The following is a 144,179-nucleotide window of genomic DNA, read 5'->3' as shown; positions in this document are numbered from 1 at the left end:
ATTTAATTAATTAATTTAATTCCAATAGGAATTAAAAGCAACAATACAATTCCTTAGGAGGGTTTAGAACAACTGAGAGAAGTGGTCTCCACTCTTTCCAAGTAAGGAGACCTTTAAGCTTATAACTCCCTAGGTCTGCCTCAAGATGGACATGATTCTGATTTTGGAGGTTTTTTTTTTTGTTAATGATAGTGAAATACTACCATTATACCGACAAAAGTGGCAGGTATTTGGGGATTTAATAAAAGCGTGGTATCCAGGGTTTATTGAAATCATAACTCATGGCAGTCTTGAGAGATGACAGTCATTTTTTTCTTTGCCATTGGTCTTGTGGAGATTTCATTTGGAGAAATCAGAGCCTATAACCAGCACTGAGTTTTGCAAGAGGAAATTATCCCACCTCTGTGTTACCCAGACCTTTCTCTTTCTTCCTCCTAAAAGACTCTCCCGTCTATGCCCTGACCCAGTCCTGCCTGTTCACATGTGCACTGGATTCTGAACAATAGAACTATAGAACTAATAAGCTGTCGAAACCTGGGTACCTTCTTCATTAGCAGATCTTCTTTCTTCCCTGCCCAGAGAAAATTGAGATTTGGAAGTTCAGCAAAGAGCTTTCTGGCTGGGTTCCCCTCTGAAATGAAACTGGAAGCACCTAGCATCACCTGTGAACAGACATTTACAAGATGGAATGTCTGCATGTCCCCTCCCCCCTTCTCCTGTAGAAGGACAGATTTCTATTCCATACACCAAATGCCATTTCTTATCTCCTTCCCTTCTCGGTTTCCTCCTATTCCATCAAGAAAGAGGAAAGTTCAGAAGTGAACTTGAAACTTCCAGCATTGCAGAAACGCCATAAGGCGTTTCTTTCTCCTGTGAATTGGTCTGTCCATAGCCTACCTCCAAAAGTTACAGCTCTGCAAAATGTCAGGGATACAGGATGAGTGAGGGCCACCTTCTGCAGGGAATCCGGCAGATCCCTTGGAAAGTTCTGCGATCATTCCAAATGAGATGAAGAGATGGAAACGCTTGCACTGGGATCATTAAGAGCCATTTTCCAGAATGAATGCAAGAAGATTTGATAACATTTCCCTGGCCACCACCATCGTGACCATCAGGAAAGTTCACCAAAACAGTTAAATCAAATAGCAGGATGACGCAAAACAGAAATGCTGGCAAAACCTCCTATTTGGAGCTTCTTTTATAAACTGCTCTAACTCACTACGGTGGTATGTTTTGCCCCAAGCCTTTGAAACTATCAAGCTGGGTTTTCTGGCTGTCAGGGAGGACCACTGACACAGACCTTGCCTTGAAATTCCTGTCTGTGTCCACCCAAGAGCTATTTGGCATCACACGGATGGCGACAGGCTGGGTGCCAGATCTGCCTGCCTATTCCAGGCAGCGGATGAGGATATCTGAGAGGCTGCCTTTCATCCACAGTTTCCCTGCCCTTTGCCAACATGAACTCCTCTGGGAACCACCCCACCCATCATGCTGAAAGGGGGCAATGCCTGGGCTGTCCCTGCCACTCATACTCCTGGCTCAGACTCTCTGAGGCTGCAGTCAGCTGCCAAAAAGAAAGGTCAGGCTGGGGGAAATACACAGGGGGCCCTGGAAAACCCCATGCCCCCGGCAGCAGTGCCAGGTGCATCTGTGGCAGCCAAGGCAAGGGTCCCACATCATCCATGTAAGCACAGAAGCATCAAGTGGAGGCCAGAGGCAGTAGGCTGTCTTTTAGGCTTGTGTGTCTTGCTAATGTAGTGGTGACCAGCCTTTGTTGAGGATGCTATAGACTGACTTGTGTTCCCCACCCCCACCCCCAATTTCTTATGTTGAAGCCCTAACTCCCATGTGGCTGTATTTAGAGATAGGCCCTATAGGAGGTAATTAAGGTTAAATGAGGTCATAAGGGTGGGGCCCCAATCCTATAGGCCTGGTGCCATTATAAGAAGAAGAGACTCCAGTGATTCTCTCTCTGCACTTGAACAGAGAAAGGGCCATGTGAGGACACAGCTAGAAATCAACCATCTACAAACCAGCAAGAGAGGTCTCACCAGAAACCAACCCTGACAGCACCTTGATCTTGGACTTTCCAGCCTCCAGAACTGTGAGAAAATACATGTCTGTTGTTCAAGCCACCCACTCTATGGTGCTTTGTTATGGCAGCATGAGTAGACTAATACAATAGACTTTGTATGAAAACTGGGCAAGTCCAGAGAAAACCAAGACAAGGCCCTTACCCTACCTAGAGGTCCCTATGCCCTCATTACCCTTCCTGGAAAGCCGCAAGTGTATATACTGCAAGCCCTGCTCCCACCACGGGGGCGGTCATTGCTCTTTGCCTCATCTCCAAGGAGCACAAGCCAGGGCTGGGCTACCAGCCATCCCCAGGGATGTCAACTCCCTGGCACTTCCACTCCATGCCCTTGCAGATCCAGTGGCAGGCATCTGAAGGACACAGGTGCAAGCATATAGGAGCAAAGCACGTGGAAGCTGGGGGATGCACGCGCAGAATGGGTAAAAGGGATTCCTGGACACCTGGACATCAAGAGTGTCCCCTGGTGCTAATATCCTCCCATTTTACAGACGAGCAAATTGAGGTACAGGGAGATTAAGTAATTTGCCCAAGACCAGCGAGCTTTTGTTTGAGACACCTTGATTTCAGACTTCTGGCCTCCAGAACTGTAGGAGAATAAATTTTTGCTGTTCTAAGGCACTCTGTTTGTGGTACTTTGTTATGGCAGCTACAGGAAACTAAGCCAGGAGGGCTCTGTAATTATGGACTCAGGGGAACAGTTGTAAGGGCCCTGGACAGTTGAGGGGTGGTTTATCCAGTGGGGACAGCCAGGGCAGCTGCTAAGGTCCTGAGGTCCAAGGGCCCTGGATTTGATGTCCAGGCCAAACAGTTGCTACTGGAGCAGCTCTGCCTCTGCAATCAGCCATTGCTAGCTTGACGCTCATCCGGACCAAAGCAAACCCCAAACTTTTGTTTTCCCTTCTGAGCCTCAAGAACACGTGTTAGAAATCAGGGTTCCCTATGGACCTGCTATCGCGATATTTCTAAGTCTGGTGGCTTAGTGCACCAATACGCTGAAAAGGAACATCACTCACCAAGTCTCTTTCTCCCACTCGGTGTCCCCACTCCAGGTCATCAGGTTCAGGGAGTCACCCAGGACACAGGAGACCCAGTGACCTGCTGGCCTCGCAGCCTGGGAAGAGTAAGCACTACCCTCCCTTCTCTTTACAAGTCCACTCATGGCAGGGAAGCCATAGCCCCGCAGTGGAGTAGGAGACTGCCAAATAAAATGGTATTTATGGAGAGGTTTTAGTGACAGGGCCAAGTGCTTTTGTTATGTATCTGTATTTTGTTAAGTAAATAAAGCTGGTGGTCACAAAGATTGCATATGCAATTAAAAAGAAAAATAAGGTTTAAAAAATTATATATGTTGACAATCGCACTATGGTTATAGAAGATATTATCACTAGGCACAGCCATTAGGATGGTTATTATCAAAAAGAAAGAATATAGCAAGTGTTGTCGAGGATGCGGAGAAATTAGAACACTTGTGCTTCACTGGTGGGAATGTAAAATGGTGCAGCCACTGTGGCAAACACTATGGCAGTTCCCCAAAGAACTAAACATAGAATTACCACATGATCCAGCAATTCCACTTCTGGGTATAGACCCCAAAAAAGTGACAGCCGGATCTTGAAGAGATATTTGTACACCCATGTTAATGGCAGCATCATTCACAATAGCCAAGAGGTGAAAGCAACTCAAGTATCCATCAACGAATGAATAGATAAAGAAAATGTATTATACATAGTATACATTGTATAGTCATACAATGGACTATTATTCAGCCTCAGAAAGGAAGGAAATTCTGAGACATGCTACAACATGGATGCACCTTGAAGCCTTTATGCTAAGTGAAATAAGCCAGTCTTGAAAGGACAAATACTGTATGCTTCCACTTATATGAGGTACCTAGCACAGTCAAATTCAGAGACAGAAAGTAGAATGGAGGTGGTCAGGGGCTTGGGGGAAGGATGACGGGGCATTCTTGTTTAATGGGTCAGGTGTTTTAGTTTTGCAAGATGAAAAAAGTTCCAGAGACTGGATGGTAGTAACGGTTGCGCAACAATGTGAATGTACTTATTGACACTGAATGGGACACTTAAAATTTATGTTTTGTATATTTTACCACAATTTAAAAAAATAAGGGAATTCCCTGGTGGTCCAGTGGTGAGGACTCGGCACCTTCACTGCTGTGGCCCCGGGTCAAGCCTTGTTTGGGGAACTAAGATCCTGCAAGCTGCGTGGTGCAGCCAAAAATTAAAATAAAATAAAATAAAATAATCACTGGGGGAGGGTACATGGGAACTCTCCATACTAGTTTTGCAACTTGTATGAGCCTAAAATTATTTCTAAATAAAAAGTTAAAAAATAATAGTAAAATGAGCAAATCCTATGAAGGGTAAAACTGTATTTATAAATGCATGGGAAAGAATTACAAATGTTTTTAGGCATGGGATTTGGGGTAAACGGTTTTTCCTTTTTTCCTAACCTTCTAGATTTGCTAAACTGCAACAGTATTATTACAATTAGGGGGAAAAATCCCTCACTTTTAAAAAACCCTCTGCTATTTTCTAGTTAAATATAGAAACACGAGTCTCTTGATATTCAAGGGCCAAAACAAAGTCTCATTTTTAGATCCCCCAAAGACTCACAAAAAGTTATTCATAGACAAATATTTATAGATTTATAAATCTATATTTATAAACAAATAAATTTTTATTGAAGGAATTATAATAACCATCCCTATAATGAATGGTGAGATGAAAACCAGAAGAGCAATTGCTGAAAAGACAACAAAGGCATCAGTCTCCACCCAGGCTAAAGATGGGATGCTCTATTCTGAACAGGAAAGAATGTTGTTGTCACAAACAGACTAGTGGCCTTGTCATTGATGATCAGGAGGCTTTTCTACGAAGTTCAATCATAACCTGGGGGCTCTGGTGTCTTTCATCAGACTCCCCGTCCCTTTCTAACCCCTTCTCCCATCGTAACCCACCCCACATACTGCAGAGAAAGTTCTTCTCAAGAAGAAATGTCATTTTGAGCAAAAATTCTCACTTCCTAGCTTACTGGCTGTTATAGGTTAAATTGTATCCCCCCCAAAAAAGAAAAGTTGGAGTCCTAATCCCCAGTACCTCAGAATGTGACCTTATTTGGAGATAGGGTCTCTATAGAGACAAATAAGTTAAGATGAGGTCATTAGGATGGGCCCTAATCCAAAATGACTGATGTCCACAGAAAAAGGGGAAATTTGGATACAGAGATGGACATGAACAGAGGGAAGATGATGTGAAGATGCAGGGAGAAGACAGTCACCTACAAGTCAAGGAGAGCCCAAGACCACCAGAAGCTAGGAGAGAGGCCTGGAGCAGATTCTCCCTCAGAGCCCTCAAAAGACACTAAACCTGCTGACACCATGATCTCAGACTCGTAGCCTCCAGAATTGTAAGACAATATTCTTCTGTTGTTTAAGCCTCCCAGCCTGTGGTACTTTGTCACAGGAGCCCTTGGAAACTAACACACTGGCCTTCATTTCATATTCCAAGCCAGGTACTTGCCTGACAAGCCCATATCAGGCCACCGAAGGGTAGGCTCTGCCTTTGGATCGGCTGTTGTTAAACTCTCCTTCCCAGACCCAAATCTGAAATGGCTGTTTTCCCTTGTGTACCTCAAAGACACAAATTTGTCTTCTGTGTCCCCCCAGCCCTTTTACCTTGTTATTTTCCAGTCTGGTGAATTGCTCACCAAAAAACTGACTCATAACACTAATACCAAACTGGAAGACTTCCCCCAATTCGACCTTGCCACAGCCCAGAGCAAGGACCACAGGACCTGATGACCTTCAGGACCCAAGATGCCAGCCACACTGGGAGGCTAAAGGCAGGACATGTGGCCCTGTGGTAACCTTGCTAAACAGCCATTATACAGCCTTGCATTTCCCAGGTCAGTGGGTGCATGGCCACAGCCACAGATCAGGGCACCAGGTTCCCACCATGGGAGGATTGGATGGTGGCCCCAAACCCACAGCTTGTGGCTTGGCCCAGAATCAAGGGAATTCACAGCTCACACATTACAATGGGGAGGGTGGTTGGTGGGTCCAAATGGGATCACGAGCTTCAACTCTGTGTGGTTTGGCAGTATGAAAAACTGGCAATACTAATATCTCCAAACCTCAAACCTCCCCTGTGTGTGGAGAAAGGACCCTCAGGGAGCCTTCCCCATCCAAATTCTGCAGGGCTGCTCTGCCTGTGCACTACTGACCTCCAGCTCCTTGAAAGTGGTGCATGTTGTTTCTCCTGGCTTGGTGCGCGGAGGGGTGCTAGGTACAAGGGGGGCAAACAACTTGCCATGTTCTTTACTCTCTGAACTACTAAATTCTTGGGCAATCTCAGCATACATCAAGTCCAGCCAAAGGTCAGATCTTAAAACCAGGATGAGATCTCTATTCATTTCATTATTCAACAAATGTTTGCTAAGCACCCATTATGCTCCAGGCACAGCTGTTACTGGGAATACAAGATGAGAAAGATATGATTCCGAAGGTTGAAGAGCAGTTGGGGGTAAAAGGGGCAAGATGGATGAAGAAATAGATAACTACAAACTAACATAATAAGTGAAGCGATCAGGGTATGCATCAATAGTTATGGGAGAAGCAGAGAGGGGCATTGTGGTTGACTGAATAAGGCCCCCCACCAAATATCCACATCCTAATCCCCAGAACCTATAAGTATTACTTTTTATGGCAAAAAGAACTTTGCAGATGTGATTAACTTAAGGATATAAAGATGTTACCATGTGGAGGAGGGGGAGGTGCCCTGGATTATCTAGGTGGGCCCTATCTAATCACAGAGGTCCTTACAAAATGGAAGGGAGGTCCAGAGTCAGAAAAAAGAGGTATGATGAAGGAAGCAGAGATAAGAGTGATATAACTTTGAAGTGGCCACAAGCCAAGGAATCCAGGCAGCTGCTAGAAGATGAAAAGGCAGGAAAACAGCAACTCCAGAAGAAACCAGTCCCGACAACACCTTGATTTTAGCCCCGTAAGACTCATTTCAGACTTCTAACCTCTAGAGGTGTAAGAGAATACATTTGTATTATTTAAGCCATTAAGTTTGTGATGATTTGTTATAACAGCAATAGGAAACTAATACAGGCACATGATGACCCACTCCAGGATGGTAGGAGTGGGGACAATGATGTCTCCTTGATAAGAGAACATTGGACGTAGTCTCACAAAATGGGCAGGAAAAGTAGGAGAGAAGGGCCCAGCAGAGAAGACAGCAGTTATGTGTGTGGAAATACGAGCAGCTGAGCATGGCTAAAGCACAGTTACAGACAAGGAATGGTGAGAGCTGAGCTTGGAAGATAAGCAGGGACCAGGTTGCACAGAGCCCTGTGTTCTCGCTAAGCAGTGGGGATTGTAGCCTGTGGCTATTAGGGAGCCAATGAAGGTCTGTAAGTAGGGAAGTGACATGGTCAGAGTTTAATATTAGGAAGATCAGTGCAAGTGGATGAAGGGTGGATTTCAGGAGACCAGTTAGATGGTTGTTGCAATAGGCTTGACCCAAGATGATAAAGACTGGTGTAAAGGCTATTGAAGGGAAGTGGCTTCAATGAAGGTGTGGAAGAAGCAAGATTCTGAGGTTGGTTGAACGTGGGAGCTGAAGGAGAGGAATCAAGCATGAGAGCTAGGATTCTGGCCTGGGGGCCTCAGGGCAGAAGAAAACAGAATGGAGGAAAGAGAGCAGATTCAGAGGGGACACTGGTAAGTCTGGCTTTGCACATGTTGACTTTGAGGTGCCTATGAGATTGCTGAGATTTCCAACCAGAGACTGAACGCTCATGTCAAGTTCAGGGAGATATAGATGTTAACAACTTTGGCTTGGAGGGAGGAGCTGAAACAATGACAGTGAGTGAGGTGGCTGGGGATGGGAGGTGGGGACACCAGCATTTAGAAAGCGGTGAGGGGAGAGGAAATCCAGAAGGAGACAAAGAAGGAAGAGTCAAAGAGGTGAGAGGAGAATCACGGAACTGGGAGAGTAGAGAGTTTCTAGGGAAAAAAGTGTATGAGTCAGCTAGGGCTGCCATAACAAAATACCGCTGGAAGTCCAAGATCAAGGTGTCAGCAAGGTTGGTTTCTCCTGAGGCCTCTCTCCATGGCTTGTATAGATGGCAGTCTTCTCACTGTGTCCTTACATGCTCTCTCCTCTGTGTTTGTGCATCCCTGATGTGTCTTCCTCTTCTTATAAGTTCCCCCAGTTCTATCCTATTAGGGTCCACCCTTATGACCCCGTTTACCCTTAATTACCACCTTAAAGGTCCTGTCTCCAAATATAGTCACATTGGGGTTAGGGCATCAATGCATGAATTTGGCAGGGGGACACAATTCAGTCCATAACAGAGACAGTCCAGTGAAATAAATGAAAAATAGTCATTATATTTGGCAATGAGGAAGTTCGTAATGATGCTGGAGAACAATTTCAATGACACAGTGGGAGATGCCAGAAGGCAGTGATGCCTGGTGGATGGAACAGCGTGAAGAAACAGAAGCAGCAAATGTGAGAACATCTTCAAAAAGTTTGGATATGTTGGGATGAGAAGGGGAAGAGAGGAAACAGATCCAAGTTGGGATTGTGTTGGGTCAAGGTAGAGGGGCTTGGGCTTGGGTCAAGGTACTGGAGGGGCTCGCTGTGGTATATGAGGCTCTACAGAAGACAGCTTGGTGGGGAACTTCTGGCGGTGCTTCCTAGCCAGATGACATGTGGTCCTTCTAAGGAGAGTGTATTAGTCGGGGTTCTCCAGAGAAAGAGAACCAATAGAACATATATACCTATAGAGGTGTACACACACACACGCACACACACACACACACACACACACACTTATATATGGGGAGAGAGAGAGACACACACACACACATATGGGGAGAGAGAGAGAGAGAGATTTATCATGAGGAATTGGGGACTGAGAAATCCCACAGTCTGCCCTCTGCAAGCTGGAGACCCAGGAAAGCTGGTGATATAATTTAGTCCAAGTCCAAAGACATGAGAACCAGGGGAGCATCTAGTATAAACCCCAGTTCAAAGGCCAGAGATGAGATGAGATGTCCCAGCTCCAGCAGTGAGGCAGGAATAAAAGGGGAGAATCTCTCTTTCCTCCGTCTTTTGTTCTATTCAGGCCCTCAATGGATTGGATGATGCCCACCCACCTTGTGGAGGACCATCTGCTTTACTGAGTCCACCCATTCAAATGCGACTCTCTTCTGGAAACTGCCTCACAGACACACCCAAAATAATGTTGAATCTGGGCACTCCATGGCCAGAGAAGTTGACAGGTAAAATTCATCATCGTAGACAAGACAAACATTTTTCACTCTTTTCACCACGAATATCAGTCCATCCACTGCAGTGGATTTCTGTGTATCCAAAGGGGTGGCCCGTGAGACTTGTGAAAGTCAAAGACTGATCTTAAAAGGGACTTGCTATAACCCGCCTTTGCCTGACGGCTGCAGGATTTCCCACACCAAGCAGACAGGTCTGCGCCAGGGGGTTGAAGAGGATGTGCATGTTGCTTCATGCCTGAGTAAAAATGATGGCAGTTTTAAGAGCAAAGAGTCTCCAATTTTATATAAAATAAAACAATGGGTAAGCTAGACATCTGATTTTTTTTTTCAAAAGAAAGCATTGGGAGAAAAAGCCAAGAACATATGGCAAAGAAGAGAGTTCTTGATTGTCACGGAAGGCTTAAGAAAGGAGGGAGCTGGTTCAGCGATGGAGAACGGGGAGTTGCCTTCTCACTCAAAAGAGCAGTGGAAATGCTGAAAGATTGGCACGCTGGACAATTGATTGTGAGCATGATGGCTGAAGTGTTACAGTCAGATGGAAGAGGACTTGAACACTAGAGAGATTTCTGTGAAAACTTGCCAAGAATTTTAATTCATGAACTTAAAGCTAAAAAGCCTTGGCATTTGCTCTGATTTTTCAAGGGGGGTTTGAAGAAATGAACAAGCACACGGTTTTGAGAAAAATAGTAACTAATCATGGAACGTGGTGTTTCTATTATGATCCAGAAGCTAAGTTTCAACATTTATGGTGGAAAACTTCAACATCCCTAAGACTTAAGAAAAACACCCCTTTCAAAAGCAAAAGGGAAGGAAGTGTTCATTTGTTTCTTTTGCATCAGTGACATTGTTCATGCTTAATTCATCCCACAAAAGCCGAGGGTTGATCAGAGTTTTTAAATGCATAAACACAGAAGTCATTGAAAAATGTTAAATACTTTTAAAAAACAGACTGGCTATGATTTGCTTCTCAACCATGCCATTGCTTTGGTTCACCACTTACTTTCTGTCACATAGGTTTTGTTTTTTCCTTTTTTTTGCGGTACTCGGGCCTCTCACCGTTGTGGCCTCTCCCGTTGCGGAGCACAGGCTCTGGACGCGCAGGCTCAGTGGCCATGGCTTACGGGCCTAGCCGCTGCGCGGCATGTGGGATCCCCTGCCTCAGCAGGCAGACTCTCAACCACTGCGCCACCAGGGAAGCCCCTGTCACAGAGTTTTTGATGAATGAGATTATTTAACTCACTTGATTACCAATCTATGTCACCAGATAAGATTCCAAATGATGTTTGGTTATTAAAATATTTTTTAAATCCACTCACAAAGGAATTGGACTTGGCACAGTTGGTGGCACTCAAAAGAATATAATGAATCAGGGCTCCTTGGGAAAATGGCTGCTTCTAGGACAGAGGCAGGGAAAGTATTAATACAAGATGAGCCTGGAGCATCTTAGAATGCCAGAAAGTAAGGGAGTGTTAAAAAAACAGAAGGGAGGAAGCATGTCAAAGGGATGCAGAAACCAACCTGAAAGGGTTCCCAATGCCCCAAACTGGAACAATTTGGGCAACAAAATAAGTAATGTATATTGGATTATAACCTAAAGTATAAACTTATAAACCACGAGTCCATACTGATATTAATAAGTGACTGAATAAACAAACAAATGGGCAAAAAGAGACATATCTTTCTTAAAGAAGAATTTCAAATAATGTATGTAATACTCCCTCTTCCCGGAGGTAGAGCTTGGTTTCCCCTCTTCTCACTTAGTCACTGGCTTCCAAAAACTAGAGAAAGGGAAAAACAGGAACTTGACAACGGAGAAACCTGACAACTCTACCTTTACCAAATGATTGAGGTTCATATCATCATGTTGCCATGTGGCTCCCAGGTACGCCCTGATACAAGGGTACTTCTCCTCCATGGAATTCCTTACAAAGACCCATGCTCTAGTCTAATCATGAGGAAACCAATAGAAAAACCCAGATTAGGAGACATTCTACAGGACACCTGGCCAGTATTCCTTGAGACCCACAAGGTCATGAAAAACAACAAAAGATTGAGAAACTGCCACAGGCCAGAGGAGACTGGGGAGTCATGACAGTTAAATGCAATGTGGTGTCCTGGATTGGATCCTGGGACAGAAAATGTCCTATTAATGGGAAAACTGATGAGACCCAAATAAAGTCTGGAGATTAGTTAATAGTAATGCACCAATGTCAGTTTCTTAGTTGTGGCAAATATACTCTAATAAAGTAAGATGTTAACAATGGGGGAAACTGGGTAAGGAATATCCAGGTAAGGGGAACTCTCTGTACTATCTCTGTAATTTTTCTGTAAATCTAACATTTTTCCAAAATAAAAAGTCAATTAGAAAAAAGAATACTTTGAATTCCAAGAGAAATACTAAAACAGAATTCCTCAAAAGCATTCTGAAAACTGGCAGCAATGCTAGAACACGAGTTCAGTTTCTCAAGGGGCTGAATTCAACTGTTTTTGTTTTATTTCAGTGAGGAATCTCTCCCTAGAGAGTGGGGCAACTTGTCCATAGCTCCTTAATGCAGATCGAGGCTGAGGATGCAGGCACCTCGACTCTGGTACTCTGTACAACAGCACAGCAAACTGCCACAAGATAGCTTACACACCTATAGCACTTGCTTCATATCAGACTCTTCTAAGTGTCTTGCATATATTAACTATTTAATCCTCATTTACCTTATTACTCCAAATTCTTATTTTGCAGATGGTTCTGGATTTGATGCATCTTCCACTGCCCCATGCTAAGTGGCATGAGAGGAGAGTGGATTTCATACCTCCATGTGGAGTTCATACTAGCCCTTGGTAGCCCTTCGTCTTTGGAGGGTGGAACTAACAGGATTTGTGAATGGACCAGAAGTGGGAGGTGAGGGGAGAATGTGGTCCAGGATGATGCTCAGGATGGGGCTCGGGCAAGGAGGCATCTGTGGTGCCCTTCACTACAAGAGGGAGACCAGGAGAATTTGGTCTGAAGAATGAGATAATTTGTTTTGGATACACTGAGTTGAATGTGGTCCTTCTCTGGGGCTTGATAAACATACCTGAAACTCCAGAGAATATTCTGATGTGAAGATAGAGTTTTAGGACAAACAGTATGTTGATCCATGGATTTTGTGGAGAATCGAGACTTCATAAACCCCTGGACACAGCATTCCCACAATTCAGCATCCCCCCTCCCCCCCAGGGTTGTCTCTCTCTTTGTGAAAGTCTATGTCAGGAGGTGACCAGATCATCAACTTGGTCCCAGTGTCTGCCTTCCTTGGAATGGACCTGCCAATCACTCCACATGGTCAGATGTGGTTTCCTCTCCTCCCCACCTCTGAGCATCCCAAAGTTTCCACCCAAAGCATCACTTCCTAACATACTCAGTTCTGAACATCTCGAGACTTCACAGAGTTGACTCCCCCGTGGTGCCCAAGGCCCTGTGTCAGGTCCAGACTTGCCAGGCCTCTGGCCCTGGTGACAGCAGAAGAGAGTCCTTAACCAGTATAGTATGTTGTATAGTGTCTCCCCTAAAATTCACGTCCACCTGGAGCCTTAGAATGTGACCTGATTTAGAAATAGGATTACTGCAGATATAATTAAAAATGAGTTGATACTGCGTTAGAGAGGGCCCCAACCCAATGACTGGTGTCTTTGTAAGAAGGCCATGTAGAGACACACAGGGAATAATGACAAGTGACGATGGAGACAGACATTGGAGTCATGAATCTATAGCACAAGCATGCCAAGGATTGCCAAGAACCACCTGGAGCTGGAAGAGGCAAGGAAGGGTCCTCCCCTAGAACCTTCAGAGAGAGCACAGCCCTGCTGACACCTTGATTTCAAACTGTCTTCTCGAGCACTGTGAGGGAATACATTTCTGTTGTTTTAAGCCACCAAGCTTGTGGTAATTTCTTACAGCAGTCCTCGGAGACTAACACAGCCAGATAAATGGAATGAGAAGACCAGTGAGATAAAGGATATATTGTACAAATGGAAAATGGAACTCTGATTTTCTTTTTCCTTTTTTTGAATTCAGTCAATCCTTTATTTTTTTTTTAATTTATTGGAGTATAGTTGCTTTACAGTGTTGTGTTAGTTTCTACTGTACAGCAAAGTGAATCAGCTCTAGGTATACATATAGCCCCTCTTTTTTGGATTTCCTTCCCATTTAGGTCACTGCAGAGCAACGAGTAGAATTCCCTGTGCTATACAGTAGGTTCTCATTAGTTATCTGTTTTATACATAGTATCTGAAGTGTATATATGTCAATCTCCATCTCCCAGTTCATTCCACCCCTCCTTCCCCCTTAGTATCCATACATTTGTTCTCTACGTCTGTGTCTCTATTTCTGCTTTGCAAATAAGATCACCCATACCATTTATTTTAGATTCCACATACATGCGTAAATATACAATATTTGTTTTTCTCTTTCTGACTTACTTCACTCTGTATGACAGTCTCTAGGTCCATCCACGTTCTTACAAATGACCCAACTTCATTCCTTTTTATGGCCGAGTAATATTCCATTGTATATATGTGCCGCATCTTCTTTATCCATTCCTCTGTTGATGGACACTTAGGTTGCTTCCATGTCCTGGATACTGTAAAAAGTGCTGCAATGAACATTGGGGTGCATGTGTCTTTTTAAATTATGGTTTTCTCTGGGTATATGCCCAGGAGTGGGACACTATAAAGCTCTCAGAGGAACTCTGAGTTTCAACCTCTGCTGTAACCAGCCTGCACAGCCAAACTACACCCTCAGCAACAATCAGCCCAGCAGGTTAGGAATTGGTCAGCGATTGCCTATTTCCCTAGTTTTGTCTCTGCTTCCAACTCCAAACCAACCAGAAGAAGCCAGTTGTGTTCCCCTAACCAATCACATAGGATGCCCTTCTTCTAGTTAGTCTGCCTCCAGCTTCTCCATGACAACCGCCTCCAATCGGGGCACACCTGAAGACTTCCCTTGATCCCACTACGAAGCTTTCCCACTCCCCTGCCTGCTGTTGAGATGGTTCTGATTCCCTTGCTACAGTGAGCTCTGAGAAATAGCCTCTGTCTGTTCTCACTGGGTAGTCTTCATTGTTTCTGCACCCGGAGTATGTGGGTGTATTAGTTTGCAAGGGTTACCATAACAAAATACCACAGACTGAGCAGCTTAAACAACAGAAATTTATTTTCTCATAGCTCTGGAGGCTGGAAGTTCAAGATCACGGGGCTGGCAGGTTGGTTTCTCCCGAGGCCTCTCTCTCCATGGCTTGCAGACGGCCGCCTTCTCCCTGTGTCCTCACACGGTCATTCCTCTGTGCTTGTGTATCCCTGGTGTTTCTCTGTGTGACCAAATTCCCTCTTCTTATAAGGACATCAGTCACATTGGATTAGGGCGCACCCTAACAGCAGCCTCATTTTAACTTAATTACCTCTTGAAAAGCCCTACTTCCAAATATATTCATACCCTGAGATACTGGAAATTAGGGCTTCAATATATGAATTGTGGGAGGACACAATTCAGCCCATAGCAGAGGGGAAGAGACCAGGTCAGCTGGGGTGAGACATTCTATCTCCCTTGTAAAGATGCATTATCTGTTTGTAGCTTTTAGATGATGTGTGTGCAACAGAGCTGAAAGATTGGAGTGACAAGATATGAAAGTAAATAAGAAGGAGCATTTCAGAGTCAGTATTAGGATACACAGAAGAGTTTGGGCCTCAGTAAACTGGGCTAGTAAGCAACCATGTGGGGGGAGGAGGAGGCCAGGTAACTGTCCCAGCTTCTCTCATAATCGCCTCATCTTCTTGCCAAATCTCTATAGTCACCAAAGTAAAACAGTCAAGTGGACATACATGCCTTTAAGAAATGGGGACAATGGCTTCACCACACAACCAAGGCCCATGATTACTTGTTTCCAGGATGGCGAATGGACCAATTTTAGGAGGAGGCAGTACTCTGGCCATCTTCTGTGTAGGATGTTGGTACCCAAACTGAGAGCCCTATTTACTTCCCAGGCCCTCTGCTTGAACGTTTATGATATATCTGCAGGCTTATACTCTGGGTTAGAGTAGTATTTTCCTTTCCCTTAAGTGCCCTTCCGCCATCCACTGATCGAAGTCATCTAACTCCTCTCCACATTTACTCTTTATTTTATAATTATTATTATTATTTTTTGTGGTACGCGGGCCTCTCACTGTTGTGGCCTCTCCCATTGCGGAGCACAGGCTCCGGACGCGCAGGTTCAGCGGCCATGGCTCACGGGCCCAGCCGCTCCACGGCATGTGGGATCTTCCTGGACCAGGGCACGAACCCGTGTCCCCTGTATCGGCAGGCTGACTCTCAACCACTGCGCCACCAGGGAAGCCCCACATTTACTCTTAATACTATTCATGCATCAGTTCAACCACCCACGCATCCATCCACCACCCACGCATCCATGCACCACCCACGCATCCATCCACCACCCACCCATCCATCTATCAGCCACTCACCCATCCACCCACCCATCCATCCCTGTGTTGGATGTACTCGTGGAGGACCAGGAGTACCCAGAGAAGGGCAAGACAAACCATGCTTGGGAAGGTGGAGAGAGCAGTTACACATACCCTCTTCCTTCAAATACTCCTCACAAATCAAATTCCTTCTTTCTATTATCCACCCTCTCTGTGGCCCAAAATTTGCAAGAGGGAACGAGTAGACCCCAGACATTGGGACACTCCTAAGCATCCTCAGCCCCTCCTTTAATTCTGGGCTCTTCATGCAGGGTGGTGGGAAGAGAACTGACCATGGAGGCAGATGTTGCCAATGACAAGTTTGAGTTCCTCATGCCTTAAGTCTCCATTCTGGCCTCAAATGCATCATCTGGAAATGAGGGAGGTTGACCCTGACTCTGCCTCTTAAAATTATCCCCTGAAATATCCAAAGCAGAGAGGACAATCGGGGTGGATTCACAATATTCACACTAATTTTGCATCTGGATACATGACCTATGTTAGTTTTAAGTTAAAAAACATTGTTTTAAGTAACAGTGAGTTATAAAAGCTCTGCTCCAAGAAGCTGCTTCGTGCTAATCTTGAGAACCCGTGTTTCCTGTTGCTCTTTGTACACTGCCCCCAAACTCCTGGGGGGGGGACTAAGCCCAGGAACTAGATGACCCCAAGGTCCTTGTGATTCTGTGACTTGGACCCAAAGGCTCTGAAAGTGAGAATGGCTCACGTAATTGAAATGGCCATGGTGGGAAGGGCTCTGAATGGGCTCTCTGGGGCTCTCTGACTCAGATGGCACGATTCATCTTTCAGTGGAGGGGACGCTGGTCCAGCCAGTGGTGACACCATGTCATTCAGGTTTGAGTAATGGCCATGATTCATCTACAAGACATCACGCAGCTACACACCTGCTCTAGATTTAGACTTACTCGCTCAAATGTTGACTAAGCTCTCTCTTTTTATGAGCAAGCAAGAGTCCATTTTGGAGAGGCCATTCACAAAGAGAATGGGAAACGGCTTGAATGGAATGTGATTTGAGCACCAGGGCCACGCTCTGTTCTGTGTGGATGAAGCAGGATGAATCCGAGAATGGGGACTAATAATGGCAGTGGCAGACTGCTGACCAGGACGTTCTCCTGAAATATCGCCGCGCCTGTGGATGGAACCAGCACTAGAAATCTACCAAAAGCAATACAGGAAGGAGCTCTCTTTCTCTTCTTTTCAGGTGGTGGGACATTTTGAACATCTGTGGTCTGTGACTGCATTAGTGCTGGTTGTGTGAACTGGGCAAAGCTACCTCAACTTACCTGTGAAATAGAGACAATCTGACCACTCCACAGGGTTCTTGTGAGGATTAAAGCGGGAGGCCTGAGGGCCAAAGTCTCTGTGGCCTGTTTTTGTCTGCCCACCAGACATTTTTAAAGGGTTGTAGAAAAACAAAAACAAAACACAAAGAAGAATATACCACAGACTGCATGATAATCCGCTAAGCGTAAAGTATTTTCTATCTGGCCCTTTACAGAAAAGTCTGTGGGTCTCTGGATGGAAGGAAGAAATATACTTGAAAACAACTGGCACATGGGTCTAGCGTATCGGGGACACTTGGAAAAGGTGGAATTTCACTCCAAAAAAAGGACAACTTTCTGGGAGTAATTTAGTTGCAAGAAAAGGGTAAATGAGATTCAACATATGGGACAAAATCTGTAGGATTTGTAGAATATATAAATATTTCTATTTGGCCTCCCCACCGTGTTAGTCTGCTGGGGCTGCCATAACAAAATACCACAGACCATGCGGCTTAAACAACAGACATTTATTTCCTCACAGTTCTGGAGGCCAGAAGTCCAAGATCCAGGTGTCAGCATGTTGGGTTTCTCCTGAGGCCTCTCTCCTTGGCTGGCAGATGCTGCCTTCTCATTGTGTTTTCACATGGTCTTTCCTCTGTCTGGTGTCCCCTCTGTGTATCCAAATTTCCTCTTCTTATAAGGACACCAGTCAGATTGAATTAGGGCCCACCCTAATGGTGGCCTTTTTTAAACTCACCTCTTTAAAGGCCCTATATCCACACACAGCCACATTCTGAGGTACTGGGGGTTAGGCCTTCAATATATGAATTTTTGAGGGCATACAATTCAGCTTATAACACTCTTCTTAAGTTAAAGGAAGTATCTATAATTAACAAGGCTTATCCCTTTATTTAGAACAAGTAGTCCTTACACATGAAGAGGTGCCATAATTGTGTAACAATGGAAAAGGCCAATCCAATTTTAGGGAACCTTTAAGTGAGAGGCATCTGTACTTCCCCTGTGGCAGAAACATTCACTGCACCCAAAATATCCATATGGACCCACACATTTCTCAGCCTCTTGCTCACAGGCAGGGCCATAGGACTAGTGCCAGCTCTCATGAAGCTCTCAAGGGCCAGTGGAAGCCCTCCAGCTCGCCCTTCTTGGCTGTAGCAGCTAGAGAAGCTTCATTTTGGACAGAACTGGAAGCTGGAAGCAGCCTGGATCCCTGAGTCACCACATAGAGGACAGCTACTCCGGAGTCAGCCAAAGTGCATAAATGTTTGTGTAAGTAAGAAATAAAGCTTTATTGCACAAATTTCAGAGATTTGGGGTTGAATTTATCATAGCAAAGCCTGATCTATCTAACACACTGGTTGTCAGAGAAGAGCTAAACACTGGTGAAGGATCACAGAAGGCACGCTCATTTCAGACCTGCCGTGAATTCACTACCTAACCTTGGACAAGAAGCCTTACTCCTGACACAGGCTTGTACTCTGCCCTTTGTTAGCTGGCTGTGGTAACAAGGCCTAGAAAAAATAAATTTTGTTATTCCTGAGGGTTTATATATAATATCAGCCAAAGACTTTCCTTTCAAAATAGCTATGGTGGGGGGCTTCCCTGGTGGTGCAGTGGTTAAGGGTCCGCCTGCCGATGCAGGGGACACGGGTTCGTGCCCTGGTCCGGGAAGATCCCACATGCCATGGAGCGGCTGGGCCCGTGAGCCATGGCCGCTGAGCCTGCACGTCCGGAGCCTGTGCTCCGCAACGGGAGAGGCCACAACAGTGAGAGGCCCGCGTACCACAAAAAAAAAAAAAAAAAAAAAAAGCTATGGGGGGACTTCCCTGGTGGCGCAGTGGTTAAGAATCTGCCTGCCAATGCAGGGGACATGGGTTCAATCCCTGGTCCGGGAAGATCCCACATGCCATGGAGCAACTAAGCCCGTGCGCCACAACTACTGAGCCTGCGCTCTAGAGCCTGTGAGCCACAACTACTGAGCCTGCAAGCCACAACTACTGAAGCCCACACACCTAGATCCTGTGCTCCACAGCAGGAGAAGCCACCGCAATGAGAAGCCCTTGCACCACAACGAAGAGTAGCCCCCGCTTGCCACAACTAGAGAAAGCCCACACACAGCAACGAAGACCCAATGCAGCCAAAAATAAATAAATAAAGTAAAAAAATTAAAAAAAAAACAGCTACGGGCCATCTTCTGAACAAGGAATATGTTATGTAACTAACTCAGGCCCTTAAATTGGAGCCATTTATTAAATAATGCAGCATCCTCGCATTGTCCCCTCTGTGATGTGTCACTGGTTAGTCCCTGAGTTTGCCGCACATCAGTCTACTCTACGCTCCCAGAGCTCATGCCCCCAAAGACCTCCTTATCCGCACACCAGCTCAAACGTGGATATACGTGTAGAAGGAAATTGCAAAGGCTGAGATGCTCCCCACCCTTTCCCACCCCCAGGCCCTTGGTGCCACAGACATCAGCTCTCAGAGATAACTGTGCGTCCTGAAAACAGGTCCACAGAAATGAAGTGCAAATACAGACTCCATTTGTCTTTGGAACTAGGTGTCTGAAAAGCACCCTTGACAAAAAAAAAAAAAAAAAAAACTGCTACAAATAGTACACTCATTTACTACTCAGGAAATATGCTCCTTTCACTGAAAAGTGATGACATTAAATTGAACCAGCTCCCAGTACTGCTCTGAATTATTCTAACTGTGCCTGTAACACTTAGAGGGTCTTACAAAGAAAACAAATACAATAATCGAGACGTTTCCAGACCCCCTAAAAATATCAGTCTCAAATTCTTTCTGAATTGGTCTCACATTATGACATGGCTATATAGAAAGTATTTTATTGACTTAATCTAGTAAAACCCAGTAGCCTTTTAACAGCTAACCTAGATAACAAGGCTATCCAGGGTGGCTGCTTACTTGGGAGATCTGTTGAGAATGAAAGAGTCTTTGTCCAGCTTCAAGAGTTGTCATACTGAGTGAAGTAAGAGAAAGAGAAATACGGTATGATATCACTTATATGTGGAATCTAAAATAAAATGACACAAATGAACTTATTTACAAAACAGAAACAGACTCATAGATTTAGAGAATGGACTTATGGTTACTGGGGGGAAAGGGAGGGGAGAGGGATAGTCATGGAGTTTGGGATTGACATGTACACATGGCTGTATTTAAAATAGACAACCAACGAGGACCTCCTGTATAGCACAGGGAACTCTGCTCAATATTATGTAACACTAAATGGGAAAAGAATTTGAAAAACAATAGATACATGTATATGTATAACTGAATCACTTTGCTGTACACCTGAAACACAACATCATTAATCAACTGTACTCCAATATAAAATAAAGAGTTAAAAAAAAAAAAAGAGTTGATGGTAGACGGAAAGTGTGTGATGCTCAGGATCTCAAGAAGCTGCACAATTTTGAGAACGACTTAAAACAGCAAAGACCTGGCCCACGTGGAAACACCAAAGATATGTGCTGTAAGGACAGCTCGATCTGCTGTTGACTTTCCCCTCTGCACACGGTGGCCATGCTCTCTGATTTCTCTGTGTTCTTTGAGGAAGGTGCCCTGCCCCCCAGACCCATTCAGGGACCCTGGAGAGTCCTTAAACCATTTGGGGCCCAAGTTTTCTCTTCTTCAAAAAAGCTTGGGTTGAACCCCATGAGCTCAGGTCCCTTCTGTTCTAAATTGTTCTGATTCCTAAAAGAAAACATCATCATCAAAACTAGACATACCTTCTTGCCTCTCCCATCCCCACCCCATCAAACTTCAGAGCGAGCTTTGCATAGTAGAAACTGTGGGCCTCTCACTTTCTACCACGCTACACCGTACAGGGGAGCCACACTGTAAGGGGGACACAGGGCTTAAGCAAGTCTGTAGATATGAAAAATGTTTTGTGAACAGTTATGCATGAAGTCAGAACTGGGCCAATCCAAACACCCTGTCTGGACCCCCCTTCCATTCTACTCATCACTCCTCTTCCCCCAACCCTCAAACAAGGACAAAAGCTAGAGGTAATGTTCACAGATGGCCTTCTTCGTGTGCCATTTTCAGAGCCTACAAGGAAGATCCTGACACCCCCATCCCCCAAAAAAAGAAAAATGCTGATTCGTCTTGAACTGCCATTTGCCGGATGTCAGGCAGATAGATGTTGGCAGACACCCCGTGGCTAGTGAAATGAAGCCAAAAATGCCCTCAGATACCCACACCTCGATCCCCTCTTGTATCCTGTCAGGTCCTGGGCCAAGAACTTTACGTAGAAGACGATACCACTATTTTGCAACGTGCTCTTAGTTTTAAGATGTATCAGCCAATAAATGAAGCAGTCATAGTGAGGGAAAAGTGTATTTCACAGTCGTTATAAAAGTACATATATTTAATAATGGTGACATAAATACAGTCCTTACTTATGACCAGATGGTACAATGAAAGCTGACTTTTCCTCCCGGATGTCACACGAAGATAATTGTCACTTCCGCCAGTTAACTATAGGCTGACTCAGCTCACAGGTGCGGACTACTACTGAGAGACAGTCATGGGTCAAAGAGACAACACGCTTTGTACTTACCAAAGGGATAATCAGGTCTCCATATAAATATAATAAAATAATAAAGAATTAACATTTCTTCTCTCACTCGGTTCCATAGATTTGTCAGGTGCTCACACACACAAAATACAGTTTCCCCCCTTCCTCACTGCCCCCTCACCTTTCACTGGGTTTGGAATAAACCTGAGTTCACAGTTCAAGTTGCCAGTGGCGATGCATTTGGTCAGTTGTAGGAGAGCCTGCAGCTGTTCTGGAAGCATACGAGGATCGGGGAACACGTCCCAGCAAGCTAACAGCAACACAGAAATGCTCACGTTCTCGAGGCAAGTAAAACACAAGAGAGAGACATAAAGAGCTAGACCAAGTTCACAGGCACGTAGCCTGCAAGCCTGCAGAGCCGGCACTTGCAGCTGGAAACCATCTTCAAAAAGGCTTCTTCGGCGATCAAACACCAAACACTTCATGTCAAATGGAGAGAGGGACTTTTTCAGATGCTTTTCTTCTCTCGACTTAAAAAGCTCTATTTTCAACGGAAAGTTCCGCAACCCGGTCTGGAACCATCCAAAGGAGTGCCACCAACAGCGGGGAGGCTGACTTGCTCCCTAGCCCTAGGGCTGGGGTGATCCCATCAAGGGGGAAGCAGCAGCCCCAGGTCTTGTCAAGGTCAGCCAAGACTGGGCACGGCAGTGGCTTCTGGGGACAGCCAGGTATCCGCTCTCTCCTTGCTCAGTCAGAGACGTTTGGGGCAGAGAAGGTCACCAGTGCTGAATGAGAAGAAATGAAGGACCATCCCCACTACTCTCTGGCACAGGCTGGCTGCCGGTGGAAGGGAAGGCAGGCTTTGCAAATGCTCAAAGGCCGTGGCCTTTTTTCGGGATCAGTGGGCTGGGAGGACTAGCCCTGGGGTGGCCACATTAGTGGTTTCTGGCCGCATCTGCACCAGCCAACAGTTGAAGGCTCCAGGCTGTAGTGTAACCTGTCTCCGAACTGACCTCTATCCAACCTGTGCTGATTCTTCTTCTTTTGCCAGTTCTGCTCACCACCAAGTGGTCCCCGCCAAGTGCCAGGGCCCAGACCCCAGTGGAGACAGCCCCCGGTGGGCTCCAAGCTACACACGGTCAGACAACACTGGGGTCCACAAAACATGTACAGAGGGACGGCACAGACACAGACCCAGAGATGCATCTTTGGTTCCATCCTTGGCAAAAGGTGTGAAAACAGAACATGGACTCAAAGCCTGCGTGAGGAATGCTGCTGTCCTCAAAGAAGATACGGTACTGTATTTTGAACGTGATGCCCTCCAGACGAGCCTCTCACAGCCCACGGCAAACTGGCTGAATTCTAAATCATGCCTGTTTCCTTGGCAGCTTGAAAACCGCATTGCACAGAGCTAATGGTGCCTTCTGAGTACATCCATATCCAACCTTAATTCTCTTCTCTCTTTCCAAATAACCACCCGTAACTATGTGTTACACTTTCCAGCAGGATCAGGGCTCTGTTGATCCGATGGGAGGAACACATGGCCGGCTATGATCTCGCCCCTCCTGCAGGCCAGCGTAGGCCACCAGCCAATCAAAACATCACCTGGGTGAGCTTTGATGCCCTCCACGCTTATCCTCCTGTGAGAACAGGAGTTTGGTGAAATCAATTTTCACCTCTCCATCCAGGTTTTTAAAAATTATGTTGCTTCGGTCTAATGACGTCACAAAAAGAAAAATCATCTTCGGAGAAGATAATTCAACCATTAGCCAGTTTCAACCAAAAGAGGAAAGAAATCTGTCAAGACCCCGCTTGGCAAATGAGTGTCCCCATCGGCCCTTTCCTTTCATTGGCGTCCCCACTCTTCGGATCAGTCTTTGCCCAGATGCCCCTTTTTGCTCAGAGGGGATGGTGCTGGTTTCGGAGGTTCCTGCCTGTCCTTCCCAGGGGTTCATGGGACTGGGCGCTCCAGGTCGCCAACTCTTGTCACCCCTGCAGGGATCCATCTCTATGAAAAGAGGGGAAACCGTGCCTGGGTGAACCAGTTTGTGACGCCACCATCTGGCTGCTGAAAAGAGAACAGTCCGTTGAGAGGCACACACAGAGCACGAAGTGGAGAAACAGCTTGGAAGGGTCTGTCATCTGAGTGGTCCAGAGCCCGAGGCTGGCTTCTCACCCCCAGCACAGTTGAGGGAGGTGGGTGGAGGGCTCGTGAGTGGGTGGGAGGAGGCCGTGCATGATTAGAGCTGGTCGCACAGACAGGCAACCCTCCTGGGGGATCCCAGCATCTCCAGGGGGCCCTACTCGGGACTGGGCTCTACAGGCTCTGGGTCTGTGGGTTTCAGCTGTGGGGACATCACATCTCAGGAGGAGGTGAGACCGTGAAGGATGCTCTGTGAGAGGCCTTTGAGTCTTCATGCCCTGACAGATGTATGGAGCTGCTCCATTGCTTTCCTTAGAAATGCCAAGAACCCCACTGCTGGCCCAGGTTAACACTGGCCTTTGACCCCGTCAGCCACGTCGAAGGAGAGGCTCACGGGGGCCAGGGGCTGCAGCGGGGGCATGCTGGCCTCCAGGGGCCTGTCTGCGGAGGGCTGCAGGCTCTGATGCCGCTTCCTCAGCATCTGTCCGATGCCCATCATGGGGAACCTGCCTCGGCTCTTCACACAGTTCGGGCTCCCCAGGGGCTGGGTGGTCCCGTTGCCGGGCCCCGGGGCTGGGGGACACATGCCCTCCTCTTTGGGGGGGCTGTTCTTATCTTCGTGGGCAAAGGAGACCAGAGTGGGGTGCAAAGGCGTTTGGAGAGGTGACGGGCTTCCAGGCAGCAGGACGGGAGAGAGCGTCCGCTCACCGGGATTCCCTCGAGCCAGGCCCCCAGGGGAGTTCAGAATCCTATAGTGATGGGACGGGGACAGCAGTTCCGTCTGGTCGTCACGATCCACAGACTCAAAGGAGCGCACCATATCCAGCATCGGGGGGTCTTCCTTGGCAGGGATGCCAGTGCTCCCAGGCCCCTGCTGAGGGGGCTCTGGTTTCTTGACAATCCTGGGTGTCCTGGGGGGCGGCACAGGGATGAACTCCATGGAGGAGGAAGCCACACAATTGGAGTCCGAGGTTTTGCGAAAAATATTGCGGCAGCCGAAGGAATCTGCACACCAAGAAAGCAAAGGAAACATGAAGACGGCCACACAGACAGTGCCAATGGCCCACTCCTGCCTGCTCTGACCTCCAGCTTCACTGAGACAGTGCGTTATCCAGGGAAGTCAGATGGGACCAAGAAGTGAATGGCCTCAGCCTCCCATTCTCCCCATGGGGAATCAGACGGTCTTCCTAGAATGAAGGAGACAGAGGGCTGGTGATGGGAGGCCTCCTGGATTCTGATTTGCCTCATGGCGCCAGCTTAACATCTGTTCTCCTTTCGGTTGCTTAAAATTCTGGACCCTGCCGAAGAGCCTTTGAATAAAAAGGTCCACGGCTCAACAGAACAACCACAAAACTGGGGAAGCACATGGATACCAGCTCTCTGAGGACTTGCAAATTTGGTCCTCAGATAATCAAAGCTGGAAGGAGGTTTCCCTCGTGACTTAAAAAAAAAAAAAAATGATGGTAAAAATTACATAACATGAATTTTAAAGTGTTTATTTATTACTGAACCACTTTTAAGTGTACAGTTCAGTAGTGTTCAGTACATTCACACTGCTGTGAAATGGAACCCTTCACCTTGCAAATCTAACAGTGGTTGCCAGGGGCAACCGGTCTATGAATCTGACTACTCTAGGTCCCTTGTATAAGTGGAATCCACAATATTTGTCCTTTTGTGAACGGCTTGTTTCACTGAGCACAATGTCCTCAAGCTTCCTCCGTGTCCGTGTAGCGCGGGTCAGAATTCCCTTCCTTTTTAAGGCCCCCTCATGTTTTTTGGTCTCACCGGAGCCTCACCTAATTCTGAACAGGGGTGAAACACTCTTCCTCTGTATATTTAAGGCAACCAGCTGACCCGCACGGTTTCCATTTCAAGTTGGCACAGACTAGAATCCAGCTTTGCAGACTCTGCCAGAAAAGAAAGGGAAAACCTCCACGAGTTTGGAGGTGATGGAAGTAAAGCCAAGTTCCTGTGGAACAGGCCCTGTCTTAGCTGCCTTTTCCTACCATCATATTTTATAGGGCCCGTCGGGGCCCAGAGGCAGCAGCAAGCTGCTGCCCCCGGCAGTGATTTCGGGGGCAGCCCAGGTCACTGGGAATCCTCTTCGCCTTACATAAATAAATACACAGATCCTGAAATAAACCTCCTCCTCGGGCCAGCACAGATGCCTGAGATTCACCGGCAGAGAGAAGGAAAATTTCATCGATGGCTAACGTCTCCAGTGTTCCCGCTGGCATGTGAGGTCCCTGTCCCGCCCTGAGATGGCTGCACGCTCCCAACTTGTAGCCCGGCTTCTCCCTCCATGCCGTCCTGCTTCCTTCACTTCCCCAGAGGTGCAGATCCTGGGAGGACGCCCCTCACCCTTGCCCTACTGATTCCCAGCTCAGAGTCAGCCCCGGGGCACAGAGCCAGACACTGCATTGTCCCCACAAGAAGGGCACAGTCACCAGCCCCGACCCTTGAGCATGACTGCCAGCTCGTCTTCAGCCCATCCTGCCGGGGAGGCAGTAGGCTACGCTGGTCAGGAGAGAAAGCTCTAGAGCCAGGCTGCCTGGTTGGAAATCTGGATACCGTCACTCACCAGCTCTCTGACTTTGGACAACTCTCTGGGCTATTTCCTCATCTCTAGAAAAGGGGGTGAGAATGATTTCACTGGGTTGAGGTAAGAGGTGAAACAGGGCCTACCACACAGTGAGTGGTCAGTGCTAGCAATTATAGAGGCTCCGGGGTGCTTCTCAGCAACAGGCTCTCCAATCCCAGGAGGAAGGAAAAATGCAAAGAAACAGAGGCAGTTGGTCCAGAAAAGTATCAAGGAATGCACTCCACCTCTGGGGCTGCAAAGTTACCCCCAAATATGCAGCCCTGACCTAGACTTTCCTTGGGGAATCCATAGGACGCCACTGCCAAGGGTCCTAACCGGATTTGCTGCCTGTTCCCAAGCCAGAAAGAAGGATCCCCCAAGGAGGGACAAGCACAGTCCCTCTAGTGGGGTCCCCGCCTTCCTGAAACCTGCAGAATGAAACTGAACTACATGGAATTGTTCTTCTCTGGGTGAGAACCGGTCTGAGAGTCCAATGGACCGTGCTGCTTGGTGCTGTTTGAATCTCTCTGATACTTTACTGCTTCCCCAGGGGACCACTGGTTGATCTCAGACAGCCAGGGCCCTCCTGGAACCTCAGTCTCTTCATATTTAAAACAAAGAGATCAAAGGCTGGACTCCACAATCTCTCCCATCCGCCCTCTGTAAGGAGAGCCTCTCCTCTACCCCGCAGTTGGCTTCAGGATGCTCCCCGGCTCCCTGTACCCGCCTCCCGGCTCTCAGAGTGAGTTCAGCCTCCCTTCTGCATCGCTGGATGCTTGCCCCCGAGGAAGGAGACCCGTATCGATCAGTTATCTCACGTGCTGGATGATGAATGAGGAAGAGTAGCCCCCACACGTAGCTCATTCGATCCACCCAATAGCTCTGACGGGTAGATTTCCTCACAAGTGAGGGAACCAATTAAGATCCTCAGAGGGGAAGGAACTTGGGCCACAACCAGCTATAGAGCTGGGTTTGAGCCCCCTACCTCCACCCCAAAGCCCACATCACTGCCTCTCAGGGTGCACCTTCCTGGTGAAGGCTCCCACAAGAGCACGCCCCCATCGCTGCTCCCGCACCACGATCTCTGCACCCCCCAGTACTGAACACCCATTCCTGGTTCCATGGTACCGTGCACCCCAGATCTGTTCCCGCAATGCCACGCACCCTGACATCTGCTCCTGCAAAACCATTCCTCCAATCTCTGCTCCTTCATCCTGATCGCTTTTTCTGCACCAAAATCTCTACTCCTGTAATACCTGACACCCTGATCTCTGCTCCCACCATCCCGTGCACCCCATCTCTGCTTTCTCAAATCCTGCCCACACCGGTGGACAACACCAGGCAGTCTGGACTTGCTTATTCTCAGGTTGCCTTGCATGCGTTAATCCTGCTTTCCCCTGGGCACGAGAGTCGTGTCTGTCCCAGGGGCCTACACAGCCACCAGCATGGGGTACACAGCGGCCACGCAGCTGAACACAAATGGCCTGGAGAGCCCCCCCGAGCTGACCCACCTTTGTCGGGGAAGCCAGGCTTGGCGGCCTTCCGGTCCTTCAGCAGGGCCCTGGTGCTCTGAATCTGCGTGATGAGCGAGGCTGAGGGCTGTTTGTGCGACGGCAGGTTCTTATCCAACTTCTTGGAAAACGGCCGATGAAGAAAATCCCCTCTTTTTTCTTGTTCTTTGGGCTTTTTATCCTTCCAATCAGAAGCAAACATAGGTACTCAGATGCACACAAGAATACACAACGGAGTCCCTCCCTGAAGAGTTACCGAAGTAAAGTTAAGAAACACCAGCTTTCCAAAACGTTAGGCTCTCAGCTACGTGTTGAACCATGGAGGCGCTGAGGCCCAGCGGATGCTCCAGGGAACCTCCCTCCCTCCGCCTGGGCCACAGCAGGCTTCGGTGGTCCCCAGCTCCCTGCCTTATGCCGTTTTGACGTGTTCCAACAAGGGCAAGGTCATCCCTGGGCGGTCCATTATTCTAGAACAAGCTGAACAAACTGAGGCAAAGCAGATGAGGACTCCCGGAAACCTGGTGTCTTATTTATAGCAGAGCCCTACGATTCTGTCCACAGTAGTGGTTTTGCAAAGGCAATTCTGCAGAGGAAACGTAACTGCTTCCTCAGTGCCTGTGTGTTCAGTCAAGCCGAGGAGGTGGACGACCCGCCCACGGAGCCCAGAGCCAGTCTAGGTGAGCTTCTGACCCCTTTACCCGCTCCGGGCACGTGGGCTCTTCCTTGTGTCCTTAAACTGGCCCGATTCAGCCACTTGTGCTGTCAGCCTTGCCTTTATTTAACTCAATTAGAATCCCTCTGCTAGGAGTGAAGTTGACTGTTTTATATATCTTCCACCCCACAGCCTCGGGCATGAAGCCAGGCAGAGAGAGAAAGCTTAATAAATAGTTACTGAAATATTAAAAAGCAAAAACAAAAAAGCCAGTGGAAACGGAACTGAATTAAAATTAATTGGGTTCAAGCTTCTGGGAAGGGTGATGCTGCTAAGAGGAAGCTTTTTTTCTGTCCCTAAAGATTATGTTTGATGTTTACTGTTAAACAGAGGCAACTGAAACCGGACCTCACCACAAGGGAGGGGGGGAAAAGAGACCGATTTTCACATGTTTTGCCTTAAAACCTTCAGAGCATTTGCAATTCAAGAGAGCTCATCTATTTTTCATTGATGTTGTTGAAAAGCTTCTCAAGGAAACATCCTCTTGCACTCAGGTGGCCCTTTCTAATGAGGATTTTCAGAGCCTTTAAGAAATGGGGTTCATTATGTCCAGGTTTTGACTGGGAAAGGACGACTGGGAAGAGATGGAAAATGGGGACGCCCAGCCCCGTCTTGAGTGTCACCATGAGGACAATAGCTCCCCGGGGCTTACGCCTTGGCTGAGGTGGGATGAAAGCAGAGGTGGGATGGGGCGAAGTGGGATGAAAGCAGAGGTGAAACTTCTGCAAACACCCTCCCCAGCTTCTGGACAGCCACTGCCACCTTTACTGAAGATGCCTGGAATGCAAGACTCTACTCTAAGAGCATGACCCATGCTGAGGCCAATACTGTTATCCCCTCTTGCAGAGGAGCCTGCGGTGGTTAAAGAATTCACCCAGAATATACCCGGACAAAACTATAATTCAAAAAGAGACATGCACCCCTATGTTCATAGCAGCACTATTCACAATAGCCAAGACATGGAAACAACCTAAATATCCGACAGAGGAATGGATAAAGAAGATGTGGTACATATATGCAACGGAATACTACTCAGCCATAAAAAAGAACAAAATCATGCCATTTGCAGCAACATGGATGCAACTAGAGATGATCAGACTAAGTGAAGTGAGTCAGAAAGAGAAAGACAAATACCATGTGATATCACTTATATGTAGAATCTAAAATATGGCACAAATGAACCTATCTACAAAACAGAAACAGACTCACGGACATAGAGAACAGACTGGTGGTTGCCAAGGCAGTGGGGGGGAGGGAGAGGGATGGCTTGGGATTTGGGGTTGGCAGATGCAAACTATTACATTTAGAATGGGTAAACAACAAGGTCCTATTGTATAGTACACAAAAATATATTCAATATCCTGTGATAAACCATAATGGAAAAGAATATAAAAAAAGAATGTCTACATGTGTATAACTGAGTCACTTTGCTGTACAGCAGAGACTGGCACAACATTGTAAATCAACTATACTTCAATTAAAAAAAAAAAAAAAGAAGAATTCATCCAGGAGCCAGACGGCAACTCAGTTTTTCACAGCCCGCCCTGAAAGTCAGTGTTCTTAACCCTTGACTCCACACTGCCCTCCGGAAGCCTGGGGCAGGGCCAGGCGTTTCCAGTGGCATAGAGAAAGGCTGGGCACAGCAACTGCAGGATCAGGGACCACACTGTAGTCCCAGGGCTCCGGGTTGGCATCTGGAATGCTACAGAGGAGGCCGTGGGCAGGACACTATGGAGGGGGAAGGGGGCATCCACTCCAGGTCAAGGCCAAACACAATTCTCCACTGCCCTCTCTCCCCGTTTCTATCAAACACCAACAGGCCCCCGTCTCTACGGCAAAGGAGAGTGAGCTTTCACGCTCCCCAGCCTCCCCCAAGCATCGAAGGACCTGTCCCGAAAAGTCTGGCAGAATTCCGTCCTTTTGCTCTGTTCTATCTCTGTTTTTACGAGAAAACTCATAAGTTCTACCTGATAACACCTTAAACAGGAAAAAAGAAATCAAACACGCTTTCGTGCTACATTGTAAAACAACAGTATTTGGAAGAAAAAACAAAACTGGAGTCCCACCCTCCCCCCACCCCGGCCCCTTTTTAAGGATTTTTTTTTTTTGCGGTACGCGGACCTGTCACTGCTGTGGCCTCTCCCGTTGCGGAGCACAGGCTCCGGACGCACAAGCTCAGCAGCCATGGCTCACGGGCCCAGCCGCTCCGCGGCATGTGGGATCTTCCCGGACCGGGGCACGAACCCGTGTCCCCTGCATCGGCAGGCGGACTCTCAACCACTGCGCCACCAGAGAAGCCCAAGGACTTTTTTAAGAATGATGAACACACCTTCCTTTGGGCTGCCCTGCGTTCCCTACACTCAGAGGGCTTCCTGCCGACGGCTTCCTGGGTCCAGCTCAGCCCTTTTCTAACTCTCCGTGGGTTCTCAAAGCTAAAGGATCAAGATGCAAACTTTTGGGGGGCCAGTATCACCACCCAGACAGAGTTCATAAACCAAGAGGTGTACAAGGTGTGAGAGTTTTCTGTAGGAAGAGACCAAGGTTGGCTCTAGAAATCTCTCCAACAACCGACTAAGGGGTGTTTGGCAATGAGCAGAAAGCCTGCGATGGAGGCAGAAGAAAGGGGACATGGACTTAGGACTAAGGATGGTGGGGAACCCTGCTCGGGCCCCGCTGTTGAACTTAATCCCAGGACCCTGAACCCTGGTGCTTCCTCCATAACCCCCAGAGCACCTTTCTCCAGCCAGAAAGACTGGGTGACTTCACAGTGACTGGTTTCTTGGGAGATACCAAGAGTTCATCACCGGACCGCTCCCTGTGCGGGACAATCCGGGTCAGTCAGTCCCGGTAGGAGGGTCACCAGCCCCCAGGAAACGAGTTTGTTTACAAGCAGCCATCCTCATGCCTTCCAAACACAGGTTACAAGTGCAACGGATCATCCAATTCTACCGTTTCATTTGCATGGCCTATTTTCTCCAAAAGAGATTTCCCAGGGAGCAGGATGCTAAATTGCCTTATGTAACAGAAACAGATCTTCAGAAGGACTAATTACGTTCCCCCTTTGACATGCCTGCACCCATTCCCGCGCACCCCACCCAGCATCGCTGGCTGCCTTCAGGCCTCTTTGGTTTCCCTCTGATTCTCACGGGAGGGCGGTGCGCCCCTCCCCCGCGTGCGCCTAAGGGTGGGCGATGGAGCTGAAGCTTCGGGGGTCTTCTCTGCCCCCTTAGGCTCAGTCCGCACCCCCAAGGCAAATCCAAGAGGAGGCCACAAGCAAGCCCCACACAAAACAGCTTCTTGCTTTCTTTCAACCATGTTCCAACCACCACACATGTGTGTGGACATTTACAAAGCTGGACACTTTGAAAATGTGACCCCTTAAAGGATTATCTACCCAAGACTCTTTGGATGTCATGGATTGTTTGATGGAGGAGAGGGAGAAACCGGTGAGTGAGGGCCCAGTTACTCCGCGGCATGTGGGATCTTCCCAGACCAGGGCTCGAACCCGTGTCCCCTGCATTGGCAGGCAGATTCTCAACCACTGCGCCAAAGCCCACTTCTTTACAGGTAGAAACACGAACGCATAGCCAAGCGTGTAGTTTTAGCAAGACAATAAAAAACTGGTCAACTACGCATAGACAGCACTGATCTGATCTGAGGAGTTCTGACAAATCCACTTACAGCAGGATTCTGCATGGTGCAATTCAGGACAGGATGGAGGCGTGCAGGGTCCAGAGCCCTGGGCAGAGATCTGCCAACCTTCAGGGTCATATGTGATGGTTACTTTCATGTGTCACGTTGGCTAGGCCAGGGTACCCCGTGTCTAGTCAAACACCAGTCTAGACACTGCGGTGAAGGTATATGGTACCTGTGACTGACATTTAAATTGGTAGGCTTTGAGTAAAGCAGATTAGCCTCTACAGTCTGGGTGGGCCTCGTGCAATCAGTTAAAGGCCTTAAGAGAAAAAGACTGAAGTGTCCTGAGGAAGAAGGGATTCTGCCTCCAGAAGACATGGGGATGAAGCTGAAACATCAGCCCTTCCCTGGGTGTCCAAGCATCACACACACACACACACACACACACACACACACACACACACACACTACTGGTTCTGTTTCTCTGGAGAACTCTGACTAATCCAACATAACCCCCCAAGTTCTTACCTGCACAGCGTGAAATTCGAGGTCTCTTGTCCAGGTGCCCAGGGAGGCCTGTAAAAAGCAGCATTTTTCAACAATTCAAGAAGCTGCACTTGCTGTTTATTTCCTAAACTACTCCCTCCCACTTGCAGCTCCGGTTGAGGATTCTCCATTTCAGAGTTCATAGACAAGAAACCAAACCGTCGTGGAAGCAGGCAGCAGATGTCCTAATGCCTGCCCTGGCTAGATTTTCTAGGTAAGATTTTTATTAAAGTCTAGGACACATAACACAGGGTGCTCTGATGATGAGTAAAGAGTTCCATACGTTTCCTCAAACAGCAAAAACACATCGAAATGGCACCCTGATCAAGACACAGAACCCAGCTGGCACCTGGAAGTCCCTCGTTCCCAGCATCCTCTCCCTGTCCCCAAAGGTAACCACTGTTCTGATTTCTAACAATTCAGCTTGACCTGATTCCATACTTGATTTAAAAAATTTGTACAGATTTTTAAATGACACAGAGAAAAATCATGGTAATATTTTACCTTTCAACTTAACAGTCCCCATTATAGGTTTAATTTTATTCCCCCCAAATTCATATGTTGGAGTCCTAACCCCCAGACCTCAGAATGTGGCCTTACTTGAAGACAGGGTCAGGACAGGCCCATCACATCCTCTTTGAAGCTTGGGGGAGGGGAGAGTGTGAAAGTTTGCTCTCCTTTGCCTTTGAGAAGAAGGAGTGTTGGGGCTTCCCTGGTGGCGCAGTGGTTAAGGGTCCGCCTGCCGATGCAGGGGACACGGGTTCGTGCCCCGGTCCGGGAAGATCCCACATGCCGCGGAGCGGCTGGGCCCGTGAGCCATGGCTGCTGAGCCTGCGCGTCCGGAGCCTGTGCTCCGCAACGGGAGAGGCCACAACAGTGAGAGGCCCACGCACCACAAAAAAGAAAAAAAGAAGAGTGTTGGTGTTACCTTGACAGAGGTAAGCAAGTTAAGATGAGGTCATCAGGGTGCGTTCTAGTGCAATGTGACTGGTATTCTAATAGGGGGAAATTGGTCACACACACACACACACACACACACACACACACAGAACGCCATGTGAAGATGAAGGCAGAGATCGGGGTGATGCTTTTACAAGCCAAAGAATGCCAAAGATTGCCAGCAGCCACCAGAAGCTAGGAGGCATGAAAGATTCTCCCTCACAGCCCTCAGAGGGAACCAGTCCTGCAGACACCTCGACCTTGGACTTCTGGCCTCCAGAACTGGGAGACAATACACTTCTGTTGTTTAAGCCACTCAGTGTGTGGGACTTGGTTATGGCAGCCCTAGCAAACTAATACAGTCCCTCTGCACCGCTGCACAACTTTTCTTCCAAAACTGCGATGTTACTTTGACACTACAGAGAAGCCCTCCAATTCTAACTTCCATTTTGCTACAAATTAGCATCATTCTTCAAGACTAAACAAACTTGGCCCCTGGCTCTCTACAGCTTTAATAAGCCAGTTTAGAAATGATGACTGCTCTGCCACGACCCCCATGGTCCCCCAGGGCCTCTGTCTTAGGAAAAGGAATCACTGGGGCACACGCCTAAGGTGAGACAAGTGTCCCACTTTTCCAGACATAATCTCTGCCTGTTACAGGAAGAAGAGGGGGAGAAAGTGGTGAAGTCATAAAACGACGGCACTGTAGTCCCAAGAGGGAAGGTCTTTCCACTTAATTCAGCTCCTCCGTCTCCTTGGAGAAAAAGAACCAGGATCGAGAAGAAGAAAGAGACCATCACGTGCCCTCAAGGCCCGGACATGGCCCCGGAGCCGCTCCCCACGGCTTGTGTACAACCTTGAACTTCATTCCACGGTTCCTGCCCACAACACCTCCCGCCCCTGCCCCTTGGCCGCTTCTCCTCCTGGACCAGCTGATGGTAACTGGGAAGAACCCCACAGGAGGCTCTGAGTGGGCTTTACCTGGAAAATCTGGCTTCTTTCAGACTTTCTCACCACTTTTTCTAACTGGCCCCATTCCACTTTCTAGGTTCCAACAGAGAGGAGTTGCGTCATCTAGTCAGAGCCTGTAATTTAATTAGCACAAGGATCGCTGCAGTTTGGAGAAAACAAATGGATCACAGAAAATTGAAATGCTGTCTTCCCATTGAAACCCTAACCATTAAATATTTCGACAAATGGTTTAAAATGCTTACTATGTGTTTTCCGGGCCAAATGAAATAATCAGCTGAGAATAATAACCTGGATGAAAAGAAGAGGCCCCTTTCCCGTCACGGTTCTGACACTTAACACACAAGCAGGGCAGGGTACGAGGGCAACGCCAGGTGGCTTAGAGGCTGCCTAGGGCACACACATAGGGGCATGCGGTACGTCTAAGTTTGTGTTATTACCTGAGGCCCTAAACAGTCAAACCAAGAGGTAGGGGAGCCTAACAGTGAATTCAGTATCCCCTGGACCCCAGCCGAGGTGCCCACCCTCCCTGCAAGTGACTGTAAGAGGTCCCTCCCTGCCACAGGGCATGGCCATCAGGTGATGATCATTCGACTTGCATGCTATGGTGCAGGTGGTCCCCTACTTTAATCAAGCTAGGTGTCCCACCTGGAATGTTCGACCTACCCCAGATGCTGGCCCAATTCTATTTTCTGAGACTAGGGCCGAGGTCCACTTGATTATTTCATTTGTTCATCTAGCAAATATTTATTGAGCCTCTACTGGGTGCCAGGCATTGTGTAGGCTCTAGGGACACGATGAGGAGCAAAAGTGACACCGTCCCTGCTCTCAAGGGACTCACAGTCCAGAGTGGGGAAGACATGATAATCAAATAATCCCTGAACAAACAGAACCCTGCCAATGCGACAAGCCCCAGGAAGCAGAATGTGTGTGACGGTGTGTTCTGGAGGGAGGCAACCCAATGGCAGAGGTCAGAGGACGGCAGGGGTCCACGAGGACATGACCCTGCCGTGGGAGCTGAAGATACACATTAACTCAGCAGACAGGGGTGGGGAGAACATTCTGGAAGAGACAACAGGGTGTGCCCAACCCTGGCGGCCAAGAGAGCACAGAGTCTCAAGGCCCCACGGGACTGAGCACAAAGCAAGAAGCAGGGCTGTGTGCAGGGCCTGGGAGACAAGGCTGGAGTTGCTGGCAAAGCCAGTTCAATCCGGGACGTGGTGGCCATGTCACAGAGCTTGCCTTCCAGGTTAAAGAAGGCTTTGAAGGTTTCAAGCGGGGAAGTGATGTGGTCTGATTTGAGTGTGAATCGCTCGCTCTGGCCGGTGTGTGGACGGAGCGCCAGGTAGTCACGGGGAAGGAGCGGGACCAGTTAGGAAGGAGGCTGCAGCTGAGGTCCACGCAAGAGGTGATGGTGGCGAGGATGGGGCGGATGGAGAGTGGAGGGCTTGGAGAGGTTCAGGAGTCAAACCAGCAGAACTTGGCGACAGACTGGCCCTTGGGGTGAGGGAAAGGAATACAAAGGTCTTCCAGGTTTCTGCCCTGTACTGAGGGTGGGGCTGCCATTTGCAGACAGAAAATAGGGGCCAGGGGTGGGGGGAGGTGGGGGAGGACAGGTGGGGTTGGTTCCAGGCGTGCTGGATTTGAGACACCTTCGTTCACACCACAGAAGGTTCAGTAAGCAGCTGGCCGGAGGGGCGTGGAGCTCAGGGGAGTCTGGCCCTCCACCATCTCCGCTCTCCCTCTCCCAGCCCTAGAAGCCATGCTCCCCGCCCAGCCCCAGTCCGCGCCCCCTTGCTGGCGCTCCAAAAGCTTATCTCCGTCCTCATCATGCTGGTGCCTCACAGCCAGTCGCAGAGGAAGGAGGCCTGCAGCCTGGGGTCAAGGCTAGGGCCCACCCTGGCTGCTCTGAATGCATGCCCTCCCCCACCCCCCCATCACTGGAGTTCCTTCCTCTGCCTCCCAGCCCGTCTGCTCTCCAGCGCCTCTTCACTGCCAGCGGCATCGCCGGAGAGATCTCTGCTCACGGTCCTCACTCCCCCAAATCCACGCAATCTCCTTTCTGCTTCTCCACCTCCTCCGGGACGAGAAATGGCTCAGCTGTCACCACTGGCTGCTTTACACTTGACCTTTCCCATGTCCTCCCTGGCATCCTTCCCTCCTGGGTCTCCGGCTGCCCCGTTATCTTCGCTAGCTTCTCTGTCATCAGCGTCTCCTTTTCTCTGCCTTCTTAAATGGTGCCATTCCCCAGGCTGTGTAGATTGACCAGCCTCGCCCTCCTCCTGCAGCTACCCCAGCCTACCCCCGCCTCGATGCTCAGGGGTGGCCGCATTGACCCGTGGTGCCGGCAGTTCAGCAGCCCCGTCACCGGCGTCCCTGGGCTGGCCTGGGCCGTGCCCCACTTGCTTTCTGCTGCCGCCATGGAGCGCAGCCCAGCTCGTTCCAGATTCCATGGAAAAGCACTGAGAAGACAGGCGAGCCCCACTGGACAAAACAGCGAATGAGGAGTTCTGGTGGGAGGACCCTCACCCTGTGCTCCAGGCCTTGGATCTCGAGTTCCCAGGCACAGTCTCTCTTTTTTTTTTTTTTTGCGGTACGTGGGCCTCTCACTGCTGTGGCCTCTCCCGTTGCGGAGCACAGGCTCCGGACGCGCAGGCTCAGCGGCCATGGCTCACGGGCCTAGCCGCTCCGTGGCATGTGGGATCCTCCCGGACCGGGACACGAACCCGTGTCCCCTGCATCGGCAGGCAGACTCTCAACCACTGTGCCACCAGAAAAGCCCAGGCACAGTCTCTTAACAAGCATGTATTTGGGGTCCAAATTTGGGACGATATGATACCAGTTTTTACTCTGAAATCAAAGAATCTTGGTATTTTCTCTCAGGTACGTTCTAGGTAGCATCAAGTCACCAGGGACAGCTGACTGGAAAGGCTTTGCTCCAGATACTTTTTCCCGTTCCTTGCTGTACTTTGTTCTCCGGATGCCAAGTGTTACATACGCTTATATTTTTCAGCACCTCGTTTTTACCTCTTGGAGATCTGACAGCGGATTCCAACCTTGATTCCACTGGGAACCATCCAGGGAGCTTTAAAAACTACTGACCCCCGATCTCGTGGGAGATCGAGAATGGATCGACGGAATCAGTCTGAGGTACGGCCTGGGCATCCAGATGTTAAAATGCTCCTCAGGGATTCCACTATGTGGCCACAGCTGAGAACCATAGTCTAGAGACTGAACAGTGGTGGTCCCGCTGTAAACCATTTCTCAAAGGCTCAGTTAAGTAAGTATTTGTCTTTGGCTACTTCTGTGTCCCACAATAATTGGCTTCCTTTCCCCTCTTCCCCGCAGAATGGAAATCCACTCTTCCTAAGGGATCCTGGGGTTTGTTCTGGGGGCCACTCACCTCATAGGGTTCCTTGGTGGGCCTGCACTTTTCTATCTGGTAGAGCTGGGTCTTGTAACAGACGCTGTCCTGGATGTCAGATTTCTACCAGAGGAGAAGAGAAAAAAAGCCTGGCTTAACTCCCAGGAAATAGAAATGTCCATTAAGCATTCATTAATTTTTAAACCAGCGCTTGGCTGAGAAAGGGTAGAAAGGGGTTGGCAAGGCACTTAATCGCAGTGCAAAGCCTCATCCAAGGACGGAGTGTGGGGAGAGCCCAGCACCCAGAATCAGGTGACCTATTTCTGTTCCTGGCTCTGCCAAGGAAAGGGCCAGGTGACCCTGGGCACATCACTGCTCCTTGCTGGGCCTCAGTCCTTTCATCTGTACGATGAAGACCACTCTAAGACATGAAAGCAGAGACCAAGTATGTGAGCTGGGGAGAATACCTTATTTTACTGAATTACTGAATGGGATACAGATGTTGCTTATTTAAAAACAGCCCTAAAATGGATAAATAACAAGGACCTACTGTACAGCACACAGAGCTAGATTTAGTATCTTGTAATAACCTATAATGGAAAATAATCTGAAAAAGAATATATATATATATATATATGTATGTATAACTGAATCACTTTGCTGTATACCTGAAACTAACACAACACTGTACATCAACTATACTTCAATTAAAAAAAAAAAGCCCTAGTTCCTGCCCCCCGTCCCAATAAATGTCACAGCAATTCATAATATAGCTTAAAGAAGAAGACAGATAACCACACCTAAGATGATCTAGGGGCACTGTTTAGGTGCAATCCTCTCTGGCGACAGGTGAAATGAAATGACTGATTAATTTTTCAGCCAACAAATATTCACAGAATGCCTTTACAGGCTCTCCAAATTAAAATCCACGCTTCTAGGTTTTAGAAAGAGGAAACAAGAATCAAGGGATAAGGGGAGAAATGACAAATAATTAAGTTACAATATTTTACTTTTTTTTTTTTGCAGGTTATTAGTCATCAATTTTATACACATCAGTGCATACGTGTCCATCCCAATCGCCCAATACAATATTTTACTTTTTAGTTCACTCATTTTGCTTTCAAAATTATACATGGTTGTTAGTAATTGGTTAATGATATCCATAACTGGCACAGTGCATAGGTGCAATTAAATTAGCCTTGTGTGGAAATTACTGAGTGGACCAGCTATGACTGTCTGTGGGGAATAATTCATTCTTAAAAGCAGCCACCCACCTAGACAGTGGTTCTCAGAACAGCTATGTCTTATGATTTAAGGTTTAAGTGTGAAACAGACAATAAAATAAGAAAGAACCTTCTCCAGTTAGAACTAAGTTAGTTGAGTTTCCAGGGAACTTCTCAGTAAACAAAACCACAGAGCTTTTCAACACTGTACCATTTGTAACCCTGATGCTGGGCAAACACAGCAGATGGCAAGACATCCAGAGAAGGCAAGACGTACCCTAAGAGCTTCACACAAATGTCTCTTACTTGGGATGAGCCGTGTGATTAAGAGTGTGAGTAACCAAAGTTTGCATCTGTAGATGTGGAGGTAGACATAGGAAAGAAACTAGGGCTTCCCTGGTGGTGCAGTGGTTAGGAATCCGCCTGCCAATGCAGGGGACGCGGGTTTGAGCCCTGGTCCGGGAAGATCCCACGTGCCGCGGAGCAACGAAGCCCATGCACCACAACTACTGAGCCTGCGCTCTAGAGCCTACGAGTCACAACTACTGAGCCTGAGTGCCGCAACTATGGAAGCCCGCATGCCTAGAACCCGTGTTCTGCAATAAGAGAAGCCCTCACACCACAAAGAAGAGTAGCCCCTGCTCGCTGCAACTAGGGAAAGCCCGTGCGTAGCAATGAAGACCCAACACAGACAAAAATAAAAAATATAATTTAAATAAGGAAAGAAACTATTTTAAAAACTAAAGCCCCTCTATCTTATTGATCAGTATCCAGAAAACTGGTCCTTTCAAAAGAAGAATGTTTGAATCTGCTAGCTTACTCAGGAAAGTAGCAATGTCATCCTTTAAATATGTGAAATCATAAACTTTATAGTCAGTTTCATGGAAACATTTTTTTAAACTAATTTTTGTTTTTTTGGGGTTTTTTTGCGGTACGCGGGCCTCTCACTGTTGCGGCCTCTCCCGTTGCGGAGCACAGACTCCAGACGCGCAGGCTCAGCGGCCATGGCTCACGGGCCCAGCCGCTCTGCGGCATGTGGGATCTTCCCGGACCGGGGCACGAACCCCTGTCCCCTGCATCGGCAGGCGGACTCTCAACCACTGCGCCACCAGGGAAGCCCTAAAACTAATTTTTGAACAACATTCATCATTTCAAAAAGAAAATCAGCGTGTGACCCTCCTCTGTTCCTTTTACTTGAGAACTACTTGTCCCTAGCATGGTGGTTCCTAAATGGTGTGATCCTGAGCCCATATGAGTGAAAAAAGTTGTTAGCAGGCATCTACAATATGTGCGCATTTATTTATAAATTATAAGCATGTACTGTACTAACATATCACGTACATTATAAAATAGGCAATAAAATAGGAATTTAAAAGGATAAGAAAAGAAAGAAATATAGGACATATGGTCTTCTTATAAAAGAGAAATGAGAAATGGCTTCAAGTCTAACATGTCTTTTAAGCTCATCATCATAGGTGAACAGAGGACCTCTGGTCTCTGGTATGAGAGAATTTCTTAATCCCTCTTATCACATAATAAAATGATATAAATAACATACTATGTATCAAAGGTCCAGTCTTTCTGAACTCCACTTCTCTCCTGAAGTAGCTTTCCCGTGACCATGACACTGGCTCTGAAATCCAGCTGCATATCTGTTCCCTTCTGAAGTTTCGTCCCATCACTGCTTCTGGAGCACGTATTTTTCCCCCATAAAACATTGCTCTTATTTTTAAATGCCTTTTACTATAATGTTTCTTCTCATGTACATCATTCCTTCTGTGGCTCACCAAAAAAAAAAAAGCTGTTCTGTGGATAATTTCCTGTTGAAGCCAAATCTGGGAAATACCCTAAGCTGAATCAGCTTAGAAACATCGATACTTTTGTTCCATTGTTTGACAAATCTCCCGTCAAGCTTCTTCATCTATTCGGCAATGTTTTCTAGATGTCTCCCAAATCCATTTGCTAATAAGAGACACATTCTGATCATGCTGTCTTCTGGGCATCATTTTGGTCATTTTCGCCCTCATCAGGGAGAATATCATTTCCCCAACTATCGGTGAATTTTCATCTTTAGCTTTAATGTAGAAACCTCATAAAAGGCTTGTAAGCCTATTGTTTAGTGGAATTTTGTGGGATATTGGGCTATCACATGACTTTAAATAGCATCGAAAAACTCTAGAAGTTCCTCTTTACGTACTGGATTCTAAATGTCTTCCTAACAGTGATGACCCCATACAACCTGATCTCAAGGCGCCATATAGGCAAGGTGATGATCATCCTTCAGGAATGGGTATGAAATCAAATTTCAGATGGGCTTCCTGACAATTCCAAATTTCTCTGGCTGACTTCCTGTTAGATCTGGTCAGTCATCACCATTCTGAGTAGGAGAAACAGAAGGAGTGATATGCGGAATCCATACTGCCTGTGATCCAGTTTTCTTTGCAGAATTCCTTTTTAACCATTGTCCATTTGGAAAGAGTTGATCTAGTCAAAACTAGATACTGAAGCATGTAAGTTCCCTCACCCAGGCATGTATGAACTTCATGAGGCAGAAGAATGAAGGTGACCAAAGCCTGAGGGTACCGTGGTCCAACCCAGGCTCCCAGCTCTACCTCCTTCATCTTCAACACACGCGACACCTGGACCATCTGATGCCCAGACTGAGTGAAGGGGCCAAGGTTTCACTTTTGCTTTCTAGAGAAGTAAATGTAAATAGTGGCTTTCTCAACTACCACGCTTTAGAGGTGAATGCTTGAGGGGCTCAGCTCCCCAACTTTTATGATTACACAAGCCCCAGTGCATCTAAGTGGGGACCCCAAGGAGCCAAGAGAAACAGAGCCAAAAAGGCAACAAGAAGCTGAAAGGAAAAGAGGCTTGAATCTCTCATGAGTCTGCCCAGAGCTTAACCCTGTGGGAGAATATTTTTAAAACACCTCAGATAAAAAGCGCTCCCTGAGAAGCAGGTTTTGCTACTATTTTATCCCACCTTCAGGAAACTCGGCCTCACATTAGTTTCAATTAACAGCTCAGATCAAGTGTCGGTAACTGGGAAACACTTCCAGTGTCAGAGCTTGTCTTTCCACAGAGACCAGAGAAAACCACCGTGGGGCTCCACTCACCCCTGACAAATAGCGCTCGAGCTTCTTGTTTAAGAGGAAGTAGATGGCAAGGATGTGGCAGGCGCGGTTGGAGAGCACGGTGTTGATCACGTCGCTGTTCTTGTAGCCCAGCTTCTCCGTCATGTGCAGCACCACGCTCGGGCTCAGGTCTTCCAGGGAAATCCTGCAGGGCAGAGGGACAGAGAAGCAGTCACCTCTCCACCGTCACTGAGAGGCTCCAGGACCTCCTTAGTGATGCTCACAGACATGACGGCACAGAAACCGCCCCCCCCAACAGACACACACACGGGCCCCCTCGTGGAAATCAGTCCATTCATTCACTCATTCATTCACTTGACTTTTTATTATGAAAAGTTACATATACAGAAAAGTAACGGGAATCGTCTAATAGCCTATGTGTGTACCCAATTCCTGGGTGAAGCAGTTGTTAACACTTTGGCTTGCTTTCTTTCTTCCTTCCTTCCTCCATCTCTCCCTCCCTTCCTTTCTTTCCTAAATATTTTAAATCACAAACATCATGACATCTTTTTTCCTAAACACCTCGACCTGCATCTTTAAAAACCAAGGACATCTCCTGTAGAACCACAATACCATCAACACACCCAACAAAATTTTAGTAATCTCTTAATATTCTCTGATATCTAGAATATATTCAAATTTACCCAATTGTCCCAAGTTTCTTTACAATTTGACATTTTTTCCTTAAAATGTATTTATTGGAAATGGGGTGGAGCCCACACTTAGGTTGGGTGGAAGCTGAGTTGGGGAAGGAGGGTGTTCAGGAGCCAGCCCAGAGAGTGTTTGAAGGAACAATGTGAGTTCACAGGTTCACAAATAGGAGATTTGAGGCTCAGCTGTAAAGTAAAGTGCTCTCAGAGGACAGGTTAAAGCTTCTACACAGGACTATTATGAAGATAAACTCCTTGGGATAAAATGCCAAAGAAATGAATGCCAGGCATTCATTTAACCACTCATTCACTCCTTCGTTCATTCAACAAGTCCCTGCCTCATGGAGTTTACATTCCAGTGGGGAAGACAGAAAATAAATTCATTTATTCTTCATGACAGTCTTACGAGTAGGTACCATTATTATCCCCATTTTACAGATGGAGAAACTGAGGCCCACAACAGGGAAGTAACTTGCCCAGGGACACCTAGGCAAGAAGTGGCAGCTATGGAGAACACAAAAACAGGCTGAGGGGCATAGAGAGTATGTGTGTTGGTAGCGGAGGTGTGTCATCAGAGAGGAGGTGCTACAGTCCTTCAGAGAGATGCAAATACAGTACTGTGTGAGCAGAAGGCGAGCACATCTGGCTAGAGAGCTCTGTAACCGCCGCCAAAGAGTCTGAAGACATTTCTGGTGGAACCTCAGAACCATAACACTAGGAAAAACCACACAGTATAACCCCATAATGGTGCCGAAGAGGAAACCGACTTGCCAAGGTCACAGGCCCGTTAGTAGAGGCAGCAAGGGCAGACCTGGGTCTCTTGACCACTGTAACCTACGTCAGCTCTCCCTCTATGTGGCTAAGTGCCGTCCAAAGAAAAGGTGCCCAAGAAACCACAAAATCTGCCTTCCTCACTCCTGTTGGCTACAAAATCACAAATTCTAGAAAGCAGGTTGGAGGACGGTTGGTATGATTAATGGTTAAAAATAATGTTTGTTTAAAAAGGATACAATTACGTGAAGATTGACACAAGCACTTAACACAGAAAGCACAACTGTTTGAAACTAGCTGGTAACAACCACATGCCAGCAGCCCTGCCCTAAGTCAATGACACCACTGCTGCTTGACCTCACTCCTGGCCAATGAGATCACTGACATTGGCCAATCAGACCACTGCCTCATGGCCTCACCTCCCAGCCAATCAGATCATGATTTTTGTGACCCTCCCCCCCCACCCCTGGCCAATCACCCACAGCTACACATGGATGGCCCCGCCCCCTACCAGGAGCAGGCCCTGGAAGGGAGGGTGCTCTGGGTGTGGGGTGCCACCGGGGTGGGGGTGGGGCTGGGGGTGGAGGAGAGGGGAGGAAAGTGAGCAGGGGAGACGCCCCGTCTCTGCCCTTTGTACCCGCTGTCTTCCAAAACAGGTGAACTCTGCCAAACGTAGACTGTGGACTGGCTCGTGACTGAGAGTAATATTTTAAACATTTTCAATAAGCAATGCATGTATTTAGTGCTCTCCTGTATCCGTTGTTGAACCTGTGTTATCTCTCCAAGTTTCTTTCTTTTTTTAAATTTTACTTATTTTTTTATACAGCAGGTTCTTATTAGTTATCCATTTGATACATATTAGTGTATATATGTCAATCCCAATCTCCCAGTTCATCCCACCACCAACCCCTCCCCCACCGCCGCTTTCCCCTCTTGGTGGATAAAGAAGATGTGGCACATATATACAATGGAATATTACTCAGCCATAAAAGGAAATGAAATTGGGTCATTTGTAGAGACGTGGATGAATCTAGAGACTGTCATACAGAGTGAAGTAAGTCAGAAAGAGAGAAACAAATATCGTATATTAACGCATATATGTGGAACCTAGAAAAATGGTACAGATGAACTGGTTTGCAGGGCAGAAATTGAGATGCAGGTGTAGAGAACAAACGTATCTCTCCAAGTTTTGATGATATAGACAATGGTAAAAAATGTTCCAGAACTCTAGGTATAATTTTGAGTAAATTTGCATTAAATCCAATTTGATTCCACTTTGGTCTAATTCCGTCCTCTGAACCAATGACCTGCTTTCCCTCCCACTCATGTCCAGAGCTAACTGGAGGTGTGGGAGAGTGTCCAGGCCCAGGCAGCACAGGAAGGAGGTAGCCAAGGTCGGCTCTAAAAAAAATGTCTGTTCCCAGAACAGGGAGGGGGGCCTGGCACACAGCAAACATCTGTGACTGACTGACATGAACATTTATTATAAAGAGTTTAAAGACATTTTCCTCTTGCCTCTTGGGGCTATCAACTTGGAGGCCCAGATGAATTAACAGAAGGCTTTACAGAAGAGTGATATAAAACACAGGACCTTTATTTTCTCTCTTTCCCAGAAGTAAAACATTGACAACATCTAAAATAATTAAATCTGGGGCTATGAATGTTGGGAAGCTATAAAATAGACTTTGTAAAGAAAATATTCCTTTCCCTGGTCACATGTTCTTACTCCCTTTATCTGTGTGCTGGTAAAAGCAGAAAAATAATCATCAAAAGCACATTTTTTTTGCATTATATATTTTTCATAATAAAGACTGTAAATAACTCGTGTCTTTTCCAATAGTTGAGATTTCTGGTTTCATTACTTAAAAACTGGACGTTGATTTGCCTCTAGTATAAAATGAGTAACGAACCTTAGCTAAACAGAAGATATTGAGCTGCTGTTTTCCTTCATATACAAGCTCTTAACCATTTTTACAATCTACCCAACTAGATCTTGTGCAGCCTTTATTGCTTTTGACCAAGTCCAAATGCAAAAATGACCAATCTGGCAAAGCCAGTATGGGTTACTAGAATTTAAGTTTTAATCTACCAAAGCCTGTTTATAAGCTACAAAATGAGATGCCTGGGTCTGAATCTTTGTGAATGAAGATGTGGTCAGCAAGGAGGGGGGATTGTATTTTTAACAGCGGCTTCACTTCCTTTAACAGCTGCCGCATTGAGTGGATTGATTCTGCTCATTTAGACCGTGATTACATTAGGTTAATGACTCATTTGGCTGCCACCAGCGCCTCCTCCTTTACAGAGAGCACACCTGGGCGTGCCAGGCAGCATGAGCCCTGGTGACGAGGCACGGCTCCTCAGCTTTGCTTTCCGTCTCACACTGGGCTAATATTCCCGGTTTCTATTTCAGGTACTAGCCCAAACCGAGCCAGCACTGGAAACCAGCAGTCTATTTCCAGGTTCCCTTGGTAACCTAAGTAACCTAGACTTTGTTTACATTACCTCCCATAAGTCAAATGCTAGCACTGTAGATAACAGCTATCTATGGCCATGGCGAGTGCAAATGTGGCCCAGTAGCCAGGAGGCGGGTCCCAGCACTGTCCACCCACACCCCCTGAAGTTCTTCTAGAACTTCCTCCCCAAGACAGAGCTCTGCCTGCCCATCTCATTTGGAGAAGTCAGTGCCAACTTTCATAAGTCTTGGTGGATGTTTCCAGACCTTCCTGGGCATTTTGAAGATAGGATCACAGAGGACACGTCTTCCCTGCCCTGTCAGTGCTGAACCTGTCCCGCTTCATCAGTGGTTCTCTTGTCTTCATCTGAGCCTCAGATCTAGAATGCACAGGCCACTCCAGGTCTGAAGGAAGAAGGGACTCAAGGTAGGTCCCAGTCCTGGGGGTATTGGACCCACAGGTCCTCACATTGGCTCTAAAGTCACCAAGGGGAGAGTCCTCATTCCTCCACTCGGGCTAGTTAACAATACGTCACATGAGTAGGGAAAAGTACAAGGAAATGTTCTCCTGTACTTGTTTTCAAATCTGTACTCCATACCTGCGCATGGGGACACGTGGGCCATCATGAGGTGTCCCTCAGGGATACCTGAGGACTCCTGTGGACTCCTGCCTGTAAGCCTTCCCTAAAGAGTCCTCACAGAAATGGCACAGGGAAACACGGCCTGAAGCAAAGGACTCCTGCCCTTGACTTTTCTTTCTGCCCCCAACATTTCAGGGCAGGGGACTTAGGGCTGAAACAAACATCAGAGCAAAGAGGCGGCGGAAGAGGAGCCCGGGGGATGGTTTGGAAAGGGAGAGAGGCGATTGCACTGGATTCCGCCTGATGCCGACAGGAGAGCTCTTGAGTGGAACACACATACACACACACACACACACACACACACACACACACACACACTCAAACACAAACATAACAGACACACTCAAACAGACACACACAGACACACACACACTCACTCAGGTCATAGCTAGTCTACACGGTCCCTTGGTGTGAATTAGAAAGAGGTGCTGCTTTGGAAAAATGCAGGCCCTCAGGAGCAGGTTTGATAAGGGGAGTGCGGCCTGATTTCACCGTCCTCACGCCCTCCGCCGGGCGCCCCCTGCAGGGCGCACTCTGCACAGCCGCACGGGCCGGCCCCGCCTACACTTCCTCTTGTGTGCGCCGTGGGAAAAGGCAGCCAAGAGAAGGCGTGGCCTTTCCTCGAATCGCGTGAAGCTTCCTGTCCAGAACTATTCAGGGGCTGGTAAGACAGGCCCCAGGGTCTTGCCCGAGGAGGAGTCCCTCTGTGTGCACTGGATTACCTGTTGGGATAGGTGACATTGCATGGCACTTTGCCCATGTAATTCTCATTAAGCCAGCGATTCGCCAGTGCTTGCTGGATATTGGGCCTCTTCACAGGATCTGGCTCCAGGAGAGAACGCAGGAAGTTCACGGCTCCTGCAAAGACATTCAGCAGAGAACACGCATGTGTTACAGGCTGAAGGAAGACCCAGGGCAAGGGACCCACCACACCTCCCGAGCCACTGCTGATCTAGTTTCTGGATCTCTGGGTGTCATAAGGCAAGAGTTTAAGATATCTGTCCAAGAGATGCACCTGGAACACGGTAGAGCACGAACCAGTGCGGGTCTCCCCGCATCCTATACTTCCCCAAACCACGTGTGGTCTTATGGTCCACTGCTGTGGTTTTTTCTCTGGTCCACTGCTAAAGGTGAGCCAAAGAGGGATGAAAGAAAGTAAAAAGACAGTGCTTGATCCCAAGGTAGGTTTTGAGGATATATATATATTATTATATATATAATATAATTATATATTTATGTATTATATATATGCAAATTCTTTTCAGATTCTTTTCTCTTTATAGGTTATTACAAAATACTGAGTATCGTTCCCTGTGCTATACATGCATCCTTTAAGATTATAACAGTGGAGACAACTACACAACATGGGAAAATACGCTTATAATGCACATGAAGGTCACAGGCTCCAAAACTGTTCAGCAGGAGAATATGCAGGTCCTCATATGGACAAGGAATGCCAGGGATTCCTTCAAAATGAAGATGGTCTGTCTTGCTTGAGTTTTGGGACCAGGATATTTTCTTATTTATACTCATTTTATGAAGCACTGTGATATTATCCTTGCAAGAGAAAAAAATACTCTTTTATGTAGCTTTGTACATGATATCCAATTTCCAATATACCAAGTAATAGATTCCGGAAAATAATCTTAATTTGCTTGGTCACGAAACTTTTCTATCTTCTCCCCAAAGCTATTTTTCAATTTTCTAAGATAATCTAACTTTTCAGTGATAAGTCATAAAAATTCTCACTTTCTCACAGGCTTTAGCTGTCATTTCAAAAACTGTCCTTTACAGAATGATGGGTGTTACTGTCAACCATTTTTTGCAGGGTAAAAATGAAGCCTTCAAAAGAGGAGCTAACTCTGATGCCAGAATCAACCCCAAAGAAATAGCCTTTGCTAGTTCAGGACCCCAGGTAACCTCTCCAGGTGCGTTCCCACACAGTTGATGAGGTCACCAGAAGGTCATTTCGCTTTGAGAACGTTGTGGGTAAAAATATATGCGTAGATGCCGGAACAGTCAATGAGATACATTTACTATGCTAAGTTTTATAGCTGGGTCTCCAAATCAAACCTTTCTAAAATGTTCTTCAATGCTCTGAAAAGCAAGTGGGGCTCCAAAAGAGGGCTTCCTCTTGTTGGAACCTCTATCTCCCTTCTCTCACCTCCCCTATATTGTAAGGTCATTTACATTTGCTTTATCAGGGGCATCTATTGGTCAAAGAAAAAAAGATGTGAGCTTAATGAGTTGAAACGGGGATGCTATTCAGTAAATGATGTTTCTTTTACAGACATCTCTGTTGCTTACCCTCAAAGGACCCGAACAGCAACCCAGGCTTTCTCAGAGTATGATTAACCAGAAGAGCTAAGAACAGACTGGATGTGTGTTTTTGTTCTATTTTCAGAACAGGCGCTGTGCGCCTTCACAAATTGCTGATGAGCACAAGTAATTTTAGTTCAGATCTCTACTGGTGAATTTTCTTTCTGTGGACATCACAAATATTGCCTTACTATCCAAAAAGGACTTTGAAAACATCCTTAGAGCTCTTTGCAGTTTGTGTTAGGGTCTTGAATATCCCTATGACTCATGAGCAACAGGGATTAAAATATTCTCCAGTGTCCTGGAAAGCCATGGGGGGAACAGCCATGCGTCCCAGCCCGTCTTCTAAGCTAGCGCTTGGGGTCTCCACTAGGGCTCAAGTGTAGGGATGGCCCACACGGGGCGCGCTCCCTCTCTGTGCTCCATGTCACAGAAGGTACACACTCCACCGGTGCAAAACCTGTTACCTCCATGAGCCTCAGCTTTCCAAAGTCTGGACTGGCTTGTGTGAGCTCCTGACCCTGTGCCTAGGGAAAGAGCCACAGGAGACAGACGAAGCCATCAAACTTTTTGCTCCAGTGCAGCCCATGGGACGCCAGCTGGGGTCTCCCACACCTGAAGCTCCTTCCCCATCACCTCCCAGGAGAAAGCAGCAACAACAATTATTGGACTGTCGAGGCTTCTCAGAAATCTTTTTTTTCATATATATGTATGTGTGTGTATATATTTATATATATACACACACACACACACATATATATAAAAATATATGTATTCTTTTTCAGACTCTTTTTCATTATAGGTTATATACAAGGTACTGAATGTAATTCCCTGTGCTATACAGTAGGGCCTTGTTGTTTATCTATTTTATATATAGTACTATGTATCTGTTAATCCCAAATTCCAAATATATCTCCCCCCACCACTGCCCTTCCCCTTTGGCAACCATAAGTTTGTTTCCTCTGCCTGTGAGTCTCTTTCTGTTTTGTAAATAAGTTCATTTAAATCATTTTTTTTAGATTCCATATATAAGTGATATCATATATTTGTTCTTCTCTGTCGGACTAACTTCACTTAGTATGACAATCTCTAGGTCCATCCAAGTTGCTGCAAATGGCATTATTTCATTCTTTTTTATGACTGAGTAATATTCCATTGTACATGTATATTACATCTTCTTTATCCATTCATCTGTTGCTGGACATTTAGGGTGCTTCCATGTCTTGGCTATTGTAAATAGTGCTGCTGTAAACATTGGGGTGCACATATCTTTTTGAACTAGAGTTTTCTCCAGATACATGCCCAGGAGTGGGATTGCTGGATCATATGGTAATTCTATTTTAGTTTTTTAAGAAACCTCCATACTGTTTTCCATAGTGGCTGCACCAATTTACATTCCCACCAACAATGTAGGAGCGTTCCTTTTTCTCCACACCCTCTCCAACATTTATTATTTGTAGGCTTTTTGATGGTGGCCATTCTGACCAGTGTGAGGTGATATGTCATTGTAGTTTTGATTTGCATTTCTCTAAAAATTAGCGATGTTGAGCATCTTCTCATGTGCCTGTTGGCCATCTCAGAAATCTTAACTGGCATTGGCTCAACCCTCACAAATGCTAACACTCCACCTTCAGCATCACTTCAGTGACTTCATGGTGCAAAACCCTCTAGATCTGAACTGAGTGTCAGGAATGTATTCTAAGTGCCATCATTGATGTGTAGTGATGAAAAGGTAAATGTGAAAGCCATGAAAGGCATTCACAACTCTGTGATGTACAAGCACCAACAAGCAGAAAGAGAAACTGTCTAGAAGCCAGAATTGGCAAGATCCCAACAGCTTAAGCTTTCAAACTACATGGTGGAGAAGAGAGGCAATTCTTCAAAAGCGTGCAGAACAGACTCACAAGGACAATAACACTGTGCTCTTTTTCAGCTCAAATTTGGCAAAAATTATTCCAACTTAACCTAAAAAAAGAGTGCTATTATACAACAGACGTGGAAAGATCATTACAAGCATGAATGATAGGGGACTTCCCTGGTGGCACAGTGGTTAAGACTCCGTGCTCCCAATTCAGGGAGCCCGGGTTTGATCCCTGGTCAGAGAACTAGATCCCACATGCATGCCACACCTAAGAGTTCGCATGCTGTAACTAAGGAGCCCACGTGCCACAACGAAGGAGCTGGTGAGCCACAACTAAGGAGCCCACCTGCCGCAACTGAGACCCAGCACAACCAAATAAATATTCTCAAAAAAAGATGAATGATAGAATCATCAAATTAATAAAGATGTGTTAGTGAGACACAATAAAATGGCATATCCTCAATTTGGATGCTTCAATTTTGATATTACTCAAAACATGAGGACAACAGATAAAACCACCAAATCTGGGATGGGGAGGGGAGCGGAGGCATCTTATACTGAATAACATAAAGAAAGATAGGGAAGCAACTCAGTATAGTAGGGAAGTTCAGGTTTGGGGGTCAAGCAGATGCAAATTAAAAACCAGAGAAGCTATATGACCTCACCGAGACTCAGTTTCCTCCTTAATAAATTGGGAATAATAGAACTTACCTTACAGAGTTGTTTTGAGAACAGGAGGTACTGTGAAGAGCACTTACCAATGGCCATTCAGTAAATGGCAGCTACTCGTGTTACTGTAAGCTAGTATTCTGGGATGTAAACAAGGCAGTATCATACAGTATCACAAATGAAGGTGGGCCAGGCACGGTAGAAGGGAGAAGTGGTAAACTCGGGGTGCAAAGGACAAAGGGTTGGAGAAGCAGGGGGCTGATGGAAGGGCAGTAGCTGATCCCCGAAACTGAAGCCATTCCCTCTGTAAACAAGATGACCTGAGCTTCCTCAGCAGCTGGGGCACAGCTCTGGGCGCTACCGCATCGAGCCCGATCCCATATCTGAGTAGTCAAATGAATCTATGGGCTGCCTTCCCAGACCACACACTTTAACACAAGTGCCAGAGACTTAGATTCCCTGAGCAACTACTATGTGCCAACGCTATGTTTGGTACATGGCACAAAGGGTTAAAGCCCAAGATGAGTAGATATACACGTATCCCAATGGTAAAATAATAAAAGGGGGAGGGCAATGTCCAAATTCCTTAATCATAAAATCAGATATAGAAATGCACTTCATGCTTGTTCATGCCTGACCAGTCAAGACCACAACATCCTGTAGGAATGTGAAGATCTTTAACAAGCACACACAGAGCTTAAGGCCAAAGTCAAAACTGTCTGCTCAGCGCAGGAGCTACGTGAGGTTGGACACCAACTCCAGGGATGCTGACATTGCTTGGAACATTTCTAATTTTTCTTCTGTGGAACTTCTTTTGGATTTTTTTTTAACATTTTCAGGGGTGCAACTTTTACTTCTTTAAGGGTATATTTAATGGTCACAGTCAGAAGACACTTAGAGCCTAGCCTGCTAAGGCCAGATAATAGTATTGGGGTAAAAACAAGTTTGGTTCAGAAGTAATGAGACTGGTTTCCTCGTGCTCTTACTCTACCTTTCCTTGCCCTGCTGCCCAACCCTCCTCAGTGACGATGGCAGGGACCACTGCCCACCCCCCACCCCCACTCCTCCTCCTACAGCCTGTGGCTCACACTAATAATGCTGTTTGGTCAACGGATATTTCTGGCTTTCTGCCTTTCAGATATATGGTAGGGTTGCACTTCCTCAGTTTCTTTAGCTGGTGAAGCCATGTGACATGTTTTAGAAAGTTAGGAGTTATGAGTGGAATGTTGGTGGAAGATTTCACTGCTGACAAGAGACCTTCTAGATTTCTCTTTCCCTCTGCACGGATCAGATACATTTGAAATGGTGGCTGCCCCATTGGTCTGGGACCCTGACTAATTAGAATGAGCAGAACCCTTTGACCTTTGATCCAACTCTCCATAGACATAAGGAGGAATGAGAAAAGAATCTTTGTTGAATTCCCTGGTGGTCCAGTGGTTAGGACTCTGTGCTTCCAATGCAGGGGGCACAGGCTCAATCCCTGGTCGGGGAGCTAAGATCCCGCATGCCACATGTCGTGACCAAAAAAAAAAACCAAGAGAATCTTTGTTGTCTTATGCCACCGAGATCTGGGGACTGTTTGTTACTGCAGCATAACCTGGGCTATCCTGACTAATACAGTGAGAAGCAGCTCCAGCTCTTTAGGGTCTCACTGGGATTCAGAGTGAACACTGTCTGCCTTTTCCAGGCATGAGGATACAAACAACCTCCTATTGTTCTTTGTATTGGGCCACTTAGGACAAAACAGGCTCTGAATCATAAGAGGAACTTCAGAATCACTCTGAAAGATGGCGGTACTTATGACTATATAACCCTTAAAGAGACTACCTTGAAAGATTGAATTTATTTATAAACATTAAATCTTTTTTGTTACCACAATGAAGTATCATTAGACCCCTATCAGAATGGCTAAAATAAAAAGTAGTGAGAGTATCAGATGCTGGCAAGGATGCAGAGAAACTGGATCACTCACTCACACACTGCTAGAGAGAATGCCAAGTGGTACAGCCACTCAGAACAGGAGTGTTGACAGTTCCTTACAAACCAAATATATGCTTACTATACAACCCAGCGATTTCACTCCTAGGCATTCATCTCAGAGAAATGAAAACATGTTCACACAAAAACCTGTATATGAATGTTGACAGCAGATTTATTCATAGTAGCTGGAAACTGGAAACAACTCAATGTCCTTCAATGGGTGAATATTTACATTGTGGTATATCTATACCATGGACTACTACTCAGCAAGGAAAAGGTACAAAGGATTGATACGTGCAACAACTTGGACAGACTCCAAAGGAATTATGCTGAGTGACAAAAAGTGATATATATATATATATAAATATACAGCATTTTTGAAAGGACACATGATAGAGTTGGAGAACATGTTAGTGGTTGCCAGGGGTTAATTAGGAGGCAGGGAGGTGGCTGTGGCTACAGAAGGGTAGGACGAGGAATGCTGGTCATGGGACTGTTCCCTATCTTGACTGTGTAACTGTCACATGACTCTGCACATGTGATGAAACTGCATAGAACTAAATACACACCAATACACACAGGTGCAGGCATATTTCAATAAGCTCAATGGATTCTAACAAGGTCCTGGTGGTGATATTAAACTACAGTTACTTAAGGTCCTACCAATGGGGGAAACTGGGTGAAGGGTAAACATATCTCGCTGTATGATTTCTCACAGCTGCATGTGAATCCACAATTACACCACAACAAAAAGGTGTTTAAAAATTGTAATTGGTTAAACAACAACAACAACAAAAACCTATCTTTATTCTCTATCCCCTTATCCTGGTTTATCTGATTTTCTTTAGAGCATTTAAACTATTAAACATCACATGTGTTTGTTTATATATTATTTTTTGGCCTCCCCTGCTGATATGTATGCTCTCTATGGGTAGAGACTGTTCTATTCTCCTGGTGCCTAGAGCATTCCTAGCACAGAGTTGATGCCCAGGACATATTCACGGAATAAGTGAATGAATGTGAAATATGGAATGAATGAATGAATGTGCTTTCATTGCAGCACTTTCAACATTTCAGAAAGCTCTAAAACATAAATATAACAATTCAATCAACATTTTGCACATTTTCTAATTCCAGGAGTTATGGCTCTTGGTACAGAACTATTTCTTTCACAACGACAGAACTGTGTAACTCATCTTTCTGAGTACCTAATGCCTGCTTTGCTTTCAGCCTCCAGAGATTCGAACCTCCCCAGCAGAGGTGAAAGTATGAACCGAATTAGATAATTACCTATAAGAATGCATTTCAGCTTGGGTGCCATTTGGCAAGCATTAAATTCCGGGTCAGCCTCATGGATGCTTTATAAACTCAAGAAAAAAATACCTGACAGTAGTCAAACAAAAATGCTATATTTTGACCATGTTTCATACATTGAAATTAAATAATTACTCCTTTTTTCGTTCGTGGCCACATGCCTTATCTTAGTGAAGCTGAGTTTATTCTAAGGAGCCAATTAAATGACTGTCAAGGCCAAGCCAAGGCCAGGAACTTGAAGTGAATTGTGAAACAAACCAAAGAACACACTGTACTAATCTGCTGGATCTGAAACCAAACCTTAATACGAACTGTTTACTGAAATGTGAACCAGGTAAAGTTGAGTGTACTTTCCAAACACACCTGATGATTCAGTCTAATCAAGTAACCAAACCTATATATATTTAAAAGCTCCTGAACAGGCTCAAAAACTCACATTGCTAAACAAATCCCAGGCCAAAGTTGAATGAAACTAATATTTCTTTACAGTAACTTGACTAAGGAAGACACAATAGAAATGTGATGATCAACATTCTTTTCAAAGTCAACATTATAATATGGTGAGTTTTAAAACAAACCAGCCTGAAAGTATTTTTCCAAGGCAGACTATACGATCCTTTTGATCTGTGTATTTTGTGAAGAAGGAGGAAGTTAGGGGTTCAGATTTACAACGGAAAAAGAAAGGATTGAGGAGAGTGCCTTCTTAGAGATGGGGAACCCAACCATTTTTTGCGACTTAGCTTTAATACTAGGAAGAGACCGAGTACAATCAGAGGGTCGTCCTAACTCCAGTGCTGCAAAACAAACACTGCTTCCGGTGGTCAGAGTGCAGCCCTGGACCCTGAATCAGAGTGGCAGGTGCATTACCTGTGGAGAGCTGGGTGGGAAGGGGGTTCATTTCCTTGTCCACCATCTTCTGGTACAAAGCCCTCAGGCTAAAAGGCTCCACCGTGAAAGGCAGGGTCCCGGTCAGCATGGCATACATGTTCACACCTCTGAAAAGAGAGACACCAGAGCATGAGACCAGAAGAAGACCCCGGGGAGAGGATGCCAAAGAGGGCGTGGGCTGGGGGAAGCTGCAGTCCTGCCACTTTCATGTCCACCTCGGTGCTCCTTCTTGGTCATTTTCTGGAACGCTCAGCTCTGCTCTGAAACAGCAAATGTGAAAGGCGTGGGTGAAAGCACAACTCTGACGATTTGGACAGGCACTAAGAAGAGGTTAAAGAGCTTCAAGATGATACAAATGAACTTATTTACAAAACAGAAACAGATTCACAGACATAGAAACGTATGGTTACCAAAAGGGGAAGGGAGGGATAAATTAGGGGTTTGGGGTTAACAGATACCCACGACTGTATATAAAATTGATAAACGACAAGGACCTACTGTATAGCACAGGGAACTCTACTCAATATTCTGTAATGACCTGTTATGGGAAAAGAATCAGAAAAAGAATGGATATATGTATATGTATAACTGAATCACTTTGCTGTATACCTGACACTAACACAGTATTGTAAATCAACTATACTCCAATATAAAATTAAAGTTAAAGTTAATTAATTAATTAAAAATAAATAAATAAAGAGCTTCAAGAGCTATCCCAGTAAGGAGGGGAAACTATGTCCCTTCCTTCTGGGAGGAAGTCCAGACCAAATGATGTGAAAAATACCTGGGGAACCTCATATAAATAGGAACCTCGAATAAAAGTAGGTCTGCCATGATGTGGTTTTCCAAGTACAGTGTACAAGGTGGAGCCTGGAGGAGGCCAGGCCAAAAAATACATAGCAAGACCCTGCACAGGAGGCCAAGTCACAGCATAGCCAGCATGCCTGGTTACCACTCAGCCCTTTGAGACAAAAGTCTCATACCCCAAACTGGTGTTTTGCTCCTCCCTTGAGTTCTGTTTTGGTCTGTCACTGGAGAAATTCCTTTGGGGGTGGGGAGGGGAAAGGAAGTCTCTTTCCCACTCTTATTTTCTATATTATTGTTTATTGTGAGATTCTGCCACCCAGCTCTGGACCAATATCTCAGATGTGGTCAGAATACCTTCCGAATGGGCTTAACTCTACTTATATCCAAAGCCAAACTAGAGAGCAGCAACATCTCTTGGAGGATTTTTATTTTCCTGATGTGAAATCCTAATATCATTTTGATGAGATTTCCTGATGGGGATGAAATGCCTTGCCTGCCAAGAGGTCTGAAGTGTTCAAAAGCGCCCAAGGGAATGTTTTAAAAAGAGGCATCAGGATCTCCAGTCAAAACAAATCCAATGAGACTGACTGAAATGAAGACCCTTGGGGCCCCATTCCACCAAGGTGCCTCTGAATCACAGAGCTCTGGAGAAGGACAGGCACGGAGCCCACAGGCTCCAGCTAGAGATCATTCTCGCATTGCAGGCATATGCCAAGACCCAGTTCCTGCTCTGTAACTCGCAGTCGAGTTAGGGAGACTGATACATCAACATTCAATCCACAAAGGCTTGCAGGTCGGCTCTCTGCCCCAGGCAGTGGAATAGATGCTGGCTCTGGGGTGGGTGGGGAACCAGACAAGGAGCCGCCATCTTGGACTTAGAATTGGGTGATGGCTGACAACCAGCAAGTCAACAAATAAATGAGCACAGTTCTTTCAAATAATGAGTGCAGAGGGGATAAGAAAATGCTGAACTCTGCTGCTCTTGACCCCAGAGGAGTTGAATTAATGGAGACAGAGGGCTGTAATAAGTACTTGAAGATGGGAGGCCTCTCAGGGGTAAGTATATGTGTGTGAGCTTATCTGTCTTGGCTGGCTGGATATGAGGATAAACTGTGTAGACCAAGAAATGGAGACAAGAACGAACACAGCACATGCAGAGCCGTTTAGAGCAGCGTTTTCCCGTGTGTGCTAAGTGGAACACGTTTCCCAGGACAAGAATAGATGTTGGGTGAATAAACCTTCTATGGCCAGATAAGTTGGGGAGTAGTCACCTGGCATTAAGTGGATGAGGGCTCAGAATGAGCAGGAGACTGTGTCATGCTATTATTAAAGTCTGAACGGGAGGGACGGCGTGCAGTGGAAAGAGAAAGGCAAATTAGCAATAGAGACACCTGAAGGGGATGTAAGATGCAAACATGGAAAGCGGATGGTGGTGATGATCGTGATAGAAGACAGGAAGCTGGGAGGAGAGCCAGGCTGGGGGCAGAGGGAAGGGATGTTAGGGGATGTAACCTCTCTGAGAAACTGGGATGCAGTGCTGCATTATGGGTCTGTTTGAGGCAGACCCAACCATCCTTGCTTGGAGGATGCTTGGAGACTGATGAGGGGGGAAACTAAGAGGGCCTCCAAATTTTATCATTTTTGCATTCAAAGGGGTCTTGGACACATGGCTCTTATGGATGGAAACCCCATGGGACACTCCACGAGGTTGTTGTTGGAAAACCCTGAAGAACCTCAGAGTCGAACAGCTTCCAACCTCCCTAAGGCAGCTCGGGCCATTCAGGGCAATGCATGGGGAGGGGCTTCAAATACTAAGCCAAAGTCTACAACTTCTACCCATTGGCTGTGGGACACGACCAGTCAATCCTGTCCCCGCTCACCTCTGTGTGCCTTAATCCTGGCTCTGACACTCACACCTATAGCTGAACAGCCTGGTACTTACACAATATCATTTTTCCCGCAGGTGTTTTATGGTACCCAACCCATACAGTGATTCTCAAACTGAGGCCCAGGGACACAACTTCAGGGGCTCAGCAGTCCTACTTTTGCTTTGCTTGTGGTGACAATACTAAAACATTTGACAAAGCCCAACGAGGGACATGGGACGGCCGCCATAGAACCCAGTCACCCTCCAACTGTACACACTTGACTGCAGTGCCTGCTTTTGCATCTGTGTTTGCCAATACACACCTTTATTAAGGTGTGTGCTAAAATATATCACTTTTGTTATCATAGGCCAATGAGAAAGGAGCGGAGGTGGACTTAATTTGTCAGTAATGTCTCTACGCTTATATCTGTGGGAAAGAAAGCCTCCGGATGATCTGAAGAGGGTGGTGGTTCCCAAAGTGTGGTCCTCAGACCAGCAGCCGAAGCATCACCTGGGAACTTGTTAGAAATGCAAATTCTTGGGCCCCGCGCCAGATCTACTGAGTTAGAAACTCTGGGGGTGGGGACCCCCCCACCACGTGCTTCCCGTGCACACTCAAGGTTAAAAGCCACTCAAAGAGTGAAAAGTGGTGAGCGAGTGCAGGGATCACAAGCCGGGACTGAGCAGCTCAAAAAGCCTGCGCCCAGCGGTGAGAACCACATTCAGACTGCGTACAGCAATTCAGCTCCCACCCACAGTAGCCTCGGCATTTAGTGAATGTTGCTAATTTGAATATTTGGGGGTTCTTTTAGTCTTGGTTAGATTTAACTTGTAAATGAGTTTTGGTTTTTCATTTCTACAGGACCCTAAATAAAAGGAATTTAATTTTACATGCATGCACAATAAGTAAAACTTAAATAAAAATCACGAGTCAACACGAGGGGTTACCAAGAATGTTCTTCCTTTATAAGAAGAGTGAACGATACTGAAGTTTGATGAATATCGCCCTATGACCTTTTCTATTTCCCTTTATCTTTAGGGACACAGAGCATCCTGTGACAGGTGGAATAGTACAGAATGCTACATAAGGTAGCATGTTATGGTAATGGGACGGGGGTCCAGCTGAAGAAGTTTGGTGAGTGTAATATGGGGTCAGAGAACTGACTCTAAAAGCTTTATGAACTTTCTTCCTTCAAGGAGTTCTTAAGACGTCAAACTGCTTGTCTCCTTGTCACCCCTGGCTGCAAAAGATGACAGAAACCTCCTCCAGGGCTTCCCTGGTGGCGCAGTGGTTAAGAATCTGCCTGCCAATGCAGGGGACACGGGTTCGAGCCCTGGTCCAGGAAGATCCCACATGCTGCGGAGCAACTAAGCCTGTGTGCCACAACTACAGAGCCTGCATTCTAGAGCCCGCGAGCCACAACAACTGAGGCCGCGTGCGACAACTACTGAAGCCCGCGCGCCTAGAGCCCGTGCTCTGCAACAAAAGAAGCCACCGCAATGAGAAGCCTGTGCACAACGAAGAGTAGCCCCGCTCACCATAACTAGAGAAGCCCACGTGCAGCAACAAAGACCCAAAGCAGCCACACACACACACACACACAAAAAATCTCCTCCAGTCACTGCCCCTCTACATGATCTGGCAGTGACCAAAGATAAAGGTAGCAGATGCTTGTCTTAAAAATGGTGCCCGTGAACTCTGTGGTCAGGCCAGAATTGAGCAATTGGTTTTATAGTAATTCTACCTGATTATTTCACCAAACTCACTCCAGGTTTCCATTTCTCTTGGAGGAGTTTATCATCAACAAAAAACAGTCACAAATCTGTAAAGAAGACCCAGCTCTCTCATCCAGCGTCTCTCATCTATAAAATGTGGATAGGGCTTCCCTGGTGGCGCAGTGGTTGAGAGTCCGCTTGCCGATGCAGGGGACACGGGTTCGTGCCCCCATCCAGGAAGATCCCACATGCCGCGGAGCGGCTGGGCCCGTGAGCCATGGCCGCTGGGCCTGTGCGTCCGGAGCCTGTGCTCCGCAACGGGAGAGGCCACAACAGTGAGAGGCCCGCATACAGGAAAAAAAAAAATGTGGATAATAATAGTACCTACCTCTCAGGCTGTATGAGGGTCAAATGAACTAAGCCACAGAAAGTGCTGAATGCTGTGCCTGGCATAAGTTTACTGCTTGATAAATATGACCTGTCATTTCATCACAAAACTTTTAAAAACGAGAGATAAAAAGCTACCATTATATTTGTACCTTACTGCCAAATAATAATGGAAATGTACATTAATAGTCCTACAGCCGCAGGAGATTTGAAAAGGGAAACCAGACCGAGCATCTTAATTCCCCTCCGCTAGAGTTTTCATCCACGTTTAATATCTGGATAAAGAGAAATCCAGTCCCTTTGACATTTCGGAAGGATCTGAGAATACCAAGGGAAAAATGTGGAATGCGGTTTATAAACCTCTGTAATCCCATAGAATTAGTAGGAGTTTCAAAACATGTTCAGAATTTCCTGATGTGTCTTTTGAAACATGGCCCCTGGGCTTTCTTGCTTCTCCATGGCAGACATCGGGCCCCCAAGAACCACAGATAGTTTTAAAGAAAGAAAGTAATGAGATGCTGGGGTGAAGGAGGGCAACAAGCAAATACAATTCAGGGTTTTCCAAGCAGAAAGAAATAAGGATGGAAGCAAATCCAGAGAGACTGGCCAGGTGGAATACTCTGATGTCAAGAAAGAAGGAGGGCTTCCCTGGTGGTACAGTGGTTGAGAGTCCGCCTGCCGATGCAGGGGACACGGGTTCGTGTCCCGGTCCAGGAAGATCCCACATGCCGCGGAGCGGCTGGGCCCGTGAGCCATGGCCGCTTAGCCTGTGCGTCCGGAGCCTGTGCTCCGCAACAGGAGAGGCCACAGAAGTGAGAGGCCCGCGTACCGCAAAAAAAAAAAAAAAAGAAAGAAGGAAAAAGTGCCACTGAAGGACAGCTGGAAGAAAAGAGGAAGGGGCCCCGGGAAATGTAAATGTGGAGTCTTTGGGATTAAATCAGGAGCCAAATGGTGGTCCTAATATTAATCCGAAACACAAAAATATTCCCTGGAGGAAAAGTTGGGGTATCACCTGGCATCTCTGAAAGGAAAGACATAGAGTCACAGCTCCCTGGAGAAGTCAGCCAGCAACTTTAACAAGACACAAGGGACAAAGCAATTGGCAGAGTTATGGTGTCAGGGGAGGGTGTGGATACGGGTTCTCACAGGGCCGGTGGGCAGCCCAGTTTATACCAGAGTGAAGCTGAGAGAACCTTCAGCTGACACACCTTGCTTCTGTGTGGTTCTTCAAGAAAGAAACTGCCTTGGAAAAATTAAAAATAGCTCTTCACCTAAAAGCAAGAGCCTTCCATCTTTCAGTATCAGCTTTCAGTACAACCTCTGATTTAAGGTCTTAAAAATAGAGTGGGAACAGATCCATCCATTTGGTAAATCTCAAAGTTCACAACTGCTCCATTAAATGGTCTGTGTTCAGCAAGAAATTATTTTCTTGTGGATTTTAAGGCTTCCCCCCCTACACACACACACTTTTCCTTTCTTCTTTTCCTCTTCTGTTTTAAATGCACATGCTGGCTACAAAAACAAACAAGTCTTGTATTTTATAACTGAAAAAGCTCAAAAGCTAAAGAAACCTTCTCTTTTAAAAGTCAAAAGCTCTAAACTACCCAAAAGAAGCCATCAGCCTCCTCTTTCTGCCTGCTTCTCCTGCCGTCTTTCATTTTCAGGGGGCCTGAATGAAGAGAAAATGCTATCCTTCCAGATTTGACCCCTGGAAGTAGCTGATGGTGTCTGGTAGTACTTTTACAAAACAGAGTCTGAGGACTGGAACAAATTCTCCCGCTCTCCCTCCTGAATGCTTAGGTCTATATGGGGATAGTAGGGCTGGGAACAAGATGGCACCCCTCGGCCAACTTGTCTACCCAAAGGGACAGCACTGGAACAGAGATTTCCCACTAAGTGAAAACAGACTCAGTGAGCCTGGGAAGGTGGTCTGGGTGTATTGTGCAGGACACTCCACTAAGTACCAGGTCTTCACACAAATGCTTCCCTCACCTCAGATGCCCCCACGAGAGCAAAGAGCAGCTTTGGTGAAAAAATGTTGCATCCTCAATGTTTTGGGGATAGAACTCTCAATTTCCGTTTTCCCTACCCTTAGAGATTCACCGAAGTTCTCCCAAGAGCATTGTAATATTTTGAAAATTAACTTAATTTGGATTCTTTTCGTTTAAAACGTACATCTGCATTAAAGCGTTTTTTAATTAGCATATATGCCACTCTGAGGAAGTCAGTTGCAATAAAAAAAAGTTCACTGCACCAGAATGAATATTTAATTTTTGTGTCTGAAATTTCAAAATTCACTGGAGATAGAGATATAGATATTTCATTCATAGGGGTTAAAGGAAAGAAGTGAATGATTTTAAAGGTATTCATATACAGTTCAAATACAAAAACAATGACCATTGAAAATAACGGGAATCCCCCAATATGGCACACGTCTTTTTCCATTTCCATTATTAATTCCTGATTCACTAGAGGAGGAGGATCCTGGGGGCTCCATTTGTGGGGAAGAGCTTTCTCTCTCAAGGTTTCCTTGAATGACAAGCTGGTTTTCTTCCTGAGTCAGTGTCAGAAGTCTTGAAGAAAGGCCCCATCCATCTGTCAAGGTCCAAAAAAGACCTCTGGAGACAGGAGTTTGCTTTGATTTTGGAAGCAAACTCTTCATTTTATTGTTTCAGAACAATAAAAAGGATGTTTTATAATACTGGTGTCTGACCCAGGGAGAAAATTGGTCCCACTTTCACTCTCTTTTTAAACAGCCTTTAAAATTAAATTCTCTTTGGGTTTTCCATTTCCAATGCCACCAGCAAAGTCGTGGGCACCAAACAGAAACCTAACCAGTATCTCAGACACAACACCCCAAAGCAGTGGAAAATTAATCTCTTAAAGAAGGTTCTGAAGTTTTGTTTTCTCCAAGATTAAGAGCAAGAGGAATCCGACTTTTCACAACTTCCCGCCTTTGCATAGGCTATTCCCTCTGCCTGGAAAGTTTCCCCTTTTCTCCATCTGGCAAACTCCACATCATCCCTCAGGAGCAGATTAAAGGCTCCTCTGATGCCTCCTTGAATTTAACCCAGCTGGGCAGCCTCATTTGTTCTCAGCACTGTGCCTCCTGACATGCTCTATTTGTTTTCAGGTGAGACTCTAGGTCACCTGTAAGCAGGTATCTTGGTCAGCTTGGGCTGCCATAACAAAATACCACCGACAGGGTAGTTTAACTACCAGAAATGTATTTTCTCACAGTTCTGGAGGCTGGAAGTCTGGATCAGGGTGCCAGCATGGCCAGGTTCTGGGGAGGTCTCTTTTCCTGGCTTGTAGACGGCCACCTTCTCGCCATGTCCTCACATGTCAGGGAGTGAGCAAGCTCTTCTTAAAAGAACACCAATGCCATCATGAAGGCTCCACCCTCATGACCTCCCAAAGGCTCCACCTCCAAATACCATCACACTGGGGCTTAGGGCTACAAAATAGGAATTTTGGGGGGAACACACTTGTCCATAGCAGTAGATAAGTATGTTCAATTGCAAAACAAACAAACAAAGGCCACAAATTCCTTGCCACTCCCCCATCAGGGGGTGGAATCTACCTCTCCTCTTGACTCTGGGCTTGGCCACGCACTCTGCTTTGCCCAAAGAGACATGAGAAAAGGTGACACAGAGGCCTCTTGAAAAGTGCTTCTGCACCAAGGCTTGTCCTCTCTTGCTCCAGGGACTCTCCCACCATTATGTGAATGAAATTCTACATGGTGGTGGTTTTATTTTGTTTCTGGTTTTCATGCAGCCAATGATGTATGGGGAACAGCAAGGACTGAGACTTTGGTATATGGTCTGACATTTTGGTGACCTCTGCTGGGGGGCTGTGAGGGGTGACCAAGACTTCATCTAGTCCGTTTCACTTGTCAATTAGTGCACTTGATTCACTGGGAAGGAGAATGGCTCTTGGGATCTGGAGTGGTGAGTTTTTACTCACCTTTCACCTTTCCTGAGATTGCAGAGCTTAAACAAAGGAAATCTCACAATTCTGGAGGCGCAGAGTCTGTGATGAAGGTGTTGGCAGTGTTGGTGTCTCCTGAGGGCAGTGAATGAGCATCTGTTCCTCGCTGCTCCCCGAGCCTCTGGTGGTTTGCTGGCCATCTGGGGTTCCTTGGCTTCTAGATGCATCACCCTGATCCCTGCTTTCATTGTTACATAGTCTTCTCTCTGTGTCCAAATGTCCCCTTTAGGTGAGGACACAATCATATTGGACTACAGCCCATCCTAATGACCTCCTTTAGCTCATTAAAGACCCGATCTCTAAGTAAGGTCATATTCTGAGGTCCTGGGGTTTAGGACTCCAACATACCTTTTTCTGGAGGGACACAATTCAATCCACAACTTTTTGTTACCCACCTGCTTATAACTGTCCAATAGTCTCTCACTACCTTTAGGGCAAAATTCAAACCCCTTCCCAACCCTTCCCACTCTACAGCCTTCACACGTCCTGTTCTGTCTGCCTACAGCCTTCTCCCACACCTTCTTCTTCCCATAGCTGATTCTTCTCATACTTAGGATTTGGCTTTGAGGTCTCCTCAAGAGGCCACCCCCATCCTTGTTCCCGGCATCCCGCCCACTTCTTCCACAGCCATTACTGCACTGAGTTTATAGCTTTTTAAAAAATTGTCCGTCTGCCCCACTAGTTTGTAAACCCTACAAGAGGAAGTACAACATAGTAGAAGCTGTAGAGGCTGACGATTAAAGGCAGACTCCAGAGTCAAACCACCTCAGGCCATCTTGGCTTGATCGTGCACCAGCTGTGTGTGTTATCTGGGCAAGTGCCTTCAGCAATTCACGCCTCAGTGTCCTCATCTGTAAAGTGGGACAACAAAGCATTCCCTTGAAGCGCTGTGAGGCAGATGAGATGAGCTAAAACTCGAAGAGCCCTTGGAACGCTGCTCGTCACTCGGCGGGAGGTATGTGAGGGTTAACAGTGATCATTACAGGAGAAGGACGGACCATTGTGCACTCGGAACTCGGCACAGGGCCTGACTCCACAAATATCTGCCGAATGAACAAATCTCTAGTAAGCCAATATAGGGCTCACATAGCTTCCTTTTGTTTTTCAAGCTTTATCAACAGCTTCTAAAAAGGGCTGAGTTTATACCAACCCTGTGAATTAGGTGTGGGTCATGTGGTCTCATCCCCTATGGAATGTTCCAGAGAGTCAGCTAACACAGAGCTGCTCTGGGGAAACCTCGTTTCTAAGAAGGAATCAAACATGACCCTTTGTAGCTGAGCAAGGGTAAGAATTTACTCCACCTCAACTCCCCACCTCAGGGCACCAGAACAGACACTCCAGGGGCTGCGGTTTCTGGTCTACCTGGACACATCCCACACGGGCCTCCAGAGCTTTGCCGTGATCAGCTGAAGCCCAGTGTCTGTAAAGTGTATAACCGTTTATCAAAAGCTTTCACATACATTACTTGATGGTATCATGACTAAAAATATGGCCCGATTCGAGCTTTCAGGAGACTTTCAGCTGCACATCATCTTCTTGAAAAAAATGTGATTAAGTGGAGGTTAGCAAAGAAGTGTCCAGCTGCCCCAGACACAGCCCACCAGGCCAGCAGCCAGGGTGGAGGCGGGAGGCGAGAGTCCAGGCATCCTGGTCTCGGGTCATCTCCATTCCTCCTGCAGCTTCCCCTTTACCTGCCCTCCTCCGAGGCCACCATTACTGCTGGGTAGAGTCACTGGATGGATGGCGACGCAGCAGGTGGCAATGGACCAAGTCCCTTTATTTTATTTTATTTATTTATTTTTAAATTTATTTATCTTTGGTTGCGTTGGGTCTTCGCTGCTGCGCGCGGGCTTTCTCTAGTTGTGGCAAGCAGGGGCTACTCTTCATTGCGGTGAGCAGACTTATTGTGGTGGCTTCTCTTGTTGCAGAGCACGGGCTCTAGGCATGCGGGCTTCAGTAGTTGTGGCGCGCGGGCTCAGTGGTTGTGGCTCACGGGCTCTAGAGCTCAGGTTCAGTAGTTGTGGCACACGGGCTTAGTTGCTCCGTGGCATGTGGGATCTTCCCGGACCAGGGCTCGAACCCGTGTCCCCTGCATTGGCAGGCGGATTCTCAACCACTGTGCCCCCAGGGAAGTCCCAAGTCCCTTTACTTTAATCATGGGGCCCCAAAACTAAGAAGTGGAGCATCTGTGGTCACTAAATGTGGATTCCTTTCCCACGTCAAGGGACTTGGAGGAAGAGGTGGGAATAAAGTCCGAGCTTAATACTGACCCTCGGATGGTGCTGCCTTTTGCAGCCTGTGCTTTTCATTTCCCTTTGTATTTCCCCACACAGGATAAATGATTTGTCCCCATCTTAGTGTTAGCACAAGGGGACGAGTGACCCCAGGCTGGTTATAAGGCCAGGCGCCCTCCTACAGCTCTGACAATCCACTGGCTCCTTCCTTCCTGCCTTCCTTCTAGCAGCAGTTCTAGCCTTCGCGGAGATGCCTGCTTTGTTAGTCATGGGCCACAAAGGGTCCCTCTCACACAGGCTGAGCTTCATCACCATGACAACCAGGGATGACACTGTATTGTCCAGTCCCCTCTAGAGCAGGACCTCAAGAGCAAACTGTCACTTCTTCTCCAACCTCTCTTTCCCTTTGATCACTATGTCGCCCACCCCACTGCCTGTCACCACAGTTAGGTGACACCCCTGAACCCCTGGTCTTTCAGACTCCCCATTCTCCACATTTTTTTTTTTTTTTTTTTTGGTACACAAATCATCCCTCTCAAAGCTTTCCATTTAGCCTAAATACGTTCCCTAACTGTTAAGGAGAGAGAATGATTATAGACTCAAACTTTCATATTCACCCATTAATAAATAAATACTTATTAAGGGCAGATTACGTGCCAGACACTTATGACACCAAGAATGGCTTTCACCTGTGTATTGACTCTGATCCATTGGTGTTGGCTGCCTGGAGGGCTGTGTTGAGAAGGATTCTGAGGCCCGTCTGGGCACAGGATAAAAAGAGTCTGAGATTAGCATTGCCAGTCACACCACCCAGCACACCTCAAAGAGAAGGTATCCTCTGCCTCTGCTTCCTGCTGCCACTTCCCCCTACCCCAGTGGCCCCCAGCAAGTCAGCAGCACACGGCACCCTCTCCATCTGCAGCCTTCACACATCCTCTGGAGAGAGGGAAGGAACCGGGAGCTCAGGCTGAGGCGTGAAGAGCCCTGAGTGCAAAGCGCAGCTCCCACACCTACAGGCTGAGTGGCTCTGGGCCACACTAACCACAGAGCTGCCCTCCTGTCTGTGTAAAAGAGGGTAAGAGCCCGCCTCACAGGGTGTCCTGAGGAGCAAAGGGGACAGTTAACTCCTAGCCCTCGGCAACGGAAGCTGATCCCCCACTCACTGGTCTCACTCCCTGGCTGAACAAGCAGAGCTGCGGTTCCAGGGAGAGCTGGCCCTTTCTGGGAAAGTTCAGGGAATTCTGGTGCCCTCAGAATCACATTCTCGTCTCTGGCTCCTCTGAATAATCTCCAACCAGAACCTCCTGAAATCCCCTCACTGTCTCACATTCCTTTGTCTGCTTCCTCTGCAGGCTTTAGCCCCTGACCCTCTAGCTTCTGTTCACCTGGGTGAAGTGCCTTTCCCTCCCTCCCTCCTTCCCTCCCTCTTTCCCTCCCTCCCTCCCTTCTCTCCTTTTCCTCCTTCCTTCCTTCCTTCTTTCCTACCTTCCTTCCTCCCTCCCTCCATCCCTCTCCAGCCCAGGCTCTGTGCCAGGTGTTGAGGCATCCCTGGAACAAGAGATGGACGCCGCAGTGGTGACACTGGATTAGCACTGGAATGTGGGAGTGGACGGGCCATTCAGAGAGCTGGGAAATGACATTCCAGGCAAAAGCAACAGCAAGTGCTGGCCAGGGGGGAGGGGGAGGGGGGAGGCTGAGCAAAATAGGTGAAGGGGATTAAGAGGCACAAGCTTCCAGTTATAAAATAAATAAGTTACTGAGATGTAACCTACAGCATAGGGAATAGAGTCAATAATATGGCAATAACTCTGTACAGTGACAGATGGTTGCTAGACTTCTTGTGGTGACCAGTTTGTAATATACATAAGTGTCGAACCGCTATGTTGTACACCTGAAACGAATACGATATTATACGCCAACCATACTTCAATAAAAGAAAAGAAGTAGCGAGTGCAAAGCCCAGAGGTGGGGAAGACAAAACAGAAGCCGACATGTGTGAAGAACCGTGAGCAGAGGCGGGGGGCGGGTGGTTATAGGTGCAGAGGCAGGAGAGGTGGGCAGACCCATGAGGTGTGGGGCCAGGCACCAAGGCTGGGATTTATGCTGATGCTGATGGAAAGCTTTGGGAGACTCCAAGCAGGGGAAGGACATGAGTGATTCGTGAAATCAGAACATGATCGCGGCGAGGGCACGGCTCTGTCTTCTTCCCTTCCAGCACGTTAATGAATTTTAATAAAGGCCTTTCGGGCAGTTGGTGGAGAAAAGACAGAAAGAACAGAGGTGGAAATCAGGACCCCAAAGAATCACTGCATATATATCCCAGAGCCTATAATTACAATTCATGCTCATCAAATACTCAAAGGTTATTTCATAAGAAGGGAACAGCGGAGACAGCAGGAGGGCGCATTCAGTCTGAGAAGCTCAATAACTCACATGGACCAGACATCGATTTTGGGGCCGTATTTCTTCCTGGCAAGGAGTTCGGGCGCGGCGTACGCGGGGCTGCCACACTGTGTGCTGAATGGGTCGGAGTGGCCCAGGATCCCGGCACAGTTGCTCAAACCAAAGTCTGCAAAGAGGGGAGGACAAAACCAGCCCTGAATTAGAAAACCATGGAAATGAAAAAGGGGGGAGGGTTGGGGGAAGCAGCAGGAAAGGAAACATTCTCTCGGGCTAACACATCATTTCACATCCAAAAGGAAACCCAGCAGCTGTGAACCGTAACCTCTGGATATGGGTCTCAAGACAAAAGTTCCCTTGCTGAACTGGAAACATTTTCTATCAGGCCTCACAGTCAAATCCAGCGAGAGCTAAAAAGTATGTTGAACCAAAACATATTTTCATGAAATCTTGGAAATGAGTCATCCAGAAAAAAGACAGGCTTGCTTTCTAGGACTAAAGCAGAAGGAGAAAATGAGCAGAAGTCCTTGGAGTCAGCCTGCTGGCTTCCAAGTGGCCACGTGGGAAAAAGCCGAAGGAAGATTGATTTTCTCTGGCTGGTGTTGGTGTCACCCCAGGTGACATGCGATCCCACCCAGTTAGAGTTGACTTTTTTGGCCGAATGCTTTCATTTCATGCAAGTCTCTTAAAAATGCTCCCAATGCATGAGGCAACATATGGTGATTTGAAGAGGGGGGAAAAACACACCCAACAATTCAGACAACGCTGAGTGTTGGCCAGAAAAATAACGCCAGAAAGATAGCAATGAGAACTAGACTAAAGGACCTCCTAGCATTGCTTTGCTCCTGAATGATTAAGGCAGGGGGAAGAAGAAAGAAGTGCCCAGTGCATCTAAAGCCATACTGGGTCCATTGTGCCTTTTGTGCTGTGTTTACTTTTGATCTTACAGATCCTGCAACTGACAGGTCATTAGAGGGCTGTTAGTGTTAGGTCCTCATCTGATATCTTTCCTCAATCTTTGTTGATTGAAGAATTAAGAGCATGGCTCCCCCTTTGAACTTCAATGTAAATATTATGGTTCTGGTCCCCAAACAGAAGGCTCAGCCCCGGGGGCTCAGTCAGAAAGGGGCTGTGGTCAGAGACAGGCTCCACATCGGGAACAAAACCCTTGCACTTTCTCAACTGGCAAGATATACATCTAATTTCCTTGACTGTTTTCTCCTTGAGGCTAACACGTCTCTACCTGCAAAGCCACGGCTCTTGTGAAAGCTGTAGAAAAGCTCAGGAAAGGAGAGACACAGGGTGGGTCAGTGCTGCGAGTCCACGAACTTACTCACACACCACAGGTCAAGATGCACCACCAAAAATTCTCCCCACAGTCACTGGTGTAAGCCGTATAAGGAAAGAGCGCTTCTGAATAGAACCCCAGGACTTCCCTGGTGGCTCAGTGGTTAGGAATCCACCTGCCAATGCCGGGCACATGGGTTCGAGCCCTGGTCCAGGAAGATCCCACATGCCGCGGAGCAACTAAGCCCATGCGTCACAACCACTGAGCCTGCAGTCTAGAGCCCGCGAGCCACAACTACTGTTGTGTGCCTAGAGCCCGTGCTCCGCAACAAGAGAAGCCACCACGATGAGAGGCCCACACGGCAACGAAGAGTAACCCCTGCTCGCCGCAACTAGAAAAAGCCCGCCTGCAGCAACGAAGACCCAAAGCAGCCAAAAATAAATAAATAAAAATTTAAAAAATAAATAAATAGAACCCCATCCAAGCAGAGCTCTGAAAACACATCAAGGCTCTGAAGATCACCCAAACTCTTCAGCTCAAGATTCGAATGAAGAATCAGAACCAAAATTGGGATGAGGAAACCAACCAGGAACGCTGCCTGTTCACATACTTGACTCTTCTTTTGTTTGGGGGAGTTTTTTTTAATATGATTTTATTCCTTTCTCTTAATCTCCCTCTTCCTCTCTTCCTCTGCCACTCCCACCCTGACAAATAGGGGGACAAAAAGGCCCCGATTTCTTTTCCCATCGGCCCAGCCTGCACTAGCAGGCCGCACATAACCTGCCCAAAAAGGCCCTTCAGGGGCTCCACGGCTCTCTTGGATTAGGAGGAGATCTCCGTTCAAAAGGATCTGAGGTCCGCTGCTCTCAGGTCTCACCCTGTAGTATCACTGAAGTAGAAGAAGTGGGGGGAACATAAGTAGAAAAATCATATTGAGCTTTAAACTGAATGGCCGTTTAAAATTCCCAAAGGAAATTTAATGAAACAACTTAAGGAAACAATTTAAGGAAACAATTTAAGGAAACAATTTAAGGAAATTTAAGAGCACCCACTATGTATGGTAAGATGGAGAGGTAGCACCATGGAATACACATCATATTAACTGGGCCAACATTTCAAGGAAAATTTCTTTAACAGTCATGTTAGAGGCCCAATCTCCTGAGAGCCCCTAAACTAAAAGCCTCCCTTTCGAATCTCCGTGGGGTTCCATTAACTCCTTCAATTACTCCCTCACCTCCTGACTTGGGGTCTACAACAAAGTGCTTGATCTTAAAAGAGGGCAGGGGAGGGGAGATAAGAGACCAGATCACCCCCCTTTGCTCCCAGGCAAGCTTGTGCACACAGTGCCTTGCCTTGTCTTAAGTTTCAAGAAGATAAATAAGCAGGGGAGCTGGGGAATGGAGAAGATAAAATCTACATTTTAAGTGACTTATGTTGACCTAGCCGAAAGGGTTTCATTTAAAATATATTGTAGAGAAATAACTAATGTGTTTCACATTCATAACTGTAATTATTAAAAGTTTACACATATGCCTATAATTAGAATTGTGAAACTAGGGAGAAGTTCGCCTCCCAGTAACGTCACATGGGTCTGCCTCAATTAGATTTGGTAAACGCATAAGCCAATTATCACTCAATTTTCTGGGAGCTACACAATGAATTTCAAAAGACGTGAACGCTGTTTTGGAAAACTAAAGTGCAAAATCGTTTTAAGTTGTGGCTGATACATTTTAAGATTATACTAAACTAAAAACATCAAACTGCTTTTTTTTTTTTTTAAAGGGGGTGCGGGGGAAGGATCCTGATTAAATCAAATCTCATTCCAGCTAATTCTAGTTAACTTGAAACATGGCTTACATGGCTTAAGTAAATTTATTTAAATCAGATTATTTCAAAGAGAAACTATTAAGAGAAAATGGTAATACCTATAATCAACCTTTGAATAAACAACTAGGTAATTCCTTTGAAGAAAAGGTTCAAAGGCCTTTCAAGTTGCAAAAGGACAGTTGTAGAGACATTTGATCCAAATTGCCCAACCCAGGGGCAAGAAAACCCACAAGACACTGGGCCTTCCTTGCCTCCAGCATCTTCCCTCCCCTCCTTCGGCCTCCTCTTTATGAAAAAAAGGAAGAAACGCAGATTCTGCTAAACAAAACGCAATTCCCAGCTGCCCTCTGGGATGGCATAATGTCTCTTTCCATTAGGATGTGCGTTAGCGCTCTTTGGTTTTAGCGGATCATGAGAGAAGAAGGCGCCAAGTGAAAAGTTCTAACAAAGGGACCTCTAATTATCAGAGCCTCCTTTCCAGCAATTTTGGGGATTCCAGTTTCTGACACCTGGTTTCTGACATGGCCCATTTTGTCTGGATGAGCTGAAATCCCTGCGTGGGTACCAATCCAGCGGTTGCCAAGCTGGGAGATGATGACTGAGTAAAATGGTCCCTGGTATCCAAAGGGTCCACCACTCATCCCAAGGCAACTGTGGGCTCTAATTTAGGTCCATCCTGTCTTCATCTTATTTGTACAGGTCTCCTCTAAGAGGGTTTATTATGCAACTACTTATTAAATGCATCTGCTGTTGACAGAGATTGGTTCTTCGAGGATCTTCCCAGCAATGAAAAGATCTGTGCTTTTCAATACTGTATACTCTCACAAATGGTCGTCTAGGGCTACAATTGAAGAGAGAGAAGGGAAAGCAAGCACAGGGGCAGACAGTGAGGCAAAGTGAAGGGAAGAAACAGTGTAGGGGATGCTGGGTGGGTAGGGAGACCCCCTGCCGGTGGCCTGCTCTTTGCTGGAATTACCAGCCTCAGTATAAACGGTGCGCAGGGGGAAGTGAATTATTCTAACTTGTATGGTCGTGGACATCCAGCCTTCACACAACCTGTTACAATCTCTGCAGCTTTAGGGCAACTCTGTGATTGTCACCTACACACTTTCCAAAGACAAGTTCCAGGTCACCCTGCCAGGGAACCTAAAAAACAATCTCCTTTCCTCCGTTCCTCACCAGCCCCCTCACCAGGACATGCCTTTGTTTAATGCCACAGATCCCATCCCGGAAACCAGGACCAGAAAGACATCTGGCAGGCATTTCAATGTCTGCCTTGTTTAGTGCTGCCGCATTTGGCCCTCAGGACAACTCAAATGCAGTAGTAAAACAATTTGATTAAAAAAAAAATTCTTTGAATCATTCAGGAATCTTTTAACAATACCTCCTATAAAATCTTTGGAGGAATAAAACTGGTTTCCTCTTAATTGTTAATCTCCTAATAATGGGTGTATTTATCAACACCTGTCAGTGGTGCCTAATCACCCAGCCAAGGGGTCTGGAGTCCCTTGCAGCCTCTTGACTGTTACTGGGTTGGAAGCCAACTGGGCTTCCAAAGAATATAATTGGTCACTTGAATGATATGTTTTAAAAAGTCTTGAGATGGTTTTCAGTATTTGAAAAACAAAATTTCCTTCTTGGGTACAAAAGTTAAAATTCACAAAGTTCTGTTGATCCTTCTCTTTTCTTCTAATATAAAGTTTTTTCAAGCCATTGAGGTGGAAGAAATTACTTGCACTTGAGATGGGAAAAGAAAGAAAGGAATAAAAGATGATGCTAATATCTGGGTGGAAAAATGATGCCCTGAGATTTTGCCAAGAGCAACAAAACAGGCAAACAAAAGCAGAATTCTAGAGAATAAGCCATGGAGTGAATTCTCTTCTGGACCCTGACTTGTGAACCAATTATGATTGACTCCATTCTGGAACCTCCTTCTGATTGGGACAGACCTCTAAAGGATCCCTCTGTGGGGATTTCTCTTTGCACAACCATCAGTGTACTACAGGGCTTGGCTAAAGATATTAAAATGAGAAGGTAGGTCACATTCCCCCTTATTTCAATGCCTCTACATTCACTGAAAAGTAAAATAAGGCATGGCCAAGCTAAGGGCAGCATTTCTGAACCAAACTATTTTCCACTATTTTTAAGAAGCTTTTTCATGAATTCAGATAAAAAGAACCCCTATAAATAAGTTCAGCTCCATCTGAATTAACAGAGAAGCAGAAGTTTGAAGAATCCTAAGAACATGTTTTAGGTTTAAATTATTAAAATTAATTTTCTTTTTCAAAACCATTGTTAAATGTTGCAGGTAAAAGGAGGTGAACTAGAAGTATTGTCTGGGGATTAGAAATAGATCATGATAATTTTCAAAGTCAGAAACAAATAACTGAGAATTGATAACACAGCACTTAAAGGATAATCTTGCTTTAAAAAAAAAGTCATACCAATCAGCTTGATATTATTGTCTTCATCTAGCAGCAAGTTTTCTATCTTCAAGTCTCTGAAATAAACAAAACCATACAACATTTCAGATAAGCACTTGAAATAGTGGAATAACATTTTGCTTCTGAAGGGAAACAAACTGTTTTAGAGCCACTGTGAACCAACCCATAAGGCTTTCTGCCAAAACTCACACAATCAATAAGTAAATATTTATAAAACATGATATAAGTAATTGCTGCAGACTGAAAAAGCTAAAGGATTTCAGATAAGATGGGGAGCAAGAAGGGCAGAACAAATAAGTTTCCAAAAGAAATGGGACCAAAGCTGAAACTTGGAAGTCAATAAGACCAGGAGACAGTGGAAGCATCATTCAAGGCAGACACTGTTAGAACAGTCAGGGCAATAAAAATGTGGCCACATGTTTGTGACACGGTGAGCAAAACCAGCCAGAGTAAGGAAGATTCAGGGCAATAGTTTAAAAAAAAAATGGAAAGCTAACATAAGTATCGGTCCTACAACCTCCATGCTTGGAGCCCAATCCACAAATTGGCAAGTGATAATAAATTAATCTATTTAGCAAGCAGCTATTATGGTGGGTAGAAAAGTAGACCCCAAAGATTTCAGGGTCCTAATCCTTGGTATTATGCCCAAGGATAGGTTAACATTACATGACCAAAGGAAATTAAGTTTGCAGATGGAATGAAGATCGCTAATCAGATGGGGGACTTTGATCATGGACACTGAGATGATTCAGAAGGTGGGTGGGAGAAATGCACCCAGGGTCATGCTGAGTGTGAGGGGCCTGTGGTATCTGTACAAGCTGACTGTAAGCCCCTTGAAGGCAGGAAACATGTCTGCCTCGCTTACCACTATGCCCCAGTACCTTTGCACATTCCATACTCAGCAAATACCAATGAATCTACATTACCAAAGAGATCGTTTGGGATTTCAGAAGGAAAAAACACGGGCAAAAGTATAAACCAGCTATGTCAATGACTATGAGCATCTTAAGTTGCAGCCTGTCAATTCAGACACACCATGAACATTAAATATGTAAGAATACTCTTCCCTTCTATACACACACAAAATGATTTCTTCCATTGTTTTGAAACACAGCATTCTTGGTCCAGCTTTTATCTTCCCACTTCTGAATAGAGACATGGCCAATAGAATTATTTTTGTCCTCTTATCTCTATTGTTAGGACTAGAATAGTGTGGTCATGATAAACAAAAACGGCAACTGACAGCACTTCTTCAAAGTGCAGAGGCAAGGGAAGCAGCAGTTGCTAGGACCGTGGTAGCCAGGAGAGCAAAAGTGTCCCATTTAACGGGGACAGTGGCTCACAGCTTGGTCCCAGCACTGCCACTTCATCCTGCTTCCCAAGAGACGCCAGAAATCTAGATTCGATCCCAGTTTTAAAGGTTGGCAACAAATTCACATTTAAAACAACAATAACAATCACAGTGCGTGGGCCAACCTTGCAGGCAAGATCCAGCCACCGATTTTCAACCTCAGTGTGGGTAGAAGCTGAGCCTGGAAAGGACATGAGATGCCCAGGGAGAGGGTAGAGAATGAGGGTGAAAAGACCAAGGACGACGTGCTAGTGGGAACACCGACATTCAGAGCTGGCTGGGAAGGAAGAGTCGGGGAAGTATTGGCACAGGACGACCAAAGGGCAGCATTGCAAGATGAGAAGAGTTAAGGTGTCAAGTGCAGAAAAAGGTGGGCTCCAAACAGTGACCGGTGGCTTTCAAAATTGGAAGGTGGCCGGTAGCCTTAAGGCTGGACACTTGAATAAGGGAGATTGCGTTGAACCTGGCAGCTGGGGAAGGTGAATCGATAGTCTCTAATCCACATGCACCACCAACGGGAAGAACTGTATGCCTGCACTTCAATTCAAATGAAACGATACACTTGAAAAACTGTGCCAGGCTTTAAAAGATGTCACATATGTCCAAATGCAGGGTGACCCCCAATACGAGATGATCCTCCTCACTTTCCCAGTGGGAGGACCCTGCCCCTCAGAAGGGTTTTTGGAAAACACAAATATATAATTTTTAGAAATGCAATGAAATTATCAAATGACTATTTATACTATTTACCTATGAAGCTGCACCATCCTATTTAAGAGTATATACTATCATCTTAACATAATTAATTGTAGAAATATTGTTCCCACACCCTCACATTTTATAACACAATTTCATTCAAACTTGTGGCAGGCAGGGGCAGGATGAATCCTGCTTCAGATGATTCAGCAGAATCATCGCCCCCTGTTTCCAGTGTAAGATGATCTTTAAGTTGATTGGATATTTGAGATAAAGCACTTTTCGAATCTGTCTGTGACGGGCTTGCTGGAAATATTATCCCAAGTCATTTAAATAACAAGAGCCCATTTAAAATCTCTATAAATTATCTGCTGAGTGAATCGATTTTAGAGTGGTCTCACAAACGATCACAATTGTGAGTCATATCTCTTTAGAAGTTATTATTAAAGCCATGCAAAATGCCTCCCTTTCTGTTGGTTTCCTCAGGTGACTTCTAGAGTTCCCGAAATAATCAGTGAGTCAGGTCAAGGTTAACTGGTCCTTTGTTGTTGAAAATAAAGTAATTGAGATTGTGCCCCCATACTATCAGAGACTTTGCAAGCACTCTGTAAGGCACTTCCTCTTTCCTGAAGAGGATGGGTACAGAAGACAACACCCTTATATTCAAGCATATACGGTAATTCCCAGCCACTTGCACAGACTCAGAAAAACAGTGTGCCAGCAATAGCCCAAACTGTGATTCTGTGAAAACTGATTATAAAGCAGCAGCATTATTTTAATCTAAAGGAGAGCCACAGTTTGTTTCCAGCAAAATTAAACCTCTTTCCCTGGGAAGCATGGAAGCCACACTAAGGCATTAAAGGAGAAATTTGGTTCAGAACAAATACTATAAAGAAAGACAGCTTAAAGAGGTGAGGTAAAAGAATGCAATTGTCAAGAATAATAAGACTAAGCTGGATAATTCTGGGGCCACAAAAGCCCAGAGAACAACCACAGTGATTAGAAGAATGATATAAATAGAAGGCTAAAACTAAGAGAAAAATGTAGAAGAAAAAAAAAAAGCCCACTTTTAAAATCGGGAAAATGTCATAAAACCAGGGGAGAAAGCATTAAAATGTAATTATTAGGCGAAATGAGAAAAATGAAATCAGTTTTTCTTTTCACCCATTGCATCTCATAGCCACTCACCCCAATCCCTGGGAAAAATGCTCAGAACAAACCTGGTTAATGGGTTGTTTACCCATACCCTTTTGTCAAGGTTTCTAAAGGATTTCAATGATAACCAATCAAGCTGCCTCCATGACTAGTTAATGGAAAGGTAGCTACATCAGTATCTGCCCAGATCAATGTACTTAATCTACCCAAATGAAGGGAACATTCAACCTCTTTTGGCTTTATTTCCACCTCCTGCTTTGTCTTTGCAGATTTATCTAGAAAGAGGAGAAGAAGACTTTCCTTCTGACTCTTTAGGAAAAAAGGGTCTAAAATCATATTTTAAAAAGTCGTTTTAGCCTAGGTATTTACCCAAACGCGTTGAAAACTTATGGACACAAATGTTTACAGCAGCTTCATTCGTAATTGTCAAAACTTGGAAGCAACCAAGATATCCTTCAGTAGGTGAATGGATAAACAAATTGGGGGACATCTCAGACAATGGAATATTATTCAGCCATAAGAAGAAATGAGTTATCAAGTCATGGAGGAATCCTAAATGCATGTTTTTAAATGAAAGAACGTAGTCTGAACAGACTACATACTGTATGATTCCAAATTCTGGAAAAGACAAAACTATAGACAGTAGAAAAAATCACTGGTTGCCAGAGGTTGCAGGAGGAGGGCTAGAATGAATAGGTGGAACACATTTTTTTAGGGTGGTAAAATTATTCTGTATACTATAATGGTGGCTACATGACATCATGCATTTGTCAAAACCCATAGAATGTATAACACAAAGAGTATCCTAATGTACTATGTACCCTAATGAACCCTAATGTAAACTGTGGATGTTACTTAATAATAATGTATCAATATTGGTTCACCAATTGTAACCAATGTCCTACAATTTCCTAAGATACTAATAATAGGGAAAACAATGTAGAAGGAAGGTGGGAACTCTGCAGTTCTGCACAATTTTTCTGTAAACCTAAAACTGCTTTTAAAAATAAAATCTATTAATTTTTTAAGTTGCTCTTGGATATGTTCCCCCTTCCTAAGAGATCAGTACTAGGAATGTTATGGCTACCACCAAGTACCTCATTCAGGATGTTCACTGTGGAGCATCCTTACCGTCTGAAGTTAATTATGAATCCATCCAGCACAGTGGGCCACTCAGACCCTCTGCCCAGCTACTCAACATATGACCCAAAAGGCCAAAAACTGAGAGATAACTACGTAATAAAAGAAGGATGAATTTATTCACAAGGTTTTAGTTAGTGTATCACAATGTACCTTAAATATATAATACACACAAACACACACACACACACACACACACATACTGGCAGCCCTCCATAATCCAGAAAACCTCCCCCATGGTCCATGTGAAAAGCATAGTTTTTAGCTCCATCCCGAAAGCAAAATATTTGTCTGTGTTAAGTGTCAGATCTGTCAGATGGGAAGGAAGGTTCTGACGGCTGACTGGTTTGCACTTGATGATGAGGCAATGCTCAATTTCATATTTATGGTCCTTGATCGGACTTAGCGCTTTGTGGAGACGAGAGAGAAGTGGAGGGCTCTTCCTCCCATCCTGCAGTGTGAGAAGTTCCTCTCTGCGGCTGGCAAACTTGAGGTGGTGTGAACTTGCAACTGAAAGTCAAAGGGAAGGAAAGAAAATGGTCCCTGGATGGAGAGGAAATAGCTTTTCCTTGGCCAAAGGGGCTTCCAAGAGGAGTCAGGACAAGCAAGAAAGGGGATGGGGCACATGTGGAGGATCCATTGACTAGGACAGTGCTGGGGGACAGGAGTGGCAATGGTGTGTCTTAGGAACAAAGGAAAGTAGCCAGTGAAGTGGCCTTTAGCAAGGCATGAGGGAGCCAAGCCCAGAGTGCAGGCTCAGAGGCTTCTGGACCCATTTCTAGTAACTGGGCAGTTCCAGGAAAAAGGCCCAGTGGGACTCATCATGGCGGCCCTCGGCAGACCAAACATTGGGTCCTGTTCCCTACAGTGTTTTGGGCGGGGGGGAGTGGGGATGGGTAGGCATCTTTCCAGACATTGAGAGAAGGCCCAAGGGGACAGCCCCAATCACCAGCCCTTTGTTCTCGGTTATTTCAAAAGAACAAGCTCGAACAGGCCGCAACTAATAATTACAGGTTCACCCACAGGCTACCAAGCACCCCTCCCCCTCCCCACCCACCCACCCACCCAGAGGTTCCTTGCATTTCTTTAACGATGATAATCTCTAGGATTTGGAGACTGGCCACAAGGAACTCTGCCCTCCCAGACTGAGGGGTGGAGGGGAGGGCCCTGTTGCCATGACAAACACAGGGTCCTGGGGCGCCATGGGGGAGGGGAGGACCAGGACCGCCAGGACCTGCAGAGCAGAGGCCTGAGCGGGAATGAGTGTGTGCATGCGTACGGGGAAAGCACACATCCCTGTACGGGTACTCGTAGGAGACTGCACGCGTGCGCATATGTGTTGCACGCACACCCACGTGTGTGCGAGCACACGTGTTCGTGTGTACGTGTGTCTGTGTGCACCTGCACACACACGCTTCCAGAATACTGGGATGGGAATGAGGGAAGAGTTTCTCCCCTGGGCCTCACCTGGCCATGCAGTGAAGGTGGAAGGTCGGGCCTCTAACCCCGGGCCTAAACTGAGGGGCAGGGAACTCGAGAGCCTCCAGGGGCCACTCGGGGCTGAGACCCAAGATGAAAGTGAGGAACTGAGGGGCATAAAATGGAGGCCGCCAGCCTTCCAGGGAAGGGAGAAGAGGACGGGGGGAGACATGGGGGAGCCGGGGAAGAGCTGGGGAAGGCCCAGGGTGGAGGGGCTGAGCAAGGCCTGGTCCAACACGGCAGCCTGGGGAGGGAAGGAGACAGGCTCTGGAGGCTGGGTCTCTCTCACTGACCCGCTGAGCCGCCCTGGGCAAGTTACTTAAACTCTCTGAGCTTCTGATTCTTCTTTGGAAAATGGTGTCATGAGAAGGGCCACCTGGCAGGGCCATTCATGGCGGAAATGAGAAAATGGGCCACTCCCAGCTGAGCAACCACTAATAGGTAAGAGGTGAGAGGCTGGTGTGGCCAGGGGAGGATGTGAAGTTAAAGGTTCTAAGACTCCAGGCAAGACTGAAGTGGTTCACTTGGTGATAAGCAAACAGTACTGGGGGACATGAGCCCTCGAAGGAAAGGTCAGAGAGAAGGGGCCCGGGCAGGAGGTGGGGAGTCTGGACCAAACCCACAGAGGATTAGGTCTGGGGGAGAACGCTGTTCCTGTGGAGATGGCCCCAAGATGGATTTCAGTCATAAGCTAAGAATAAAGCATTCAAGAAAAGCACATAACTCCCCAAGGCGATAAGCATTTTGCCGTGAACAAGAGGTGTTTCTGTTTTCGTTTTCATTTTTGATTATGTTTTATCTTCAGAAGCACTGTATTAAAACCAAATGATGTTTTAATCTTTGATTTATTTACAAGATGGGCAATGTGGTAAAACATAAGAACAATTTGTTAAGCATGGACCTGATTTATTTATTCAAAATGAAACCTTTATTGAGTTCCTACAATGCTCCGGAAACAAATTCTCTTTATAAAATGAAAGAGCTGGTCATTCACTAAAAAGATGCCACTCTACAAACTGTGACCTGAAAAATAAACAAATTGGTATGAAGTCAATGAAGAAACTCCCTTAAAATTCCAGGGAGAATATGGAATATTCCAGAAAGAACATGAATGGGTGACCAAAAGCTTCCATCCCAGTGCTAACTCTGACACTAACTGTATCCGTTCAGTTTCCCTTCATTTAGCCAACAAAGTCTCTCTGAGTGAGTACTGGGCTGGGCGCTGGGCTATATGGTGGCCTAGGCAGAAGACAGATAGCAAACAAGCCAGTTATCTTGTGAAAAGTGTTTGGAAATCAAAGTAGAAGATGCCGGGGAATCTATGACCGGGGGTCCTAGCCTGGAGGACATGCGCTTCCTAGCTGGGACCCGAAGGATGAATACGGTTCATCCAAAGGTTGCAAGGGCAGGGGCTTCTCTGGTGGCGCAGTGGTTGAGAGTCTGCCTGCCGATGCAGGGGACACGGGTTCGTGCCCCGGTCCGGGAAGATCCCACATGCCACGGATCGGCTGGGTCCGTGAGCCATGGCCGCTGAGCCTGCGCATCCGGAGCCTGTGCTCCGCAATGGGAGAGGCCTGCGTACCGCAAAAAAAAAAAAGAAAAAGATTGCAAGGGCTGTACAAGCAGAGGACAGCTGTGAGGCCTTGAGCACACAGAACTCAGCGTCTGTTGATAAAATGAATGGGTGGACTCAGTAGTAGTTACAGCAAACACGTACTCAGTACTTCCTAAGCGTCTCGGTGTCAAGCACTTTACATGAACTGACTCATTTAATCCTCACAACAACAACATGAAGTGGATAATCCCTCATATCTGTTGTGTAGCTCTGGAAAGCGAGGCAAAAAAGCCTAAGTGATTTGTCCAGTGCAGCTTTTTTTTTTCTCATAAATTTATTTAATTTATTTATTTATTATTTTTGGCTGCGTTGGGTCTTTGTTGCTGTGTGCGGGCTTTCTCTAGTTCCGGCGAGCAGGGGCTACTCTTCGTTGTGGTGCGCAGGCTTCTTATTGCGGTGGCTTCCCTTGTTGCGGAGCATGGGCTCTAGGCACGCGGGCTTCAGTAGTTGTGGCACGCAGGCTCAGTAGCTGTGGCTCACAGGTTCTAGAGCACAGGCTCAGTAGTTGTGGCGCATGGGCTTAGATGCTCCGTGGCATGTGGGATCTTCCTGGACCAGGGCTCAAACCCATGTCCCCTGCATTGGCAGGCGGATTCTCAACCACTGTGCCACCAGGGGAGTCCAGCAACCGTGCAGCTTTTAAGTGGTAGACCCCGCACGTGGACGCAGGCGGTCTGGCTTTAAAATCCACATGGCCGACCACCGTGCATCCCAGTCCACAAAGTTGTCACGTTTTTTTCAAACTCAGTTAAACAAAAAACCTCTGATCTATATAACCTGCACCTCCCGATATGTGCTCAGGCCCTGGTATCTCCAACAGCCCCCGATGTGAGCAGAAGTCACTCCCTTCTCTTCTGCCTTGCCCTTTCTCCCCTCTCCAAGGAAACTTAAAAGTTACAACAACTTCTTAAACCCCCCCACCAGTACAGGAGGGGCTTGCTTCTTGTCAGGCCCATGAGAACAAAGAAGTGTCCCCTCTCTTGCCCCACAGTCCTCCCAAGTGCAGAAGGTCCTTCCCCAATACTGATGAGTGAATAAAGACACGGCTCTGGGAGCAGCCGTGTTGACACACAGGCTCCCGTTCACTTTGATCGTCTGTGTCTCTCTCCCGGTCCTCAGGCCCCTATGGCTTGTCTCTTCCTGCTTAGGGGATGGCGGTACTGTGTTACCCAGGTATGTTCTGTCTGTACAGTTTGATTGGACTTTGTTATTTTGAATGAACAGAGGAATCTCAAAGTAGCCTCTTGGCAGAATCAGTATTCTTGATGATGGATGTCAAGAGTCAATGCTCTTTGTACAAGAGGAAAATCATCAGATTTTGGTACCCTGCTGGGTGAGCCCGGAAGAGAAAATGAAAAAAAGAAAAAAAACCCTCATTAGATTTTAAACCGAAAGCATCTCAGGCAATCCTCAAATGGTGTTATGAAGAAGTTAAGACCACATTCTAACTTTGCAAAAGTGAACAACAACCCTGTTGTAGAAGACACAGAAGCTACGGCAGGTCCAGTTTTAAATGAAGTTCTCTGCCAGCTAAGGAAATCTGCTTTATAGACGTTTAGTTTCCTTTTTTCCCTTCTACTTGTAATAGTTACAAGATTTTTAAAGCTTTGCTTCCTTTAAATGATATTTAAATAGTTCTGGAGATAATTAAATATTTAGATTTAATTTCACAGGAAATGAGGGCTCTGCTAGGCATTAAGTTGATGATGACATGACGATATCGTACCAGCCTCATCAGGAACTGTGCTTTTTAAAGCATCCTCTAACACATAACCAAAAGCCTTTTAAATCATATAATGCAGCCACCAAAATTCATCCTAAATCCTTTTGGATGATCCAATCTGTTTGCTCAGAACTCTTCCCACTGGGGACTCCGGGACATCTCTGAAATGCTATCTAAACTCTCTTACTCATTTGAAAAATCTAACCTCAAAATAATTTATGAAATTCACTCCACCTCCGTAGCATAAAGGAGAAGATTCTCCACCACTGAAAAAGGCTACAGCATATAGGATACCGGCCAGATTACGGCTGCTAAAAATGAGACGTATAGAACCTTTCAAAATCAAGACATTCCAGGTACAGCCACCCATGAATATATTCTAAACAAACATTTTCCTGTGCTGTCTCAACCACCTAATCACCTATGCCCATGTGTGCATAGGTGACACTCATTAACATGAGTTCTAGAGAAGAAAATAAAGAACTCCTTCGAAAAGACACCTGTATTTGCAATCTTCCCTAACTTTAAAAGATCTGAGCCTTTGCCACTATTGGCTGGTGAAAATATTTCCAGGGAGGGGGGAAGAAGTAGAATGCTGGAGATCAGAGAGAAAAAGCACACCGTCTTTGCTATCAAAACATTATTAAATTCATTCCTTTGACATTCTGACAGCAATTGCACTGAGAGGGATTGGATTTTGTTAAAATTACTTTAAAAGGGTTGTTGAGAATTTCCTGTGGGAGGGACCAGCGAGCGATGCACAGCCTTTGCTGGCTTTCCCTTTGTTGTCCTCAAAGCTCCAAGCTCGGTGCACATCTGATTTTTGACAGGACGAAACCCTTGTAATAACACCTTGAGTCTCTTGGAAAGCTCTTTCCCGGGTTCTGTTTTCTGCCGTGACCAGCCGAGTGGGTAACCCAAGCTGATTCATTCATGAGGTTTCTGCCTTTGTCATCTCAATCACCAAAGACAGAACCAGGAGCACTTACGACCATCATTCTCCTAATAACGGCAGAGCTCTGACACGGCAGGTTACACAAGGGTATTGTTGGAAAGAGCCAAAAATAGTGTTATTCACTTAAAATTTCTGAATGTTCCCTTCCTTGCTGATCGAAACTCAAAGACTTCTAATGAATCGTGATTTCGTGACAATGTGTGTGACTAAAAATATGTACAAGGAGAGGTTTTCTTACCTTAGTGAGAAAAGGATGTGCCTGAATGGGGCCAAGCCTGGCTCCCTCCCCCCAGTGCCACCCCTCTGCCCCTGAGCCAGGGACCTCCCCACAGGGGACCTCCCGAGCCCGGGACCTCCTCCCAGTGTCCCCCCACCCAAGCCCAGGACCTCCCCACAGTGTCCCAGATTCAGGCACACAAGGCAGAGCATCCCCCGGTGCCAATCCCATTGGTAAAGTTAAGGGAAAGAAGCCACTCATAAAAGACCATATATTGTTTCCATTTATATGAAAGGTCCAGAATAGGCAAGTTCATAGAGACAGAAAGCAGATTAGTGGTTACTACCAGGGGCTGCTGGGAGGGCTGGGAGTGGGGGGTGACTGCCCATGGGTACAGGGTTTCTTGTTTGGGGTGATGGAAATATTGTAAAATTAGACAGTGGTGATAGATGCACAACTCTGCGAATATACTGAAAATGACTGAATTGTACACTTTAAAATGGGGACTTTTATGGTTTGTGAGTTGTATCTCAATACAAAAAATTTTAAACGTATGTGTGTGCATATATATATAATTCCTCGATCTTGCTTTTGTAAATGAGCATCAAACATGAGCCCTAATTTTTCTCAACAACCCAGAGTAATTATGAATTATAACTCTATGAAGGAAGAACTATGCATTTATTGGTGAAGTCAACACTTTCTTGGGACGGAAAGAGGGCGCTTTCATTTTTTTTATTTTATTGTATCGTATTGACCTTATTTAGTCTAGCACTAAAAGTCAGCACCCACCACCAACAGCAATGCTGCTAAGAATCCTGTTTCTGCTCAGTTTGCTTGCAAAGCTCCTCCACAGGAAGGAACAGCTGTTTAAAAAAAAAAGTTTGATTTTCATAATTATTTGCAAGGTTGGTTTGGCTTATGGAGCACATGCCTAACTTACAAGGGCAAGTTCACACTTCACGTGGTGATTCAATTCCATTGAATGAAACAGCTATTAAGCAACTACCATATGTAAAGCAAATACAATGAAAGCACCATCACTTGCTGAAAAACAATCTCACGCCATCTTAACATTGATGCTTCTTTCAGGCACCTGAGCAACTGCTCTCATTACTTTGCAAATAATAATAATAAGAGCCGCCAACACTAAACATGCCCCTTACTATGTACCAAATGCTGTTCCAAGCTCTTTCCGTATATATATAGTTTTTCTTTAATTTTTTCTTTTTTTTGGCCATGCCGTGCGGCATGCAGGATCTAGTTCCCCAACCAGGGATCGAACCCAGGCCCCCTCCATTGGGAGAGTGGAGTTTTAACCACTGGACCACCAGGGAAGTCCCTCTTTCTGTATATTAACTCATTTCCCCTTATACCAACCACGAGATAAGTATCATGAATATTCCCATTTTACAGAAGAAGAAACTGAGTTTCAGAGAGGTTAACTAACTAGCCCAGGGGCACACAACAATGAAAGGAGAGAGCCAGGATGCAAACCCAGGCAACTCTGGCTTCAAACATTATTCTTTTCACCCCATGTTAGCATTAACCCGACTCATAAAACAAGCCCATGAAACAAAACTGCAGAATTGTAAAACATGCTGCAAGGATTCAACCTTGCTTGAAGCACGCTGAAGCACAGTGCCTTCCATTCAGCACAGAACTGGCGCTCAGCATCATGGCGTGGCCCTTACCTGTGGACCACCCCGGCCCGGTGCAGGTGCTCCACCGCAGAGATGAGCTGCCTGATGTATCTGCGGGCTTCGGATTCCTCCAGCCGCTTCTTCTCATATATCTTGTGCATCAGGTTGCCCCCAGGACACAGCTCCATGACCAGGTAGTAGCTGTTTTCTGTCTCTAAGATGTCAAGGAGCTGGGTGATGTTAGGGTGGCGGATCATCTGCTGGATCTGCCCCTCTCGCCGAAGGTTTTTGGTGACATAGGTGTCTTTTTTGGCTCTCTTCTTGTCGATGACTTTTATGGCCACCTAAGGAGACACCAAGAATATGGCTGTTGTCAGACACTGCAGGCAAAGTTTATTCCCTGACTATTCACAAAACCCTAGGAAAATACATAGCTACTCGTCTTCACCAGGAGAAAAACTTTATCTGAAATAGCATCAAGGGAGAAAAGAAAGATGTAACATCAGTGAAGATCAAAAGATTCAGTTATGGGGCTTCCCTGGTGGTGCAGTCGTTGAGAGTCCGCCTGCCGATGCAGGGAACGCGGGTTCGTGCCCCGGTCTGGGAAGATCTCACATACCGCGGAGCGGCTGGGCCCGTGAGCCATGGCCGCTGAGCCTGCGCGTCCGGAGCCTGTGCTCCGCAGCGGGAGAGGCCACAACAGTGAGAGGCCCGCGTACCGCAAAAAAAAAAAAAGAAAAAAAAAAAAAAGATTCAATTATGAAGGAAGAGAATGGACATATATACACTACCAAACGTAAGGTAGATAGATAGTGGGAAGCAGCCGCAGAGCACAGGGAGATCAGCTCGGTGCTTTGTGACCGCCTGGAGGGGTGGGATGGGGAGGGTGGGAGGGAGGGAGATGCATGAGGGAAGGGATGTGGGAACAGATGTATATGTATGACTGATTCACTTTGTTATAAAGCAGAAACTAATAAAAAAAAAAAAAAAGAGAATGAAATTTACTCAAGCAAACTCAAATGGTGGTCCGGAGCCTCCGTGAAGAGTCAGCGTTGAACTTGGTTCTCCGCAGGGTGAAACACCAAGGTCTCCTCCAGCAAAGGGCCCCTCCCTGCTCCCTCTCCGGCCTCGCCACCATCCCTCCAGGTTGGGTCCCCCCATGACTCCATTTCTGAAACGGCCAAATCTGCCCGATCTTCAGTTCCAGGGCGTGTTTCGGGAGCCGGGGGATGCAACGCCCAGTGATGGGGCACCCCTGTCCGTCCTCCCCATCCTTTCTCTGCCCTGTACCAGGACCTCAGGCCAGGCCACCTCTGTCCAATGGTTACCTCTTTCCCTGTGAATCACTGTACAGGTTATCTCTTGGCCCCAAGTCCAGAGAGGTATCTCAACTGCCCACTGGATGCTCCTCCTGGGTCACTTCCCCCACAATCAACATGTCACATGTGTGGACCCTCCAGCTTTGTATAAAGGGAGGGAAGGGGGAGGGAGGGACAGGAGAAGGGACGTAACGATGACACGAAGGAGGGGAAGGGAAGATTGTCCCTTCTGCCCGAGTCTGCACCCTTCCCCACTCTCCCTTCCTTCAGTGGCTGTCACCAATCCACTCGCCTGGCCTTACAACACACCACCATTTGGCCCTCTTCTTTTCTTACTATGTCTTCACTCCTCTCTAATGTGACCAGCCAGTGACATCATGTCGATGCCTTCTGCTAACTGCCTTCCTCACTGTTCCTTCCTCTCTGTTCCCATGCCAGGTCGGGTTCATTTAGGACCTTGCTTCGTAGCGCCCAGACGCATTGTCTCTACGTGAGACTCCAGCAACCCAAGGGACGTTCTCATACAAGGCTACCAAGCCACTGGGCTGCAGGACAAAAACAGTGGACCTTCCATTTCTATTTATTTCCTTTTTTGTAATTATATATATATATATATATATATATATATATATATATATATATATATATATTTTTTTTTTTTTTGCAGTACACAGGCCTCTCACTGTTGTGGCCTCTCCTGTTGTGGAGCACAGGCTCCAGGCGCACAGGCTCCGGACGCGCAGGCTCAGCAGCCATGGCTCACAGGCCCAGCCGCTCCGCAGCATGTGGGATCTTCCCGGACAGGGGCACGAGCCCGTGTCCCCTGCATCAGCAGGCGGACTCTCAACCACTGCGCCACCAGGGAAGCCCCCTGTAATTATATTTTTTAACGGCTTCATAAAGCACTCAATGTGCAGAGGTGTGATATAGATCAATCAGCAAATGATTGATAGATGATAGATAGATAGATAGATAGATACATGTTTGCAGCATGTAAGGGGCTCAAACATTATTTTCTTGACAGAAGTTTGTAATAAAATAAAATAAAAGTCTATCCACCACTAGCCTGGACTATGACATCAGTGTGCTACCTCTTTTCCTTGATACTCATCCTGGCCCCTTGAATTCATATTCGAAATCAGTGGGTCTGGAACTCTGATTTCTTGCTTAAAGCTCTTCGGCGGCTCCCTGCTGCCCACAGAGCAAGGTCCACAGCCTCAGCCCAGCCCTGAAGCTCCCTCCCCATCAGCCCCGCCACTGTCCAGCCCCGACTCCCAGTTCCCCAGGGCGGGTCTCCTCACTGCCCAGACCACACGTTCTGCTACTCTCCAAGCTTGCACTCACAAGCCCACTTCACCCCTTCAAATCCTCCTGGTCCTGCAGACACTAACTCCAGGCCCACCTCCCTTCCAGGAACTCTCTTCAACCCTCCTTCCTTACGCTCTCACCCCACCCACTGTCTGCAGTACCATTTAAAGCTCCCACCCCTCCCTTAAAACAAGGACTGCTCCCCCGTCACCGAACACAGCACTTCATAAACAATGAGTGACCAACAGGTCACTAATTGAGCAAATCAGTGAACCTTTTTTTTTAACCATTGAAGCAAAAATAGCTGTAACAGCTTAATCTATGATCTCTTCTGGGGAACAGTCTTTTTTAAATTTTTTTTAATTGCGATATAATTGACCTATAACACTGTATTAGTTTTAGGTGTACAACATAAGGATTTGGTATATGTATATATTGGGAAATGGTCACCACAATAAGTTTAGTTAACATCCATCACCACAGTTACAAATTTGTGTGTGTGTGTGATGAGAACTATCCAGACCTTCAGTATTAGCAACTTTCAAATATACAACACAGTGTTGTCAACTGCAGTCACCAGGCTGTACATTACATCCTCAGGACTTATAACCAGAAGTGTGTATCTTTGGACCACCTTCACCCATATTAATGGAGATTTTCAGGCCCTTAAACCAAAGATATGACTAAGAGGGGACAATCAGCCATTGGACCAGACAAGCTGGGGGCCTGTACTGTCCCTGGGCCGTGAGAGGCTGGTGCTGTCAGCCCACAGAAGTGGGCTGTAGTTTGGCCTACGAGTCCAGTATATATGAAACTAAAAGCTTTAAAAACTGTACTCATTTGTGTGTATATATGTATAGCACATACCTATACATATATATATATACATATATATACATACAAATATATATTCATCATCTTGTGGAGGTGGAGAGAGAGAGGAGTGCTGGAAAGCACAATTAGATTCTCTCTTTGCTACAGTCTATGTTGCAATGTTTTGAAAATTACACCCTTTGGCAGTGAAATTCTCAAATGTACTCTGAATACACAGCAGTCTGAAAACCCAGCAGTAAAACGATCTACCTTTCTTAACAGAGCACACAATTATTATTAGGATAATTTATTTAGCTCTTTAATTGCCTGGAGTAGGTTATATAATGGCCACCCAAAGACGTTAAGGCCCCGTTTCACATGGTTAAGGACCATGTGAAAGTGACCTTATCTGGAAAAAGTGAAGGATGTTGAGATGAGATTAACCTAGATTATCTGGGTGGGCCCTAAATGTCACCACAAGTGTCCTTATAAAATAGAGGCACTGGGAGATTTCACACAAATACACAGAGAAGTGGCGAACGGGGCAGAGATGGCAGGGATGAGCCACAAGCCAAGGAATAATGCAGCCACCAGAAGCTGGGAGAGGCAAAGGACAGATCCCCCTAGAGCCATCAGAGGGAGCATAGCCCTGTCGACACCTTGATTTTGGCCCAATGAAATCGATTTTGGACTTCTGGCCTCCAGAACTGTGAGAGAATGAATTTCTGTTGTTTTAAGCCACCAAGTTTGTGATAACGCATTACAGCAGGAAACTAACACACCAGGTGTCTGCTCCACCATCATGTGACATCTTGGTTCCCAAGTTCTACTGATTCTGAGAGTCCCTCAGTGAAAACCGAGAACCCTTAGGCAGCCTCACCTGGAGAAGGTTTTCTATAAAGCCCCCTCTCTATTTTTTTTTTTTTGTGTGTGGTACGTGGGCCTCTCACTGTTGTGGCCTCTCCCATTGAGGAGCACAGGCTCCGGACGCGCAGGCCCAGCGGCCATGGCTCACGGGCCCAGCCGCTCCGCGGCACGTGGGATCCTCCCGGACCGGGGCACGAACCCGCATCCCCTGCATCGGCAGGCGGACGCTCAACCACTGCGCCACCAGGGAAGCCCCCCATCTCTATTTTTAAACACCCTTACTTGTAAGCGACCCTAAACTTATAAGCTCTGCATTGATAATACTGAAAATGGAATCCGTTCTTGATTACACAAAACCATTTAATCAACTTCATCTGTACAACTGAAAAGGGAAAAACTGAATTGGAAGTTAAGGAAAAGGCAGTGATCAATGATCAGCAAAGGGAGGCATCTAATTTAATTTGACAGTAATCAGAGATATTCAGGCACTAATTCTACCTGGGGGGAGCCCAGTGTGATGACCGGTCTCTAGCTGAAAAGATAAACTGCTTTAGTCAGGGGAGTTTTAAAGAGTAAAATTAAATCTGCACAGATTGACTGAGGCCCCAGGTCCCAGGACCACACTGGAACTCCCAAGCTGGTCCTCGAGTGTGGGAGGGAGGGAGGGGAGGCTGTCAGGGGAGTTTCTGGGTTGCATCCTGAGCACATTGGGACAGGAACTTTTGCTGTGAAAGGTCAGTAAAACAAAGACTCCAACCCTTCGACGGATCCAAGTTGCAAAGCCTCCTGAAATTTTAAGTTTTCAAAGATTGCCCCGCGGGCTTCCCTGGTGGCGCAGTGGTTGAGAGTCCGCCTGCCGATGCAGGGGACACGGGTTCGTGCCCCGGTCTGGGAGGATCCCACATGCCGCGGAGCGGCTGGGCCCGTGAGCCATGGTCGCTGGGCCTGTGCGTCCGGAGCCTGTGCTCCGCAACAGGAGAGGCCACAACAGTGAGAGGCCCACATACCGCAAAAAAAAAAAAAAAAAAAAAAAGATTGCCCCTAGGGCGTCCCTGGTGGCGCAGTGGTTGAGAGTCCGCCTGCCGATGCAGGGGACACGGGTTCGTGCCCCGGTCCGGGAAGATCCCACATGCCGCAGAGCGGCTGGGCCCGTGAGCCATGGCTGCTGAGCCTGCGCATCCGGAGCCTGTGCTCCGCAACGGGAGAGGCCACAACAGTGAGAGGCCCACGTATTGCAAAAAAAAAGATTGCCCCCATATTTCCGAGTAAGTAGCAAAGTCTTAAGGTGCTAGGAACTTACTAGAGAGAGATTAACACAGCGCCAGTATACCACAACTGAAACTGATCACTCATCAACTTCTTATTAAGAAGTTGCACTTCTGTGACTTCTCTGGGGGTGCAGTGGTTAAGAATCCGCCTGCTAATGCAGAGGACACGGGTTCAAGCCCTGGTCCGGGAAGATCCCCCATGCCGCGGAGCAACTAAGCCCGTGTACCACAACTACTGAGCCTGCGCTCTAGAGCCCGTGAGCCACAGCTACTGAGCCTGCGTGCCACAACTACTGAAGCCTGCACGCCTAGAGCCCGTGCTCCGCAACAAGAGAAGCCACCGCAGTGAGAAGCCAGAGCACAGCAATGAAAAGTAGCCCCGGCTCGCCGCAACTGGAGAAAGCCCGTGCGCAGCAACGAAGACCAAACGCCACCAAAGAAAAGAAATTGCACTTCTCACAATATGGCAACTCCCACCCCACCCCACCCCACCCCCCAGGCTCCCGCCAAAAAAATACCTATCAATGATGGATAAAATCCGCAAACTTTTAAATAACTAAGCTCATAAGAAAGGAAAGGAAATCCTCCAAGGCCAAGAAAAAAAAAGTGAGTAAATCTAAGATGAGGAGAGGGCAGCTATGGGGTAGTGAAATAGAAGATACAGGAAAGAAAGGGTGACTGCAGGGAAGGATCCTGAGGAAGGAAAGGAAGAGGTGGCAGAGTGCTTTGCAGGGATGGGAAGCACCCCTCCCTCCCACACGGGAAGGAGGAGGGACCCAAGCACGTGAAGCCCAATTCTCCAGGAGAGGCGCCAGCTGCAGCAAGGTATTCATGCTTAACGGCCCCTGTGACGTATTAGGAGAAAAATTCCAACATAGAATTGTGCTTAGAATGCAGGATGCACAAAAGCACATGGCTCCAGTCATGGCACACACTCCCACAAACCAACTGGTACCTAAGATAACGTACGTAAAGCACTCAGTACAATGTCTGGCACATAGTAAGAGCTCCTTAAACTGACATTCTTATTCTCATTATCATTTTACTTTCACTGAGGCAACCTGTAGAGGGTGAAAAGCATTTAAGCTTAGTTCAGCGAAGAAAAAATGTGCATTTCCTTGACCTGTCGCTCTAGCATATTTTAAAAAAAGAAAAAGAAGCCTGAACCTCATTTCAGTGTTTCGAACTCTCTGGAATAGAGTTGCTTTTAAATCCCAAGGAGGAGGTTTAATATCAGTCTAGTCTCTCATCTTCTTTAAATATTGACTTAGTTGAGACTGTCTACGTAGGATCAGAGTTAACAGGATTTAAAATTCATCCCTTCATCCTGGATCACCGTTCACTGCCTTTAAAATTCATTCCTCTGAAGAGGATTGTTCACATATCCAATCTCCAAAATGAAAAAGCAGATGCAAAATGGATGGATCTTCCATACAACGGAGAGGGAGGGAAACACTGATCAAAGAAACGACTCTTTAATATCACAGAAATATACATATATGTTTTACCCATTATCCAGTGTATGCTGTGTAAGTTCAGCCTTTCTTTAATTAAAGCAATTTTATACCATGATGTTTTAAATAATCAGAATGCACAGAATAGGAGGTTCTCATCAGCAGGATTTTCTTTTTACATGGAAATTAGCCAAAAAGAGCTTCATTTCCAGAACATGTTGGTTTCTTAATAAATACTGTATGTTAAACTCAAGTGAATCTTTTCTTCTTCAGCAAACATTTATTAACCACCTAAAATATACGTGACACTGTTCTACATGCCAAGCGTACACCATGAGAGAGACATGGATCTTCGGGCCCATTTGTGGCCATAATTCAGATTTTTTATAGTGGTTTAAGATGACCATCTGTCATGGGCTGAACTGTCTCTGCCCACACACCCTGCCCCCAAATTCACATGTTGAAGCCTTAATCCCTAATGTAACTATATTTGGAGATAGGGCTTTTAGGAGGTAAAAAGGTTAAATGAGGTCATAAGGGTGGGTGGGGACCTAATCTAATAGGATTGGTGTCCATACAAGAAAAGAAAGAGATACCAGAGATCTCTCTCTCCACACATGCACAGAGGAAAGGCCATGTGAGGACACAGCAAGAGGACGGCCATCTACAAACCAAGAAGAGAAGCCTCACTAGGAAGTAACCCTACTGGCACCTTGATCTTGGACTTCCTGCCTCCACAACTGTGAGAAAATAAACGTCTGTTACTTAAGCCATCCAGTCTGTGGTCTTTTGTTATGGCCACCCGAGCATCGTACAATTCTACTATGCAGAAGAGTGTAACTGTAAGAACCAAGGGCTAGCATCCATTCTCCAAGGACTGGGGTCAGATCTGATAGCTCCTTTCCTGCCCTCCCCCAGTTTTCCACACCCCGGCAGTTCAGAGGGTGGAACAGCACAGCAGCCAGACATACAGATTCCAAAGTTGGGTGTCTTGACTTCAAAGCCTGCCTCTGCCACCCGGTAGCTTGGACCTTAGTTTCCTTGCTGTTACAAAAAACAGAGGGGGGATAATAGTACCTACCTCATGGAGATGCTGGGGATATAAATGAGGAAACTCAGGAAGGATGGTGAGCACCGGGAACATTTCTGGAAGCCCTTGATAAGTGTCCACTGTTAGGATTTGCATGTTTTGTGCAGGAAGAGGAGCCAGGAAGCCCCTGCCACTCAGCTTCCATCCCCATCACTCCCTGTAGTCCTCATCAGGGTCCCTGGTGCCTCCCGACCACCCAGTCCACAAGGTCACTCTCCCTCCTTGTCTCCTGCTTTTCCTCCCAGCCCAGTCTTCCCAAGGTTATGCCCCAGGCCCCATCCTTCCTCACATTAGGGATGTACAGTCCATCTCCTCCACTTCCAGGACTCCTACGACCATATGCTGACCAGTCCCAACACCTACATCCTGCTTACACCTCTTCCCCAAGCTCTGACGGCCCTGTGGACACCTCCCATTTGGATGGTCCACTGGATCTCCAAACTCATCACTTCCCCCTGGTCCTCCCTGGGGCTCCCCAGCTCAGCCTGAAGCACCTCCCTCCATAGGTGTCCTTACACCCCAACTGTGTATCCTCCTCCACCCACCGCACCCCTAGTCCCCCACCTAATTAATCACCAGGGCCTGTCACCTCCACCTCCTAAGACCTCCCCACCCCCTCTCTTCCCCCATTCCATCCGATGCTTGCTGCACCACCATCCTCTCCCGCCCAGATGTCTCCCACCCCCGCCCACCACTGCCTGAAATTCCCTCCCACACAGGGCTGTCTCGTCAGGCCAACTCCCAACTCCCACTCCTCTCTCCGACCTCAGATTACAGTTTGCTTCTCCACCCCAGACTGGCTCGGGCCACCCTGCAGTTCCCCAGCTGTCACACCCATCACACACACTCTTAACGGTGTGGGACACCCTCCAGTGTCATTTCCAGGAAGGCAGGACTTGCCCAGCCTCCTCACTTTTGTGTTCCTGGCTTCCACACTGTGCTTGGCTCATTTAGGGCAAGAACGTGAGAGAAAGAAAAAAAAAGAACAAAAGGTCCCAGCAGTCTGCTACAGCGGGTCAGGATGGTGAGCTGGGGATCATCTCTACGTCTGCCCTGGGTAAGCTGGCCATTTGAGCCCTCCCCCTCCTAAGCTACAACACAGGCAGACCAACAGCCTTCCCTTCAACCATTAAAATTATAAAATGTGATGCCACCTGTGGACGTGGTTTCAGCTCGTGCGTGATTGTGATGCGGAAACACACCCTTCCCCTTTTGAGAGCTGTCACCTCTTCAGAGTCTTCCCTAACCAGCCTAATTAGAGCTGCACCCATGCCCTCCACCCTCGCCCCTGTGGCAACACTCATAATCCCCTTACTCTATTCTGGTTTTCCACTGGGCTCCAATAGGACATTCCTCCTTCACAGCATCAAATTCTCCCAGATTTTGGGATCAGCCCTGCTGGATCCTTCTCACCCTTCTTCAAGCCTCATCCTTTTCATAGAACACTCTTCCAGAACCCCAATCCCCGTTGTCACTTCAAACAGTGCTCACCCTTCCACGACCTGTGCCTAGCAGGTGTCAGGAACAGAGAAGAAGCTCAAGTAACGTGTACTGGACCAATGACACAGCCAACAATTGTGCAGGTTAAGGAGAGAGGAAGGGAGAAAGGGAGGGCGGGGGAGAGGGAAGATGGATGGATGGCTCCAGTCCTTCCCACTTACATGTGAGCTTTGTGGATTCCCGGATAGGAGCCAGACGATGTACACTAAATGCCCACGCTAGAAAACAGATTAGATGACATGGAACGAACAGGATCCTTGGTGACCCTCTCTGGGCGAGCCAGAGCAGACCGAGAAATTCAGAATCCCTGCTAAGCTAAAGGCGGTGGATTGTGGTCCGCTGCTCACCACATGTGGACTGGAGCTGCCCAGCCATCCTGCTGCAGAAAGCAGTTTCTTACTTCCTGAGAGCCTGGCTGAGCGCTGGGAGAAGTCACCAAGGAGAAGGGGTGCTGGAGAGGACACCCAGGACCAGCGGTGAAATGTGCCGTCTGGGGACCTCGTGTCCGCCACAGAAGCAACCTAATTCTTCCCCCTCGTGCCCGCTAAGTCCCTCCCACCCCGACATCTTATTCTGGCCTGTGCCCCTGCCATGTACCCTTTCTCCCTCCTAAACTTGTCTGAACCATCTGTCACCTTCTCTAGAACAGCTAATCTAGAGGGGCAGGAAAGTTCCCCCAAAGCAAGGACCACCCAAAAGCACCCAGAATCTCCATTTCTCCCAGAGAAAGAACCAAAGTCCTGACAGTGCCTGGACACCCATCTCCCTCCCATCTCCTCTCATTCCCTCTGCACACTTGCGGGCCTTCCAGTAGTTCCACGAATGGGACAGGTGTATTCCCGCCCTGGCCACACACTCTCCCTCACTTCCAAGACTTGCCGAGATGTCACCGCTCAGAGGGGCTCCCGTGACCCACCTATTTACAGCCACACCCACCAGGCACTCACCGTCCCCTCAATCCAGTCTATTTGTCCCCATAGTGCTCATCACCTCTTAAATCCTATAGAACTCATCGACTGAATGTGGAATCTGCCTGACCCATGGCAGCTCTAGAAGGGAAGAAACAGCTCTTTGTCTCCTTTGCTGTCATGTGTTCAGCACCCAGAATAGTCTCTGGCTCATAGACAACACTCAATAAATATTTCTTGAATGAATGAATGAATGCAAGTGCAGTTGGAAGAAGAAGATTCTATTAACTATATCAGAACCTGTTATGGACCAAACTGGGTCTCCCCTCAAATTCATATGTTAAAAGACCTAACCCGCAATGTGACTACTTGGAGATGGCTCTTTACAGAGGTAATTAAGGTTAAATGAGGACATAAGGGTGGGGCCCTGATCCAATAAGATTGGTGTCCTTGTAAGAAGAGGAAGAGATACCAGGGATCCACTCACAGAGAGAAAAAGCCATGTGAGGACACAGCAAGAAGATGGCCATCTGGAAGCCGAGGAGAGAGGCCTCAAGAGAAATCTAACCTGCTGACACCTTGATCTTGGACTTCCAGCCTCCAGAACTGTGAGACAATAAATTTGTTGTTTAAGCTACCTAGCTGTGGTATTTTGTTAGGGCAGCCTGAGTGGACTAATACAGAATCTTCATGAAAGTTATCAGTGATGACAGGATGGCTTGCTCTGCAGATCTCATTACAACAATAATATCTAGGTGACCATCCTGGCTGAAGTGAGTTGAGCAGGGGTGAGCCGGAGGGGACATCCCAAAAGCCATGAAGAAAATAGCAAGGGACTGAGGACTCTGAGGCTCTAGCCCAAGCCTGAATTCGGTGTAAAAGGGCTGAAAACTGTAGTGATTAGCATGACCCAGTGGGAAGATTTGAAAATAAATTGGTTTCACGCCTTCTTCCTGTAGAAACAGTATATGTGTAAATGCACTGGAGTAGAGAGTGTGCCTGTGAGGAGGATACTTATTTAACAGAAAGCAGAAAATATCCTCTACTGGCTTTATAATTAATTTCAGGGTAGCTCCAATTCACAGAGAAATGATGCTGGACAGCACACACAAATCACTGTCTTTTATGAGGGCCCATTAATTGCTGCTATTTATGTCACAGAGCACACAGCTCTGACCCCTGGCTCCCCGCTGACTGTCTTTGTGGAAGTGAGGGGGAAAAGTTTCTTTCCCCAGTTTAAACAACAGAGCTCATTAGGGCTGATCTTGGTGATGAGAGCAGAACCCAGTGCTGGGTAGATGTGAGCAGAATCCAGCTCACAATGCAGGGCTGGGAGACCCTCCCACACCCACCCTGGGAAGTTCTGAAGCCACCATCACCGGGGTTCTCTGTGCCCTGACCCCAGCTCCGATTCAGAAAGCAAATCACGTCCTGACACCCTAGAAACATCCTGTGGGTGGGAAACCAGAAACTGGTTCCTGCAAGGAGGAAAAATGCAAAGCACAGAACTTTGAGAGAGCTATGTAGACCAGCCAGGCTGCCCACAAAGGGCAGTAGTTGTGCAGTTGTTGGAATTCTTATCAAAAGCCCGCCTACTTAGTTAGAATATGCATGCCTCATTTGTCATCAGAATGTATTTATTATCCACAAAGATAAAAGCAACCCCCAATTCCCTGCCCAGTTGGAATTCACCAAAGCTCAGGAATCCTAAGGGGAGATGAGAATTAAATGATGAATTAAAACAGGTAATGCTAGAATCATTTCTCCTTGGTTTTGGAAAAGGGTCAAAAAACCCCAGCTCAGTAACAGATTACAAGTTTTTTGAGACCATGGGTAATTCATCTTGGTATTCCCCACAGTGCCTGGCTCTGAAAGCACCAAATATATTAAATCGATAAATATACTGGTTAAAAAACTGAATGTCCATTTGTCTCAAATACCCTTCAACTCCGATCCCCCCAGCAGCCTCTTCCTGCTCCAATTCTCTTCTAACTCCGCCCCACTTTTTAATGACCCAGAATGCAACTCGGGGCCAATATGGAGGAAGCCACAAGTTACATCATCTAGAAGCAAATCGATCCGTGGAATCCAAAAGGTAATGGGATGGTTAGGCTTGACTACCCCTCGCCAGCCATCACTGTCAACTGGCTGGGAACAGCAACTCCCCGCTGCCCGCGGGACACCCCACACGGACAGCCGGCATCCAACCCTCCCATCACAGCCTCTCCAAGATCGTACCTGCCATGCTCCTCCTCCGAGTGACTCGCTCTCTATGCTCCCCTCACTGAGGCCGTCATCATCCCCACCTGTTGGTTGAGCACTTGACTCCCTCCCCCTCTCCCCCCAGCCCCCAATTCCCATGGCAACCAGTCAGCAAGTCTCTTCTGGAAGTTTCCTTCCTCACCAACCCCACTGCTGCTGGCCCAGCCTCCTAAGGGCTCCCTGGGGCTCCCTGAGGTCTCCACCTTCCTCTTTCTCTACACACTGAGGCATCAGAGGTTTCTTTCTAAGGATGGTTATGATCATATTCTGTGCTCAGAAACTTTTAAAAGAAACTCGATCCCTTGAGGAGAAATTAAAACTCCTTCATGATCTGGCACAAGCCACCACGCCCCCTTACCTCCCCCCTGCACTTTTTTTTTTGAGCAAAATTTTGACTAGCTTACATTCTATCAACTTCATTTAGCCCGACTGCTGTCAGCCAAATGACGTTTTCATTCTTTAAATGGTTTCACATAATAGTCATAGTGAGACACATAACCATGAAGTTTTTGTTTGTTCTTTATTATTTATTTTTATTTTGATAAAAGACACCTAATATATAATCAAGCATTATTTTTTTCACATCTTTATTGGAGTATAATTGCTTTACAGTGTTGTGTTAGTTTCTGCTGTATAGCAAAGTGAATCAGCTATACATATTCATATATCCCCATATCTCCTCCCTCTTGCGTCTCCCTCCCACCCTCCCTATCCCACCCCTCTAGGTGGTCACAAAGCTCTGAGCTGATCTCCCTGTGCTATGTGGCTGCTTCCCACTAGCTATCTATTTTACATTTGGTAGTGTATATATATCCATGCCACTCTCTCACTTCGTCCCAGCTTACCCTTCCCCCTCCCCGTGTCCTCAAGTCCATTCTCTACTTCTGCATCTTTATTCCTGTCTTGCCCCTAGGTTCTTCATAACCTTTTTTTTTTTTTTTTTTTTTAGATTCCTTATATATGTGTTAGCATGCGGTATTTGTCTTTCTCTTTCTGACTTACTTCACTCTGTATGACAGACTAGGTCCATCCACCTCCCTACAAGTAACTCAGTTTTGTTTCTTTTTATGGCTGAGAAATATTCCATTGTATATATGTGCCACATCTTCTTTATCCATTCATCTGTCGATGGACACTTAGGTTGTTTCCATCTCCTGGCTACTGTAAATAGAGCTGCAATGAACATTGCATGTGGTACATGCCTCTTTTTGAATTACGGTATGCCCAGTAGTGGGATTGCTGGGTCGTATGGTAGTTCTATTTTTAGTTTTTAAGGAACCTTCATACTGTTCTCCATAGTGGCTGTATCAAATTTACATCCCCACCAACAGTGCAAGAGGCTTCCCTTTTCTCCACACCCTCTCCAGCATTTATTGTTTGTAGATTTTTTGATGATGGCCATTCTGACCGGTGTGAGGTGATTCTTCATTATAGTTTAAATCAAGCAGTATTAAGTATACAATTCAGTGGCATCAAGTACATTCCTATTGTTGTGCAACTGTCACCACCACCCATCTCCAGAACTCTTTTCATCTTGCAAAACCGAAGCTCCTTATTCTTTAAACAATAGCTGCCTGTGACCCCCTCCTTTGGTAATCACCTTTCTACTCTTTGTTTCCATGGGTTTGATTTTTCAAGATTCCATATAAGTGAGATCATGCAATATTTGTTTTTCTGTGTTTGGTTTATTTTATTAGTATAATGTGCTCCAAGTTTATCCATATTGTCACAAATGGCAGGATTTTCTTCTTTCTCATGATTACATAATATTCTATTATATATACGCCACACTTTCTTTGTCCACCCATCCAACAGGACATAATATTCTATTATATATATGCCACACTTTCTTTGTGCATCCATCCAACAGATATTTGTTTCCATATTGTGAATAATTCTTAACAAGCTATTTTATGCTTTTTTTTTCATACTAAGTCTCTGATGTCTGATGTGGATTTTGCACTCACGACACATCTCAGTTCAGACCAGGCACACTTCCAGTGCTCCACAGGCAGACGTAGAGAGTGGCCAGGGTCAGACAGGCAGTCCTGGTTCCATGACTTTGACCAAGTCACTCACCCTCTGAGCACAGGACCCAGCATGCTGTCTGCCTGAGACAGAGAACTCAACAAGAAAGCCTGGTGAATGAAGAAAGGAATGAAGAGATGCTCCTTGGTCTTCATCTGCACATTGTGTAGGAGAATGCCAATGACACAGATGTGTAGTGAGAATAAAATCACACCTTTTGGAGCCAAACCAAGGTCAAGCTCCAGAACTGAGAAATCCCAGGGAAGAAACTTAACCTCAGTAAACCACAGATTGTTGATCGGTAAACCGGGGGTGATGGTGGTGGCCAGGATACACCACGTAAAGTGCTCAGCACATGGTGACTGTTCATTAGTTGAGTTAAAACTGAGCAAACAATGGTGACAACACAGTGGGATAAGGATATTACTGCTCTAATCACACCGTGCTAATGGGGAGGGGAAGGAAGGGAGGGAGGGAGGAAGGGAGGAAGGAAGGAAGGAAGGGAGGAAAGGAAAGGAAAGGAAAGGAAAGGAAAGGAAGGATGGAGGGAAGGGAGGGAGGAAGGAAGGAAGAGAGGAGGGAAGGAAGGGTGGAAGGAAGAAGGATGGAAGGAAGGAAGGAAAGAAGGGAGGTAGGGAGGAAAAAAGGAAGGAAGGAAGGGAGGAAAGGAAAAGAAAGGAAAGGAAGGATGGAGGGAAGGGAGGGAGGAAAGGAAAGGAAAGGAAGGATGGAGGGAAGGGAGGGAGGAAAGGAAAGGAAAGGAAGGATGGAGGGAAGGGAGGGAGGAAAGAAGGGAGGGAGGGAGGGAGGGAGGGAGGAAGGAAGAGAGGAGGGAAGGAAGGAAAGATGGAAGGAAGGAAGGAAGGGAGGAAAGAAGGAAGGAAGGAAAGAAGGGATGGAAGGAGGAAAAAAGGAAGGAAGGAAGGAAGGAAGGGAAAGGAAGGATGGAGGGAAGGGAGGGAGGAAAGAAGGGAGGGATGGAGGAAGGAAGGAAGAGAGGAGGGAAGGAAGGAAAGATGGAAGGAAGGAAGGAAGGAAGGGAGGGAGGAAAAAAGGAAGGAAGGATGGGAGGAAGGGAGGGAGGGAGGAAGGATGGAAGGAAGGAAAGAAAAGAGGGAGGGAGAAAAGGAGGAAGGAAGGAAGGGTAGACTGCAGGGGGAGAGGGAGGTGTCTCATGGAAGCCTTCAAGAAGAGGGACGTACTGCTCTAGGTGGAAAAGAGTTCACCAGTCCCCAGAAAATGAGGGAGAGCAAAGGCCCGGGGGAGGGAGAAATGCGGTGGTTCCAGAAAAGGATAGTCAAAATAATAGTTGTGCACCCACCGAGCACAGGAATCCTTATCAGCCCTGCCATCTCCAGCGCCCGGGATGGCTGCTGCCCTTTCACACGAGGTCCTCAATCAGTGTCTGCAATGGCTTCCCCGCGCCGCATGCACACAAAGCTTCCTTCCTCTCCACGTAAATCACGCGTTAAGCATCAGGGCTAGCCCCAGTGCCTGTGCTCTTCAGAAAGGGAAAACTAGGTCTTTTTTCCACTCTTGCTCTGATTTATACGCATCCATTTATGGTGTCAGTCTGCGTGAAAGGAGAATTTGTGTTCCTGCAATGACACCATAAATCCTCCCGGACTCTCTTCCACTTGCTGGGAATCCTGAAAGCTCCGCTTCCACTGACAGCAGATAATGGCTTTTAGGAAGGGCCAGGAATTCACAGGCAGATAACAAAGGGGCTCGGCAGGCAGCGTGTGAGTGTTCGCAGGCACTTCTGCACAGGGTGCAGTAGGCTGCGTGGAGAGGGCCTGGGCGAAACCAGAATGCCCCAGTACTTGATTCTTTTTTCTTTTTAATACAGGTTGTTCTTTCAATCATTTTAATTTATGTCTCCCAGTGTATTCGTTTGCAAGGGCTGCCGTAACAAATGACATCAGATCGGGCGGCTTCAACAACAGAAATTTATTTTCTCACAGTCCTAGAGGCTAGCAATCCGAGATCAAGGTGTCAACAGGGTTGGTTTCTTGTGAGGCCTCTCTCCTTGGCTTGTGGACGGCTGTCTTCTACCTGAGTCTTCACATGGTCCTCCCTCTGTACATGCCTGTGTCCTAACCTCCTCTCCTTTTAAAGACACCAGTCAGGGCTTCCCTGGTGGCGCAGTGGTTGGGGGTCCACCTGACGATGCAGGGGACGCAGGTTCGTGCCCCGGTCTGGGAGGATCCCACGTGCCGCGGAGCGGCTGGGCCCGTGAGCCATGGCCGCTGAGCCTGTGCGTCTGGAGCCTGTGCTCCGCAACGGGTGAGGCCACAGCAGTGAGAGGCCCGCGTACAGCAAAAAAGAAAAAAAGACATCAGTCATACTGTAACCGAAAGTGGGGTCCGGCTGCTCACCGCTCAAAAGCCAATAAAAAGGCCAGGTTGGTGGAAAGGAAAGTGTGCTTTATTTTGCAGCCTGGCAACCTGGAAGGAGGGCGGACTCCTATCCAAAGGCCAACTGCCCCCGCTGACAATCGGGGCAAGAGCTTTTATAGGTGAGGGAAGGGGGCTACGTGCAGAAACACCACAGTCAGCTCTGACAGTCATCTTGAAATCGCTCAGCAGTGGTCTGACCAGCATCATCTTGATTGTTTTAAGTACAGTTAATCTTCAGTCCCAGGGTCAGTTTGTTCCCATTTTCTTGAGGCCAATTCTTGGAATTCTGGCAGCCTATGTCATGGCTACAGTCTGGTCATCATGTAGTTAACTTCTTCCACCTGGCGGGGGTTTCAGTATCTACCAGACAGCTCACAGGATATGGCTCAGAATAGTATCTATAGCCCTTGAGTAGGAACTAATGGTCCTTGAATTTACTTACTGACTGAACTGTTATTGTTTTGTCCTGTTTGACTGCTTTTCTTTTGTTTCTGCATTTTCTCACTTCTCTGATTAAACTTATTCTTTGGCTAAAGTTTTTCCACAGACAAAAGGCAGGCAGAGGACATGGGGGAGGACAAGGAAGATAGGGTCCTGCCCCATTTTAAAATTAAGTTAGGGCCCACCCCAGTGACCTCATTTAAACTTAATCGCCTTTTAAAGACCCTATCTCCAAACATGCACCCCTATGTTCATAGCAGCACTATTCACAATAGCCAAGACATGGAAACAACCTAAATGTCCATCGACAGATGAATGGATAAAGAAGATGTGGTACATATACACAATGGAATACTACTCAGCCATTAGAAAGAATGAAATAATATCATTTGCAGCAACATGGATGGACCTAGAGATTATCATACTAAGTGAAGTAAGTCAGACAGACAAAGACAAATACCATATGATATCACTTATATGTGGAATCGGAAATATGGCACAAATGAACTTATCTGCAAAACAGAAACAGACTCACAGTCACAGAGAACAGACTTATAGTTGACAAGGGGGAGGGGGGAAGGGAGAGGGATGGATTGGGAGGTTGGGGTTAGGAGATGCAAACTATTACATTTAGAATGGATAAACAACAAGGTTCTACTGTATAGCACAGGGAACTATATCCAATCTCCTGGGGTAAGCCATAATAGAAAAGAATATTTAAAAAAATGTATATATGTATATAACTGAGTCACTTTGCTGTACAGCAGAAATTAGCACAACACTGTAAATCAACTATATTTCAATTAAAAATCAAAAAGTTTCAAAAAATAAAAAAATTTAAAAATTTAAAATAAATACAAAGACCCTATCTCCAAATACAGTCATATTCTCAGCTACTGGGGGTTAGGACTTCAACACAGGAATGTGTCAGGGAGACAACTCAATCTGTAACACCCAGGAAAACTTCTCACAAATTTTAGGAGAAAGGAAGAAACGAATGTAAAGGAGAAGGGGACTCACCAACAACATGACCTGAGTAAACTCAATTCCAACAATCACATTGCTCTGAGTTTCTTTTTATCTGTCACCTGTTTTCCCTGCTTATGCATTTCAATATGCTTATTAGTTTAAGTTATTAACTTTTCTACAAATAAACATATCTTTTGCATCTTAATTTTGGACATTTATTGTACTTCCTGCGTATCTTTGAAAAAGGAGATCACTGTCTTATATGCATTTGTCACCATGGTTTTCTTTGCTTTTTTTCAGCTGCTTTTAGCGATGCACAAAGTTTAGGAAACACCAGATAAATATGCTTTCTACTCTATACCATTCGTCCATTTAAAGTTTAGCAAAAAAAAAAAAAAAAACAGAGACAGAAAGGGGCTGCAAGGGTGGACTCCAAAAGAAGATTTCCTGAAGCAAGTCCAGGTCAAAAACCTGCCAGGATTTCAATATGTGCACATAAAAATCCAGTCCTTTGTGGTAAATAGTAATAATGTGAATGTTGGATAGAGGGCTGTGACTAATTGCTTAGCTTACAGGAAAGGGAGGGTCTTAAGATGGTTCTAGGAAGGAACAGAATTGGTTTTTGGCTCCATCCTCCTTAAAGAAGTCTTTAAAACTCTCGTAGCAACTACAAGTGTCAGATAAGAAATTCACACCCATCCCCAGTGAGACTACTTTTCTGTTAATACCATTTCATTTTCTTAAATGGTATCAAGACTTAAGAGTCACATAGTCTAAATCAGCTATCAAAAAAAGGGGGAACCATTTTTAATCAATATTGTTCATCCCATTAGATACAATCTGATGTTTTAGAAAGACTTAACTTCAAATGTTTCTCTAAAATCTTTCTCATCTTGTGAAAATGCACTTTTTGTAGCACAGTCCCTCTGAAAATGTGACCATTTAAGAAAGTATTAGGAGTTTAGTTTTATTTCCACTGATGGAAGAGTGGGAGTTTGGGGATTTGCCCAGGATGACACAGACAACGTGGCAATTCCCTGACTGGAATGTAATTATTCCAACTCTACCCAGGACACCAATGTTCAGAATTCTTTTAAAATATACACTTTTTATTCATCATTTAGTCAATGGTCTGCTGCAAAGGTAATTTTTTTTTTTCTTTTTGCGGTACGCGGGCCTCTCACTGTTGTGGCCTCTCCCGTTGCGGAGCACAGGCTCCAGACGCGCAGGCTCAGCAGCCATGGCTCACGGGCCCAACCACTCCACAGCATGTGGGATCCTCCCGGACCGGGGCACGAACCCATGTCCCCTGCATCGGCAGGCGGTCTCTCAACCACTGCGCCACCAGGGAAGCCCTGCGAAGGTAATTTTTGTGGCAAGAATAAACTAATCTGTTTGGCCAAGAATTAAAATTATTTCTCAACTCAACCGTATCGTTAGTACCTGGGAAACATTTTTTGTTATTCTGATGGCAAAAAAGTAACTGATGAAACAACATGAAATATACACACACAGCAACATAAATATTTATATAGTCAAGTCCAATAAAAGAATCATTTCAAGAGAACAGACTATCACAGACTTCAAAAGGATGTTTCCCACTTAAAAGAAAGGGATCACTAACTATGAAAATACATTTTAAATTGAGATTTTTTTTTTTTAAGTTTTGGTGGAGGTATACCTGTGATGGGAGTTATTACCCAGTTTATGATTTCCTACACTACTGGGTCCCATACTGTGAATTTGGGCCAAGTACCAGTTATCTATTTCTTCCATCAGAATTAATGGAGCTTTGTTATGTCAAAATCAGGATAGAAAGATTTTAATAGTGTCTTTCATAGGAGACAAAATTTACTGGTTGCAAACCCCACCTCTCCCCCTTCAAAAAGAAAAAAAAATACTTTGATCAATATCATAGTTTTTAAAGTGGATCAGTAGTGATAATCTCATTATATTCAACACATTTTTATCATTACATAAAGAAAAGATTCATAGTGCGAATAGTATTAAAAATTCATGTTGTAATTAGGATTGGGTCTCTGTGGTCCAGATAAATCGATCAATCAATCAATGTAGGCAACTGTCTGAATAACTGAAGCTATGTAAATATTCAAACTGACTAGGGATCCATTTAGTGATCTAAATTGTCTAGTTTAGCTGTCTATAAGCATAAAATTAATGAGCTATTTGGGCGATTGCCATTTCTTTGTCAATTGCATAGTGTGAAAACAAATTAAAAAGTACACGTGTAGACCACAGTCACCGAGCCATATAAAGTTCAAATTGGGACTAGTCCTATTTATTAAGTACTTGCCAAGCAAGACTCTGCAAGACGTTTTACATGCATTGTCACATGTAACTCCCATAGATCCTACTATTTTCCCTTTTTTTTTTTTCCTTCGGCCACGGCGCATGGCATGCGGGATCTTAGTTCCCCAAACCGGGGGTGGAACCCGTGCCCCCTGCAATGGAAGCACAGACTCTTAACCAGTGGACCACCAGGGAAGTCCCTTTTTCCCCTTTTTACCAGAGGGGAAACTCTTGTTTTACACAGATTAAGAAACTTGCTCACAGGTCACCCAGCTGGGATCTGGTACAGCCTGAATTTGATGCTCAACCCACAGCCTAGCTCTTCTTGCCATGTAGAGGGGCCATTGGATCTGAGTTGGAGCCCGAGCTGGACTACCCAGTAGATTATTTGATTATTGTAAACAGCTAAATCAGGTAATTCGATGTAACCAAGAAAAACAAAAACAACTTATTTTACTATCCACATTAGTCACTTAAAAAGCCTAATTCCCAAATCTCTACATCTTCCCACTGCTTAATGAGACATCCTACACTATCTGTCTTAGCAAACGGGCAGTAGCTCAGTTCACGCAGGAACAGCACTTGGTGAACAGAGAAAGAAATCGTACAGGTGGGACAGTGTGAACAGAAAAGGGCAAGTCACAAGTTTAAACATTAGCTAAACACAGATGTGACTGATGCTGGAACCTTAACTCGGAGACCTCGAAAGCTCTCTCCAAGAGGACCTACCAATTCCTACTGGTCTCTGAATGTATCCCAAGCCTGGTGGGTCACTCCTGCCACCAGCCTGAGGCTTCCCCGTGGGAGAAGTGCTTATAGTGCATCCACAGCCAGCTGTATGGACCAGAGTTATTTCCCAGGGACTAGAGGGGAACAGGGTGGATGGGAATGGTCAGATCCTTCTCTTCACCTCCTTCACCCCTGAGGGAGTATTCCTCTGCCCTGGCAGACTTCAATGCCTCACCCAAGTCAACCTAGCAGACACACCCCAGGCTCTATGGGGTGTTATGGGTTGAAGTGTGCCCCAAAACATTCAAGTTGAAGTCCTAGCCCCCAGTACCTCAGAATGTGACCTTCTTTGAAATACGGTCACTGAAGGTGTAATTAGTTAAGATGAGGTCACTAGGGTAGGCCCTAATCCAATGACTGGCATCCTTATAAGAAGGGGAAATTTGGACACAGTCGCACATGGGGAGAAGGCCATGTGAAGGTCAGGGTTATGCTGCCACAAGCCAAGGAACTACCAGAGCTAGAGGGGAGGCCCGGACAGATGCTTTCTAGAGCCTTCAGAAGGAGCCTGGCCCTGTCGACAGCTTCATTTTGGACTTCTGGCCTCCAGGACTGTGAGAAAATAGTTTCTGTTGTTCTAAGCCACCCAGGTTGTGGTTCTTTGTTAGACAGTCCCAGGAAATGAATCCAGGACACTAGGGTTACTGGCACCCAGTTCATCCTGAAACCTCTGGAAAAATCCTTTCCAACCACTCCACATCCGGTCCATCAGGAAGTTAAAAATAAACCACAATAAACCAGCGGCTGACTTTGGATAAAAGCTTTCTTCCAGAGTGCTGATTAATTGAGGTCTCACACGGGGCTCAGCAGTCATGTTGTCCGAAGGAAACCCTTGGACGGTGACAAAGCCTCAGAAGTGCAGCCAGAGCCTCCACAGGAAGACCATGGTTCTCCCGAGCTGCCAAGTCCCACCATGTGTGAAACATCAGGAGAAGCACAGAAGAGTATTTATTTTGAGTGACTAAAACCTGGTTCTACCTAAACAATCCTACGAATTGATGAGGAAGCTAACACATGCTCCCTCATGACCAAGATGTCACATGGAGTGTGAGAGGTGACAGGGGCAGGAAGACACAGAAGCAGGAGAAACTGCTTCGGGTCGGGCAGATCAGGGCAGGCTCCGTGGAAGAAGTGGCATCTCAATGGGGCTGGAAGGGTGGGCCTGCGGGTGGCACCAGCAGGGAGCAGAGACGTGCCACAGGCCCCCGAGAAGGACACTCCAAGGACAGAGAACCCATCTGGTCTGGGTGAACACAAACGCTGATGGGAGAGAAACCAGAACAGAGCTCGGGGACTGGACACTGAGAACCCTGGACGCAGGGGATGGAATTTGGAATCTGCTCTGTAGGGAATAAGAAAACCAACCAATGGAGGATGTTTTTGGTTTTGTTTTTGTTAAGCAGGGCTGTGGCATAGAGTTGGTTTCTAAATGGTTAGGATGGATTCTGGCCCTGAGGAACTGAGGGTGGGGAGGATGAACCAGGACTCAACCTGAATGCAGCCAAGAGACGGGTCAGTGGGTGATAAAATCAAAACGCAACCCGGAAGTGGAACTCACAGGAGCTGCAAATAACCCGGAAGGGCTGAGGCAGCGGGGGGAGAAGACACCAAGCCTCTGAGCAGAAGAAGCAGGGAAGGCAAAAAGGCGATCGGGGGGCACAGATGGAGACAGATGTGTTCGGGGTGGAACTGTGTCCCCTCGAAATGATACAACGAAATCCTAACTCTGAGGACCTCGGAGGGGGACCTTCTTCGGAATCAGGGTCATGGCAGATGTAATTAGTTAAGGCAAGAGGAGGTCCTACAGGGGTAGGGAGGGTCCCTTATCCAAGGTGGCTCGTGTCCCCATGGGAAGAGAAGGGACACAGGGAGAAGGCCTTGCGAAAACAGAGGGAGAGATGGAGTAATGCGGCTACAAGCCAAGAAACACAAAGCTTGCTGGCAAACCGGAAGTTGGAACAGGGGCAAAGAAAAACTCCCCTACGGGTTTCACAGGGAGCCTCGCCCTGCTGACACCTTGATTTCGGACCGTCTCGTCTCCAGAACTGTCAGACAATGAATTTCTGTTGTCTTAGGCCACCTTGTTCGTGGTACTTTGTTTCGGCGGGCCCGGGAAACGGATACAGAATGTGGAAACAGAAGATCTGAGCAGGGTTAGCTCATCGGGAAATCACCGCCAGCCCTAAAGCCATTTCGTCTGTAGCACTAAGTACGGGATTCAGCTTTCCCCCCATTATACTCATATACCTATCAGAACAGTGGAAGGCGGTGATAACTTATAATCACTGAAACTGTTTCCCCTGTAACATCCATCATCAATGTTTGTAACGTTAAGCCATAAAGGAGAGTAAGTTCGCAAACGGTAGTCCTCAAGAGGCTCCCAGCAAACTATTTAAGCATACTGATTGGATGCTTTGCGGATATCAAAGTCTTTACTTTCAAATCCATCTCTTTGAGTATCAGCAGAAACTGCCTTTCCCCTAAACTTACCGAACTCCTTACTTCCCTCAGGGCTGGGCCAACGTTAACCAGCCTCCGCCCCACCCCTGCCCTGTTCCACCCCAATCCACAGCAAAGTTCAACGCTGGGCCTCTCCAAGGGGTGACCCAGAGACAGAGGAGAGGCCTCCATAGTCTGGAAGAAAAGAGAGCTGGCAAAACGCATGTTCAATACACTTACTTTGGCCCTAATAAAACCTCAAAATATAAAGTTGGTCCTGATAGTAATCACAAACCATAAAATGGTTCTGCCAGGTGGGGATTCACCAAGGGGCACGTGGGTGAACGTCAAGGCTGAGAAATACTGGACCCAGACATGAGCTGTGAGCCCCACAGATGGGCAGGCTTCCACGGAAGGCAGAGAGGTGAGCAACACAGGGCAGAGTTTCTCAGATTCGCTCTTCTTAGGAAGACACCAGTCCTACTGGATCAGAGCCCACCCACACAACCTCGTTTTACTGTAATTACCTCTCTTTTTTTTTTTTTTTTTTTTTTTTTTTTGCGGTACGCGGGCCTCTCACTGTTGTGGCCTCTCCCGTTGCGGAGCACAGGCTCCGGACGCGTAGGCTCAGCGGCCATGGCTCACGGGTCCAGCCGCTCCGCGGCACGTGGGATCTTCCCGGACCGGGGCACGAACCTGTGTCCCCTGCATCGGCAGGCGGACTCCCAACCACTGCGCCACCAGGGAAGCCCCTGTAATACCTCTTTAAAGTCCCTATCTGCAAAGACAGCCACATTCTGAGGTCCTAGCGGTTAGGACTCCAACATGGGATTTGGGGCAGGGGGTGGGAGTTGGGGGACACAATTCCGCCCATAACAAAACCCCCAAGATTTGCAAGACTTGGGTCTCTACGTGAGGGTGCTCAGGATGACAGTGGCTCACAACCATTGCAAACACCAAGCACCAGCTTACACACCCTTTCCGGGGCAGAAGCCACACTGAGCAACTTTATTGGAAAGGTCGCTGATGCCCGGGCACCAGTGAGGCATGGCCCACCCAGCTGTTTGTGATAAATCACAAGTTACTTTCCTAATGTTGCAACTGTCCTCTGTCACACTGCGATGGATGAGTCTCTCATATTATACACGGAGAAACCCAAAACTATCACGTTCCTTTCCCAGAAAAAACAACAACAAAAACCAACTCTGTTCAAAGACTCTTGCTTCTCATTCTCTCCACTTGCATGTAATTGTCGCTGACCCTTTATTAAGCGGTTGCACTATTTACCCATCCAAGGGGGGTATTGTGCCGAGGGGCCTGAGGTGCCATCAGTGCTTTGGGGGAATTTTTCTCTTCAGACTCATAGAGCAGGGTCTTTGGGACCCCAGCTGAACAGCTGCTGCAGCTCTTAACACACAGGAAGTCTGAGCCCTGGGCCTCTCCATCGGCTTGAATGATGACTCAGGAGATGGGGCGGGTCACAGGCCTTGAGGCTCCAGTGAAGGGCACTTCCCCAAGATCTTAACATTACATTTGCCGGAGTATGTCTTATGTCTCCCAGACAGTGAGTAACACAAACACAACTGAATTTATTTCTCACCCAGATGCTTCATCTTGCTTGTCTTTCTCTTATAGAGCAAAGCAACACAGTGGACGTTTCCAGAGAGGAACGAGGACTGATTCTGCAGAATTTTACTGGAGCTTCCCTAAAACCCTAGGACTCTTCATCTGTCACTCTCTGAGGAAATTATTTTTTTAATTTTATTGAAGTATAGTTGATTTACAAGGTTGTGTTAATTTCTGCTGTACAGAAAACTGATTCAGTTATACATATATATATATATTCTTTTTCATATTTTTTCCATTATGATTTATCACAAGGTATTGAATATAGTTCCCTGTGCTATACAGCAGGGTTTGAGGAAACATTTTCACTGTAATACCATGAGCTCTGTGTTTGTGGTTCATGGCTTGGTTCTGATTCTAGAACACAGGTTTCCTGAGGGCAGATCTGATTCTTCTGCCTATTCACAGTGCATTTGGTGCCTTACACACACACACACACACACACACACACACACACACAAACACCCACTGGAGGGGCCGTTTGAGACAGAAACCCAGACTCCACTTGACTTGCCAACCCGTGTGCCCTGGAGGTGCCAGGTACCATGGCGCTGCAGCCACTCATGGGGGGCATCTTTTTCCAACTGGTCTAGCAAAGGAGACTCCTTTTTCTAAACAGTCTGCCCAGGGCAACACCTTTTTCTAACCAGTCTGTCTAGACATACATGCCTTTTCTAATTTGTACAAAAGCCCATACAAGTTGCCAGCAGCTGTGCATAATGGAAGAAGTCAATAAATGTTTGAATGAAAAAACACATGATCATCTCCAACGGCCAAGTGAAGGTAATGCTTTCTTTAAAAACCATCCACAACCGGGAAACTTCTCCAGCCATGAACGTTCTGACCTCACAGTACACCTAGCAAATGGCTTTAGATTAAGAAATAAATCTTTAAGAAGGACAATATGAACATGGAAAGACTTCTCCATGAGTGTAGAGGGGATGATTCAGAAGAGGGAGAAGAAGTCATCAGCTGTTTTCTCTTTTCCCTTCTCTTTCTTCCTTTCCCTTCCCCTCAGCCTTGGATGACCTTCCCTTGTGTAACAAAGCGATCTTAAACAGGCTATCTTCAAAAGTTGACATTGAGTACTTTAAACTCCAAAATTAGCTCTAATTCAAGAAGCATTCCTGTCCCACAGGCAACAGGAAACAATCAATATTCTATTCTCACATCACAGGACGACTGGCAGTCAAATGTAGCTGAAAAAGTACAAGAATAAAGTTGCCTTTGAAGGGGGGGTAAGTTTGGGAGGCACTATAGGAAATGGAAACACAGATATTTTGGCAACAATAACCCAATAAAAAATTCTCAGTCCAATCCTGGACTCTAAGGAGATCTTAGATCACACTGGAAATAATGGGAACTCCTAGCAAAGGGCCAGTTAACAAATGTAGTGCCATATCCCCAAAACCACAAATGTAGAAGAAATCAGAACCCCTAAAGACAGTAAAATGTTTTACTGAGTGTTGAGGAAAGAGTTGGCTACCAAATCAAAAACATGGAGAACTAAGTTGTCTAATACATTTTTCTAAACCATACCAATCTGGTAACTCGTGGGGAATCACCTATAAATTGACTCTTTCTTCTACTGTTAAAATGATTTTTTACTGTTAAAGGATGCTCAGTGCCAAAAAGGTGACAAGAAGGTCAGGGCAGTATGGATTCAACGATCAGACCTTCCAAGCACTATGTCACCAATTCAAAAAATGTCAGGGAACCAAATAATATTTAGAAAGAGTAGAAAGGGAAAACCAGGAGGCAGAGAAGACAAAAGGCAGAGAGGATGGGCCGGATGGAGGAATATTCCCTAGGAGCCTGGGAAGCTCCAGGCAGAGGCAGGGAAGGGAAGCGGAATGTTTGGAATGCAGACATCCAGGGCCCTGGGGAGTCCTGCAGACCTTCCAGGCCTCAGGGAGGTGCTGACTGCAGAGGTGAGAGACATAGCCCTGGTCTTCCTCACCTTCCCTTTATCCTTAAAATAAACTCCATCTTCCATGATGAACTGAGTGGGTGTCTGTTAACTCGCTACCTGAAAGAGGTTAATTAACACAAATCTTTAAGTGTTAAATATAAATGTGAAAATATAACAGAAGAAGATAACCAACTGCCATTTGTTCACTAACACAATATGGAATACATTTTCAGGCTAACTATGTGCTTTACACATACATACACATACATACACATCAAATACACAGTATATATATATATATTTTTTACATACATGTGTATTTTACACACACACATATATATTTAATCAAATTTCTATTGAATTCCCATGAGATATTATCATTATTTTACAAATACAAAAACTGAAGTTTAGAGGATTTAAATACCTTGCACAAGATCACACAGATACTAGATAGCAGCAGAAAGGACATAGGAACCCAAGGCTTTCAGCTCCTAAGCCTGTGCTTTAGTACATGACCCCATTAAGTTAAATCATGCAACAGGCTAGAAAATTCAGGCAAAAATCCCTACCCAACACAAAGATTTTTCTGCAGATGACAATGAAACACTGGCAAGACTCACTGATAATTTATAAAGCAAAATCAACAACAAACTCTCTAGTTTACTTAAGCATAAAAAATAAGAGAAAACTAAAGGAAAAAGACTAATTGGTTTAACTATACAAGATATAAAATCTTATGTACCCCCTCCCCAAAAAAGGAGCCGTAAAATGAATCAAATCCAAATATCAATTGGGAGAAAATATCTGCAACATAACATATGAAAAAGCTAATATCCTTAATATGTAAAGAGTTTGTGGAAATCAACAAGACAAACAGGAGAAAAATGGGGAAAAATCATTAACAGTTGTTAATAAGAGGAAACACATTTTCAATCAAGTACACAAATTATGATAAACCCTACTAATTATCAAAATATGCTTTTTAAAAGTATATACACACTCACATGTGTGTGTATATAAATATATATATATATATATGGATCACATGTAACCAGCCCAAACACCTAAACCCAGTGATTATTGCTGGGTTGTACAACTACAGGTGATTTTAACTTTCTTCTTCGTGTTTGTGTTTATTTTCCACAAGAAACCAGTGGGGAAAATTATGTTTCATTAATCAGGTTAAAAAACGATAATTTTTTATTAAGGTATCTAAAACAGAAGGGGAGTGTATAATGAAACATTTCAAGTGTGGTAGCAAGTGGTAGCGTTAATAATGAAAATAGGAGACAGGAGAAGATGGCGGTAGAGTAGGATGCGGAGATCACCTTCCTCCCCACAAATACATCAGAAATACATCTAAACGTGGAACTGCTTCTACAGAACACCTACTGAACGCTGGCAGAAGACCTCAGACCTTCCCAAAAGGCAAGAAACTCCCCACGTACCTGCATAGGACAAAAGAAAAAACAAAAAACAGAGACAAAAGAATAGGGACGGGACCTGCACCAGTGGGAGGGAGCTGTGAAGGAGGAAAGGTTTCCACACACTAGAAGCCCCTTAGTGGGCGGAGACTGCGGGTGGCGGAGCGGGGAGCTTTGGAGCCGGGGAGAAGAGCGCAGCCACAGGGGTGCGGAGGGCAAAGCAGAGAGATTCCCGCACAGAGGATAGGTGCCGACCTGCACTCACCAGCCCGAGAGGCTTGTCTGCCACCCGCCAGGGCAGGCGGGGCTGGGAGCTGAGGCTCGGGCTTCAGAGGTCGGATCCCAGGGAGAGGACGGGGGTTGGCTGCGTGAACACAGCCTGCAGGGGGTTAGTGCACCACGGCTGGCCGGCAGGGAGTCCGGGAAAAGTCTGGAGCTGCCGAAGAGGCAAGAGACTTTTTCTTCACTCTTTTTTCCTGGTGCGCGAGGAGAGGGGATTCAGAGTGCTGCTTAAAGGAGCTCCAGAGACGGGCGCGAGCCGCGGCTATGAGCGCGGACCCCAGAGACGGGTATGAGACGCTAAGGCTGCTGCTGCCGCCACCAAGAAGCCTGTGTGCGAGCACAGGTCACTATCCAACCTCCCTACCTGGGAGCCTGTGCAGCCCGCCACTGCCAGGGTCCCGGGATCCAGGGACAACTTCCCCGGGAGAACACACCGCGCGCCTCGGGCTGGTGCAACGTCACGCCGGCCTCTGCCGCCTCAGGCTCGCCCCGTATCCGTACCCCTCCCACCCACCCCCGGCCTGAGTGAGCCAGAGCCCCCAAGTCAGCTTCTCCTTTAACCCCGTCCTGTCTGAGCGAAAAACAGATGCCCTCAGGCGACCTACACGCAGAGCCGGGGCCAAATCCAAAGCTGAACCTCGAGAGCTGTGCGATCAAAGAAGAGAAAGGGAAATCTCTCCTAGCAGCCTCAGAAGCAGCAGATTAAACCTCCACAATCAACTTCATGTACCCTGCATCTCTGGAATACCTGAATAGACAACGAATCACCCCAAATTGAGGAGGTGGACTTTGGGAGCAAGATAGATTATTTTTTCCCCTTTTCCTCTTTTTGTGAGTGTGTATGTGTATGCTTCTGTGTGAGATCTTTGGTCTGTATAGCTTTGCTTTCACCATTTGTCCTAGGGTTCTGTCTGTCCGGGTTTTTTGGGTTTTTTTTACTTAAAAAATTTTTTTTCTTAATAATTACTTTTTATTTTAATAACTTATTTTATTTTATCTTACTTTATTTTATCTTATCCTCTTTCTTTCTTTCTTTCTTTCTACTTTTTCTCCCTTTTATTCTGAGCCGTGTGGAGGACAGGCTCTTGGTGCTCCAGCCAGGTGTCAGGGCTGTGCCTCTAAGGTGGGAGAGCCAACTTCAGGACACTGGTCCACAAGAGACCTCCCAGCTCCACAAAATATCAAATGGCGAAAATCTCCCAGAGATCTCCATCTCAACACAAAGACCCAGCTTCACTCAATGACCAGCAAGCTACAGTGCTAGACACCCTATGCCAAACAACTAGCAAGACAGAAACACAGCCTCATCCATTAGCAGAGAGGCTGCCTAAAATCATAATAAGGCCACAGACACCGCAAAACACACCACTAGACGTGGACCTGCCCACCAGAAAGACAAGATCCAGCCTCATCCACCAGAACACAGGCACTAGTCCCCTCCACCAGGAAGCCTACACAACCCACTGAACCAACCTTAGCCACTGGAGACAGACACCAAAAACAACGGGAATTACGAACCTGCAGCCTGAGAAAAGGAGACCCCAAACACAGTAAAATAAGCAAAATGAGATGACAGAAAAACATACAGCAGATGAAGGAGCAAGGTAAAAACCCACGAGACCTAACAAATGAAGAGGAAATAGGCAGTCTAGCTGAAAAAGAATTCAGAATAATGATGGTAAAGATGATCCAAAATCTTGGAAATAGAACAGAGAAAATGCAAGAAACATTTAACAAGGACCTAGAAGAACTAAAGAGGAAACAAGCAATGATGAAAAACACAATAAATGAAATTAAAAATACTCCAGAAGGAATCAATAGCAGAATAACTGAGGCAGAAGAACGGATAAGTGACCTGGAAGATAAAACAGTGGAAATAACTACTGCAGAGCAGAATAAAGAAAAAAGAATGAAAAGAACTAAGGACAGTCTCAGAGACCTCTGGGATAACATTAAACACACCAACATTCAAATTATAGGGGTCCCAGAAGAAGAAGAGAAAAAGAAAGGGACTGAGAAAATATTTGAAGAGATTATAGTTGAAAACTTCCCTAATATGGGAAAGGAAATAGTTAATCAAGTCCAGGAAGCACACAGAGTCCCATACAGGATAAATCCAAGGAAAAACATGCCAAAATACATATTAATCAAGCTATCAAAAATTAAATACAAAGAAAACATATTAAAAGCAGCAAGGGAAAAACAACAAATAACACACAAGGGAATCCCCATAAGGTTAACAGCTGATCTTTCAGCAGAAACTCTGCAAGCCAGAAGGGAGTGGCAGGACATATTTAAAGTGATGAAGGAGAAAAACCTACAACCAAGATTACTCTACCCAGCAAGGATCTCATTCAGATTTGATGGAGAAATTAAATCCTTTACAGACAAGCAAAAGCTAAGAGAGTTCAGCATCACTAAACCAGCTTTACAACAAATGCTAAAGCAACTTCTGTAGGCAGGAACACAAGAGAAGGAAAAGACCTACAATAACAAACCCAAAACAATTAAGAAAATGGGAATACAAACATACATGTGGATAATTACCTTAAATGTAAATGGATTAAATGCTCCCACCAAAGACACAGACTGGCTGAATGGATACAAAAACAAGACCTGTATATATGCTGTCTACAAGAGACCCACTTCAGACCTAGGGACACATACAGACTGAAAGTGAGGGCATGGAAAAACTCTCATATCAGACAAAATAGACTTTAAAATAAAGACTATTACAAGAGACAAAGAAGGACACTACATGATGATCAAGGGATCGATCCAAGAAGATTGTAAATATTGTAAATATTTATGCATCCAACATAGGAGTACCTCAATACATAAGGCAAATACTAACAGCGATAAAAGGGGAAATCGACAGTAACACAATCATAGTAGGGGACTTTAACACCCCACTTTCACCAATGGACAGATCATCCAAAATGAAAATAAATAAGGAAACACAAGCTTTAAATGATACATTAAACAAGATGGACTTAATTGATATTTATGGGACATTCCATCCAAAAACAAAAGAGTGCACATTTTTCTCAACTGCTCATGGAACATTCTCCAGGATAGATCATATCTTGGGTCACAAATCAAGCCTTGGTAAATTTAAGAAAATTGAAATTGTATCAAGTATCTTTTCTGACCACAACGCTGAGAGACTAGATAACAATTGCAGGAAAAGATCTGTAAAAAATACAAACACATAGAAGCTAAACAATACACTACTTAATAATGAAGTGATCACTGAAGAAATCAAAAAATACCTAGAAACAAATGACAATGGAGACACGACCACCCAAAACCAATGGGATGCAGCAAAAGCAGTTCTAAGACGGAAGTTTATAGCAATACAATCCTACCATAAGCAACAGGAAACATCTCAAATAAACAACCTAAACTTGCACCTAAAGCAATTAGAGAAAGAAGAACAAAAAAACCCCAACGTTACCAGAAGGAAAGAAATGATAAAGATCAGATCAGAAATAAATGAAAAAGAAATGAAGGAAACGGTAGCAAAGATCAATAAAACTAAAAGCTGGTTCTTTGAGAAGACAAACAAAATTGATAAACCATTAGCCAGACTCATCAAGAAATAAAGGGAGGAGACTCAAATCAATAGAATTAGAAATGAAAAAGGAGAAGTAACAACTGACACTGCAGAAATACAAAGGATCATGAGAGATTACTACAAGCAACTCTATGCCATAAAATGGACAACCTGGAAGAAATGGACAAATTCTTAGAAATGCACAACCTCCTGAGACTGAAGCAGAAAGAAATAGAAAATATGAACAGACCAATCACAAGCACTGAAATTGAAGCAGTGATTAAAAATCTTCCAACAGAACTTCCCTGGTGGCGCAGTGGTTGAGAATCTGCCTGCCAATGCATGGGACGCGGGTTCGAGCCCTGGTCTGGGAAGATCCCACATGCCGCAGAGCAACTGGGCCTGTCAGCCACAATTACTGAGCCTGCGCGTCTGGAGCCTGTGCTCTGCTACAAGAGAGGCCGCAATAGTAAGAGGCCCGTGCACCGCAATGAAGAGTGACCCCCGCTTGCCACAACTAGAGAAAGGCCTTGCACAGAAACGAAGACCCAACACAGCCATTAATTAATTAATTAATTAATTTAAAAAAAATCTGCCAACAAACAAAAGCCCAGGACCAGATGGCTTCACAGGTGAATTCTATTAAACATTTAGAAAAGAGCTAACACCTATCCTTCTCAAACTCTTCCAAAATATAGGAGAGGGAGGAACACTCCCAAACTCATTCTACAAGGCCACCATCACCCTGATACCAAAACCAGACAAAGATGTCACAAAGAAAGATAACTACAGGCCAATATCACTGATGAACATAGATGCAAAAATACTAGAGAACAGAATCCAACAGCACATTAAAAGGATCATACACTATGATCAAGTGGGGTTTATTCCAGGAATGCAAGGATTCTTCAATATACGCAAATCAATCAACCTGATACACCATATTAACAAACTGAAGGAGAAAAACCATATGATCATCTCAATAGATGCAGAGAAAGCTTTCAACAAAATTCAACACCCATTTATGATAAAAACCCTGCAGAAAGTAGGCAAAGAGGGAACTTTCCTCAACATAATAAAGGCCATATATGACAAACCCACAGCCAACATCGTCCTCAATGGTGAAAAACTGAAACCATTCCCACTAAGATCAGGAACAAGACAAGGTTGCCCACTCTCACTACTGTTATTCAACATAGTTTTGGAAGTTTTAGCCATAGCAATCAGAGAAGAAAAAGAAATAAAAGGAATCCAAATCTGAAAAGAAGAAGTAAAGCTGTCACTGTTTGCAGATAACATGATACTATACATAGAGAATCCTAAAGATGCTACCAGAGAACTACTAGAGCTAATCAATGAATTTGGTACAGTAGCAGGATACAAAATTAATGCACAGAAATCTCTGGCATTCTTATACACTAGTGATGAAAACTCTGAAAGTGAAATTAAGAAAACACTGCCATTTACCATTGCAACAAAAAGAATAAAATATCTAGGAATAAACCTACCTAAAGAGACAAAAGACCTGTATGCAGAAAATTATAAGACACTGATGAAAGAAATTAACGATGATACAAATAGATGGAGAGATATACCATGTCCTTGGATTGGAAGAATCAACATTGGAAAATGACTCTAGTACCCAAAGCAATCTACAGATTCAATGCAATCCCTATCAAACAACCAATGGCATTTTCCGCAGAACTAGAACAAAAAATTTCACAATTTGTATGGAAACACAAAAGACACCGAATAGCCAAAGCAATCTTGAGAATGAAAAATGGAGCTGGAGGAATCAGGCTCCCTGACTTCGGACTATACTACAAAGCTACAGTAATCAAGACAGTATGGTACTGGCACCAAAACAGAAATATAGATCAATGGAACACGATAGAAAGCCCAGAGATAAACCCACGAACATATGATCACCTTATCTTTGATAAAGGAGGCAAGAATATACAATGGAGAAAAGACAGCCTCTTCAATAGGTGGTGCTGGGAAAACTGGACAGGTACATGTAAAAGTATGAAATTAGAACACTCCCTAACACCATACACAAAAATAAACTCAAAATGGATTAAAAACCTAAATGTAAGGCAGACACCATCAAACTCTTAGAGGAAAACATAGGCAGAACACTCTATGAATAAATCACAGGAAGATCCTTTTTGACCCACCTCCTAGAGAAATGGAAATAAAAACAAAAATAAACAGATGGGACCTCATGAAACTTAAAAGCTTTTGCACAGCAAAGGAAACCATAAACAAGACCAAAAGACAACCCTCAGAATGGGAGAAAATATTTGCAAATGAAGCAACTGACAAAGGATTAATCTCCAAAATTTACAAGCAGCTCATGCAGCTCAATAACAAAAAAACAAACAACCCAATCCTAAAATGGCAGAATACCTAAACAGACATTTCTCCGAAGAAGATATACAGATTGCCGACAAACACATGAAAGAATGCTCAACATCATTAATCATTAGAGAAATGCAAATCAAAACTACAATGAGATATCCCACACCGGTCAGAATGGCCATCATCAAAAAATCTAGAAACAGGGCTTCCCTGGTGGTGCAGTGGTTAAGAATCCGCCTGCCAATGCAGGGGACACGGGTTCGTGCCCCGCTCTGGGAGGATCCCACATGCCACGGAGCGGCTGGGCCCGTGAGCCATGGCCGCTGAGCCTGCGCGTCCGGAGCCTGTGCTCCACAACAGGAGAGGCCACAACAGTGAGAGGCCCGCATACCGAAAAAAAAAAAAAATCTAGAAACAATAAATGCTGGAGAGGGTGTGGAGAAAAGGGAACACTCTTGCACTGTTGGTGGGAACGTAAATTGATTCAGCCACTATGGAGAAGAGTATGGAGATTCCTTCAAAAACTAAAAATAGAACTACCATACGACCCAGCAATCCCACTACTGGGCATATACCCTGAGGAAACCATAATTCAAAAAGAGTCATGTACCAAAATGTTCATTGCAGCTCTATTTACAATAGTCAGGACATGGAAGCAACCTAAGTGTCCATCAACAGATGAATGGATAAAGAAGATGTGGCACATATATACAATGGAATATTACTTGGCCATAAAAAGAAACAAAATTGAGTTACTTGTAGTGAGGTGGATGGACCTAGAGTCTGTCATACAGAGTGAGGTAAGTCAGAAAGAGAAAAACAAAGACCATATGCTAACATATATATATGGAATCTAAGAAAAACAGAAAAAAAGGTCATGAAGAACCTAGGGGTAAGACGGGAATAAAGACACAGACCTACTAGAGCATGGACTTGAGGATATGGGGAGGGGGAAGGGTAAGCTGTGACAGTGAGAGAGTGGCATGGACATATATACACTACCAAATGTAAAATAGATAGCTTGTGGGAAGTTGCCGCATAGCACAGGGAGATCAGCTAGGTGGTCTGTGACCACCTAGAGGGATGGGATAGGGAGGGTGGGAGGGAGTGAGATGCAAGAGGGAAGAGATATGGGAACATATGTATATGTATAACTGATTCACTTTGTTATAAAGCAGAAACTAACACACCATTGTAAAGCAATTATACTCCAATAAAGATGTTAAAAAATAATAATGAAAAAAGTATATGTAAGTGGCTATGCAAGAATAAAATACATGGCAATTAACAAATATTAGCCCAGGATTTATTTTGATTAATTAAAAACCACAAATATTCTAGAATGTGCCAGTGACTAGACTAGCTGAAAAAATTCTAAAACACGAAGTACTTGGTCCAAAATACTTTAAAAAATTATTTAAAAAATATTTATAGCTGGGGCTTCCCTGGTGGCGCAGTGGTTGAGAGTCCGCCTGCCGATGCAGGGGACACGGGTTCGTGCCCCGGTCCGGGAAGATCCCACATGCCACGGAGCGGCTGGGCCCGTGAGCCATGGCCGCTGAGCCTGCGCGTCCGGAGCCTGTGCTCTGCAACGGGAGAGGCCACAACAGTGAGAGGCCCGCGTACCACAAAAAAAAAAAAAAAAATTTATAGCTGATCATAGGAAAAACACGGATTTATACTAGATGATTTACATATATATTTTAAATAAATATGCCCTGCTGAAGTCTGTAGCACATTATTCCAAGTCTGATTATTGGAAAGAAACCATTTGTTACTCTATGTGCTCTCAGGTACTTTAATTTAATGGCTTCTATGACAAAAAGCTCATTTTTGGTCTAGGAAGAAGCATCTCAGGGTACTGAATTGGGTGGGAGTACCATAGCCATAAAGCACCTTCCCTCCAGAGGGAAATTCAAGTTTCATTATGTCAAATCGGGCTTGAAATTACAACCACTGCTCACAAATGTTAGTTTTTAATATAATAAAATGTCATTCCGTGGGACTGACACTTTACAAACTTGAAGAAGTGTTTTCAAAACAAGTTTTTTATTAGTATTATAAATGTAAATGAGAACCGAGTCATCAACAAGTTTCTCTAATTAAATTTTTAACCTGGAATAAAGAATACACTTAAAAACTTCGACTTCTACATCAAAGCCGCAGTAATTCCACCGAAAGACCAGATTACATAAGTGATAACACTTATCTCTATCCATTTGGTTTCACTAAAGTAGGGCTTAGGTAACATGCTAGAATATTCTGATCCCAGACTTTACAGTCACTTTCCTTGCAGCTTCATTTTCACTTGGGCACTTCCTTCCGTTTGGCTCCAGCGTCCCTTCTTAGCCCAGATGAGGACAGAGCAAAGGCTTAGAAAAGCTAGTCTAGCTCCAACCATCTGCATAAATAAACTAGGCAAAGGTACTGGGTGTTCTGCATTGTTTTGAATAAATAATCTGTTCATTCTTGGAGGAGGGTGGTCTAACAAGGAGACTCTCAGGGACTGTTCAGTGAGCTACATTAAGACGTGCATTTGCAGCTTCACCTTTATTCAAAATCCTCTCTCCCCTCATACAGATTTTTCTCCCTCCAGTGCAAAAGAAAGGTATTAAAACTAAGACTGAACGCTAATCAGAGCTACTCAAGGTAACTCCTAGGCCCCATCGCTTCCTTCATTAAGAAAACCTGCTACCGGGGCTTCCCTGGTGGCGCAGCGGTTGGGAATCTGCCTGCTAATGCAGGGGACACGGGTTCGAGCCCTGGTCTGGGAGGATCCCACATGCCACGGAGCAACTGGGCCCGTGAGCCACAACTACTGAGCCTGCGCATCTGGAGCCTGTGCTCCGCAACAAGAGAGGCCGCGACAGTGAGAGGCCCGCGCACCGCGATGAAGAGTGGACCCCGCTTGCTGCAACTGGAGAAAGCCCTCGCACAGAAACGAAGACCCAACACAGCAAAAATAAATTAATTAATTAAAGAGTGAAATACCTTGTCATTAAAAAAAAAGGAAATCTGTTACCAAAAAATTATGTGTGGGGACTTCCTTGGTGGTCCAGTGGTTAAGACTTCACCTTTCAGTGCAGGGGGTGTGGGCTCGATCCCTGGTAGGGGAGCTAAGATCCCACATGCCTCATGGCCAAAAAGGCAAAACATAAAACAGAAGCAATATTGTAACAAATTCAATAAAGTCTTTCAAAATGGTCCACATCAAAAAAATCTTTGAAAAAAAAAGTTATGTGTGTTTATATTTAGCTCGGTATTATGATTTTTATTTAATAATACACACACACACACAGCAGGCTCAAGCTCTTCATCTCACTGTGAACTTGTAAAAGATGGCAGACCAGGACCTCTGCCCACACTGGAGACTCAGAGTGCACGGTGAACCTAGCATATTGGAGCCCAGGGGTAGGAAAAGCCCCACTCACCACCCAGGACCACGAGTGGAGGTCATCATCCACAATAAGCATCTCAGTTACGCCCGGGGCTTGGGGTTTTGGGGTTTGGTTCATTCATCACTTATTCATGACCTGATTAACTGCTTTTTTTTTTTTTTTTTTTTTTTTTTGTGGTACGCGGGCCTCTCACTGTTGTGGCCTCTCCCGTTGCGAAGCACAGGCTCCGGACGCACAGGCTCAGCGGCCATGGCTCACGGGCCCAGCCGCTCCACGGCATGTGGGATCTTCCCGGACCGGGGCACGAACCCGTGTCCCCTGCATCGGCAGGTGGACTCTCAACAACTGCGCCACCAGGGAAGCCCGATTAACTGCTCTTTAATAGTTTCACTTGAAAACCCTCAGTAGGATTCAAATACTGATGAGATGTCTTCTCGGGTTCATCTGGTTTTGCTGTTATCTTAGGAGTTTCCCCAAATGCAGGACTTTAGAGACTCTTGGGCACCCCGGATGGCTGGTCAACCTAAGCTACAAAACTGGGACAACACTGCCCACTACAAAAGCCACTGTAAGGAATAAATTCTATACTGCAGCAAAGCATCTAGGACATGGCCTAGCAGATGGTATGCGATCCATAAATGTTAATTATTACTATTGTTATCAGCATTACATCCTCGTGGTCAAAGCAAAGAGCAAGCACGCAATCCTCTCCTGTAGGTTTTTGGTGATTCAGAAGGTCACGAAAACCCTGCTGTGCTCCAGGTAGACAAGAGAATCACTGGGATTCGGAACTTCATCCCATCACCCGAAACAGAGAGAGCAAGCCTCCTCGTGGGTGGCTGCTGCATTTTCCGCTTGCTTTGTCCGTCAGCACCATGCCCAGGGAGCATCCCTCACTGCTGTTCACCCTTCCTGTGTCCTGTGCACAGAGCTCTGGCAAAGAGCAAGTCGTGACCAAGAGAGGAGATTCGTGGAACAAGAGTATCTGAACAGAGTCAGAAGGATGGCCAGACACCTTAACAAAAAGCCATGGGGCAGGATGTAAGACAACAGAAACTCAATAGGAGATAAAAATGACAGAGATACAACATCTCTAGTTATTAGGGAAATGCAAATCAACACTACATGAGACACCACCTCACACCGGTCAGAATGGCCATAATGAAAAAGTCCACAAATAACACTTGCTGGAGAGGGTGTGGAGCAAAGGGAACCCTCCCACACTGCTGGTGGGAATGTAAATTGATACAGCCACTATGGAGAACAGTATGGAGGTTCCTCAGAAAACTAAAAATAGAGCTATCATATGATCCAGCAATCCCACTCCTGGGCATATATCCAGACAAAACTATAATTCAAACAGATACATGCAACCCTATGTTCATTGCAGCACTATTCACAATAGCCAAGACAGGGAAACCATCTAAATGTCCATTGACAGATGAATGGATAAAGAAGATGTGGTACACGGAACTCCCTGGCAGTCCAGTGGTTAGGACTTGGCCTTTTCACTGCTGTGGCCCCGGGTTCAATCCCTGGTCAGGGAACTAAGATCCTGCAAGCCGCGAAGCACAGCCGAAAAAGAAAAGAAGAAGATGTGGTACATATATATAATGGAATACTACTCAGTCATAAAAAAGAATGAAATAATGCCCTTTGCAGCAACATGGATACAGCTAGAGATTATCATACTAAGTGAAGTAAGTCAGAAAGAGAAAGACAAACACCATATGATATCGCTTATATGTAGAATCTAAAGGATGACACAAATGAACCTATCTATGAAACAGAAACAGAATCATGGACATAGAGAACAGACTGATGGTTGCCAAGGGGGAGGGGTGGAGTGGGAGTTTGGGGTGAGCAGATGTAAGCTATTATATAGAGGATGGGTAAACAGCAAGGTTCTACTGTGCAGCACAGAGAACTATATTCAATATCCTATGATAAACCATAATGGAAAAGAATATAAAAAAAGAATATATATATATATATATATATATATATACACACACACATATATATAAAACGGAATCACTTTGCTATACAGCAGAGACTAACACAACATTGTAAGTCAACTATACTTCAAAAAAAAAACATGACAGATAACGCAAGGAAAGGGATGAGAATGAATCAAATGGCTCAGAGAACAGGCAAGAGAAGCAAGCAGGTTTGCTAAATGTTTTGGCAGCAATTTGGCTAAGAGACTGATAAACTTATAAAAAAATTTTTAGTTAGTTAAAGAGACAGAATCCAAAGCTCCATATATCTCCATGGGAAACATCCAAAGAAATGTATGTTTGCAAATAGCAACGTCGCCCATCTGCTGCAGTGTTGGTACATTTTCTCAGGAAAGAGCTGAGGGTCCATTAACAGTCCGATGACATTGCAGAATATCTTTCTGTCTTTGGCTGGTCCCTCTGATACCTTAGGTGACTTCCTTAACAAGTCCCTGCAGAAGGCACAGCTGTCCTGGGTCTGGGATTTTTTCCCAAAGAGCGCCAGCTGAACAAGCTGTCCAATCTACTCACTGCTCACACAGGCGCACCCAGGAGCTGCAAGGAGGTGAGAGAGACAGGGCTGTCAAACCATTCCCGGCCAAGGAATTCCCTGGTGGTCCAGTGCTTAGGACTCCATGCTTTCACTGATGGAGCCCGGATTCGATCCCTGGTCGGGGAACTAAGATCCCGTGAGCTCCGTGGCGCGACCAAAACAAAAAACGAAACAAAACAAAACCATTCCGGCCAACCGTCCTCATGACCTGGGGAGATCAAAGCATTCTTTGATCCATTCAAAAAATATTTACTGAGCACCGTCTCTGTACCAGATACTATACTATTCTAGCCACCAAGCATAAAGCAGTGATCCCTTCCTCATGGGGCTTACAATCTAATGGGGAGAAAAATAATAAACATATGAACACAGAAATATATACCATGGGGTCAGGTGATGGTATGAATTAAATGGAGTCCCCACCAAAATTCATCTGTTTAAGTCCTTTCTAAGTCTGTTCAGGCTGCTATAACAAATACCATAGGCCAAATAGCTTATAAATAACAGACATTTATTTCTCACAGTTCTGGAGGCTGGGAAGTCCAAGATCAAGGCAGATGTGGCGTCTGGTGAGATCTCTCTTCCTGGTTCCTAGACAGCCATCTTCTTGCTATATCCTCACATGGAAGAACAGGCAAAAGAGCTTTCTAGGGTCTCTTTTTTAAGACCAGGAATTCCATTCATAAGGGCTCTGTCCACATGGCCTAATCACCTCCAAAAGGCCCTACCTCCTAATATTGTCACATTGGGGATTAGGTTTTAACCTATGAACTTTGAGGGGACACAAACATTCAGACTAAACCCCAGTACCTCAGAATTTCACCTTATTCGGCAATAATGATCTTGACAGAGGTCATCAAGTGAGGCCATCAGGATGGACCCTAGTACGACTGATGTCCTCATAGAAAGGGGAAATGTGGACACAGAGACAGACACACACAGAGGAAAACAATGTGAAAACACACAGAGAGAAGAAAGCTATCCCCAAACCAAGGAGAGGGGCCTAGAGCAGATCCTGCCCTCACAGCCCTCAGGAGGAACCAACCCTGCTAACACCTTGATTTGGGGCTCTGGCCTCCAAAACTGTGTGGCAATAAGTCTCTGCTGTTTAAGATGCCCAGTGTATGGTACTTTGTTACAGCAGCTCTAGCAAACTAATACAGGTAGTGAGAAGCACCTTGAGGAAAGACAAAGCAGGGTGAGGGGGCACAGAGTGACAGGGGACAGGAGCAATAGAGAGGGTCATCAGAGCGAGGCCATGCTGACCTTCAGGACTCCAAACAGGCCCAGTTGTTCACTCCACCAGTACCACCTGCCAGAAGGCTTCAAGGGTGGACAAAATAGCCCCAAAGGGTCCCAGGAATATTTTTACACACGTGCTTACACTTGACTTGGTGCATTTTATGTCCAAGTTAAGAGGCAGCTATTGCTCCTTAAAAGGTTTTCATTTCCCTTGATAATCCCTCTTTCTCTTTCTTCTCAACCAGCCACCATAAACTGTATCTACCACCTTTCCCATGAAGAAATAATGGGACATGATTCAAACATGTCCTAGCAAGAGTCAAGGTCTTCCAAAAATCTGTCTACACTCTATCATGCCCTTTCCCTGTGACCCAGGCATGGTGGGGGACAGGAAGGCAGAAATTAGGCATGCCAAGCCAAGGTCACAGTCATAGAATCACCTGCCTAGCCCGAGTGTAATCTGCAACTTCAGCCCAATTAGCACAGGTGCTAACATGCCAAGGTGATCCAAATCCTGATCCCAACTTACAAACCTCCATTCAGACAGCATTGCCGACACAGATGGGCAACAAAGCAGTGGCTCTTAACATTTTGGGGGTAAATAATTCCTTGTAGAATCTGATGAAGTCATGGATCCTCGCCCCAGAAATATAATTATACACATACAATTTGTAGGGGTCCATGGAACCGCAAAGCTCCTTATGGCCCCTCACTCGTTAGTAGAATCCAGGGAAATAACCTCTGCAATGGTGAGGATGACCAAGAAACAAAGACAAAGAATAAGCAGGGAGCAAGCAAGGTGGAGGAGGCTTCAAAATATATCACTGAAAGAGGACTGATTGCCTTAAAATATAAAAAGTGCCTATAAATCACTAAGAAAAAGACCAAAAACCCAAGGGAAGATGGAGAATGGACATGAACAATTAACAGAAATGAAAACCAAATTGTTTTTGGACATATGAAATATGTTCAATTCACTTACAAATGTGATACACTACACATAAAAATGATACCATGTTTAATCTAACAGATAGGCAAAGATCAGAAAGTTTGAGAGTACCTTATATTGATAAAGATGTGGAAAGAAACTCACATACCAGGTTGATGGAAGTATTAACTAGGACAACCTCTTTGGCAGGCAATTTGGCAATATTCGTCAACAGTTAAAAGTCATACCCTTGGGAATTCCCCCGTAGTCCAGTGGTTAGGACTCAGAGCTTTCACTGCAGGGGCCCAGGTTCGATCCCTGGTTGGGGAACTAAGATCCCACAAGCCACACAGTGTGGCCAAAAAAACAGAACAACAAAAAAAAGAGTCATAACCTTTCGCCTAAGACTAGGAATTTATCCCTCAGATACACCTGAAACATTTACAAGATGACACAAAGGCACAGATATTCACTGCTGCACTATTGGGGAATAAGAAAAAATTGTATACAACCTAAATGTCCATTCTTTAATTGTGCTTAATTCCTTAAGTAATGTCCATGGACATACTCATCAAGGAATGACTAAGTAAACATGGTACCTCCATACGATGAATACTATGCAGTAATTAAAAAGAATAAGGCAATTCTGTAGTAATTTGGGGGAAGGATGTTCAAGATATATTGTTAAGTGAAAAAGGCAAGATACTGAACAGCATGTGTAGTGTAAAAATATATTTCCCCCTATCTATACCTTTACAAATGCATGCATATGGAGTATCAAATGTATGTACACTTGTATGCAGATAGAGTATGTCTGGAAGGACACACAGGAAACTAGAAGTGGGGTTGCCTCTGGGGAGAGGAACCCATCACTGAGGCACACAGGTAAAGGCAGAATTACCTTTCACTGCATCCGCTCTTGAAAACTTTCCTTTTAAGACCACGGGTCTGTATTTCCTATTCCAAACTTTAGCCAAACGAATCTTAAAACACACACACACGTGATTAAAAACCAGAAAGAATCCAGTCATTAGAAACTGCATAGCTGTAGGGAAGAGCCGGTTCTCTGGAGGTAGAGGTGGTAAGAGGGCGTTAAGAGATGGCTGCCACCCGAGCAATCCTTCCTGTCACCCGAATGTCCCGAATCATGACTCTGTTTGTCACCAACCCAATTTCCCACAACTCAGGGGTGATGCGGGAGGGAGGATCTCTCCCACTGTCTCTGATTAGACACGCTGGTCGACAAGTTAGCCCAACCCTGTGGACATAAAGTCCTCAAGAGAAAACACGTAGAACACATGAAAGTACCCCAAAGGTACACACAAACCCAACAGTGAGCCCTGAGTATCCTAAGTGAAAAGAAACATGAGGCCAGAATATTCCCAGGATGTTCCCTGTTAGGAAGTAGACTCTGGCTGTTCCCTCATTTCAGGTGGCTTCCAGAAGTCTAAGAATAAATTTCTGTTGTTTTAAGCCACCCAGTTCGTGGTCATTTGTTAGGGCAGCCCTAGCAATAGAGAAGAGAAGGTCAGAGGAAAAATCTACTCAGGGCATACCTCCACGTAGTCAACAAAGGTAAGGGCACCAGCGAGTTGGTTCTCACCTGCCCAGGGTTGCTTCTAGCAACTAATGAGAAAAATACATGGAAGACCCTGAATATGCCACAAAGCGCTATACCGCTGAGCTGGAGTTCAGGAGACAGGAGAGGCAATAGCTCTGTCTACCTTTGTAGAAGTATCTGCCTCCTCGGGTACCATTCAGGTCCCGTGGTTCACCCCTCTCCTGCTGGTCATCTTACCAGCCAGCACCATTTCATCAGAGAGCATGAAATTCAATTCAGGTCAGCACTTGAAAGTGGCCAGGGCGCAGGCTGAGCAGAGGAAGAGGTTTCACCAGTTTGCTAAAAGTAAGGCTTGGGGATTATCTACAGGTTTCAATGAACCAAGACAGCAGGTCACCAGGAATAATCGAGATGGGGCGTACATCCCAAGGTCAACGATACTTGGTGCCCAAACCACCTTCCCACAGGACACCCAGTGTGCTCCTCTCTCTGGGCAGACACGGCTGCCACTCCCCACACCCCCTGGAAAAGTTAACCCCTGGGATGGATGATTGCCACGCGGCCCTGGAATAGCCACCAGTGTGCGGACCGCTGTCGTTGAGCCCAGCCTGTGCCGGTGACTCCACACTCGCAGAGAAAATGTCAGGCCGTGTCCTCTTCGTGGGCACTGTTCAGCACTGTTGTGCTGACTCAAAGCGCCCTTTGAAGTCCATGGGACCTGCGTATCGATGAACACTGAGAAGCGAGCCCAAAGTGCCAATATCCATCATTCACAAGGACTTCAAAAAGATGAGGCAGGGCAGGAAGTTCAAAAAGATCGTGCCTGTGAACTGCAGCGTGCAATCTCGGAAATTATAGGCACTGCCTTATCACAAGCAACACACTGAGCAGGTGCTTTTGCCCAATGCCTTTCGCTTGCCAAGAAATCCCTGCTGGGGACTAATAGGAATTGCCAGTTCCCTAGGCATTTCTTGAGCCTCAGAGCTATTACCCCTAAATTTCTAGCACTTTAAAAAAAAAAAAAATACAGGATTTAGCACCTGTTTGTTTCCGAAATACTTGCTAAAAACAGATCTGCCAAAAGGCCACCTCTAAAATTAGTCATATTTCCTCCTCCAAAAAACATAGTAAATTGTATTTTTAGTAACTCCTTCACTCCAGGTATCTGGCGCTGTCATGCTTGAAGCATAATTATTGGCAACTTACTAAGCAGGCAACCCTTATTTTTAGCCCCAAAATAGCTCGAATGAAAGTGATAAACAGGCTTTTTTTTTTTTTAACCAAGGGTTAGAACAAGATAGTTAAACATCTTAACCAATCATTTTCTGTACCTAACTTTGCCTCTCAGAGAGACTTAATCACAAAAAAAAGTAATTGTGGCCTCAACTATTCTCCCCTTTTTGCAGCTTTGCCTGCCTGTGGAACCTGCTCTATACTTGAGATACCCCTATGCTGTTCTCTCTAAGCCTCTGCAACTATATTCTTTCATTTTTAAAATGAATAACCTATCAAGTGCCAGAGACTATGCATTTCATAGGTACTGGGGACCAATACAGAGGCCTCAAGCACACCTCTTCCTGCATATTTCAAAGTTATCACTTAATACTCCTGCACGGCAACTTTGCTCTTTGTCTCAAAGCCACTGAGAATCCTTTTTTTCAAAGTCTGATTTTGTGATCATTTTTCTTTGTCTAATCATCAACTTAGTCAAAGACAGACTGAGAACGTGCTGGTTAAGAGTTTCACATGATCGAGTGAATGATTTATTTTCAAAGCTGCATTAACAGAGGATGGCAGCAACTCGAAGCTACAGGAGAACAAAATTAGGTCTTGCCCGAAGCCAGCCTTTCTTTTCAAGTGGTAAAAGGGCCGACTAGATTCAAATGACTTTCCAACAACTTAGGAGAGAGGCTGGCCAAAAAAAAAAAAAAAAAAAAATACTGTCCTGCAGGCAGTGGTGGGAAAAGGAGCCTCTTGATAAGATAGGATTGAAGCCTGAATGAAAGTCAGGAAAAAGCGGCTGCTTTTGTCAGACGGACTCAGACAGTAATTCTCAGCGAGCCATGTAGGATGGCACCCAAAGCTTTTTGGAAACGTGCGCCGAGTCAAAACACAACACACACACACACACACACACCCTAAGCCAGCACTACTCTGTCTGGATGTTGGCATAAATGACCCAACACAACGTGCACAGTTTGAGACTGCAACTGCAGGCACGGGGCACCTCGCCTGCTTCCCTTTCTCCATCCCCCTTTGCAGATTTTTCATGAACTGATTCCTCAGGACAGGCTGCCCTGGGTCCTTCCACTCAGGGGATGGCGTGGGGGGATATATCTATTTCTTAGGACAGGCTTCATGACTTAATTCCCCTCCCGCGGTGGTCTGTGTCCTTTCCCAAAAAAAAGGAATAGAGAAAAGTGAAGTGCTTTCTCCGGAAAGTATGCACCTCCGCAAAGGGGGAATTATTGAAGGGAGAGGCCCTTCTGGAACACTCACATCACCTACTCTGGGGACACTTCGTTTCCCTTCCTCTGGGTCCTGTCACCTCGAGGTGTCCCCTTGCTTGGCTCACAGGAGCAACCCCTCTCTGGGCGAAAACCCTCTTAATAGGTCACCTTATAAAGAGACCTGGAGGCTGCAAATAGTGTGAGGTTGACTTCACCTTTGTTTTGGCCTTAGTAAGACATTATCCAGCACATGAGTGGGGCTGGGGACTCATGAACTCAGCAATACTTCCCAGGCAGAATCATGCACACACACACACACACAAACATTTTAATCTCTACAATCTGCCAAAAAACAAATCTTTTAGTTAAGCATTAAGGTTTTGGATCTGGGAGATAAAAAGCTATGAATGACACCCATTGTTTCTTTCAAGCTGGCCATTAAGTGAACTAAAATCCAGATTTCTCACGATGCCTGCATTCCCTGAGCACCGATTCTCAGGGCTGAAGTAAGGCACATCGGAAAAATCTCTCAACCTCCTTCTCCACTCTAAGAGCCACACTCCTTAACTAGATCCAATCAATTAGTCCAGCACAATGATTTTACGTCCAATTAATTGTTCCTCCCCTTGTGGAGAGGAAGTGAGATGCATCATTTAAGAAAGACAAGATGAGATACACGGGCGTGAGCACCTAAGGGTGAGGGGGAATCCTCACTGGACCCCATCCGGGCAGGAATCCCCCACATTCCAGGGTGCCTTCGGGCCCAGCACAGAGCTCCAGAACCCAAGCATCCGGCTAGGGACTGAGCTCTGAGTGCATCCTCGGGCAGTTCAGCCAAAACGAACAGCCTGATGTTAAGAAGCAAAAATGCAGCGGAGAGGAACCGGACCCACAGCACGGACTGGAAAGGGGAAGGCAGCCCGAAGCAGCTTAGCGGCAGGGCAGGGGAAGCGAGCGTGCCCCTAACGGTGCCCATTCTGCGGTCAGCATAACGCCTCGTCTCTTTTTGCTAAGTCTCAAGAGGAAACATACACAACTAGACTGAATCCTATACATTTCGAATCAAAATAAAGTTCTACCCACCGCGGGCCGGGCATGGAGAAGTGAGCGCACTGTAGTTAGCAAGCTGGGGCCGCGGGCATCCCCGTGCCATGACGGGATGTGTAAGTTCCCAGCCCACTGCGAACCCAGGAGTAAACGGTGCCGCGCTCCCTTTGGACTAGGATGAGGTTTGGAGTTTTTTGGTTTTGTTTTTGTTTTTCTCATTCTTATTCTTCTTTGAAGAGTTACTCAATTCAGTGAGTTCATCCTGAACACTCTCATTTTGCATGGAAATTCAAGCAAGAGGCACTTTTAGAACTGCTCACTCTAACCCCACTTAACCCAAAACAAAGGGCACCCCACCCAGAGCAGCTGTAGGAAAAGGACAAGTGACAAGGGTGATGGAGACCTGCACTCAAATGCAAGGGGCTCCAGGACACACTGGGGAACCGAGGAGGGAGATTAAAGCCACGTGAGGCTGGGGACGGGAGGGCAGGGCAGCTCGCCCAGTAATCAGAGGTCACACAGCAGTGCATTCCCAGGAACTCCCAGGCTGGACAGAGGACCCCAGGGCAGAGGGTGGAAGGGCGTGTAGGAAGCCTGGAGCTTCCCGGTCCCACCCACACTGCTGATGCCTCCCTGGTGAATGGGCCACAGAAAGGGGCTACTACCCCCACCTGTGCTGAGCAAGCCCCAGCCTGGGGGGGAGCCTTGAGTGTCAGATGATCATGAGCTTAGGGCAACCCCAGCCTCAAGTAGCTCCAAGCTTAGGGTAACTCCCAGGCTGGGGCAGCCACCCGGCTGGAGCCTCACCTCAGAAGTAAGTCATCATATTGTGGGTTTCTTCTCACAGATCTAAGTTACAACTTAGGTCTAGCTGAGGCTTGCCTGGCAAGGGTTCACACCCTGCTAACGTCTCACAAGGCTGGAGGGGGTGCCCTTGCAGGTGTCTGGGGTTCCTCCTTTGCTTTCCCCTCTTCTAGGAAGATAAGAAGGCGTCTCCCAACCTCTGAAATCTGGGGAGAGCGGTGTGTAGTTCTGTATATGCCAGAGCAGGATCCTTACTGCAGCTCCCACCCCAGCGGCTGGAGTGAGGAGGGAAGGAGGGGGTGAGATGGGGATGCAGGGGTGGGAAGCGTGGGTGGAGGGAAAGGCGGCGCGTGAAAACCCTCCTGTGAGCACGCAGAACTTCCCGCAGCCCACAAGTGGGCACGTCCCTGGGCTCTCGTCCTTCCCCCACCTCCTACCCAGAGCCCAGGGTGCGGATCAGACACTAAGTCCCCCCAAGGGCTGGCTAATCGGCTCTCCCACCCTCAGCGTAAGGGCCCACGCACTCAATTCCTGGCTCCAGCCTCTCCACTGATCTGCCGCTCCTACTGGCCCGGAGATCAGAGTCCCCCAGACCCCAGCCCACCCCACCCCCGCGCTGGTGTCCGCCAGGTGGCGCCCTTCGAGAAGCAAAAAAGGCTGCGGGCGGCTTCGCGGGGAAACCAGTCGTCCCCCGGGGAAAGTGACCCCAGATCGCCCCTCGGGAAAGGCCGGTATCCCGGCTGCGAGGGTCTGCGCGCGCGTCTGGCTCGACCCCGCTTTCAACCCGAGAGGAAAAGCCGACGGAGCGGGAGGCGCCCGTCAGGGGCTCCGCAGCCAGACTCGCAGCGCAGGGCTCTCCGCAGGGTCCCCGCCGCCCCTGCCGCCCCGATCCCCCAACCCGAAGGCCAGGGGCCGGCGCCCCGGGCGGCTTACCTTCTCTCCGGTCAGCACGTGCAGCCCCTCGCGCACCTTGGCGAAGGAACCCTCGCCCAGCTTCCTGCTGCCGATGAGGTAGTTGCCCACGCGCTTGTGGTGCTGGAAGTCGCGGAGCCGCTCGCGGGGCACGCCGCTCACCCAGGCCGGCAGGAAACTTCCCTCGCAGGCCGCCGCCGGTCTGGCCGCGTCCTCGGCGGCGCCGCCGCCCCCGGGCGCCGCCGGCTCGCCCAGGAGCCCGTCCCCCGCCGCCGCCGGCATCGCGCTTGCCCGCTGCCCGCGCCGCTCCGGCTCGGCTCCCGCGGGCGCGGCTCCTCCTCCTAGTCCGGCCCACGCGACTCCCCCGGCTCCTCCCGCCGCCACCCCGGGCCCGGCCCCGCCCGGCCCGCGGCTCCCGCGCCCCGGGCCGCCGCCGAGCGCCGCGCGCAGACAATAGCGGTCGCCCGGGCCACAGGGTACCGGGGACCCGCCCACAAGAAGTTCTTCTTCGGAGGGTCGCCCGGGCCCCTTTCGGGACCCCGAGACCCCGCCTGGGGTCCCGTCCGGGCGGCTAGTGACAGTCGCCCCGCTCGAGTGCGCGGGGAACGAGCCGGCTGCGGAGGGGCGGGGGGTGGGGGGGTGGCGCGGTCCGGTGCCCGGTCCCGGAGCCGGGGTGCCTGGTCCCGGAGCCCGGGCGCCTCGGCAGCCTCCGCCCTAGCCGCCGCCGGCTGGCCCGCACGGGCTCGGGTCCGGCTCGCTGGCTCCTAGCTGCGCGCCGGGCGGCCGCTCCCGCCCGAGAGCAGCGCGCGGCGGGCTGCAGGCGCCCTCTGGAAGGCAGCAGAAGAAAGCCCCATTCAGTTTGAATTTGCAGAAATTTAATCCGGTCGCGGGCGGCGGGAACAGATGCGAGCTCCACTCCGCAGCCTGTACACTTTCAAATCCCTCGTAGCCCCTCCTTCCCCGCGCGCAACAGCCAAACTCGACCCTCGCCGGAGAGGGGAGGGCCCTGGGAGGGGAGCAGCGGAGTGGGCGGCGGAGCCACCTGAGCGTCGGACAGCGGGACCTCGCGCTGCCTCGGAGACGCGCGCTCCCGGGCCGCCCAAGTCGGGCCGCCTCCGGCTGCGCCTCTCGCCCGGATTCGGGGCTCGGGCTTTCTGGACCTTTCGACGAAGAAATCCCCCACTACCAGCCGCACCCACCCCGGGCAGGAGGAAGGGAGGGAGGCTCTCTCGAACCTGGTGGACTGTGGGTTAGGTGCCCGGTGTGCAGCCCCGGGCGTGGCACGTAGTAGGACCCTCTGGACCCTGGATGGGTGGATAGATGGATGGGTGGAAGGAAGGAAGGAGAGGTGGTGGGGCGTCTGCCCGGGCTCACACCAGACGGGAACGCTGTGTTGGAGGAGCAGCAGCCGCAACAATACTAGTAGCAGCAGCAACGTAGGAACCAGGGCATTTGCTGCCTCTGCTCGTACGTTTACACCTTCTCTGCTTTCCATTGAAATGATGCCGGTGATTGCAGGATGCGATGGACCAGCGCTCCCCGCTCCTGGAGGCTTTTGTTCTGTGAGCGCCCTGACTCTGCCCGTCCCTCGTAAACAAGTGCAGCTGCCCTGACGACTCTGATCTTCTCCAGGATCCCCAGCGTCTTCTCAAACCCAAAATGAGGAATCTCGTGGCAGGGAGGTGGCGGGGAGGGGGAGGGGGGAGGAAGCGGGAGACATTTACAAAATGCTACCTGTTGAGCAGCCAGATAAAAGGCACCAGCGTTTCAAGCATACTTAACCCCTGATATTACAGCATCAGAGTTCAAAGGCAGGATTCGGTCCTCAAGTTCCTTTCACTACTGACTCCGCTGTAAACAATTATGGCATCGTCAGTGCTCTGAGATCGGGGCGGGGCGGGAAGAGGAGGGGATGCACAGCAGTCGTAAATCCAGTGTCTTGGGGGCTTTCTGACCCATGTGAAAAGTGACCCAGAGAAACGCCTGTTTTAAGTAGATCAAATTTTAACTATGCTGTGATCGACTACTCACGTGTTATGACTGGGGTTGTTTGCCATCAGTCTCCTCGTTGGTCCCTCTTCTCAATATTAAAAATACACTTTCAAATGTTTTTCTTGCTGTGCTTAAGGGACTTCATGACTACCACCCCACCCCCATAATTTCCAAAAGGCCAATCCACTCACTATAATGTCTCCAATTCAATAATCAAATTTTAGGACAGTAACCTGGCAGGAGAAGGGGGCTATATGACCAGCACTGAGTGAATGTTCAACAAATATCTGATGGACGAGGAATATGGAGCTCACTTTGGGATCAAAACCATTCTGCATCTTCTTTCTGAAAAGGTTTTAGAGTTTCCCCCAGTTAGTAGCCTATGTGTTAATAGAATATGAATTTCTTTAAATTTTAGGATAATTAGCTCTGTATGAAAATTTAGAATTTACTTTATTATAGAGTAAGGCAAATGTCAGAGACAGTTCATCAAATTACCTTTATGGCCTAAAAAAAAAAAAAAAAAAGCTAGCCAATTCAGGCACAAAAATGGTGGAAGACATTTACAATGAAGTAGAGATTTTCTTTCCTTTTAATTATCCTCTTGGGGTGGAGGTCAGGAAAGGGGTGAAGAAGAGAGAAAATCCAGGCCCATTAATTCTTTTTCAAGCCTGATGCCTGGGTTTGATACAAGTTCACTGCTAATTCCATCAGCTGGGATGGATGCCAAAGAGAAGTCCAAATCCTACCCTTCCTGAGCTTAGTAAATCGTTTTTGAACTATAGGTCCTGTCCTCTGAAATGGCCTTATTTAATAAGGAATAAGCCCAGAAATTCCTTTATGTAGGAGAAATTAGTACACAAAACAATGGACTGCCCTCATGTTAGATAGATACGTAGAAAACATCTTGTTGAAAGTCAGAGTCAAGCATTGAAGATTCTCTACTAATTATTCCAAACTATATGTCTTCTCTTCCTGTGGGATGTCCCTGAGCACTACATTTCAGCTGTCTTTATCCGGGATGGGGCGTCCTCACCTCTGCACTTTTTTTTTTTTTTTTTTGGCTGCGTAGGGTCTTTTAGTTGCGGCACGCGGGATCTTCCTGGTAGCACGCGGGATCTTTGTCGAGGCATGCAGGATCTTTCATTGCAGCGCTGGCTCTTCGTTGTGATGCATGGGCTTCTCTCTAGTTGTGGTGTGCAGGTTTTCTCTTCTCTAGTTGTGGTGCACAGGCTCCAGGGCGTGTGGGCTCTGTAGTTGTGGCGTGTGGCTTCCAGAGCATGTGGGCACTGTAGTTTAACAACAGTGAGCTGCAAGAGGCTGATCACTCCTCCTTCTCTCTTACTCTATATCACTCATTCTTCTTAAGTTCTGTATTACTTCCTGTGAATGTCTTTCTTCTCTTTTAGACTCTGAGAACAAGAGATTCTATTTGCCCTAGAGCACCTAGCACAGTGCCCTGAGACACGGTCATCATTCAATATATATTTACATAAATGAAAGCAATCGTGGGACTTCCCTGGTGGTGCAGTGGTTAAGAATCTGCCTGCCAATGCAGAGGTCACAGGTTCATTCCCTGGTCCAGGTCCCACATGCCACGGAGCAACTAAGCCCATGCGCCACAACTACTGAGCCTGCGCTCTAGAGCCCATGAGCCACAACTACTGAAGGCTGCTTGCCCTAAAGTCCACACGCTACAATTACTAAGCCCACGCACCGCAACTACTGAAGACCATGCGCCGCACCTACTGAAGCCTGCGCACCTAGAGCCCGTGCTCCTCAGCAAGAGAAGCCACTGCAATAAGAAGTCCACGCACCACAACGAAAGGTAGCCCCCGCTCGCCACAAGTAGAGACACCCCGTGCACAGCAATGAAGACCCAATGCAGCCAAAAAATAAATTTAGAAAAAAAAAGAAAGCAATCGTTCACGGATTCTCAAATGAGTGGAGCTTCATTGCTCCAGACAGCAAGATCCCCTCTGTCCTGGTGGAAGACACTTCTAATAACTTTCTAAAAGCGTTTGCAGTTATATTGCTGGTTGCCTATTTGCAGTCAACAAATATAATTGTTTCTCTTGTCAAAGATGGGCCATTCTCTAATTTGGATGCATTAACCCTTTAAAAAACATTACCAATTACAGTGGGCTGGAAAGCCGTGAAAAGCTTTCTCAGTTGACTTGTACCAGCTGCCTCCTTCCCGTCTCTTTCACCATCTCCTGCTTCCATATGGCTGGGAGACTGTCTATGTGCTCCCACAGAACGCCAGCTAGGAGACCCAGCTGGAAGCAGTCAAAGACAATTAGAAGTAATCAGGCTGGCACGGCCAGGAAATGAAAGTTGTCTGGAGGGGATTAGGATGGCAGAAGCTGGCTGGTGACTGGAGAAGGAACGGAAAGCAAAGCAAGGAGAGCAGGCATGAAGAAACTTTGCCTGGAAGACATTCTCTGAACTTATACGTTAATTCTCCCCCAAGCAAAGCTTCCAGCCAATCACAGAGGCAGGACTTGAACACATGTCCCCAGAGTTCATGTGCACCGTTATCTCTTCACAGCACTCAGCTGTTGAATGTGCACAATGCAAAGGCTGAGGAAGGCGGAGTCCCTCATTCACAGGCGGGGGTGTGGAGGCAACCTAGGCTGGCACTGGAGAGCAGGAAACGTGCAACACCCCTCAGTGGCGTCCTTCTCTGAAAATGAATCGTGACTCACCACCTCCCTGTGCCTCAGTCTTCTCCATCTGTAAAAGTGGGATATTAAGGGAGCGTGAGAATTAAATGAGATGATGCACACAAAGCATTCAGCCTAGTACCTGGCACTGAGGAACACATGGTGAATTTCAGTTCTCACTCCTTCAATCAGTACTGTGACCATCACAACACTGGGAGAAGTCACTCAGGAAGGCCCCAGAATTCCACAAACACAACTGCCCTTATTACTGGGGAAGCCAATGCATTTTCTCCACGTTGGATCACTTCCCTGAAGCCAGAGTCCTGTGACCAAACCCTCTTCTTCTCCACCAGGCTGTCTGGAAGGATCTCAGACATAAACTGGGCTCAACACACACACACACACACACACACACACACACACACACACACACCCTGCTCCACTCCTATTCTAGGGTTTCACCCCAACTCACCCCCAAATCTAAGAATCATCCTTTGCTTCCTCTCCTTCCTGAGCCTCCTATCCAGTCCTTCAGCAAATGCTATGGGTTCTACTTTCACTACACACCCACATGTGACCATGGCTGGCCACTCTCACCGTCGTCACCTTCTTCAAGCTACCATCCTCCCTCTCCTCCTAACTGGTATCCCCTGCTTCCATACCAAAGCCCAAACCATGCCCTAAAAATGGGAATCCTATCACAACACCACTTCCCTTCCCCAGACTGTCCCACAGATCCCCCACCACAGAAACGATGCCCACGTGTCTTATCCTGGTGCAGCCCCTGCTTCCCTCTTCAGCATCTGGCCTTCCGAGACTCACTAGCTGTACCTCCCTCCTGCCCCGACTGCAAGCCACCCAGCTCTTTCCCACCTCAGAGCTCTTACCCTTGCTTTTCCCTCTGCCAACAACACACTTCTCCTCGATCTATGTGTGGTCTGTCCCTCCCTTCATTCAGGGCTCTGCGCTCTGGATCAGAGAGCAGGGAGACCTCCCCAGGTCCCCTCATTGCCATCCTCTACCCCCAAACTCTATTCCATATTTCCTTGTGCCACTTGGTCAGTAGCTGACAGAAGCGTGCACATTAGTTTGTTTATGCACGTCTCTCTCTCCCTCTAGACTTTAAGGTCCGTGCAGCCAGGACGTTGGCTGTATCCCAACCCCTGTGCATGCCCGGCCTATTGTAGGAGCTCAGCAATACCTGTGGAACCTCATCTCAACTCCTGATATGCCCATGCATGGAGTCTGGATGGTGGTACCAAGCCTGCCCGCCTGTGACTGCTTCCCAGCAGCACTGAGCTGATGTCAGGAAGAGAAAGGTGCATTCTTCCAACAAGATTCTGATGGCTGCCCCCAAGAGAGCTCGAGGCTTATCACGGTTGTACCTCCATCAGGCCCCAAGAGCCAGATGTCATGGCTATTTCAGTAAGAAAAATGTATCGCCCACCTCACAGCCACACGGGAGACTGGGCTTTAGGATTCCACATCTAAGGTTTGGTCCCTTCCTCCAAATTCCAGAGAGAGGCTATCGAGAAGGATTGGAAGTTAAAATATTTTACAGGAAGTGATCATCACATATTCTCCTCTGGACCGTTTCTGCTTGCCTCTACTTCTCCTTGGCAGTCAACACCAAGAGCATCCCCGTGGACCACGAGGCCCTTCCCCCTCCCTTTACTTCTCTGACCTGTCTCTCCCTATTCACTCCAGTGAAGCCCCACTTCTCCTGCAGTGGGCCCTTTAAGTTACCTATTCCCTGGAATAGCTTTCTCCCAAGTATCTGCAGAGCCAGCCCCCTCACCGTCTTTGGGTCTTAGCTCAGAGGTCACCCGCTCTGTGAGCCTGTGTCTGACCTCTTCATTTACAGCACAGACGTCGCCCAGGCTACCTCTTCCACTACCCACCTTCCCCTTCTCTTGCTTGACTTTTCTTCCTGGCACTTAACACCATGTGACAAATCATATATATTCCTTATTTATTTTGTTTACTATCTGTCTCCCTCCCTAGAATGGAGGCTCCATGAGGGCTGGGATTTTTTGTTCAGTGCCCTATGCGTGGTGCCAGGCACACAGGCAGTACTCAATACAAATCTGTCGTGATTAAATGAATGTGTAATTCACAGGTTCTCCCGTTGCCGAAGAGGGGACCATAATAAATGAGAAAACAGAAAAAAGAAACACAGCAAAACTGAGTTCTGTTAGAGAAAGCTTACATCAAAAAGAAAGAATTGAAAAAAATAATCAATATTCATGCCGCAAAGATAAACCTCCATAACAAGCTCCACATTTGTGGTATGGCAGGAAGGGAAAGGTTAT

General features: G+C 46.4%; 1 protein-coding gene across 1 annotated transcript; it reads right to left on the bottom strand.

The window, feature by feature from the left end:
- Positions 1-24,238: 24,238 nt before the first annotated feature.
- Positions 24,239-137,491, bottom strand: HUNK (hormonally up-regulated Neu-associated kinase; the record flags this gene model as incomplete). The annotated part of the gene is made up of 11 exons (XM_079705591.1): positions 24,239-24,897; positions 27,985-28,165; positions 32,861-32,908; positions 38,190-38,273; positions 42,493-42,655; positions 47,747-47,882; positions 56,035-56,162; positions 69,490-69,625; positions 75,016-75,071; positions 87,041-87,333; positions 137,231-137,491. The coding sequence occupies 11 exons, from the start codon at positions 137,489-137,491 to the stop codon at positions 24,239-24,241; spliced, it is 2,145 nt and encodes a 714-aa protein (XP_079561717.1).
- Positions 137,492-144,179: the final 6,688 nt, after the last annotated feature.

The sequence above is a fragment of the Hyperoodon ampullatus genome (genome assembly GCF_949752795.1).
Source record: "Hyperoodon ampullatus genome assembly, chromosome: 5".
Lineage (NCBI taxonomy): Eukaryota > Metazoa > Chordata > Mammalia > Artiodactyla > Ziphiidae > Hyperoodon > Hyperoodon ampullatus.
Note: the sequence above shows the minus strand (reverse complement) of the source record. Positions and strands in the feature narration are given on the sequence as shown.